Consider the following 105,036-nt stretch of genomic DNA (forward strand, 5'->3'; position numbering starts at 1 on the left):
CCCCCCCACCCCCAACGATTTATATGTGTGTGTAACATCAATTAGGCTGGTGGTTGACTAGACTTAGAAAGACAAGTCCACCAATTTTTAGGGATGAAGCAACTTTCTTGGTCCTCTTTTGCTTTTTCTAGTCTTTTTCCTAGCATTTTGGTATGGAAATTTTGCATCCATGTGTCACCACTTGGTCAAAAGTATTAAATTATTTATTTTCCTTTTTTTTTTGTTCTTTACCTTTGAGTTTTAATGTTATCATTAATTTTCAACCCATATATATATATGTAAAAATAAATAAATTATATATCTAATGAATCCCCAAAAATGATTTAGGTTTCTATGTTTATCATTCATTTGCTTCCTTCTTTTTTTATTTGCCCATGTTTACATGAACTTTTAGAAAAAGTATAAGTATTTATTTTTAAATTATTTTATTAAATTAATTTTATTAACTATGCTATAGAAATTTAAGTGTTGAATGATTTGAAGGAAAATGGTATATCTCTTTTGATTTGCTAAAATGAATAAAGGAAAAAGGGAAATATATTTTTTTATTATAAAAGTTAATAAGTATTCTTTAGATTCACTTTTACTTGTTTAGATTGAATTTTACATACTCTTTAAGAAATGTCCCTTTACCTCAATTTATATAACATTCTTTTTTCTTTTTAATCACTTATTTTTTTATTTGATAAATGTTTCATGACACTATCAATATTTCTACCTATTTTGGATCTCACTTTTTTGAGAAAAAAAAGCGCAAAGGTCTACTCATTATTTAAAAGTTCATTTATTTTAGGATATTTCTAAAACATTAATGCAAAATCTTTTCATATTTTAAAATTTTATCTACCGTTAAATTACATTACATAAATTCAAACAGAATATAATTGATATGAAAATTTTACCGATATACCCATATTTAATTGATATTTAATAGTCTAAGGTCATGAAAATAATTTGAGAAATGAATAATTAACTTTAAGAGTAAAATATGATAAAAAAAAATTTAACTGAAAATATATATTTAGTATGATGGAGTAAAGGAAAACGGAGGTAATAAAATGAAACCGGTGGATGGAAATACGTGATAAGACAACTATTTCTATTATAAGTGATTTATGCAAAAAGAATTGAGAAAACGAGATTCTTACCCTTTTATAATTTGAATTAAAGAAAATGATTTCTTTTTAAATTTTTACCTATAAAAATAAAAATCTTCTATATGTAAAGATAAAAATATCTTATACATAAAAGTCAAGACCTTTTTCAAAAGACAAAAAAAAAAAAAATACTTCAAAAAAATTAAAATTATAAAAGGGAAATATCTCTCAAAATTTTCAATGATACATATAAATATAAACATATAGACATAAGATATGTGTAACGATAAAAAGATAAGTATGAATCTACATGCAATTTTATAGAGATTTGAGAAATCTGAATTTTCACTTTATTATTAGGATTTAAGAATTCGATTTTTCATTTTATAATTTCTTCAGCCTCTTACTAGAAAAAAAAAACGTAGATAATTTAATAGATAAGAAAATGGTGCCGACAAATTTGAAAGTAGTTATGCCCCAATTTCCTCTTCTCAACATTTAAATCGCTTGACAATTACTACTACTTGATTTGCTTTCTCAACTAAACTCAAACCACTTATTGGATTTATATTAACTTGTAGATAAAGAGAATAATATTTTGGGTCCCCCATTTATGTAAAAAAATATGATTTATAAAATAATAAGTATTTTGAGATAAATATTTTTAGTTATAATATTGTTTGACGGGGAGTATATTTATACCATTTTAGATCATAGAGTATAAAAGATTGTGAATATTCTTAAACAAAAAGATCAGAAATGCACATTCCAAATATCACAATGTTAAATATATTTAATCAAATATTATAAAAAATAAATTAAAATTTATTGATTATTGGTGAATAGTAAAAATGATAACTTTTATTGTATTGATAAATTTATCAATAATTAAGTTGAACAGATCAAAATAGATTAACTAAATAAATAAATAGGATAATAAATTAAAATTGAATAAATCATATTATCATGAATTAATTTAATCGGTATTAGAATGATGGAGGGCTTTTTTATTATTATTAAAATCCCTTTTGCTAGTTTGAGGTATAAAAAAGGAAAAACAATGACAGTTTGGATCCTTTTTATCTTCTTATAGAATCTTTTTAATGCATGCTTACTTCCAATAGTGCTTCAAAAAGTAAGATCAACATCTCAAAAATCTAGTACTAAAATATCTTCACAAAATATTAGTACTTAGTACTTTTTGTTCTTGTTTTAATAGACTCAAAAAGATATCAAATAAATGGATTGTAGTAAATAAATCGATGAAATCATATTTTTATAAGCTAATTTTATTATCTTTAAACTAAAATATTTGAAACCTTTCAAAGGACCGCACTTTGTACGTACAATAACAATAATAGACAAATTGTATACCAAAGAAAAGAAAAAAATTCTCTATTTTTCCTTCTTGATAATTGAAATTAGATTGAGGAGTATATTATTGGAGTAATTTCATAAATAATAATTCAATCTTTAATTTAATTTATTAAAGCTGTAAAACTAATTTATCCTTAAAGAAATAAGTCAAATAAACATATATGTATCATAAATAATATATATGTTATATTTAATTTCAAAAAATACAAGTTGTTCCATGTACAAATTATCATGTACGTATATGTATAATCATATCAGCCATTCACATTACATAATATTCATGCAACATAACTTAAAAGCATATTTTCCATTTTTCAATCGAACTTGGAGAAAAAATTAAGATTTTTTGAAAATAAATTGAAAATTGAGTAATTATCTGGGAAAACTAGGCTAGTTCAAATTGGTGATGATAAAAAAATTCAAATCTACTGGCAAGGTTAAGGTATATAAAACGTACAAATACATAACATAGTTTCCGATTCAATTATCTTATTTTTTATTTTTATTACGTTATATATCTTAGAGCACGTCTTGTTAATATTGGATTATGATTTGAAATCAGATTGTTTAATTTGAAGTTAAAGTTTTATTTGGACATAAAATCTATTTTTTAACTTGGTAGTTTTACTGACAAACATGAAAAGGCTAAGTAGTGAAAACTATCAAAAATTTCTCAAATCTTATATATACAATCTTACCCAACAAACAAACCATAGTTTATAACAAGATATCGGAATATCCTGATTAAGGTGATGCATACATATAATTACAAACTCTCAAATACATATAATTTTTATAATGATCAATTAGTCAAAAATAGTTATAACTAGTTATTCTTTAATAAAATTCTATCACGAACAATTACTTCACGTTGAGCATAAACTTTTTTCTTTTTTTTTTTTTTGGAAAAATTAAAATGCAGATTTTTAATTTACAAAATATAAATTTATGGATCAAGCTTTACATTTTATAAAACTTGGAATTTCTATCGTGCTTTTGGAGATTTTGAAATAAGAATCTCAAATCACATATTTAAATACTAATTTAAAATCATGATCTCATTTCGCATATCCAAATTCAATACCAAGTGTCGTTCTCTCTTCTTTTTCTTTTTTATTTATTTTATTTGCTTTCAAAAGAGATGTGGTTGCAACGTAGATCCATTATGTTTGGAATAAGTCATCTAATGTTGTTGTTAGTGGATGAAGACATTATAGAAACTTTAATTAATTACAACAATATTCCTTAATTTTGACTTAATTATTTTTATGTAAACTTCATAACATCCTTATTCCAAGGAGTTGTTGGAACATCTATCCAGCATGTCAAGGAACTAATTTTGATACTTTATTTTATTTTATTCCACTAGTTGCTTTTTAGTAATAATTGACTAATTTCACTACTAAGCAAGACTTTTACTACTGTATTAATTGCTCTCACGAAGTCTTACTAGTTGATCTTCTTCCCCTCCATTTCCAAAATTAAGAGACTAGTCGAAAAATCGACTTAATTACTTACAACATATATATAATAATATAATATCTAATATGTTTTTGTAAATAGTGTCTAATTAGATGTAGGGTAGTTAGGAGCGGATTCAAATAGAATCAAGAGGTTTATTTAAATAATTCATTGTGGAAAACTATATTATTTTTTATATATAGCTAAAATTATTTTTTATATATTAGATGTTAGACTTTTTTAGAACTTTTTATGTGTCTATTTTTTTTTAACTGTAATCTTTATTTATCAGATAATTAATACGTATAAAATGTTTTGGACTTCTTGATATGGACATAGTCCCAAATCTCAGAATCAACTACTATCCTTACCACTTGACAACTAATCTATGGATAATTTTTTTATGTGTTTATTTTTTCATATTAGTAAAAATTCAGGTTCCGTTATTAATAAAAATGGGGGGGGGTGGGGGGTCGATATCCTTAAAAAATTTTAGGCCCCAAAATTTGAGGGCCTCATTTTTTTTTAGTAATAACAGGATTATTATAAGTATTTTTTAACGAAAAAACAAATTATATTTTGTCTTTCTTTTAGTTTGTTTTGAAACATTAAAGAATGTTTTTTTCCTTTTGGTCCGTTTTTAAATTTAACTTACATATGACATGTTTAATAACACAACATTACAAAATATATTAGTATATATATATATAGTTTAAGACCATATAAATAATAAAGCATTTTCATTAGAAAAAGAAATAAATTTGGATTTCAAAAATAATAATAAAAAAAAATTAGTGCTCATATTTATATTTAACTTTGGCATAATGCATAAATGTGCCTCTTAATTTGACCTTATTTCACATTTATATCCTACAATTTTGATATACACAAGCAGACACTTAAATTTATATAACTTGAACAAGTAAACACATGAGTCTTACGTGATACAACACACGTAGAGCACCATAGAGGATAAAAATGATATGTAGGATATCATGTAGGACATGTGTGTCTATTTATTCAACTTTATACAAGTTTAAGTGTCTATTTGTACACACCCAAAGTTAAAGGACATAAATATAATTTAAAATCAAATTAAAAGACATATTTATATATTATACCTTTAACTTTAGACCACTAATTAGATTGAGCCGCTACCACACAAAGGGGTTCTTTTACCATTATTATTATCGCTAGTCACTAGCCTTATTTTATGGCAATATTCCTAGAAGGTCATTGAACTCAAAAGTACAATGGCAGAAAAATCAACAAACAATTTTTTATATGAACATTGGCCAAGAAGTTCCTATTATAATAATTGACTACCCCTACTTTTCTATTATATTTAAATATATCTTAGGTTCAGTTATTACTTCATATATACATATTCTTTTATTTCGAACATAAATTATTTATTTCTCAATCTTTTTTTTTTACAGACTAACATCAATTAGTATAAATATTATAATCAAATATTCATATTAATTATTATTATTTCATAAAGAGAGCGCAAAATTCAAAATGAAGAAGTAAAATTGAATTTTAGAAGTAAATTTCTATGCCTCGATTTTTGGTTTAATAAAGATTATATCGTGTATTTTTAGTTTTTGTATGAGTAAACGATTTTTAAATTAACATAAAATAGTTCATTTATAAAATTAGATACTACTAAAACAAAAGGAAAAATTATTGAAATACACGTATTAACTCTTATGTATTTTTACCTCCAATATTCTCTTTTATTTCTAACATCCTTTAAGATCCCTTATTTTTTAATATATTCAAGTAACATATTAATGTATTCGAGCTAGTATTTAATATATCTGAGCTACACATTATGTATTCGATTTTAAGTACATAAAGGAAGCGAGAAAAATATTAACTATGATAAAACCTTTAGTTAACCAAAATTGGAGAGTTTATGTAGTGGAGAGGAGCTTCATCCGTTCCTATTTACTTGTCAATTTCGCAAATTAAGAAAGGATAAAAAGAAAATTCCTATTATACTCTCATTTAAACTTTTCAAAAAAATTTAAGTTTTAATTCATCATTTTTGAAATCATAATTACTAAGGGTAAAATGACAACTTCACTTAATTATATTGTCTTAATATATAGATGTGTCATTTCTAAAGTGAACAAATAAATACGGATAAAGTAAATATAAATATTAAATAATACTACTAAATATTCTAACTATTCAAATATCTTAGATAAGATAATAATCCATTATTGAAAAGTTTTCAGTGTAAGTTTAATGACCTTTTGTGAAATTCAGTAACTTATTCTGAACAAAGTAAGAGTAACAACCCAGAAATAAATACTCCACCACTTACAAAAAGTATGTAAAAAGGTCACACCTTTGGGGGAAAAAAATGTAGGTGATCCTCATGAACTTGAAGGTTAGGCACTTGTAATTATCAACTTTAATTATAGAGTAAATTTCCTTTGACCTTTTGTGTTTGAGAACTAACTCCCTTAACTAATGGATTTTTCAGAAGTCATAAATAACGTTCAATACTATGAAAAATGAAATGACTTGTTTTTTTTTTCAATAACAAAAGAATACTCCCTCTTGTCTTTTTTAACATGTTAAATTTTGAAGGTATATTATTAAACAATAAAAAAAATATAGTATTATGATAAAAATAACTTTAGCGGCATTAAATATTAATATTAATAAAAGTGTTAAAGTTTTTATTGGCATTAGTTGAATGCTATTAGAACCAATGTCACTAAAGACTTTAGATACATATACAAAGAGTGTTAATTGCCGCTAAAAATATATATTTAGCAGCAATTAAAAATTAATTGCCGCTAATAATTATTTTTTATGTAGTATTAATATGATAGTTTATCATTTTTATCCTTGTTAATGGATAGGGTTAAAAATACCACATATTTCAAAGACAATTCACTCCATGTTAATAAATTAGGAAAATAATAAGAAAAAAATTGTTCTTCCTTAATTTGCCAAATATGACTAGTAAAAAAGAAAATCAACAAGTAAATAGGAACGGTCAGAACATTATGCAATTGCCAATGCTCTCCTTCCTATTTATATACGTAACCATTTTAGATTTCACAGTTCTTAAGAAATTAAATAAGTTTATCATTATAGCCTTATTTAGTGTTAGGAAAGTGCCAGATGGTCAAAAAATTAGAAAAATTATAACATTTTTTAAAATTTTTAATATAAACGGATCTTTTTCCATTTTTTAGTTAAACGTGTTAAAATTGAAAGGGTAAAAATATTTTTTTAAAAAAATTAAAATAACATAGAAAAAATATCATTCTGCCCAAATTTTCTGGCCAAAAAGATTTTTCCTTAGTGTTATTAATATTGAAGTCATGTTTTCAATAAATGAACATGAATAATTTTATTTTTATTAATTATATTGACCAATTAACATGAGTTAATGATTTAATTTTTCTATGTTGATCAAGTTCATATTTTTAAAGGTAACAACTCTTAAGTGTAAAATAGAAAAGAAATATATTATTTATATATTAATTTTATAAAATGACAAATATTAAGAAATATGTAAGATGATATATTTATATATTAATAAGGATAATATATAAATAGAAACCGAAGGATTTGGAGGGGGGGGAGGATATAAGAAAAAAGTAGTATTAGAAAAAAAAAATTAAAATTTAAAATTTTGTTTGACCATGTTTTTATCTGAACAGTGCATATGTTTTGTGAGTGAAAAAAAATCACTTGAAAAGTTGGTAAGAATTAAAACGTGAAACCCATCTTCAAAATCAGTTTATTGTAGAACCAAACGTTATTTTAATTTTGTTTTTGAAAAAAAAAATCATGTCTAAATAGATTCTTAGTATTACTCTTATAATTCCTAAGAAAAAAATTCCACCCTCTTTTTTCAATTGAGATAACATGACATTATTCCCTTTTTTTTAAGTTATTTGACTCATGCTAATTTAATATATTTCTTAAGAGAACTTTAATAAAATGTGTATTTTACTAAATTAATTATGTTTTGAAACTTTAAATTCGATTATAGTACGTACCACTGTTATTTTATATAATTATTCAATATTACATATACAATAACAAATATTTAAATCTTTTAAAATTTATCAAATGAACTAATAAAAAAAGTCAAGTAAAATATAAGGGAGAGATATCATAAATTTGTTCCTATTCGAAAAATCAGTCGAGCAAAAAGTACGAGCAGAGGGCCACTACACTTGAAAATATCTTTATAGAAGAAGACATAAAATTAAAAATGAATTTGTTAAGTATTGTAAAACCAATGAGATAAGTGTGTAATTAGGCTTGACAAATAAGATACTATAAAACTACATATTCGATTTTATCTTTTTATTTTTTATTTTAAAGAAGAGGGCATTTTACATATTATTACAAAAGATGAGATAACCGCTAAAAGATATGGTGGATAGATGAGATTTCTGCATCATTAATGAATTTAGCTTGTTTGGTGAAAACTACGTATGGAAGTATTGTTTGAACATACAATTCGAATTTCTTAAATTGTATTTTTGCTCATAAACATAAAAATTTTCATAAGTTGTGAAAACTATCAAAATTTCTTCAATCTTTACAGTCTTAACTAACAAACGAGGAAACCATAAATTCATAAAAGAAAATAGCGGAATATCTAAAAGTGTTGCATTGATAAAATCACTTATCTCCATGCTCCTTTATGATAATAAAAAATGTGCGATTACAAACTTTCAAGTACACATAATTTTATAAAATTTCACTAGTCAACGTTAATAAATTCTATCATCTAATTCTTTCACATGATACAAACAATCTCTATGCTAAGCCTGATTCTTTTTCCATTTTTGTTTGTAGAAAACCAAAAGTACGATTATTCCTTTTTACAAAATACAAACTTTTGATTTAACGTTTACATTTAAAATTAAATTAAGATCACATTTTAGATTCTTATATTATGATTTTGAAAAAAATTGAGATATTAAATCATAATTCCAAACTACATTTCTAGACATTAATTTAAATCATGAATTCAAACACATACTAAATGCTTAAAAGAAAGAATAAAAATGAGAGATTGGATAAGTGACTCAATTGTAATATTTGAAGCTACTAGAGATACTGAGTTTATGTGGTGATAACTTTACCCCCTAACAAAATGTTTTTCTGCTAAATATTGCCTATTTTAAAAATAATCTCAAATATTTTTTGCTAATTATTTTTAAAAAAGAATCTCTTTCGATGAGTACCGAACAACTAACAATAACAACTTTTATAGGTGGAATTAAAAAAAAATAAAATATACCGAGTTATTATCCCTATTTTTGTGAAGTACAAATTTATTTCTGATAAACTTTTGATGTACAACTCACGGTATAAGTATCAAACGAGGATAAAGAAAAAAGCGAATTATCAAATTAAGAAAACATAATTACATATACTATAACTAATTGAAAATTAACCATGTTGAAATGGGGATCTAACAAGAAAAAAAAATAAATAAATATACAATACTAGGTCCATTATTTTTATCCCTAATAAAACGGCACTTATAAACTCCATTTCTTAATGGAAAAAGGGGACAAGAAGTTAGTTCCTCACCATTCATTTCCCTATTAGACAATTCAACTCAAGATCCTTAATTAAAGGGCTTTGATTTATTTTTCCTTAAATAGCAACTCTTAATTAATCACAACATTAATTATTCCCCTTCCAACTAATAAAAATAAAAGAATCAATATTTACAACTTGAATTTTAAATAAGCTGCCACACTTTTAGTATGTCCAGCCAGTACCATGCCAAAATCTTCCCTTTCTCCTAGCCCTTATTTTAGAATTTTATTTTTAATTTTTTTCCAATAATCTTATCACTCCAAATTATTATTTTAAAAATATTCTAATTAATACGTAGATTTAAGAAAATGGAGGGTAAGAAATATATCTTCAGAATCATTATAAAACAGAATAATTTCGGTTGTATCAAATAGAAATATTTTTTGCTTAGCTTGTTAATTAATCCGTAAAGTTCACTTTTTATTAAACAAAAAATATAGAAAGGGCCTTTTGGTCCACATTAGTATTTTATCATCGATTCGTCGTTACAACAACTCAACAAATTTTATTGACTGATTTAAGTAAAGGTTAAACCTAATTTATTCTAGTAACCTCCTATAATTATTGTTCCCATTTTGCCCTACCTTGTCCACTAATATGAAAAGCACATAAATTTAAATTTTATAAACTGAAATAGTAAGAGGAAATTTATACTTTTGGTGCTACTTTTAACTGGTAATAAACCCCCTCCTCTTGCGATGAGTTTAAGTTTTGTATATCGATAATTATATATTTCTTACACTATAAAATTAAGTTAGTGTATAAAATATGAAACCCTCCATATAAGCTTGGTGTAGATACCTTAAAATAAGATAAATATTTAGAACTTAACTTATACTAATGAAAGTTTATCAATATATGCAATTTACTCTCTTACCTGTTTGACTTTATTTGATCATATTACTTCTCGAAGAAGTCAAATAAGTTTTAGTTTGACCTTTTTTTAAAAAAAAATATTTTTAATTATTAAAAATATTATGACTTAAAAGATACTTTTACATAATTCCTAAATATATTTAATATTTTATTTTTAGAAAAATTTTTAAAATGTCATGAATCAAAATTTATTTACACCAAAAATTAGTCAGTTTGACTGTATTTACATAAAATGAAACATTTTTGAACTATAATAAACTTATTGGTTTGTTCTCTGTTAATGAAATTTATTTGGAGAGTGTAAATTTATGAATTTATACTTTTAATCAAACAATTCATAGACATTTAGAGCCTGTTTGGCTCAGCTTGAAAGCTGGTCAAACTGACTTAAAAGCTGATTTTTGACTTATTTAGCTGTTTGACAATACTCAAAATAGCTTATTTTAAGTTAAAAAAAACTTATTTTAAGTCAAAAGTTAAAAGCTGAGGTAGGGGTGCTTTTTTTTTTAGCTTATAAGCTGTTTTAAGTTGACCACATTTTTATCTTTTTGCCCTTAATATTTTTATACAATCTCCAAATTACCCACATAACCCTAACATCTCTTTCTTCCATTTTTCCCTTTTCACGTTTGGCATAGCAACTTCAGCACTTTTATCCAAACACATAACTGCTTATTTTAAAAATAAGTTTCAGCACTTTCAAAAGTACTTTTTTAAAGCTGCTTTTATTAAGCCCATCCAAACGGGGCCTTAATGGTAAATATCCACTTTATTTCATGAACCAATGACCCTTATTTTTTTATTAAAAAAATAAAAATAGTAAATAAGGAAAAATAAATTAAATTTAAGGGGTAATTTAGGAAATGTATAGATGGGATGGAAATAAATGCAAAAGTCGCATGTTACATGTCCTTGCCATTCACTCTCTTTTGCCTTCATGCATACGCTTTAATTGAACTTTTTCTCTTTTTTTTCCTCTAATATTAATTACCTTTTGCCGTTTTAAGTTTAAATTAATTTACTATTAATTAATCCCCACAAAAGAAAATCAAAATTCAGATTTGTTTTAGAGTATCTTTAAAACTATTTCCATTTGTATATATCTGTTGGTGGAGGAATGCTTGTTACCTACTCCTTTTTTATAGCTTCCTTCCACTCTCTCCCAAAAACACACACACACAGCAGTGGTGGGGGTGGTGATGGAGAAACACAAGATATGTAAGCTTTGTTCAAGAAAATTTCCTAATGGAAGAGCTTTAGGTGGGCACATGAGATCTCACATGATGAATTTACAGTTACATCAACATGAAACAGAGTCGATTCCATCATCATCTTCATGGTCTGATGAAGAAGAAAAAGGTAAAATCTTGAATTCATCTGATGTTGATGCTGATGACTCGGTTGTTGTTCTTCCAGATAAAGAGAGTGAGACTGAGTCATCGAAAAACCCAATTCGTTTCAAAAGATCTAAAAGAGTAAGGAAATCAAGAAAACCCAATTTTATGAAGATAACAGAGTATTACTCATCAGTGGTTGAAACAGAGCCGGTGAGTTCGATTTCAGAGAATTCACCTGAAGAAGACGTTGCACATTGCTTGATGATGTTATCTAGAGATAAATGGAATAAAAATGAACAAGTTGATTTCTACTCTGATGAAGAATTCAAAGAAGAGAATTCAGCGGAGGATTCCGGAGGAGAAGTTAAAGTAACTACAAAGAGTAGTAGAGGAAGAGGTAAGTATAGATGTGAAACATGTAATAAATTTTTTCGGTCTTATCAAGCTTTAGGAGGACACAGAGCAAGTCACAAGAAGATTAAACTATCAAACGAAGTGATAGAAAGCGCGGCGAATAATAATAATAATGCAGTAATGGAAGAGAAAATACATCAATGCCCTGTTTGTTACAGAGTTTTTCCATCAGGTCAAGCTTTAGGTGGACACAAGCGATCACATACTATTGGTGCTGTTGTTGCAACAAGTGTAACTGTTCTTCCTCCTCCACCTCCTGCTCCAGCTAAATTAGAATTATCAAGAACTGGTGGAACAAGTTTAATAGATCTTAATTTTCCTCCACCAATGGAAGATGATGATGAAATTATCAGTCAAGTTGAAGTTTCTGCAGTTTCTGATGCTGAATTTGTCAACACCATCAACAATCAGAGGTAAAGTTTTGGTCTTTCTTAATTTTTAGTGGTATTAGGAAAAGGGATTAATAGTGGGATTATGGATCTAAGTTAAAAATTTTCTTGGGAAAGTTGGATTAGCTTTTACTCATTCAATAGTTTTGACTGTAATTCATATTTACTGTTGAAAATTGTTCTCTAATGTTGAATGTAACAGCTGATTTTACTGATAGAGGAGACAATTAAAAATCACTTTCTTTAGTTTAATTAAATGACTTCAATTCTTTTTTAGCTTACCAACAATGTGAACTTTAAAAAATTAATAAAACCAACAGCTACTGTAGTTAATGGTGTCTGTTTAAATTGCTGCTAATGGCCTAAATAGTGTTCCACCTGTTACTTTCGAGGAAGATCAATAATATTTTCACTTACTCAATAAACTCGAATCTTACGTTGATGATAACACGCTCAACTACTCGAGCAAATTTTACTTATTATGTACTAGGAGAAGCAGCAACTAATTCTTTTTTCACTATTTTTTTTTCCTTTTTCTTCTGTGTCTCACTCTTATAAATACATTTGTTGTTCTTCTGTGTCACTGTCTGACTTTCCAACACTTGTCTGATGCTCAATAGTTAGAACCTTACAGATCTGAAATACTTTTTCTGAATACCCAAATGGTTCACATTTGACCCAATGGAGCTCAAATTTGTTTCTTTTGACTATATTACCCTTGAAGAGAATTTTTAAAATTATTTACGAAAAATTTAATCTGTTACAACTGATAACTTGTCTTATATCAATTTCATTTAAATGGAGAGTTACTTAATTGTTTTTAACTCTTTAAGACGTCAAACATATAGTCTAACAGGAGTGGATATACTCTATACTCTATAGTTTTAGTTCAAACTATATGTTAGAACTTTACGAGTCCTAAACTCTAGTTTCATTTTTTGCAGGTAGAAGTTAAAAGTCAATTTTAGCGTCTTATTATTAAGCAATTTGATTGAACTACCCTTTTTTCCCTTAAGGGGAATAATATGTGAGAGAGAAAGTTGGCAAAAACACCATTGTTTTACTGAAAGAATATTGCTTGTTTGGTTTGGCATGACCCAGAGTATCTGGTTCATGCAGGTTCTAGTGAGAGAAAAGTACAAAGGATATTTTAATTTTATGTGTAGACAGTTTTGTTGTGTCACATTCATGAGAACATAATTTTAAAAATGGACCAGGGTTCCTTTTCTTTGTTGGACAAAAACCTTTTAAATTATGTGCTTTCGATATTTCTTTTTTTCATAAATAATTATTTCTAGGTTTTATAAAACATCTTTTGATCATCATCCTACACTAAATTAAAGATCAAAAGATGAGAAAAAATTGTATGTAGAGGTAAGGCTTTCTATTTTGAGTAGAGCAGTTACCAAAAGAGTTTTATTAATGAATGTAATTGTGATTATTTGTACCTTATTTAAGTACTAGTATCAAAATTGTTCCTTCGTTATTAAAATCTTTTACAATATTTAAGAGGTGAAAAGAGGATCAAATTTGATTAACAGGTGGAAGAAACACATATTTTGAACTTTTTCGATTTTATATATTTTTCGTTCAACAAATTAGAAGTTAATATGCCTAGTCAGATATTATAAGGAATAAAATCAAATCATTTTCATTTGAGGAACTAGTAAAACTAGTAACATTTTTATTTATCATTTGTAGAAAAAAAAAGCATGGCTATTAGTCTGTTCCTAAAGGTTATAAAATCAGGTTTGCCTAATTAACAGAATGGGAGAAAAAAAAGGTGCCTTTTGGGGAACGTTTAGGTCACCGTCATTTTTATTAAATTCTGATTAACATTCTTAGAGAAGTTATACAATAATCAACTTTGGGTAATATATAAAGTTTTTTTTTTAAGTAAAGGTTTTGATTTCAAAATTTTGAGTATAAGAATTTCTGTAGTGAAAATCTTCCCTCGAATGGTCATTATATTACACTAGATGAGAAACTAAATATTCATAGATAAGCTAATATAAAATATTTATTTTTATACGATATTTATATTAAATTTAATTATAAGCGCATCACAAATTCATATAAAAGAACACGATTTGTCATACTTAATCATTCTTATATTCATTTGCTTAATATAGGTATGAGTAAGTTCTTTGCGTATTAATTATAAAAAATAATATTTTCTTATATTGCAACCCCCTAACAAAAAAAAAAGTAATGTTATTCTACTATTTTAATTTGAAGTTGTGGTCTAGATCACATCGGACAATCATAGTGCCATGTCGGATTATGTGTTGTGTCTCAAAATTGTATTCAATGAGGAAGCTCTTCCAAGTAAAATGTTTGAAAAATAATAATAATAATAATTATTATTATTATTATAATAATAAAATTTAAATAAATATTTTGAAACTTTTTTTCCTCTTATTTTTGAGATTTCATTAGGTAAAACTTTCCCGCACCAGGTGTGTTTACACCAAGTCAATACATGCATGTCGCCGTGTTTAAATTTATTATTCGTTTTACTTCATTAAATTACATAATAATGAAAACTACATTGACTTAATGTAAACACCTGGGATAAGTTTGTTCTATTTTATTGACCAATTCAACATTTATCTGTCAGGGCCTTTTAACAAGGTTGAAAACGTATCTTTGGCCTTATAAAAATTCAAATTGCATTAATTATTCTTCTTTCACAAATAATAATTAAAAAATCTCGTTATAATTGAATTTGACCTTTTTTGGTGAATTGAACAATACAAATTAAGTCATAGCCAAGTTGATTGAAATTTGAAACTTAATGATTTGAGTACTGCCACGAGTCACTAGACAAAAAAAATTAAAAATTAGTACTGATTATTAGAAGGTGATTTATTTTCTGGAGATTTTAATTAAATTATTACCATATACTTTTCGAGAGAAAAAAAAATAAACATCCAACTTGCATATAATGTCCTTTGTGTTTCATTCTTTTTTCCTTTAGTCCATTCTTTAATGTTTCTGGTTGTAAACAAAAGTCAACTTCCACCACTATAACCTCCATCAGAATCCCACTGTCAAAATTGTTTCTAATCATGTTATAGCACGTAATAACTTAGTATGTAGTTAAATCGAATATATGATATCTCAAATAACCACCTAACTAATACTTACTGGTTAATATTTCAAAAGATCATATTTATTGATCGAGTAATCATCTGAGATATTAACTCATAGAAAATTGTTTCAACACACATGAATGTTTTGAGGATTGCTAAAAATATTAATATGATTATGTTTCCATCTTCTCGTACTTTTAGATAGATTATGAATCATGAATCCACGGCTTAAATAAATTTCAATTTTTAATAGTAGAAACTTGTGAAAGAAAAAAAATGTTTAGCAAAATATAGTATAATGTAATACTAAGTACCTTAATTAACAACAACGTTTCCACAAAGCAAAAGAGAAAAAGTTGCACTATGAAAATAACCAAAAAAATGATAATTGGTGAACCAAAATGAATTGCTTATTTAATTTAATTTCTTGGAAGTGAAATTTCCACTAAGAATCAATAGATTCTTGGGTTCACATTCAAAAGTGGATAAGTCATCGTCAAGGACAACTCTTTTTCTCTTTTTATGGGTCTTAAAGAAATCTTAACCTTTGCTTATCTACAAATGACCATCTAATCAATAACCATACAAACACGCATTCACAATGTGGACAACTCTTTCATTTTATTTAATAATCGTGATGTTCGAGTCAGTTTATACATGGTACTTGCCACACACACTTATTGCATATAGAGAACAAATTATTTGGGATTTGTGTTTGTTTTCACCAATTTTGAAGATCTTAATTATTTCACATCATAAATTACTAGGTCAAACCATTATGTATGTAGAATGTTTCAACAATCATCATATACATTGATTGTGTATGTTATTCCTATTTCGATGTAAATTTTTTTTTTTGTATTATTTTGAAAAGTTTGATAGTATATAAAAATATTTATCGTCAATACATAAAAGTTAAAATCGACTGAGCAATAATTTTGATTAGCTTGACTTGTCTTCCTAATTACTCATTGGTTTGGCCTTCATAGTTATGGCTTGTCATAAGTCGGTGGTTCGATTGGTTTTATTGTATGAGAGTGCGTGCCCTTTTTCATATTCTTAAATTTTTTGGTATATATATTGGTGGCTCCTTTTTTTTTTTTTTTGGGTCAAGCTTTTGGATTAAAAAATTGACCTTATATTTGCTAGCATGCAACTTCAAAATATGTGAGTCAATTGTCAATGTTGTGATGTATATTTGGTACACCTTTCTTGTCTCTTCAAAAGTTGATACAAAGACTAGAAAACTTCACGAGAGTCATCATTATTTTCTCATTGCTTTGAAGAGAGTATTTAATATATATCGCCTAATTAATTTAGTGCGGTGGATGGAGTTGCTTTTTTCTTAATCAGATGTTTTAGATTTAAAATCTTTTTAATATAAAATATTATCCCTAAATGAGCTTTTATATAGCTCGAATTCGAAATAATCAAGCTATATTATGTACTAAACACCAAATAAAAAAAATAATTAATAATTTAAATTCGTGATGACAACGCTTAAATTATTACCATTCAAATAAAATGGCACAAGAGATGAAATACCCGTCATGTATGAATCCATACAATTTTGACAAGAATTAAAATGTTGAATCACTTCTGGACTTTTTATATTTGTAGTAACTTCCAAACTAAGTATCACGTATGCAGCCTTTTTCAATCTCTTATGTTTCGATTTGTCAAATATTTTAAAAAATATTTTCTTTTAACTTATAATTAAATTGAAACAAAAAAGAATGACTTTTCTAACGAAAGTAGGGGAAAAAAAAGTGGAATCAGGATTATCACTAAGAGGTCGGGGTTCAAAAAATAAACATATGAAGAAGCCAAAGAAGTTCAATAGCTATATACAAAAAAATAATTATATATAAACAGTGTAATTTTTTAACTCCGCTCCTGACTGTACTAGACTACTAGTAACATTTCATATTGATTGTATCTTCTTCACCTTCCACCTTACATAATATTTATCTAAATTATATACATATGCTTTTAGAAATATATTTTGTGCTTACCTACTGAATACCTAAAAGTAAATTGAAAAAATAACTTATTTTCCTTAAATATATATTTCAAGAAACATTTTCATACCGAATGCACCCTCAATTTCTCCTTGTTGACCAAGTCGTTTGATATAGAAAATAATTTAATTTTAATCCATGGTCTTCTGATCGATTCTCTATTTTTCATGGTAATTATGGTGCAGTTTCTACTAAGTTGCCTTGAAGTTTTGGTTAGTGTTGTGTTGCACAACAAATGTTAACAACACAGTAAATTTCCAAACTTTCTCTGTCTCTCTTTATCAGCTATATATACTACTAGAAGAATGGAAGATTGGAGAGAGTATATATTAATCATTCATCTACAATTATCCGTGATTTTAATAATAATAACATAATTTTTTTATTTTACAAATTCAAACAAAATATTATTTTTTTCTCATTTTATTTTTAATAGTGTAGTAATTATTTTTTAAGACTACAAATACTCCAAGAGTAAATATTTAATAAAAGAAGATTATACCTTAAAATATTTGTAGATACCGGTAAAATAATTAAAAAGTTATTTCAACAGACATGTAAAATAAAAACATCACAGATAATTTAAGACGGAGAAAAAAACTCTGTTCGTTTCTAAGAGAAGATGCTCTTGAGAGCCACAAACTTTTATGTAATGGAACAATGACCTCAACAATTTTGGTAAATGACTAGCTAAAACATTTACCTACTGGGCTCATCACCCAATTTTTTTATATTCTGAGGATAATCCACTTGTTTGGTAACATACGAAAAAATTTATGTGACACAACTATAAGTTTTATATTCTCTAATTTTTCCTTCTTTTTTTAAATATTACATAATTCCCTTTTTTTTTAATTTTAGTAGAAGTGTATAGATACATAACATTCTCTCTCCTATAATACACAATTACCCAATATAATGCCTATTTTTTCTCCATTAAAACACTCAATCTTCTAAATCAGTTTTTGGATTTTCAATTATTAATTTTAATTAAAACACCCAATTTTGAAATTTTGAATTTCAAAATTCAAAAAATTTGAAATTTCAAAAATTTGGACAATTTCTCTTTCTTGCTTCATCACGTTTCCAGTTCTTCTTTCTCCATCATCGTCTTTCTTCTTCTTAAACCAGCATCTTTTATTAGTTTCTTCTTATTCTTCTTAATCCATCATCGTCTTTATTTTTCTTAACCCAGCATCTTTTATTGGTTTCTTCTTTTTCTTCTTAATCCATCATCAGTTCTTCTTTTCTTCCCCTTTTTGTTTTGGTTAATTGTTCTATTACATCATAGTAATGGATCCGTTAATTAATAGAAGGATATATGATTCCGACGATGAAAATTGGAAAGAAAATAGAAAAAAGTCTTTGCATGATCCTATGAATCTTCAGAAGGATTCAAACAAAGACTCTGGCGAAACATCAAAATCAAAGGTTGTCAAAATACAACAAAAAAAGAAAAAAGAAGCAGCAAACATTGTTGTTAGGCCTACACTGTTTCGGGTTTGTATTTTTGTACTTAAAACTGTTGTTGAAATTATTAAAAATTTTAAGGAATCTAATATGTATCAAAAAATCATGAAAATTATTATCATGTATCAGACAATAGGTTTAATACATGAGTACTAAGTGGATTATAATGTTTAGTCTATGCTTTGACACATGAACTAGATGTGTATCATATGATTTCCTATGTATCAAGGGTTTTTAAATTTTTTATCATGTATCAGTGATTAATTTCAATAAATGCGCCATCAAGTGTGCTTGCTGATACTTTTTGAATCAGTGTGTATAGTGTTTTAGATGATGCATTGATACATGAATTTGTTGTGTATCATAATATTTTCTATGTATCATGAGGTTTTGAAAATTGTTATAATGTATCATTCACTAAGTTTAATAACTGCGTCATCAACTGTGCTTGATGATACATATAGAATCAGTGTGTATAGTGTTTAGTCGATGATATAATATTTGATTTTCAAAAATTTGAAATTAATATCCAATTACGTGCTGATTTAATGCTGAATGATTTGTTACCGTAAATTGAGCTGTTTTAGTTAACAAGATTAAATGTACCGTTTTTCCCCCTTTTTTTCTTAACAGTTTAAAATTACCATGTATCATTTACCATGTATCACTAGAGTCTAAAGTATCACGGCACAACAATTTTAAGGGATTTTTAGTAAATACTAAATTTGTCGGGACAGAGTGTAATTATTAAATTACACTATGGGATTCCTTAAATTTTTACATTTCGTTTTTTATTTAAATTTTGATTTTTTTAAAAATTAAGAATAAAACAATATCATTGACTTTTTTGTTTACTTTGTTATCCTTTGTACTTGGAATATATAGTCATCATCATAACTAGTTAATGAACACTCACACATGTACGTACACAATACTTTTGAGATATTTACGATCATATTTGATAAACTAGATGGATGAATATACATATAGACATTAGAACATGTACATGCCATGGATAACCATGTGTATATGTAGTATATATTTTTGTATTTCGATAAATTAGGTAGTTAAATGACATATATTAATAACTATGTACTTAGTATATTATAGAGGATGATCCTCCAATTGTACAATCTTCAATTACTTGCAAACTCTTTTCATATGAAAATTAAGGATCTTTCGAAGGACTACAAAATCAAATTATAGTTTTTTTGGTGTATTCGTAAGAAAGAAAAAAAAGACTAAAAGATGAGCATAAATGATCAAGTTGGAATATTTAAAGATAGAGTACGATACTTACCTTAGCAACAAAAATAGTAAATAGTTAGACAGTAATACGTATTTCCGCACTAATTATTATATTTCCTCCTTTTGGGCTACGTTTGGAATTTTTGTAAATGGGGCTTCAAGTTACTTTTTTTTTCAATTTTTCATGTGCATTTACTCATCTTCACGCTACAAAAGATTACAATTTTATAATTTTTCGTTCAATTGTTAAATTTTTAACGAAGAAGGTCCAAATATGTCTTTTTGAAGTATTCAAAATTGAACAAATAATGCTCTTTGTCAATAGTTCAACTCATATAGTTAATAACATTCAGTAATTGATCCAAATATATCTTTAATTTAAATAAAGTCCTTGACTGACCTAATTAATTGACTAATATATATATATATGAGACAAGGAATTAAATTTTCAAAATACTTTTAAACTATGTAAAACTAAGCAGATATGTAACAATATTTTTAAAGAAATGGGCAAGACAAAATGTAATAAATTAGGAAGTAGCTAGGCAAGTGCCATTTTGTTTGACATGGAAAGTTTATAATATGGAAATATGATTATTATCGATAACTTTCCCCCCCTCAAATATCATATTATATATATTATATAAAATGGTGTTTGAAAATTGTTAGTAATTAGTTCAGGACCACAACTATATGTATTGATACCAACCTATAAAGTTCCATCACATTACTTCCTATTAATTAGCCCAAATTTAATCAGCAACTTAAAATAAAGGTGTGCCGCACTCCTACGTATGGTTTGGTTCATCTTCCATGTATTTTCAATCTTTCATATCACTTCCCATTAAGTAAATTTGACTTTTAAATGTCAATTAAAGTCGATAGTGAAATTTTTGAAGACTTTACAAACACTAAGGTGTGTCCGGATGAAAATATATTTTATCTTTTTCATGTTTGCTTAATCAAAAATAATTTTAAAATATTTTCTTTAAAAAAAAATAAGTTACACGAATAACATAAAAAAAAATATTATTTCCTTCTCACTCTCCAATTAAGGACCGACCTATTTGGCTATAGATATTGCAAGTAGTTTTTTCGAAAAAAAATTGTGACAAAAGTTGTCTCACAAATCATTTTTTCAGACAAAAATCTAATTTTTGGTTTTTCTTTTATTTGTAATTTTAATTCAAAGGAAAAATTAGACAAATGTCAATTGAGCTAAAATATCTTACAAAAAAAACAACCAAATATTGTTGTTAAAACAGTTGGCCATTCTGACGTATTTCTTGTCGATGAAGTGTAACGAATGAAGCTTTAGCAACGCATAACATAGTTCTTCTGTGTACTGAGTCGTTTTGTTAGGGAACATTTTATCTTTTAAATATAATTTTTTAATGTAAATTTAAATTTAATCGATCTTCAATACGGATAAAAATCAGCAAGAAAAAAAAAATTCCACACACCTTTACTATTCCATATTGGGAAAAGGGTCTGATATACCCCTCAACTTTGTCATTTGGAGCTGATATACCCCTCGTTATAAAAGTGGCTCATATATGCCCTTACCGTTATACAAACGGCTCACATATACCCCTGCCATTACAAAATGGCTCACATATACCCTTCATTTAACGGAAGTTAAAAAATTAGTTTTAAATTTATATTTATTACTTCTAATTTTTTTAAAAAAATTATTTAAGGGTATATATGATTCTTCTATCAAAATTCAAGTATATTTTAATTTTTTTCATACATAAATTATTTTTTGACTTCTTTTATTATAATTATTTGAATTTCTTATTCTTATTTTGTTTTTTTTTTCTTTCATTCCTTAGTTTAAAGAATAAAAAATTAAACTATTTTTTTTTGTGTATTGTAATTTAATTTCGTATTCGAAGAAAAAAATTGGTCATCTACAATAAGTTTTACAAGAATATTAGTGAAACATAAATAAATTTGATTATCAAAATAATAATTATAAATTAGTCATTGAAACAAAAAAAAGTAAAAAAAAATTGTTTGACGAGGATTAAATTTACTCATATGGGATTATATTTTTTAGAAAAAAAAATTTAGATTAAAATTATTATTTTTTTCATTTCCGTTAGAGGAAAAGGGTATATGTGAGCCATTTGTTTACAAGTAGGGGTATATATGAGCCACTTTCATAACAAGGGGTATATCAGCTCTAAATGACAAAGTTGAGGGGTATATCAGACCCTTTTCCCTTCCATATTTTCTCTCGTGCTAGCACTTATTGAGTATGATATTGAAATTTATTCGGTTTCAAATCTGACAAGTTGTAAACGTGAATCTTTTTAAATGAATTATAAATTAAAAGACTTAAATTATCAAGAGAAGCTCATATCTAAAATTTGAGACTGTTAAGAGGAGATTTGAGTTGGTCGAAATTGAAAGAAAAAATTAACTTGTTGAGGAAGATAAACTATTTTAATATATAAATGTTGTATAAACAATATATATAGATGTATATACATTCATAACACATAGTTATACAACATTTATACGTGATTATACACTATTTATACAATACATTATACATATATATTGATACATTACATATACATGTGGTCATTTTCTTGAAAATAATTTTTGTTGCGTATACATTTACGTAAAAATTTCATTTTAAAATTCATCCCAAAATTTATATTTTATATATAAGATAATCAATCAATTATAACCCCAACTATAATTCTATCTGCCCAACACATCATTAAACACATTCTTATCGAAGAGATTGTTCGTAAAATATGAGAAGATTATATTAAAGAATATTATTTTCGTCCATTATTAATTGTTATTATTTGTATTTTTTTAGAGTTAATATAAAAATTTTGATTAATATTTTGCTATATATTTTTTCATCATATTGATATGTAAAAAAAATAATAATATATAGTACTTTTCTTATAATTTTTGGATATCGAAATTTATGTTTAAAGCACCGAATTAATGTAATCTAATTTAATTTTAAAATTTCGTCAAATTGCCTTTCGAAAAATGCAATATAACAAATAAAAATAGACAAAGAGAATAACAAATTACTAAAGCTGTTATTATTTATTTTTCTGTATCTATGAATTTATATAGCTAATTTCTATAGATTGTAATAGCTGGTGATTGTATAGGTATATTATTTAAATATTGTGTTATAACTTTTTGATAATGTATTATCCAGTTCGTTATAAAAATGATAAAGATATTAAACTTATGAATATAAATTATATTTCTTGTTTTTTTTTTAAAAAAAGAATAAAATATATTTCTAAAAGATATTATAATCAAATACATGTTAAAACTTCACCAAACAAATTATTCTCTATTAAGTATTTGAAATCTATGGCTAAATGTTACTTTGGTCTTTACCCCACCACCTCGTAATCTCTAATCCTCACCAGACCATACCCTATATCATTCCCACTTTTCATAGTAATTGTCTAAATAATTTATATATAATATTTCTAGTTTATTTTTATCAACGTATTTTCAGACTTTTTTTTTTTGTTAAGACCTCGGTCAATAATAATGTAAAATTATCATAAAATTTGGCAAAATTAACATTGATGTAGTTACATGAACATTTGAAAACATTAAATTCTAAGTCATCCATTTAAACAATCTTAATTTGATTAGGACAAGTTTTGCATGAAAAAAAATTCACGCCAATTAATTATATATATACTATGAAATTATTATTTGTCGGTTATTTTATATGAGCTGATCCAATTCGATTAAAAAAAAAAATTAGAGCGGTTAAGAGAAGTTGTCATTGCCCTAACTTTTGCAAATGTATAAATTATGAAAAGTGACGTGTAAAAATGTTTTGAATCAGTATTTTGTCATTTTAACGATTTTATTTGAAAATAAGTTATTAATTATTATTCTACTCAGAAGCAGAAATAGTTTATACTAGTACTGATGAATAAGTTATTCAAATTGCCATAGCTGTTGTAAATCCATTGTATATGTGGATGATCCATTAGAGTTATCCAACAATTAATTGGATTCATGTATTAGTGTTTCCAATGTGATAAGATATAAAGGTGATATGAACCTTGATGATAACTATGTAAATTTCAAGGTGACCTTTGCCTATGATATCTCAACACTATAAATAGAGATATCATTCACCATTGTATGACATACTTGAATAAGAAAATTATCTCCTCAATCTTATACTTCTTGTCTTTTTCATCTTATATTCTGAGCTTTCTTTACAACACGTTATCAGCACGAAATTGCTACTTGCAAAGAAATCCCCAGTTGTCAGTTGGATTCAAGATGATTGATGGAGATGTATGCCTTCTTGATAGTGCCACAACGCATACAATATTAAAAGAAAAGAGATACTTTTCTAATTTGGTTATGAAAATGGCATATGTCAACACAATATCAGGTAGTACAAAATTAATTGAGGGCTCTGGAAGAGCGACCTTATTACTACCTGGGGGGACAATATTAAGCATTGATAATGCATTATATTGTAGTAAGTCTCAAAGAAACTTATTAAGTTTCAAAGTTATTCGCCAAAATGGCTATCATGTTGAGACGGCTAATGAAGGAAATGTTGAATACCTTTACATTACTACAATTAATGTAGAGAAGAAAATTGTGCATGAAAAATTACCTGCACTTTCTTCTGGGTTGTACTATACAAGTATAAGTACAGTTGAATCACATGCCGTAGTAAACAAAAGGTTTACTAATTTTAATGATTTTATCATTTGACATGACCGGTTGGGCCACCCCGGATTTAATATGATGCGCAAAATCATTGAGAATTCACATGGGCATACCTTAAAGAGCCCAAATATCCTTCAATCAAAGGAATTCTCTTGTGCTGCTTATTCTCAAGGAAAATTGATCAATAAACTATCAACAATTAAGGTTGGAATTGAATCCCCTGCGTTTCTGGAACGTATACAGGGTGATATATGTGGACCAATTCAACCTACATGTGGACCCTTTAAATATTATATGGTCTTGATAGATTCTTCTACAAGATGGTCACATGTGTGTTTATTATCAACTCGCAACATGGCTTTTATGAGATTGCTGGCTCAAATAATAAGATTGAAAGCACAATTTCCAGACTATACAATAAAGACAATCCGTCTAGATAATGCTGGTGAGTTTACATCTCAAGCATTTAATGATTATTGTATGTCTACTGGTATAACAGTTGAACATCCAGTTGCTCATGTTCACACTCAAAATGGTCTAGCAGAATCATTGATTAAACGTCTGCAATTGATAGCTAGACCATTACTAATGAAAACAAAGTTATCTGTGTCTATGTGGGGGCATGCTATTTTGCATGCAGCAGCACTTGTGCGCATAAGGCCGACCAATTATCATGAATTCTCCCCATTACAATTGACTTTTGGTCAAGAACCAAACATTTCTCATCTTAAAGTTTTTGGATGTGGGGTGTATGTCTCAATTGCTCCACCACAACGCACAAAGATGGGGCCCCAAAGAAGGTTGGGGATATATGTTGGGTATGAATCTCCTTCAATCATAAAATATTTGGAGCCTATGACTGGAGATTTATTTAAGGCAAGATTTGCTGATTGTCATTTTGATGAATCAGTATACCCAACATTAGGGGGAGAACATAAGTCGTTGGGAAAAGAGATAGATTGGAATTCATCAACTCTATCTCATCTGGATCCTCGAACAAACCAATGTGAGCAAGAAGTTCAAAGAATAATTTATTTGCAGAACATTGCAAATCAGCTACCAGATGCATTTACTAATCTTCCAAGGATTACTAAATCGCATATTCCAGCTGTTAATGCTCCAGTTCGAGTTGATATCCCGACGGAACAAATTGTTAAGGCAAATGAGTCTAGACCACATTTAAAGCGTGGTAGACCAATTGGTTCCAAAGATAAAAATCCTCGAAAGAGAAAAGGAATAAATGATCAAGATAATCATGGGTTGAAAGAAATTTCTCAAGATGAGACCCAAGTGATAACACATGATGATGAGGAGGTTCGAACTTCTGAAAATAATGAAATTTCAATGAATTATGTCTCGACGAGAAAGTTGTGGAACCGAAATAATGTTGTGATTGACAACATATTTGCCTATAATGTTGCTATTGAAATAATGCAACAAGATGAAGATTTTGAGCCAAAATCTGTTCACGAATGTAGACAGAGAAATGATTGGCCAAAATGGAAGGATGCAATTCAAGCTGAATTGGCTTCACTAGAAAAACGTGAAGTTTTTGGACCGATAATCCGAACACCTGAAGGTATCAAGCCAGTGGGGTACAAATGGGTTTTTGTACGAAAAAGAAATGAGAAAGGTGAAGTCATGAGATATAAGGCCCGACTCGTTGCTCAAGGTTTTTCTCAAAGACCTGGCATTGATTATATGGAGACATATTCTCCAGTGGTAGATGCAATCACCTTCAGATATCTCATAAATCTGGCAGTTCATGAAAAACTTGAAATGCGTCTAATGGACGTTGTCACAGCCTATCTATATGGCTCATTGGACCACAACATTTTCATGAAAATTCCTGAAGCATTCAAAGTGCCTGAAGCATACAAAGATTCAAGAGAAACTTGTTCAATAAAGCTTCAGAAATCTCTGTATGGATTGAAACAATCAGGAAGGATGTGGTACAATCGTCTGAGTGAATATTTGTTAAAGAAAGGGTACAAAAATGACCCGATTTGTCCCTGCATTTTCATTAAACGGTCGGGATCTGAATTTGTAATAATAGCTGTGTATGTTGATGATTTGAACATCATTGGAACTCGTAAAGAGCTTTTAGAAGCTGTTGAGTGTCTGAAAAAAGAATTTGAAATGAAAGATCTCGGCAAGACAAAATTTTGTCTTGGTCTACAGATTGAGAATTTGTCAAATGGAATACTTGTTCATCAATCAACGTACACAGAAAAGATACTAAAGCGTTTTTACATGGATAACTCACATCCATTGAGTACTCCAATGGTGGTAAGATCGCTTGACATCAATACAGATCCATTTCGACCTCAAGAGAATGATGAAGAGCTTCTTGGTGATGAAACTCCTTATCTTAGTGCGATCGGGGCACTAATGTACCTTGCTAACAATACTCGACCAGATATCTGTTTTGCAGTAAGTCTACTGGCAAGATTCAGTTCCTCCCCAACAAAAAGACATTGGAATGGTGTTAAACACATACTTCGATATCTTCGAGGGACCATGGACATGGGTTTATTCTATTCCAATGAATCCAAATCAGAACTGATTGGTTACGCAGATGCAGGGTATTTATCAGATCCGCATAAAGCTCGATCACAAACAGGCTATTTGTTTACATGTGGAGACACGGCAATATCTTGGCGATCAATGAAGCAAACATTGGTAGCCACTTCTTCAAATCATGCAGAAATAATAGCCATCCATGAAGCAAGTCGAGAGTGCGTCTGGTTGAGATCAATGACCCATCATATTCAGGAAATGTGTGGTTTTTCTTTGAAAAAGAATATACCAACCACAATGTACGAAGATAATGCTGCATGTATAGCTCAATTGAAAGGAGGATACATCAAAGGAGACCGGACAAAGCATATCTCACCAAAGTTCTTTTTCACGCATGATCTTCAACAAAATGGTGAGATAGAAGTTCAACAAATTCGTTCAAGTGATAATCTTGCTGATTTATTCACTAAGGCATTGCCAACATCAACGTTTGAGAAGTTGAGATACAAGATTGGAATGCGCCGTCTCCGAGATATCAAGTAAAGTTTTCATCAGGGGGAGCGAAATACGCGTTGTACTCTTTTCCTTAACTATGGTTTTGTCCCAAGTTGGGTTTTCCTGGTAAGGTTTTTAACGAGGCAACATTCAAAGCGTATTATGAGATATGTGTACTCTTTTTCCTTCACTAGGCTTTTTCCCACTGGGTTTTTCCTAGTAAGGTTTTAACGAGGCACATAATCTATGGATATCCAAGGGGGAGTGTTGTAAATCCATTGTATATGTGGATGATCCATTAGAGTTATCCAACAATTAATTGGATTCATGTATTAGTGTTTCCAATGTGATAAGATATCAAGGTGATATGAACCTTGATGATAACTATGTAAGATTTCAAGGTGACCTTTGACTATGATATCTCAACACTATAAATAGAGATATCATTCACCATTGTATGACATACTTGAATAAGAAAATTATCTCCTCAATCTTATACTTCTTGTCTTTTTCATCTTATATTCTGAGCTTTCTTTACAACAATAGCTTCCTTTTTGGAAGTCAAGAAATATAACTAACACACTAAGATGTATGTTTTAAATTATATTGATATAATTTTTTTTAATAATCTATAGTATTTTTTTAAATATTTAAATTTTTATTTTAAATATCAAATTAATCTAATCTAATTTTAAATAATAAATAAATTGACTCTGAAAAAGCACAACACACAATGTTTGGATAATTGTTATCCATTGTATTGTATTGTATCGTTATTATATCTAAAATGTTTATTTTGATTGTTACTTAAAATGTATTATATTGTATTGTTAAATTTCATTGTTACATAACAATGAAAATTCCTATTTTATGGAACCAATTTTGTGTGTTCCCATCGTTACATAATTTCTTTTTCCAATTATGTATATTACATAATATTTTAAAATAATATTTTACTCTTTATCTTAATTATTTAAATCTATTCAAACCTCCTATCCTAGAATAATGGGTAACAATGATCCAAATAAAATGTATGGGATATATAAAAGTATCCCAAAATTATGTTCCTTCAACCATCACACCAAACATGTCCTAAATCCTAATATTATATTACAAGATAATAATATGTCAATTTGTACACAAATTTTTGAATTAGATAAATTGACAATTCTTTTTTTTTTCTTTCATAAAAAATAAAATAAAATAAAATAAAAAATGCACAATAGAGAGAAGAAACGACATCCCCAAATCCCAATTGACTGAAAACCCTATATAATATAATAATGTACAATGAAGAAGTGTGTAACGTAAATTGAAGGAAGAAATCCATGGATTTTTCCGGTCAGTACCAGCAGCAACAGCAGGGTGCCGGTGATCCTTCTCAAATCCAAGCTTATGATCCATCAATGTATGCTCAATACCCACAACAATCGACTGACCCTTCTCAAATCCAATCATATGATCAATCTCACTACCAGCAACAACAGCCGGCCGACCCTTCTCAAATCCAACCCTATGATCAATCAACACAAGCTTACTATGCATATCCATACAATCAAGGTTACAATCAGCAATACTACTATCCTCAAGACTATTATTCAAATGCCTATCAACAACAGCAATACCAGCATGAACCTACTTCAATTCACCCACCTGGGGTTCCGATTCCGCCGTCTACCGATCTTTATGCCTCAAAGCAGCAACCCCAGTATTCGTATTATCCTCAACAACAAGGAACTAACTATGGAGAGGTTACTACTGTGACAATGCCCAATGTCTCCCACACACCTACGGTATGTAATTCCTTTGCTTTTTCATTTTTTTTTTCAAAAAAAAATAAATATCTTTGAGCTCTGGTTGTGTGGGTGTTCATAGAATGCAATCTGGGTATATTTGATTGGGATGATTTTAGAATTTTTGAGTTTATTGAACCGTTGGTTGTTTGGATTTCTGTAATATCCTCTAAAATAGTGTTAAAAATTGAAACTTTTAATGGAGCACTATTCCTAAATTGAACATTATAGATAGATGACATATACGAAGATTGAATGGTTTGGTGCGAAGCTTGGGGTGGTAGTTTTAGGTCTTTCTTCTTCTTTAGAAGGTAAACAGGCAATTTTTTTAAGAACAGAAAAATTAGCACAAAGATCGTGCTTGATATATCGACAAGATTTGATTGTGATTATGAGGCCTGTAGGTAGTGAGTGGTACTTAAAAGATCAGGCATTCTATAAACTTATTTACAAGAATCAAATGATACCAATTAATGAATGTTTGATACTTTTAGATTTAAAAAAAAACAATGAATTAAGCTAGCCTACGATAATAGGCTGTTAACTGGAAAAGTTGTTCCTTTTGTTTTGTTTATGCAAAGAGCATTGGTTAATTGTATTTATTATCATTTTGAGAACATGAATTCACGTTTCCAAAAGCTATATTGTTTGTATCTCAAGGGAATATTTTTGGTTCCGAGTGTTCATGGTGCAGATTAGGGGGGGGGGGTCATATCTTAGGTACTCCATCTGTTTCAATCTATCTCTTTAAAATAGAATGTCACTTTCTCTATTTAGTAACTCTTGAATTGCAACATTCTACATGACATGTTTAAGAGCAGAATATTTTACTTAATGAAAGAATTTCAAAAGGACAAGAAACTGAAGAACATAATTCTATATGTGTATTCTCTGTATCCTTGTGAACTTTGTTATGTTATTACTTTTTTTTTTTGTAAAACATAGGCTTCTAACATAAGCTATACTATGATTCTTTGAGAATTTTTGCCTGCTGTTTACTTAGACCTTCATAGCACTAGCTATATGTTAACAAAATTAAAAACACTCTGATTATTTAACTAAACTGCTTGAGCTTGGTACATTTGAAATTGATAACAAGGCTAAGCTTCCTGCCAGAAGAAGCAGAGTGTGAGCAAGTCTATTGTGCCTGTTTTGCTCAGCTAATTATACAAGATCTCTACTGTATTTTGCATGCTTTATACGAGCTTTGTTTAGGAAACAGGTAAGACTGTCTCTTGATTGAGAAGCAACAGTTTCCTCTCAAAGACTCTATAAACCAGATCAGCGTCTTTAAAAGATATAATTAGCTGAGCAAACAGTCTGTCACACTAGGCAAGCTGATAAGGTGAGCTTGAGCTTCAACTACATATCATGGAATTGGCTCAAGTTTGCACTCGAGCTAATACCAGCTTGTGGATTGTTACAGTGTCAATCAGACCAAGCTCAAACAGCCTGTTGTCATGGCTCAGTTAGCATGGATAACTCTCTTTCCACTTAAAGTTGCTTTTCTCCTTTGCAGAAATGCTTAGTCACAAGAGTTGGGATTCCCTGAAGATTTTACTGGTGTTTGATATGGTACAAGATCTCTCTAAGTCGAGAGAAGTACACTCTTTTTCTTTTTTCTTTTTTCTTTATTCCTTTGGTATTTCCTCCTCCCCAACTCACCATTCTGGTGGGTGCTTCATGTATTGCTCTGTGATTTTTATCACAAGTTAGATCACTTCTGAAAGAGTAGGAGGAGATTTCCATTGGTTAGCCCCTGGTTCTTAAAACTTCAAACCATAAGTAAATACCTAATAGAGTTTTCAGTGACGGGATTCCTTCTTTTTTTATTTTTGTATAGGAGATCAAACTGTAATTGACAAACATCACCTTACTGTTTGGCTGTTTATTTTAATGAACTCCTTACATACCAGTTTTCAAAAAAAATTGTTTATCAAACTAATGTATGCTTTTACCTCTTGTAAGATTCAGATTCTAACATATATATACAAAGTTACCAGTTTCAAAAAAAAAAAAAAAAACTAATGTATGCGTACTGTATCTATGTTATTGAAAAGTTGATGCAGCATTTCCTGAATGATTTAAAGCCTGCTTGGATTGGGATGTTTTAGGTTCTTTTAAGCCAAAATAACAAAAATAAGCCAAAAGCCATAATTTAGAATTCCTAACTTATGACTCATGCTTATAAGCCATAAGCTAGCCTATAAGCCCATCCAATCATGCCCTAACCTGTTTTCATCTATTTAGCAGTTAATAGGCTGCAAATCTCTCCAGTATAATAGTTTTCGACCAGTCAAATTTGACCATCTAGTTTTGATTGATTTTTTTTTTCTTCCTAAATAGATGGGAAGGCTACTCAGAATTTTCTTTCAAGTGGTCCTAAAGTGAAGGTAGGCTTTGTAGAACACTTATAAGATACATCAATTATATATGAGAGTGAATGTTGGGCTGCTTAAGTTCAATACATCCACAAGATGTGTGTCACAAAGATGTAGATGCTAAGATGGATGTGTGGTCACACACAAGATTATACAAGATTAAACAACATAACACTACAAGTTTCAATTTTTTTTTTAAATGTTGACATTTGGCAAAAGGTACAAATATCACACATTAAAGGTAAAATAAGATGTCACTTGAGATGGTTTGATCATGTCCTATGTCGACCTCCAGAACTTGGTGTGAAATTATGGTAAAAGAAGTTTGTAAAAGGGTCGAGTTAGACTTAAATCACATAAAAAAAAGTACTTCTAGTTGGGTTAAAGTATGTTTACTTTCGGTCATATACTTTCTAGAAGTCTTTATCCTACAAGAGATTTATATGCTTTCTTTTTTATTATCATTTTATTTTGTTTAATTTTGGGTGATATGAGCTTAAATGGAGCGACATTTTCGGTGAGGATTCATATAGTCGACCATAAATTGTCTAGAAAGAGGCGTAGTTGTTGGTGTCATTGTTTTTCCTATAAAAAATAGAAACAGTTACCTGTATGTTATTTACATAAGAAGCTGCATTTGACGGCTTTTCAATTTATTAACACTTCTCTCTTTCTGTTCCTAGGAAATTTGTAATATATGGCCTCCATATATTTTTCATTACATAGTCAACATTGGTATTCAAAATCTTTCAAAGATAAGCATGATTTTCTTTGGTCCACCACTTTAAATGGTTAAATAATCTGTTCTTCATGTTTGAGATAGACCTGGTCAATATCTTCCGAATTCTAGGATTTACTTGAAAAAGTTTTTTTTTTTAAAAATTGTGAACATATTTGATACTGTAATATTTTTGCCTTAATGTTTGTCTACGCAAGACTAAATATTTTAGAGGGTTGAGGGCATTTTTGCTGGTAAAAGTAACTCTTTTCCTTTTCCCGTTATCTATATTTTATATTAGACTCAATATTCACTTCCTCTCACTTTCCAGTATTACCTGACACCTTGTTTAGTGTTGATACTGTATAATACCTATTAGAACTTAAAGAGATTAGCTTCTTACATGTTGAACAGAGTTGACTACACGAAGTCCCTAAAAGTTTGGTTCACTACCCCAGACCTAAGTTGCCCACACTCTTTACTTTTGATGCCGCACCCGTGTCGGATTCTCCAAAAATACAACTTTTGGAGAATCTCACATGCGCCCTTTGCCATTTTTGAAGAGTCCTAGCAACGTGGCCCCAGACAAATTGGTGGACTTGTTGGGATAGAAAGTAACAACAGATATTTCAAATCAAACCGAGAAATATTCTTAGCCTAAAGTTTGGAGCTATTTTGTTGCTGTGCTTTTGGTGCAAACTAGTTGTTGTACAGTATTTAGATATCTTGTTAGATTAGATTGGAGAAATGCACAACTTGTAACTATGTTTTGATGCGCTGGCTTAGTGCTTTTTCCCTTTTAATGCAATACCTTATTTCTATCCAAAAAAATAATAACTTTAAGAGCTCAGTATGATATTCGTACCTATTTAAAATTAAGGAAAATTAGTGGTAGATTATATAAAGGTTTGTAATATACTGAACTCTTTAAGGTTGTGCCATGCTTAGGAATCTTGGTATTTTGGTATTTTCCCATTTAATAACTACTTTTCCTGCTTAATTTACTCTAAAATTGTCTTTCCATGTTGTCTGAACTCCTCACTTCTAGTGGTCTAAACATCTACATGAGGATGCTCTTGTATATTCTAGTCAATTCTGTTCGATCTCTTTTCTCTTTTCTTATTTTCATGAGTATTAGAGAAAGCAAAAGTATTTGGTCAGAGTCTTACTATCACCTTTCGTAAAAAAATTCCCGTGCTTAGCGATGAAACAAACTTACCCAAATGTAAAGGACGTGTTAGAGACATGATTTAAGTAAATGACTGTGTTCCTTCACTACTCAAGCTTTTAAAAGAGACGTCCGACACAATTCAATATGGCATTAAAGTTTCTGCAATCTTGGGAAATTGAAGTAGCTTCTACCTTAAGGTTTCCCACATTGCAAATGAATTTCCTTCTTACATAATTTTGTTAGTCTTGTTTCTTCTGGTGACTGTTCTAGAGTCATCATTCTACTATGCATTGATGATTTTGGCATCATTGCCTTTTCCAGTCTCCTTTTGCCATTATTTTGGTCATTTGTTTCTGCAGTGTGTGACACATTTGCCGTTCATCATTCAATTGACCTGTCAAGTCTGTTCTCTAACTTGTCAAATTAGCACTTTATTTCTGCTGACTTGTCAAGTCTGTAGTCCATATTTGTCTGCTCAGCACCTTATTCATGCTACTTCACTGCCTAGTCAGTGCCACATCACCATCCAGGGACAGGACCCTCTTCAGTCAGAGCGTGCTTGAGCTCCAGGTCGCCTTCCACTGGCAAGTGAGTTTCTGGTGAGCAACTCACTCTCCAGAATTGCTCAGTTATCACTACATTGTCATTCAGTGAAACACCGCTCTTCAACCAGTGCCTTGTCAGTACCAAGTCGACATCCAAGCGATGTCACTATCTGGGCATCAAAAGTAATATCAGGTCATCAAACATAATCTTTACTGAAAGTCTGAAACGATCTACATGTAACTAACTGTCATATTTATTACACTTGCACATTTATGAGTCATATCCTAGCACTCGTCCTTGTACTTCTTTTCATATTCATGAATCCTTCAATTTACTTAATGATGAGATTTGTACCTATATCGGGTGCATGCATTTAGAGCTGTAACATAACCTTTATTTTTGATTTGGTTGGCTCTTGCCATAAGCCTCCACGTGCCTTGTCACCAATGTGTTGCTGCCTTGCTGGGTTGCTAGCATTCCTTGTGTATCTCTTTGCATGTGTTTCCCCGTCAAATGAGTCATTGGAGTGAGATATTTAGTCTCACACTTTCTGTAACATTAAGATGGCTGATTTTCTTTTCTTAGTTGATTGCATTTTTTGTCCCTTCCACTGCATTACATTCATTGGACCGTCGATAACACCTAATGGAGTTACATTTTTTGATCAATAATTAGAACACTGATGGAGTTGTATTAACTTTATTCGGATGTGAGAACTAAAGTAAAATTTGTTTAATCTTCATGAGTGGTCCTTATGGAGGTTCCCCAACTACTTTACATTGAGAAAGCTTCCCGAATAAGGTTGTTGGTGGTCATGGATGTTTTTCATTTTCATTTTCCCAGTAGGTTTGATATTCTGAGCATTTTTTCTTATTTTGATAAATTGATCTTCATATTCTGGTCATACCTGTTCAAGTGGCGAATGCACCTACATTTAGGAACAAATAGGCTTGGTTTAGATTGATGAAGGATTGTGTTAGGAACAAGTACAGTTAGGACTTAGGAACAAGTAGGGTCAGTTTAGATTGATGGAACATTGTGTTACAAAAAGATGAATGAATGATGTCCATGTTAATATAGTTTCAGCAGCTAAAATCGGTTGACTTTTATTTGCTTTAGATTGATGACTTTGTTTTAGGGCCTACACATGAATTAGCAGAGGTGTTAACTAGTATGGTAGGGGAAGTATGATAACTATGTTTAGGCATTTAAGCGATTGTCATTTGATATGTCAAGAACTTATCCTTTTGGGTCTCATACATTATGCAAGATGGAATCTGGATATAGTATTTCCACATACTGTTCACCGAGCTGACTGTTTTTAGGGTGAAATTTGAAGTATTATTCTGATAGGGAGTTGCTTCTCGATGTAGCCTTGTGTTTTAAATTGATGCTAGATATGGCATACAATATATCAGTGGTAAATGAAAGAGAATGCCGTTCACCATCCTTTAACATGGTGAAATTATCTGGTAAAAGAGGTGGCTAGCAATTGGGTTCTGTTTTCTGTTTGCTGCTTCTTTTGTCCTGTTAACTTCCTCATTAGTGATTAGAAACACTTATGGGTATATTAAATTCCTTAACTGCAAGTTAACCCAACATTATCTCTGAATTGGTAATTAACTTTTGTTCATTTTCCTTCTGGGGGGTTGGGGGAGGGTGGGAACAAGGAGATGCATGCATGAGCTCTCTTTGCTTATCCCATTACTATGTCAAGTGTTTAACACCTAGACATAAAGTCCCTGCAGTCAGTCAAGTCTTTTCTTATGGTGCCAATGAATTTATACTTGCTACTATTATAGACTTCTTTTCTCTTTCAATACTCGACCTGTATTAATTGGTTTTACATCATGGAGGAGCCTGCCTTCTGTAATACTGATTCTGTTTGTTCGTTTTGCCAACTTCTCTACCATTCCTTCAGCTATGCTAAGTTACTTCATGTCTTCTGCTGCTCATACAATTGTGTGCTGATTTGCTTTTTGTCTAATTTTGTTGTGTTGACCTATTTAAGATGACGAGATTGGTTCTTTTGGTGTATATATTACTGTTTTGACTTGGTATCAGCATTAAGCTCTCCAGCTGATCCATTGATGTATAGAATATTCCAAATCTTTGAACATATTTGCATTCTGCAGCTCGCACCATCTCCATATAAAGGTAAAGGTAAAAGGGGTGGCAGGCCCTATAGAGGAGGTGCTCATGGCCATCTTGGTGGTGGGCAACTACAACCTAGCTACACATTACCAACATATGCTGAGAACCAACCAAAAGTTTTTCAAGGAGCATCACAGATCCAAGGTGGCCTATCCCAAGTTAAACCTTCATCATCTGCCTCAGGTAATTCAGCTCCTGTCCGTCCACCTCGTATGGCTTGGTGCGAACTCTGTAGGATTGAATGCAACACACCTGAAGTTCTTGAACAGCATAAGAATGGAAAGAAACATAAAAAGAACCTGAAAGCCTATGAAGAGCGACAGAAACTGAACAAACAGATGGATGGAGCACATGGTAACCAGACAACAAATTCTGAAGTTAAGCCAAGGATTTCTTACCAGCCTGTAGTTGAGGGATCTGGGCAGCTGCCGCTGGGGCATTTGCCTTCTGAAACTGTAACTGGAGACAGACAGCCGCTGCCCCAAGAGAAGCTTCCTCCTCAAGCTGTTATAGAGGAAGATGTCGGTATTACCGGAAAACAAAAGGTTGAAGAGACAGATCCTGTGGATCATATTCAAGGTCAAGGGCGTGGAGTCAAGCGCAATCTAAGAGGTGGACGAGGCAGTAAATTGATGAAGACACAGAATGGCTCAAGAAAACCTGCTGTGCCTCCTAAGCCCCAAAAAATGGTTCCTTTAATATGTGAACTCTGTAATGTAAAGTGTGAATCAGTAGTTGTTTTCCAAAGCCATCTGGCAGGAAGGAAACACCTTTCAAATGTTAAGGACTTCCAAGGCCAACAAGCAATGGTTGGACAAGCTGCTCTCCAAGCATTATACCCTGCTTTGCAGGCTCTTTACCCAGCACTTCAGGCACTATGCCAACCTAATTCTGGTGCATCAACTTCTGTCACTCCTCAAGGTCATCAGCACAATCTTCATGAAATACTGGGTATTTTGACTCAACAAGCCCTTTCTGCTATCCCTCAAGATCAATTGTTAGGTATTGGAGCAGCAGCCACTTTGGCTATCCCTCAAGATCAATTATTAGGTATTGGAGCAGCAGTCGCTTCAGCATTTCCTCCACCTTCAGATTTATTAGCTCAGGACAGCCAAGGTTCCAAATTACAAGGTTCAGTATCAGAAGAAACAAGAGAGAATGCGGCTGCGGAGGATGGCAGAAATTGTGACCTTTCGGTTTTACCGAGCACGGAGTCTAAACCAGAAGAGAACATTGATAATAAACATGAAAATGTGAACTTAGAAGTTGAGAAAAAAGCTATGTCTGTTGAAGAGCCATTGAGGTTTGGCACTAGCGGGGATGTGTCTTCTACATCAGCAGCACTGGATGCAGCTGTTTCAGTTTCAAATAGTGAAGTAGTGTCATCAGATTGCGTTGCCCATTCTGGATTAGATGGGAAATTGGCTGATTAAAGTCATTAATTATTCAATAAATTAATGAGTGGTGGGCAAGACCACAAGAAGGTTTTATAAATGTAGTTAAACTCTCTTTTGGAAAAAGTGAATAACATTTTGAATATGTAGGTGAAGTGGTGTTGTTCAGGCCTTTTCCTGACATATATGCAGATCTAAAACATTCTTAATCTTTTTAGCCAACTGTTATATTTTATTTGATGGTTTTGGATTCGCCTAGAGGGTGAGAAGGCCTGCATTTCTTGTTTTGCTATTGCTATTGATTTGTGGTCTCATGTCATCAGCATCTGCATTCATTAGAAGTCACTTGCACTTCCTTCCAGTTCATCTCTTTTCAAACAACACAACTTTCAAATGAAGAAGGCAACACTTGTCTCCCAGGCATGAATATTTTACCAGTTGCCAGTAACTCATTTTCCTCTGCTATTTTTCCTTTTTGATAATGATGGTGTCTGGATCAAATTGTGTGCAACTCAATTATTCCAGTAATTGCATATTACCTTATACCAGTATGTATACCAGGTAATTATATCCACCAAACTTTCATTGCAGCTGCTTTAGTGAAACAACAAGTATCTCATATAGATGTGTCTCATGTAGTTCTGTTTTTGCTTATACACAAGAGATTTGACATCGACTTCTAGTATTTTGCTTGTGTTATCTTGTGCACAATGTTACATACTTGAAACCTCCTAGTGTTTTCGAAAATTTTCACCTGGTTCAAGTAATATTTGAAAAAGGAAGAAGCTAATTTTCTTTTCCAATTTGGCTTCTCCTATCTTATAAACCAATTCAGAAGGGGGTAGATTTAGAAAATTATGATAACTCATTGCTTCGTTTTACGGATTTTAGGTTGAAAATTTTTAACATTTAAAAATGTAAATATCCAATGTTATATTCAGTAAAGATATGATATATGTACATGATGTACTCGGATCCGGCTCCTCTCCATTTCTTTTTTCTCCATTTTCTCCAAGTTCCTATTTGGATTAGTGATACATGACATAGGTTAAAAATAAATGGCTAAGATTTAATTTCCAAAATAAATCTCTAATAATGATTAATTAATAAATACATTATATATTAAGTATTAAAAATTATTATAATATAACTATCTTAGCAACATATTATCTTGTCCATAAATATAGAAAAAGAATATTATATAAATGAAAAAAAAAAGATCCAACGAAAAAAAAGGAAGAAAATTTTTCTTTTCTATATTTCTGGACAAGATAATATGTTGCTAAGATTGTGAGATTATAATAATTTTAATACTTGATATATAATGTATTTATTAACTAAATCATGGTTAGAGGTTAACTTTGAAAAATTAAATGTTAACTATTTATTTTAACTATGACACGTGTCGTTAATCCAAATAGGAACTTGAGAAAAATGGAGAGAAGAGAAATGGAGAGGAGCCGGATCCGATTTACTCAACATGTCCGAGCCTGCCTCATCGATATATTAGAAATAATACTTGCGATGGTTGTCACGCTAAACAAATTGCTTCTGCTTCGTGAATAAAGGACTGAATTGGTTGTAAGAGATTTTCATCTATCCAACAATTTTCTTAAGTGTCTTGATATCGCACTCGCAAATTATAACAGTCTACCCATAAATCATTATCGTGAAGGAAAGATCTGATCATAAAAACAACAATCGAAATTTTAAATATGAATGTTAATACCAATATAAAGGAGCATAATTTGTCTCCGTCTTTATCACTATATTATTTGATATCGCGCTTGCAAATTATAACAATATATCCATAAATCATTATCCCAAAGGAAAAATTCAGTCATAAAAACAACAACGTGAAGATTTCAAATCTGAATATCAATTCCAATATAATGTGAGATTAATTTGTTCCCGTCCTTATTAATAAATTACTTAATATCACGCTTGCAAATTATAACCGTCTATCCATAAATTAGTTGAGAGAGTACATGTTAATCTAGTCACCAACGCCATAATTTTTTTTCATTAGTTTTCAACTATCATTAATTTTCATTTAAATTGAAGATTTTCTCTAGAACATAACTAAAAAAAAATTAAAAATTTAAACTAAAACCTCTTCTGTTAGCTTCTTCTTACCAAACTTTCTGTATTTGAATTGTTTGGATAATATTTAATAAAAATTTAATTTCAGAAGAATTCCAAGTGAAAGCATAAGAAATTTACTTCCTTTTGGCCCTTGTAGTTTTTTTCAGTATAAATACGAAACAAAAGTCAGCAAATACGGAATAATCTCTTCACATGAACCGCGATTGTTGCTTTGATTATCGTCTTCTACATGATCATCGCTGCAACTGCTACTGCTACTGCAACCACCTGAGAATCTTCACAAAATTCACCTGAAAAAAAAAATGAAAAAATCGAACTTTAGTTCGCCTTTGCCCCAAAAATCTATGAACGATTCAAGACAGCAGCTTTTTGATTCCCTCACATCTCACATTTCTCTCTACAATTCACAAAACCCTCCATTTCCTAATCATAACCCTAACCCTAGATCATCGCTTATCAAATGGTTCTCTTCCCTTTCGATTCCTCAACGCCAAGCTCATCTCACAATTGTTCACTCGAATTTCGTTCAAATCCTGTTGCAAATGCTTGGTAAACTTCAATCCAATGGTCATGGGTTTTTCTTCATCCTACCTGACATGCCTTCAGATGGTTCTGATCTTCCAAGCGTTTGTTTCAGGAAGTCTCATGGGTTATTAGCTCGAGTTGCGGAGTCCAATGAGTCAGAAAGGCGACTTCGTCAGTCTGTACGGATTTTCAGCTCGAAAGAAGGGGAAGGGGAAAATGGGGTTTCGGGTTTGTTGGATTTTGTTGATTCTTTGACTGTAAGTGAGGAATTTGTTGGAAATGTGGATACTTTTGTGAATGTAATGGATGGTGTTACGAATAGGAAGTTTTTGAGGGGGGAAGAAAGTGGGTTGAGCTCAGAATGGGTGGAATTGGGGTGGTTGAAAGAGAAGGGTTATTATAGTATCGAGGCTTTTGTGGCGAATAGGTTGGAGGTGGCGTTACGATTGGCATGGTTGAATCATAATAATGGGAAAAAGAGAGGTGTAAAGCTGAAAGATAAGGTGAATTCTGTAGGTGTAGGGGCAAATGCATTTTGGAGGAAGAAAGGGTGTGTAGACTGGTGGGGTAAGTTAGATGAGGCAACAAGGGTCAAGATTCTTCGTAATGGCTTAGGGAAGGCGGCAAAATCACTGGTACTTCTTTATATTTGAGCGTTTTTCTTGACTAGCAGATTGTTCTATGTTTGTTCTTTGGTGCTACATGGCTGTTTAATGTGCTACGAGTTCATTCAATGAGATTACAATATGTTTCAATTTGTATATGTGGTGGCATTTTCATTCATGGATGTTAAAAAGCTGAACTTTCCCTCTAATAGATAATGAGACATTTTGGAATAGTAAATAGCTTGTTAAATGGGAAGTACACATTTTAGAATCCTCAGGAATCTATCTAAACAGCAAGTGGCTAAGATTTGCAAGTAGGCTAAAATCTGTATCAAAAAATTAGCTCAGATGTAATAAAGGAAATTTAAAGGAATGTTGAGGAGGCCTATTTGATTTGGAAAAGCAAAAGAGAGTATGAACTGCAGGCATTCATGATAATTAACTAAATTATCAAATCATGCAACTTCTTAACTAAGATGTGTCTCTACATTTTCATAGAATTGAATAGTAAGTTCACACTGTTGTTTCTTGTTCTCATGCTTTACCAATTGGTTGAGTCAATTCAAACTTTAACTGATTTAGATTTTTAGGTACCCTATACCTATGTATGTACATCCCTTTTAAATAATGTCTCTCTTCTTTCTGAAGTAGTCCCGTGGTCATCTAAGTAGCTCGGACTCTTCATTTTTGGTGCCGCCCCTCGTGTCGTGTGGGTGTGGGATCCATACTTGATTCAGTCAATTGATTTTGGGTACTTTGACCAAATTCGATGGGGAAATTCTGGACAAATTCAATGATTTATTTAATCAAAATAAAAACTAAGGTGTTAGAAAGTGGAATAACTTGTGTATATACATTTCTATCTTCACTCCCTTTCCTTTTATCTCCTTACAAGATTGTTTTCTTGATCAATATTTTCTCCTTAAGTTTTCCATATAATATCTCATAATTTAGGTTTCATCCCTCTATTTTTAGATATTTGAATTATTTTAGCCTTATCCCCACACCTGTATCCAGTGGCGAAGCTAGGAATTTCACGAAGAGGGTCCAAATTTTTGAGATATTTGAATTATTTTGGCCTTATCCCCGCATCTGTATCTAGTGACGGAGCTAGGAATTTCACGAAGAGGGTCGAAAAGTTAAACAATAAAATCTCTTTTAAAAAGGAAAAAAATTGTTGGTGGTGAGATTTGAACATGCGAGCACTAGCTCATTAAAGGTGTCTAAACAAACATTCAAGACATCTTAAACCACTAGGCTATAACAACCTATAATGTCAAGGGTGTCCAAAATATGCTATTTAATCACCTCATGTATCATTTTACTTGTATATGCTGTATTTTTTTCCGACAAAGGTTGTCCAATTTGACACCCTGACATACATGTGCCTATGCCCCTGCCTGTGTCCATACATGGATCCGTATTTCCAGATCTTAAAATTTAGATCTTAGAGGACCCTACCTCTAGATTCTTCCAGTACCGGACATACGAACCCGAGTCCGAAACTTAGGTGGTCAGAGCCATGTCGATGAATATGTGTTTGGTTACTGGTAGATTTATATTTTTTAGGTACCATATCCCTATCTATGTACATCCATCTTAAATAATATCTCTCTTCTTTTTAAAGTAGTCCTGTGGTCATTAAGTTGCTCGGACTCTTCACTTTTGGTGCTGGGTGTGGGTTGGATGTGGGATCCGTACTCGATTCTGTCAACTGGTTTTGGGTACTTTGAACAAATTCGATGGAGAAATTCTGGACAAATTCAATGATTTATGTAATCAAAACAAAAACGAAGGTAAATTGAAGAAAATGGAATACCTTTGTATATATAAATTTCGATTTTCACTCCCTTCCCTTTTATCTCCTTACAGGATTCTCCTCTTGATCAATATTTTTTTTTGGGAATGGCAACTTTTTCTTCTATTTATCCACTGGTATACTACATCAAAGTAGCCCCTTTCCAAAAGTATTCAAACTACACAGATGGATGACTCCATCTGTGTTGTTTGTCACAAATAGTCTAAAACATCAAAAAGTTCTTCTGCCTGTAAAACTTTCTGTTTACACCAAAAATAATAAAGAGCATTCATCTTGATATTCTGCAAATTGTTCTTCTTACTCAAAACATCTTTGATTCCTTTCTTTCCACACTGTCCACCATATACCAGCTGGGACAATCTTCCATCTCTTCTCCTGAATTGTAGTATTGCCCACATGATCCAACAATTTAGAAGTTGTACTATGTTTCATGGTTTCACCCAAGTGATCTTCCTAAGGCTGCTGAATATTCTCCATATTTGATCAATATTTTCTCCTTAAGTTTTCCACATAATATCTCATAATTTTGGTTTCATCCCTGTATTTTTAGATATTTGAATTATTTTAGCCTTATCCCCGCACCTGTATCCATACATGGATCCGTGTCCCTAAATCTTAAAATTTAGATCTTAGAGGACCCTACCTCTAAATTCACACCTATATGGGACATTCACACCCGAGTCCAAAACTTTGGTGGTCATAGCATGTTAGTGAATATGTGTTTGGTTTCTGGTGATTTTAGATTTTTTAGGTACCCTATCCCTATGTATGTACATCCCTTTCAAATAAATCTCTCTTCTTTCTAAAGTAGTCCTGTGGTCATCTAAGTTGCTCAAACTCTTCACTTTTGGTGCCGCTCCTGTGTTGTGTGGGTGTGGGATCCGTACCTGATTCAGTCAACTGGTTTTGGTACTTTGACCAAATTCGAGGGAGAAATTCTGGACAAATTCAATGATTTATGTAATCAAAATAAAAACTAAGGTAAAGTGAAGAAAATGGAATACCTTGTATATATATAAATTTCTATTTTCACTCCCTTCCCTTTTCTCTATCTTAAGTTTTCCACATAATATATCATAATTTAGCTTTCATCACTCTATTTTAGATATTTGAATTTTAGCCTTATCCCCGCGCCTGTATCCACACATGGATCCGTATTCCCAAATCTTAAAAGTTAAATCTTAGAGGACCGTACCTCTAGATTCACACTTGGACTGGACATCCGCACACGAGTCTGAGAACTTAGGTGGTCATAGCATGTCAGTGAATACGTGTTTGGTTACTGGTGGCTATTTGAATCTTTGATAACATCTTTTTCACTGTTAAACTATATTTTTCCCCAGGGAAGCCTTATAAATTACTTGAAATATAAAATATGCTACTCTTTTCCTCTAGTTACCTCTACACAGCATGTTCACATTATTTCTCAAAAAAAAAAAAAAAAAACAAGAAGAAGAAAAAGAAAGAAGCAGCGCAAAACAGTAAACTCAGCATATTATCTCCTGTTCGTGTATGTCAAAGCAGCAATTGATTTTAGATAACATACCACCTATAATTGTTTGATTTTGATTTGATATACTTCCCATAAGTCATATTTTTTCACAAATAGCAACTATTACATTAATGATATCTCCTAGTATGTGTCTTATAGTACTCCTGTCCTGCCTGACAATGTCAATCAAATGATTGAGATGTAAGGAGTTAAGCTGTTTAATCTTCTTATTGCTGGTAGAGTCATCTATTCTTCCTGCATATTTAATAGGTGCTCATTAGAATTTGACACAGGCTTATGCTGTCCAATCTCCAATTATATCTTTCAGATTACTGACACTTTGAAAGGGGCAAGAAGTGTTTCAGCGGATAAAGCTTGGCTATGCAGTTCAACACTAGAACAACCTCTGAGGGGTAATCCTACTTTGTCTGATCGAAGAAACTTTGTGAATCTCAGAGTGTCAGATGCAAGAGTTGCAAAAAAGAGCACGCGTCATGCATCAGTGTTTGGAGTCTCATGTTCATTCAACAAGTTACTTGATTGTTTGTTTATGCTTGAGGATATCTCCACTGTGCTGTTGGCATGTCCACATTCTGTTTGCGAGTCTCCTGATAGTGAAAAATTATTCTTTAGTTCATTTGAATCTGTTAATACTCTTTCTGATTGTATATTAAGAAAATTACGGGGGTTACTCATGATTATATCTCTTGACTGTACAAAGTATGAGCTACTAGAGGATGAAAACTTGAATTCCTTACCAAAGCAAAACAAAGAGATACTTGGTGCTTCGAACCGTAAGAAAAAAGGGAAAAACCGTAAGGTGAAGAAATCAAATTCTTTGCCAAAACCTAAAACAGATGGTTTGAGGCCTGTTAAAAGCACTGAGGTACAACTCTGATCTTGAAGACTTCCCATAGAAATTCCCTTTAGAAAGAAAAAAAAAATCTATACCATGTGTTCCCTTACTTTCTTTTAAAATAATATGCAGGACAAGGGAGACACATCCATGTGTGGTGATAATGTACATAATAGTTCGTCTACTGGTTTGGTCGATAAATTTTGTGGTGATAATGTACATAGTAGTTTGCCTAGTGGATCGGTCAACAGAGAACAGCAGAAGGATCGTGTTAAAGAGAGTCTTCCATCTTTGATCGATATGGTTGTAATTATCTTCTCTTTCTACTATGTATCAGATATCCAAGTTATGTTGTAAATAGTTTGTAACTGACTGACTGTCTGCAGGGACAGGGTGAAGGACCAGATAATCAAACTGTTAGAAGTGCTTCAAGGAAGAAAAGGAAAGAAAGAAACAAGATTAAGAACCCTAGCTTGATAACTTCTGGGGAAGATGGTAAATGTCCGAAAAGAAATTCTCAGAAGTCCTTTATTTCTGTCAACTCCCGAGGTAGGGAACCAAGTTCTGATTGTGTCACTTTAATAGATTCGGTTGTTCAAAGCGGATCAAAAGATTCTTGTATTGACAATGAGAAACGTGAACCAGAAATGAGCATTCTGAGTCAAAGCAGTAGGGATTCTGGTTCTGCTGGTTCTTTTGAAGGTTACAGGAATCCTTGTTTGACAGACCATTTGCCCAAAGAGGGAGTGATGGAAAATGGAACGGTAGCTGTTGCAGTGGAAACTACCAATAGGGAAGGCGATTCTGCTATATCTTCTGTAATGCCTGCGATTGGATCTGGACGCACTCTTTCAAACGGCAAGGAGTTCAAAAAATTGAACAGATCAGGTTTTCTTGAGCAGAAAATTAAAGTTGGTGATGCCAACACAAATTTGACCTCGTTACAGGAGAAAGGAAGTGTTGATGTTTATGATACAGGGCCGATGAATTCTCCATCTTATGTTTCGTATGAGTGGCCCAGTGTAGCTCCTGTTCATCTTCCATGCGGTGATTCACATCTCCCACGGGCTACTGATAGATTGCACCTTGATGTCAGTCACAACTGGAAAAGTCATTTTTGTCATTCTTTTCTACGCAACGTACGCCATGTAAGAAATTCTTCAATTGAAACAGGATGCCCTGGAATCATATCTGGACCTTTGCCAATGAGTTTAGATTGGCCCCCAATGGTGCGCAGTATCAATAGACTAGCTGCTCCATCAGTTACATGCAATTATGATGCTGGGTTTATATCTAGGAGAACGTCTTTCCAGCAAGATATAGCAGCTCAAAGCATGCACTGCAATGTGGTGAGTACTGAGGATGAAAGGGTGTATTCTGGTGACTTAATGGACTTCTCCGATCTTGCAAATTCACATGAAGTGGGTGAAGACCATGATTATCACTGGATGTCTGAAGAAGAGTTAGAGGTACATGCTGTTTCCGGGGTGGACTATAATCAGTACTTTGGAGGTGGTGTTATGTATTGGAATCCTTCTGATCATCTTGGTACTAATTTTTCACGTCCTCCCTCTCTTAGCTCGGATGATAGCTCATGGGCATGGAGGGACGCAGACATGAATAGGGCAGTTGATGATATGGTTGCCTTCTCTTCTTCCTACAGTACAAATGGTTTGACTTCTCCTTCTGGTGCTTCCTTTTGCTCTCCATTCGATGCTTTAGGTTCAGGGCATCAGGCTGTTGGTTATGTTATACCAGGAAGTGAGATTACCAGCAAGGTTCTGCAGTCATCATCATCAGCAGATCTAGTGACAGTAGAGAATGCTTCAGGATCCTTGTCCAGTTTGCCCGCTGAAGTTGAAGCAAAGTCTGTGGATTCACTCGCATACCCCATTTTACGACCCATTGTCATTCCCAGTATGTCTAGGGAGAGATCAAGATCAGATTTTAAGCGCAGTCATGATCATAAAAGTCCTTGTGTTCCTCCCAGTAGGCGGGAGCAACCTAGGATCAAGAGGCCTCCATCACCTGTTGTCCTCTGTGTTCCACGTGCCCCTCATCCGCCTCCTCCTTCTCCAGTTGGTGATTCTAGAAGGCACAGAGGTTTTCCAACAGTTCGGTCTGGTAGCTCCAGCCCTAGGCAGTGGGGTGTCAAAGGTTGGTTCCATGATGGAATTAATTTTGAAGAAGCCTGTATACGCATGGATGGTAGTGAAGTAGTTTGGCCTGCTTGGAGGAGTAAAAGTCTCTCAGCCCATCAGTTAACGCAACCTCTACCTGGAGCTTTGCTGCAGGACCGCCTAATCGCAATTTCACAGTTAACTCGCGATCAAGAACATGTAAATTTCAAATCTGAGAATCCGGTTTGCAGTTTCATAACTCCTTTATTCACATGTTTCTGTCTGCTTGAGTGGAAAGCTATACTTTTGTTCATTCTTTTTCTTTTCCAGCCAGATGTTGCGTTCCCACTTCAACCTCCCGAAACGCTGAACTCTACTGCAAAGAAGGCATGTCTCTCAATGATCCATAGTCGCCTTCACAATGAAATTGAGAACTTCTGCAAACAGGTAGACTCCCAAGAGAGTAGTAGCTTCTGCAGTATCATTTCAGTAATTTTACCAGATTTTGAGGATAAAAAATCCGGCAATGTGATGCTTATTGTTGGTTATCTGTAATGACATTCAAGGTTGCCTCTGAGAATCTGATCAGGAAGCCTTACATTAATTGGGCTGTAAAGCGCGTTGCACGTTCTCTACAAGTATTATGGCCTAGATCGCGTACAAACATTTTTGGTTCAAACGCTACTGGGTTGTCACTCCCATCGAGTGATGTGGACCTTGTGGTCTCTCTTCCTCCTGTGAGGAATCTGGTAAGCATGTCTTGCATAATATGTGCTTATGTTATATCTTTTAGGTATGGAGAAAAAGAGTCTTGGAGAAAGGAAATCATGTTGTATTCTTTTCTTTTCTTTCCTCCATAGGAACCAATTAAAGAAGCTGGGATCTTAGAGGGGCGAAATGGGATCAAAGAAACATGCCTTCAGGTATTCAGGATCACATGAATATTCTTCTCTAATAATTGAAGGAGGAAATGCTATGCTTGCTTTGAAAGACATGATCTTTTTGTACTCCCTCCATCCTATAATACTTGTCATGTTTCATTTTTGAGACTGCTACATTTCTTTGACCAACATTTATGATATATTTTTTCACCATATTGATATGAGAAAAAAAGTTGCAACTTATAATGCTTTTTGTATTGTTTGGAATATGTATATTGTGATTTTAAAATATTTAATTAATCTAGTCTAATTTAGCTCTGAAAGATGGTCAAATTGACTCTGGAAAAGTGAAACAAGAGCGAGTAAACTTAAAGCACGGGACCTAAAAAAAAAGAAGAAGAGGAGAGAACCTTCTTGCTGTTCCTTAATCATTAACCAATATTTTCCTCATGACCCTCAACCGCCCCCACCTCCACCCACCCCACACAAAAAAAAGAAGAAGAGACACATGGGCTTAACTTAACCCCAACAGCTACCTGATGAGAGGAGGATTTCTCGAGTCTTTATTAGCAGACCATCAATCCATTGCCCAACCAATGGGGTACTCTAACTCACTCTACCACCTCCCCTTTCACTCCTAGGCCCAATTAGAGCATGGATTGGGAGCCCAAACAGGGATATGAGCATCCCTGACTATCATACTATATATATATATATATATATATATATATATATAAAGATATGGCACTTGAGTCTAACCAAACTGCAAATCCATAGAAGAAGAAATCACCTAGTGTTTTGTCTTTGCTGGGATTCAAACTTAAAACTTCATGGTTTTCAACCCACTTCATTGCTCTCTAGGCCACACTCTTGGGTGCAACTCCCACGGCCCATTTTATGCATATCTAACTGCCTATATAGTCACAGTCTTAGATGAGTAGTGGTGAGAGTTCCACATGTATTTTCACTTTCTATCTTATAAAAGAGTGAACTTTAAACCATGTGGGTCTCAACAAGTCACTAAGGTATAATGGGGATGTGAAGATGAAATAGTTCAGAAAAGAGAAATATGTCATTATTTTTGGAACAAACTAAAAAGGGAAGCATGTCCCTGTAAAATGGACGGAAAAAAGGGTACCAGACAAGAATATTGGGTTTGTTTTACCTTGGTTGTCCAATTTGATACAAATATAGCTTATTCTAAATGGAGCTCCTTCTTGCTGACATAGAACACTTTGCAGCATGCAGCTAGATATCTGGCTAACCAGGAGTGGGTAAAAAATGATTCTCTGAAGATCGTGGAAAATACTGCTGTAATATCTCTGAAATCCAAAATCCTTTTCCTTCTTGGTTCTCATCAGCTTTGTGTTTTTCTTTATGTTAATCGCAATACCTTTTTCCTTCTCTCTTTTATCACAAAAAAAGTTACCTTTGACCTCCTTAGTCATTGTTCCATACTATGTTGCTTCCATTTTTCTACAGATACCAATTATAATGCTTGTGGTGGAAGTTCCACATGACCTCATTTCGTCGTCTCTATCAAATTTACAAACACCAAAAGCTGAACCAACTGAGTTGACTGTTGAAGAAGGCAATACTTTTCAGGCTGATTCGACTTGTTCGGATTCCTCATCTTCACCACAGTGGTCTAAGATGAATGAATGTGTGAAGGATGTAAAAGCAGTTCGACTTGATATTAGTTTCAAATCGCCTTCTCATACAGGATTACAGACCACAGAGCTGGTATGTGTTGAAGAGATTGCATCTGAATATTTGTGGGATCAAATTCAGAACTATATTCTCTTAATCTTTATCACTTTAGATATTTGTTATGTCAAGCCTGTCATTGGTTATGCATGTAGATTTATCGTATTTTTCCATTGTCGATGATAGGTAAAAGAGCTCACAGAACAGTTTCCTGCTACCACACCTCTTGCTTTGGTGCTAAAACAGTTCCTAGCAGATCGCAGTCTTGACCAGTCATATTCAGGCGGTTTAAGTTCATATTGTCTAGTAAGCTTTCTCAGCATCAATATCTGGTAGAGTTACCTAAAAGTGTTTCAGTTGTCTATATACTATTTTCTTACTTGATATTCAAGTTTGTTCTTTTGGTTATGCTTAAATACATCACTCTTCCATACTCTTCTCCGTCATCCTGGGAAAAACTGTAGAGTTGTTTTGGGCACACCAAAAATGCCAAATATGTTGAGAATAACGTTTCAGATTTCAGTAAATTTACAATAATGAAAGCGATGGATTTGTCCTCTTCAGATTCACATAGCTAAATTACCTCTTCTTTGAAGGTTGCTTTGTGTGACGCATGTCACTTTGGGCACTAACCAAGAGAAACATTTGAGATTTGATCTTAAGTGGAGCCATGCCTTTCCATATGGATTTCCATGGCCAGAGAGTGTTCTGAGATGAAACTTGAGTAGAAATCTGAGTAGCATAATTTTAAAGAGAAGGTGGCCTCTGATTTACCTTTTCAAATCATACATCAGATGAAGAAGAGGCTGAGGTAGTGCTGCTAAGTAAGTTCAAAAGGCTTAGGTGTCCATCCGCTTCCTAATCATTTAAGTTCCTCTAAAGTGATAAGCCAACAGTGCTCTTGTCTAAAATCTGAGGTAAGAGTGTCTTGGAAGAGGTGATGCTGAAGAGAGCCGTACATATCTTTAACAGGAGAGTTGCCAAGTCATCTATCATTCAAAAAATAACCTACGCTGGTATATTTATGAGTGCCTTCAATCTTATGATTTATGAATGGTGAATATACAGTGCACCTACTTCTTTTGCTGCCATCTACTCATTTCCTACACTGACTGCTTTGCTAAGCTGCTTCATTCCCTTCTTGACACTCTATTATGTGTGGATTAGTGAGGGCAGTTGAGGCAAAAGAAGGATATTTTCTGACTACTCCTTTGCTTAGAAAGCAGAGAAAATGAATGATTAAAGAGTTCTTTTTCTTGCTTGGGTGCTGTAGAAATTAGAGAATCATTTTCATCTTGACCCAAAATTTTAATCAGTTACAAATAAGTCAAACAATTTTTCACTCATACCATGTTTCAACTAAAACCAAGCAAAAGAGATGGAGGTTGGTCGGCTACTCTTATGCTTTGCTTGGAAAGAAGAGAGAAAAAAAGAAAGAAAGGAACAACTTGGAGATTTTTCTTCTCTTGCTTTGGTACTGTAAGAATTAGGGGATGAAAAATAAGAGAGTACCATTTTCTTCTTTGACTGAAATTTAAATCAGTGACAACAAAAAAGTCGAACAATTTTCTTTTTCATTTTTGTTTTCTATCCAAACCATGCATTCGTAAATAGAAATCTCCTTAGCTTTCTCCTCCTCTATTTTTACTACCAGTTTCCCTCCTTTCTCTTCCTTTTCCTAATTTCCCAGCATAAGTTATATTTATGCTCACAAGTGATTCATTCTAGTAGTGAAGACTGAAGATTAAGCGTCCTTACCTTGATTTACGTGTAATTAGAATTTCAGGAGTGGGTTGATGTATTCATTTGTCCATTAAGAGATGACTGACTTATTCTAACTAGCATTCTGATGAAGTTCTAGAATCTAAGATTATATTGCAAGAAATACTGACTGGAGTGACTATAGAGTTCCCTATCTTGATTCATTATTTTTCAGTTCTTGAATGAGGCAAACATCTGGAAATTAGATTGTGGTCTCTGAGTCTAACTCAAGGTCAAACAGAAATTTTGTTCGTTGGGAAGTGGAAATATCTGCATTGTGGTCATTATCTATTCAATCTAGTCATCTGTCAAACTTTTCACCCATTTGTTTCAAGCAAAAGTGAAATAGTGTAACTTATTCAATTGTCTTCCAATTCTTGGCATTCTTACCTCAGAATTCAGATGTTTTGCTTCCCTTGGTTTCATTCTAGATCTTGATGTTAATGTGTTTGAATGTCTCTTAAATGTCTTCACCATTTAATAGGTACTATTGATCACACGGTTTTTGCAGCATGAACATCATCACAGTCGACCAATTGATCAAGTATGATTGAATCCTTCTTTTTCTTTTTTTGTTTTCTTTATTGTACATTTAATTTTTGGCGATTGACCCCTGTTTTATTGTTAATGGTATCATCAGTAAGCCTGACATGTTCAACATAGATTGTGATGGATGTCTCCATTGTTTTTGTTGTTGAGTTGTTCATATTGTGATGAAAACATTCATAAGACCTTTCACAATATAAAGAAGAACCTGTGATACGACATAAGATGATTTTCTGGGTAAATACTGTGAAATTTTCATCGGTTATTTGGGACATCTGTTTAGAAAGTGACCCACTTTTAATTCCTCTTTCAACTGTGGGCCTTTTAGACTACAATCGAAAGATCTCTTTTGAGCTAACTGAAATCTGATGAGAAAACGTTCATGGTCTAAAATATTGTATGTTATTGCAAATATTAGATGAGTGTGGTGTTTTATTGTAACATATGAACAAATTAGACCCGAGTCTGATGTTGTCCGGAAGGGTAATTTCCCAAGGGTGATATTTGCACAAAATTTTAATATTAGGGACAAAATCTAAATGATCGCTTAAACAAGGGACATTAGTGTATATCATCCATAAACATTAACAGCAAAGAACAAAGCGGAGGGAGACATTTCGTGGCAGCAGAACAACCTAGCCAGTTGAGTTTCTCTCATATTTGGGTTTAAGCTTGATAGTTTAATTTTAGGCTATAGTGAGCAGGTGAAATCCATCTTTTTGGTTTTCTCTCCTCCTTTAAAAATTAAGATAATGTAGCAAGGTAAAAAGGAGGGCTTATGTGAGGAGGTTGGCCTTTTTAACTTCAATACTCAATGGAATTACTGAAACTGAAGGGTTGGAGATCACACTTAAAGATGTTATCTACCAGCACACATGAGATAATGATGAGGCTTGTAAAAGTAAAAAGTAAGCTGTCGTAGCGAGATCAAGCGCAGAGGCGGAATATCGAGCTATGGCACTAGCAACGTGTGAGCTTATGTGGTTGAGACAACTTCTCCAAGAATTTAAGATAGGAGGAGTTGAACCGATGACATTGATTTGTGATAACCAAGCTGCATTACGTATCCCTTCTAATGCAGTGTTCCATGAAAGAATGAAGCAAATTGAGATAGATTGTCACTTCATTCGAGAGAAGATTGAGTCTGGATTTATCACAAGTTTTGTTAACCCAAAAGATCAACTGGTGGATATTTTTACAAAATCACTCCAAGAATCTAGAATTAACTATATTTGTGGCAAGCTAGGAACATATGACTCTTACACTCCAGCTTGAGGGGAATGTTATTTATGGTCTATTTGGTAGATATGCAATTATTTAAAATATGGTATGATTAAATAATCTACATAAAAGAATACTCTCTTAATCCCTTTAATTAAGCAGTTGGGAGATTGTGTAATATTTTCTATATTCTTTCCTTATTTACATTATCTGTAACAACTATGTAATCCATCAACTTGAGGGAGATCAATCAATTCAATTCCCAATCTCTTCTTCTTCTAAGTTCTCATGGTATCACAGCAGACAGAGGTCATGTGATCGAATCTCACTGCTACCCAAATTAAAAAGAATTTCTACGTACTTGACCCATGAAAAAGAATCAGGCCCGCATGTGAGGGGGCATGTTGAGAATATATTATCTATTAAAAGTATGCTTTCCTCTAACAATTTAAGCTTTTAAATGAGATAGTTACACACTTCAACAAGTTCAAATAGCAGAAACTTTAGGTGCATGTCTGATGCACTATGAGAGCCTTGTGGAATGGACCACCTTTCTGAGTTATTACATGGAAGTTACTTCACCTTTCAGCTGCAAGTCTAATTTTCAAATTCTTTTCTGACATTGAATATTAGTTTTTTTGCTTTATTATTTTTCGTTCAAATCCTAATTTCATTTTGCTTCTCCTGATCATCGCGTCCTTCCTTGCGTGTCAGAGATATAAAGCGAGTTCATGAAAGACTTCCCATACCATCTCTGAAAGTTTTGCAATATAAGTGGCCCTGCTTCAAAGCCCCTGAACTTTGATGTATTTGTTATGATGCCTTCATATGAACGAGGATTGGGGGTACGGCATTTAGAAATTAGATGTTAGGGAAAGATAAATGTATAAAAGAGCCCATCTGCTGTCTTACCTACATGACTATAAATAATGGATTACATTGTACCTGAATAAACAAAACTGATCTTTCTCTTGAAAGATGTAGAACTTAAATGCTAGCATATTCAATGTAAAATTAAAAAATCCACCTCCTCCTGCTCTTTGCTTGTACAGAACTGCTATGTGGACAGGTTAGTTGGATAGCCTTGTACAGAGGCCATATGATAGGGTTGCTCCTACAAATACTGATCTTTCTCTTGAAAGATGTAGAACTTAAATGCTAGCATATTCAATGTAAAATTAAAAAATCCACCTCCTCCTGCTCTTTGCTTGTACAGAACTGCTATGTGGACAGGTTAGTTGGATAGCCTTGTACAGAGGCCATATGATAGGGTTGCTCCTACAATTTTATACTTGGCGAGCTTGTTAAATGCTGCAGTGCCTCTATGGAAGAAGTTGACTTTGTTTCAATTAATTAGAACTAAGCTTCTTTTATTTTTTTCTTCTGATGCACAACACTTATTGAGTGTAACTTTGATCTTATCTTGTAGAACTTGGGGAGCCTCCTGATGGACTTTTTCTACTTCTTTGGGTGAGTTTGAACTGCTTGTATTTCCTTAAACATTTTATCTCTTATTTGGTTCTTACAAGCAGCAGCCACACATTTTAGTTAACTCATATTTCTGAAGTCCAAACCACTATGATACCCCTGCTCCCTTAAAAAAAATAGATGCAAAAAAGGGTACTGCAGATGTAAAGCCTTCTTTTTGTTGTCAGGAATGTGTTTGATCCTCGTCAAATACGTGTCTCAATACAGGGAAGCGGCTTATACATAAATAGAGAACGAGGGTGCAGGTGTGACAAATTGCTGAACCTCCTGATTTTGTTTCTTGTAAATCTCTAGCTCCATTTTTGTGATGATTATCCTTCCTCCTTATTACCTGGTTTTACTTTGTAGCATTGATCCAATTTGCATTGATGATCCTCTATACCCAACCAATAATGTGGGGCGGAACTGCTTTCGCATACACCAATGCATCAAGGTTAGTTAGAATTGCTTGTAATAAATTTTCTAGAAAATATTTGTTATGAACTATGGATAGTAAGCATGAAATATAAGTTCATGTCATCATCACGATGTTAGTAGAACTAGAAAAACTTGTCGGTCGGGTGAAATGAAGAACTTGTGATATTTTGGGTTTCTTAGCTTTTAAAAATCAATAGGATAAAATGTATTTGAATCTCCTAAGAGGTTGGCAACAAGGAGTTCCTTCTAGGCTGGCTAGTAGCGGGGATGTGTTGGTTAATGAATTAACCAGACATATCTCTCAATCACCGGTAGATTAAAGGAGCTTTTGATTTGTCGTTGGTTAATTTTTATTATATTAATACAGTTGATGCAAGTGAATTAAGCGTTGGGCTCCACTCTTGGTGGTGCCCGACTGCCCTCTATCAGTTTGTTTACTTCACTATTCTACTAATTTGTTAAGTTCCAATCCCAACACTGTGCTTCCTCTACTTCGGGAGTAATTTGCATATGTAAAAGCTTGAATCATAAATCTCGTATTATATCTCTCGAATGACATGTGATGTATTTTTATTGAAAAGGCAGCATACGTCAGTTAAAAGTGAAAAGCATAAATTCCTCTGTTAGTACCTTGTTAGTCTACCAACAGTTTTATGCATGGAAATTAAATCAGTAGCTGTATTTTCTGTTCTCTGTAATATGTTCTGTAACAGTGATTCCCCTTTCCATGTAACAGTTGTTTCCTGTGTAGTATTTATTAGCACTAAGGAGGTTATTCCTCCACTTTCTCATTTCAGTAATAGTGGGAAGTTATTTCCTTGTTATTAGGTGGGTGTTAATCACCAATGTTGTATTTAAGTTATTTGAATTCAATGAAATGTTAAGCAGAAAACTACTAAGTTTTTGAGTACTTCAAACTCAAGAGATCGCAGGTTCTCTCTTAAAGAACCAGCACCATAGGTCGTAGGAAGAAAACATTTGATTTCACACTACAACGCCCCATAACAAGATCCATATCAGGGGACCATAACATCCTCTTATGCCTCGCATTATCTTAGGCCTAACTCACACCCCAAAGGCTAGCTAAAAAGGAGGAGGATTGTCAAGCCTTATAAGGAGTCCACCCATCTCATTAACCACCAATATAGTTCTTTAACACCTCAAATATGTAGAAGTCAGCTAAAAATACTTTGTTCTTTTAAAGTGATGGAAGATGAACAATCGCTAAGGAATAGCTTGAACTACTGTACTTTGATGACTCGAAGCGACTCTACTTTTTCATTTAATTAATATAACCTGAAGTAACAAACTCTAGGTATTCTCTTTGGGTGCTTCTGTTTGACATATTGTTTAAGTTGGTTCCTAAGTTATGATTATTTTGGGACTGAAGTTGCTACTGAATGGATTAGAACACGCGCTAAAAATTATAATCATTGAATATTGGCTGCATATAACTATTCTAATAAAAGTTACTTTCTGTAGGCATTTGCGGATGCTTATTCCATTTTGGAAAATGAGATACCTTCTCTTCCATGCAACGATGAATCTAATTCAGTGCCTCAAGTTAAGCTACTCCCAAGAATTGTTCCAAGCATTGAGGTTTCTGAGGTATCTTAATATCAGAAATTTTGCATCTTGAAGGTATGTTAAGCTCATACATTATCTTCAGATCAACCATAATACTTGTATAGTTTTCAAGATGCCATTAGTATTTTCTTTTATCTTTTTCCATCCTCTTAGATTGAAATGATTGGTTGCATAAGAATAAAGTTTTACACTTATAATGACTTGATCGAATAAAAAGAGCTTCTAGAATGTTCATAAAGATATTGTGTAAGAGCCCGTTTTAGAGTTACTTTGAACTTTGCCAAACATTCCCAAAAGCTAAAAATGACTCAAAAGTAGGTTAAACCAACTTTTAAGCCAATCCAAACAGGCTCTAAGTATCTCCACGAAGTTATCAAAGAGTTGTGTTTCTTCCTCTATACGGGTGAATTTTACCTTTTCTTAAAAGCATCTCCATGAAACCAGTGAGAAGGAAAGACACTATGCTAAACATTGAAGTTTGGGTCTCATAAGTTGAGTAATCTGAATATTACATGGTATTTTTTGTTTGATGTTGTACTCTTCAAACTCTAAAGTATCTGCAGAAAATCTTTTCTTTCCTTCTATTTGCCATTAGTTTCTTGTTATCTTCTATAACTATCAAAGACTCAAAGATTTGTCTCAATCATTTGTGTCCTTCTATTTGGTATCAGCTTATTGTTATTACTATCAAAGATTCAATGATCAATCTCAACTTGCAACTGCCTCTACTAGAGTTGGACTAAATTCTACAGCCGCTCATTCTGCCGTGATTGGGTAAGATCTTCTTTTGCCCTACAGTTGCTTGATATTAAATTTTTGCTTTTGTAGATTTGGTTTCAAATTTATGTTCCGAACTTCTAGCAAATTGCAATTAAATTGTTTGATGTTATGAATACAGGTTGGAATTTTGCCTTTAAAAATTGGGACCAACTTCTACTGGATGTCAAAACTAAGGAATAGTTAAAGAGCTCCTCCATTCAATTGAATCAAACATTGTCTGAACTTGACCATGTCAATATATGATGACCACATTGACATGTTGGAGACTGTCTATTGCTAGCTGGTCCATCTTGAAAGTTATCCCAAAGTTAGAGAACTCTCAACTCGTTACAATTTTAATTTTCACCAAACTAGAATTTTGTACTTGAAGAACTTTTGATGCCATTGTTGAAATGGATTTGTACATATCATCATTGTGGTATTGAATTGGGCACTACTAGAGCTAATGAGGCAATTTGCAACTTACAAAGAGATTGAGAAGTCTAGTAAGTGTTATTTCTATGTTCTTTTCTAACATTTTTTTTTTGTTTTTTCTTTAGTTGATGAATCATGGCTCATAAGATTTGAAGTGAAATAGCACTCTACTTGTTCATCGAGAGTCCTTGGGTTCTGAGAAGTTTCTATTCTCATGCATTATTCAGGTACTGGCTAGAATTGAATGGACATTCTGAGGCACCATTCCATATCTCCAACCTCAAAGTTAAGATTTGAACCTTGGGCTTATCTCAACTCCAAAAGCTAGCTCATGCGGTCAGGATTGTTAATGAGGCACACAAACCCAACCCACACCGATGTGAGACTCTAACACCCCCTATACGCCCAGGATTGGACAATTAGAGCGTCGTCACATGGGAGCCAAGTTCAGGTAAATGAAGTCTCTGATACCATGTGAAAAGAAATGTTGGTGTCCGTGCTCTCTTGATAACAGTGTTGACCAGGCCATCTTGCTCGTGCCTCAAATACTTCACCAAGTATCTGCTACCTCCACCAGCGCAGGTACTGGATAACTCTACCCACCTAGGCTTAAGCAAATGATAATCCTGACCCTGCATAATCATTATTAGAAGTCATGTATTATAGCTATGTTATCTTTCTGCTAGCAATGCATCTTTGGACTTGTAATTTACGGGTGGGAAGTGGGCATTTTCTGCTGGCTCCAAGGGTAGAGGATCCTCTCTTTTACTGGTTTATTCTTTTCCACTTGTCTTTGTTTACGTTCCCCTTCCTCTCTCCTCCAGAGGCCCCTACCCTAAGAGTCTATTTCCTAAAATTTGCCTTCTTGATTTGTTTTCATATTATTTCAGTTGGGAGGATCACAAATAATAATGATCTGAAGTGATTTTTCACTCTGGCGATGCAGTTGCAATAACAATTAAGCTGCGCCGGTGCTTAAAGGTGAACTCTTGGTTTTGTATTTGGACTGAAATGCGTCCAACTAGAATGGAGTCAAAGTAGAAGATTTGTGTAATCGATCTCAATTAGTTTGACATAGAGGCGTAGTTGTTGTATTTTGTTGTGTTGTATGAAATAACAATTGGATTATCTTTAACTCTTTTTGGGTACGCAATGTTCATCTTATATTGTGCACACATGATGTACATTTCTTTTCTCACTCACCTTGAGCTTAATTTCCTAATATTTTTCTTATCGTTTATTTACTTATTCCTTTTGAATGATTCAACAGCACGGATCAAGAATAATAATAAAAAATAAACTGGTCATTCCAAGAATCGAATAGGCACATTGTGTTGATTTATTAATACCTACAGGAATTTTATCAACTCCAAAGTTTTGAAGACATTTCTTTCATGCATACCACTTTTCGTTTAATATGAAACGTGTCGTCCACAACTCATCATTTTCCCAACCTTAGAAAAAGGGGCAACCCTTCCACCAACCTTTCAACAAACTAACATTTTGTCTCAGAAAATCAACAACTCTCCTGTCATTTCCAAACTAAAAGAAAGATAAACCTGAAAACAATCATTTCCCAAGTTTGTTGCTTTATCACTACTCTTTTCCTCAACAAATAAAGGTTCCAACAATGAAAGTAAAAGTGTTTGGTCGCTTCAAATGCAAGCTTTTCAATCCATGCAAGAAAATAGCAAGGTTGTTCAAGTTCAGACTCAGAAAGCCCCTCTTTATAAGAAGACTTAAGTTTCGCCATTCAGTACATAAGACTGAACGGCTAAGAAGAGTAGAGAGAGAGGACGACCAAGTCATGGAGCTCAAGAGCTTCTCAGAAGTGGAACTTCACAACAAAGCACCATTTCCATCACCTCTCACCCCTGCTTACGTGAGATTGAGTGCAGCAACTAGAAAAGATGTGCCAGTTCTGGACAACGCGGAAGATGCATGCAGGAGCTTTGAGAATTATCTGGTGGAGACGATTGTGGAAGAGGGGAAAATGAGGGATTTGGCAGATGTAGAAGAGTTGTTATACTGTTGGAAGAATCTCAAAAGCCCCGTCTTTATTGAACTGGTGAGCAGGTTCTATGGAGAGCTATGCAGGGATTTGTTTTCCAATAGCTACGAGGACAATGTTAACACCCCTAAGAGACTCTTATAATGAAACTGTTTTATCTTATTGTTTGAGCACAACTCATGTCTTTACACTCACAGCTTATGTTGCTCGGTATCCTCCAAACATGCATAGCTTTTGAAGGATCTGACACATACCTAGTTGTATTCTTGAAGACTCCAAACAACATAGCTTACACCCCTTTCTATGCATGTATTTTGCAAAAATGTAACAGCAGTAGCAAATTTGAGGAATCAGCAAGCCCAACAAACAGGTTATTTCATAAGTTCACCGTGTACAGTGTCTCTATCACATTCATTACCATCCCTACGGCTTTTCCTCGAACAAGATACATGAGTGCTTTTCCTATCGAACTTGATATAGAGGAGCATGATACATTAAAAATATGTAATAGGGTAAACCATCCATGTCTTCTAAAGGCATAAGTACTTTTCAAGTGGCTAGAGCTGTCGCAATAACTGTGTTGATCTACTCAACCATCTTTCCTACAACTAGGAAATTTTGGGAGGGGTTCCTGTAAGCATTGCAAATTATTCAACTAATCAGATTCATCTGTAGAATAATCAGCATCCTTAGAACACCCCTTCTTTAGCCTCTCTTGGAGATCCAACTGCTTGGGTAACACTAGCTCGATTCTCCGACCTGACTCTAAGAAGTATCTCTCAAGCACCATCTGCAATTATACAATAAAGCTCGGTTCTTAATCATAAGTTACTATTTTCAGTCTCTCTGGAAAAAATGTACTGGAGAAGTAGAAAAAAGACAATGAATTGAACTGAATGCATACAGCAGCAGCGTAGGCGTCCTGTTTCCCTTCACGAGCAGATTTTCCGAGGCCCCTAAAAATAGTTGTGCGGTTCATTTAGAATTTTATTTTTATAATATTCCGATATCGAAAGAAATTTATCTTTGTCAAGTATGCCCCATCATGAACCTTAAACAACGTATTTATGCCAATTTTCATCAAGACATTTTAATTACAATATTAGAACAAATATAAGACACATGCTAATTGCTAATGTTTCTGAATTTGCTCACATTGGCAATATATTATCTGAGGTAAGTTAATTAATATATTAACTGATCAACCCCATGGGACTAGCATGCTATCATGGTTCCATCGATCACTTGCATCCTCTCACCAGCACAATATGAGAAAAAATCTCATAGTTTTTTCCATCTACTAGGATTAGGACTGTGGTCTAATGATCTTCATTCTAGCACTTAACTAGTTAATCTTTATTTTGCTTATAATGGAAGAAAAAGTGATAAGATCTACTACTAATAGATGTTTCTGCCACTTACGGATAATTTCTTGCAAGTTGTAACAGACTGTTCAAAGGATACCCTCCCTTCTCATATACACTTGACAATCAACTTATTAGCAAGAGAGGTAGACAAACTTCATCAATATCCAAATGAGATTATGGTTCCTCCTTGCAGATCCTAGATATTTCCTCATGTAAGAGAGAATTGGCCGTTGATGGAATGAAAGAGCTTCCCCACAACTGATTCAATAAAAAAAGGAATAAGTCGGAAGAACTTATTACCTATCAACCATGTAGCTCATTGCGTCAATTGTTGTCCCGTACTCTTCCTGCAGATATACTCTCCATCCCCTAAAAGGACAGAATCGACGTTTAAGATGACGTCCCTCGCCACTTAGAAAATGAATATAAACATGTCACGAGAAAATGACCAGTGAACTACAAGATGAACTTAGTGTCAATAATTTGTAAAACCAACCTATGAAAAGAATGTAAAACCAAAGCATACTAGCTCAAAGCTTTCTAAAAATAGGAAGTCAACTAGTAGCCCTAGTGTGTAATAATCAGATCAGTTTTGGTTAGTAAAGCATAGCAAGTAAACATGTTCTAGATAGTTCAACCAATAGAATTCCAACTATTGATCTGTCCGTTTTTCATTAGACTTAGAGACATGTACTAAACTTCAAGAAAGGACAAGATTTCTAGTTCAAGTGAGTGCTTCATGTTGCACGATACCTTCTTGCAGTTTTAATGACTTAACCATCTCATCTAACAATCTCTTCATAGATGAGTCGAACATTTATCCTCTATTATTTACGAGAGGACGGTTGTCAAATTTGACAAATATGCAATGTCGCTAGCATTTGAAGCTACTCAGGTATAGAATGCAACATCACAGCATACTTCACACAACCAAGTTGATCACTCTAAAACCAGCATGTTGAAATTGGCTCACATTGCCAATTCAGATCAACCAACAGAAAAGAGATAGTCTCATCCGTTTAGCCTGCAATTTCAACTCGTTTTTTTGTTTTCATTATTTAGCCCGATTATACAAAGAAAACGATTACAGACTAAAAGTGCTGAATAATTAGTACCTCTCAGCAGCTCGAACAGCAAGCCTACCAGCAACACTCCGAACTTTGTTCGATTGTGGAGTTTCCTTTCCATCACTCGACAAAGGGAGTCCAATTATAAACTCATCCACTTCCTAACCTCCCAACAAAACCATACTCATGAAACTCCAGATACTGGACTATCAATTTAATTCTTAACAAAAATAAAATGAAAAGAGTAACTAAATCATATTCAAGAAGAATCACATCAATAACCAGCTTATAAATAACTATAAAAATTAAATCTTATACATCAAACACAAAGAAGCTGTATACCTGTTTTTGGGCAATATCAATAATTCGAAGTTCAAGCTTCTGTCCTCTCAACTCCAAAACCTAAAATCCACCAAATCAAAGTTCCAGTATATGAATGTGGGTGTATGAGAGCTTTGCGGATGAAATTGGGTTACCGTTAAGGGTCGAAAGTTGAAGCCTTTACTAAGGGCAAGTCCAGTACGGGCAAGACCCAAATCCACCCCAAGACTAAAACCTCCTCTCCATGTTGAATCGAGCTTCCGTCGAACCGCATTTGGGGGAATTTCCTCAACCGATACTGCTCCTATTGCCAGAGCTATTGTAGTTAATCGCGGAGAGTTCCTGCCGGCCGGCCGAAATGTCACCGGCGGCAAGCTTACCGCTGCTAATAGATGTGCCATTCGAAAATGTTCTGGGACAATATTTTTTCAATAAAAGCATATTGGATATGGCTAATTTTTGGGACAATATGTTCAAACATAATTTTGAGTGTTAAATCATGAAAAAGAGTGCGTAAAGATTTCCATTATTGTTTTAGTATTAATTAAATAGATAAATTATTTGAAATGGCTATTAGGATTTATAATGATAATTTTGTCTTGAACAATTAAAAACATAGCTTATGTTAAAGAGTAATCACTTTTTCACTTTTGTTTGTTGTTTAATATCACTACTTTCTCTATAAATTTCATCAAACATCTTGACTTTCTAAATTAAAAAAATTACTTTAAGAAAAAAAAAAGAAGAAGAAGTCACTAATCTAACCTAATTATCTGATTTTGATTTTCAATATTTTCCTTTGTGGGTGGACAAATTAGTCCCTAAGTACACTTGTCCCATTTTTTTTTTGTTTATTTAATTTTGACTAATTAACAAACTACAATTTATTTATTTTTATGTATTATATACTCAATTAATTATTTTAAAATCTTAAATTTTGAATTCCTCCACTTCATAATTAATAAGCGTAAAATGGTAAACTCACTATGACAATTATTATTTTTTTAATACGTGTATCATTTCAAAAGTGAACAATTACTTAGAAATATAGAAAGTATAACTATTAGTCTAACTTCTTATTTTATTTTATAACCATTTCATATTTGAAATTCATTAGTTCAATTAATTAAGAATCACATGTTATAAAATTTATTTAAGAAAGAAGACACTCTATGCAAGACATGCCCATTCTCAGTAATAGTACAAATTGATATAACTACATGTCTACTACTACTGGGGTATGAGACAAGTCTTTGTTTAAGCTGTTCAATTCTTGAACTTGAAGGCCAGAAAAAGTCACTCCAATCAAATTATAGCCCCAAAAGGTTTGAACAAAAATATACAAAGTAGACTTCGCGGGAATTTCCTTCGTCTAATAATAATTGTCTATTATTAATTTGATATAATGATTATGAAACAATAAATAATATAGTAATATGACAATATTACCCTTTGATTATGTTGAATTCAATGATTTGAAAAATGTAGATGTTGGATACGTATTTAACATCCAGGGTAAAATAGACATTAAATAAATTATATCTTGGTTTTTCAAACTGGACAAATATTATTCTTCCTGTCCTTTTTTACTTGTTCACTTTTGAATTGACATATTTATTAACGAAATAATTAATGACACAATAAATTTACCATTTTATTCCTATTAATTATAAAGTGGACGAAAAGTTCTACATTTTCAAATAATAGATTAAAAATTTGTTCATTCTTGCTTTGTATTAGGAATAACTATAAGAGAAAAAAAATGAAAAAATAATTATGGACAAATGAAATATTAAATAACTATTTTTAGTGAACAAGTAAAATTAGACGGAGAAAGTATATTAGACTATATTAGAGAGAGCATTAAACCCAAAGAAAAGACATATTCCCAAAATCCCCAATTTTGGTTTTCTCTCTCTATGGTAGATTCCAAAGGATCATCCATTTCTCCAATTCTTAATTACATAATCCTACTGCTAACCTAACACTCACAGACTCACAGCCATGATTCGATCTTTGCCACGTTAGTCCACTTAACTATTCAACGGCTATGATTTGTTCTTATAATATCACTACCATGTGAGAAATGACACTCGCATTAATTAGTGTTGAAAATAAAATAAAGTCATTTACGAATATGCTTAGAATTCTCTTACTTCAGCTACCCCTTTTAATTTCACTCTCATTTAATTAATTTTTTTTTTTTTGTTTAAAAAAAATTGTCATTCAACACGCCAAGCATATGCTTCTAAATATTCTTTTTACTTGTTAAAAATCAACCCCATTGTCTACCTTTTTTTTTCACTTATCACACACTCTATATAATATATACTCCTCTTCTCCCTCAACATATTTATTTTTTCATTTTGTAGCAATTTGAACTTTTTTTTTTTTTTAAATATAAGAGAATGAAGTTTGGGAAAAGATTGAAGCAACAAATTCAAGAAACATTACCAGGATGGGGTGACAAGTTTTTGTCATATAAAGAGTTGAAGAAATTGGTGAAATTGATTTCTTCATATGCACCACAAATGATGAGTGGATCATTGGAGTATGGTAAGGCAGAGGCTGAATTTGTGTATTTGTTGAATAATGAGATTGATAAGTTCAATGCATTTTTCATGGAACAAGAAGAAGATTTCATTATAAGACATAAGGTATGGATCACCAATTATAACTCCAAACACTCTTTGATTTGTGATTTAATGGTAAGGAGGTGAATTAACTAGTTTGAATTAAAAGAGATTGTTTTTCAAATTAGATTTGTGCAATTTGAAATTAAAAATCCACTACTACAATAGTTTAAATAAAAGTGAAAAATAAGTTTTATAATATACATAAATAAATAGTAATAATAATAATATCGAACTTCTCTAAAAATCTATTTTCAACTAATGCTCATTACATGGGCTTTTTTTTTTTAACTTAATATCTTTAGCTAAAGTTGTATAGATTTCAAATTAACGAGAATTAACTTAGTTGAGCTATGACTTAATATATAGCCTTTTTTTTAACCAAACTCATCTCAAACCAATTATTTTTTTGAATGTGTTAATGACTCATTTAATTATTAATTTAATTTATTATAATTCGTTAAAAAAATTAGCTCAATCAATTGTTCAATCGACTCACAAAAGTAAATTGATGAAGCAACCTAGTACATAATCCAAAAGTAGTGACATGCCACCTAGTACATTTATTTCTCAAAGGCTTGTCATATACACGAGAGGACAAAGTATCTTTACGGAATAAGCTCAAAGATGCCACAACATTATATATACTTGAATTGTTTTCAAACTTTTAAACTTTATACATTTTAATACTATTTTGTCTAAAAATTATATTATAATATATAGCTCTTGAACGACATATTTACTTGAATGAACAGTTAGTATCATATTTCATTTTAATTTGTTCGTCTTATTCATTTTTATTGTAGTATTTTATATATTTGAAAATTATATTTAAAAAGTATTATGAATCATAATAATTATAATTTAAAATATTTAGATATATATTTAAAAATTACTATAAATCGTGATAATCAATAATTTAAAATATTTAATTATATATTTTTAAAAATTAAATACTATAAATCACAACAATAAACAACTTCAAAATAGATGTGAACGATTTGATTAACTCTCTGAATTTTATTTGTATCATATAAATTAAGATAAAATAAGTACCAGTAACACATATTAAGTTGTGCTAGGGGTGGGCATAAATACTGAAAAAATGAGTCAAACCAAACTAAATTGGTTTTTCGGTACGGTGTCAGAATTATTCTTTTGAAAGTTTAGTTCTTCGGTACGGTATTCAATGTATGTAAGGGTCTCAAAACTTTGTTACACCAAAAAATCAAACTTTTATTTTAAAAAAAATAAAAATTAAAAAAAAAATCAATCAACAATTAAATCATTCATCAGCATCGCCCCCACCCCTAGCTGGCAGAGACTTTTATATAGAGAGTATATTTTTGGGTTAAAAATTTAGGAACAGAGAGATTGATAAAATAATTCGTGTTTATTGATACGCAGGAGTTGCAACAGAGGATAGGGAGAGTGATTAATAGATGGGGGCCAAATGGAAGCCAACCCTCTGAAACAGATTGCAAAGAAGAATTAGCAAAAATTAGAAAAGACATTGTTGATTTCCATGGTGAAATGGTTCTCTTAGTCAATTATAGTAACATTAACTACACAGGTATAATTAAATTCTAGAGTATATCAATTCTAACAGTTACACGTAGTTATCTTTTATTTATTTTTTTATAGGATTGGCTAAGATCCTGAAGAAATACGATAAGCGAACAGGTGGATTACTGCGTTCGCCGTATATACAAAAGGTGCTTCAGCAGCCATTTTTCACAACAGATTTGATATCAAAGCTTGTAAAAGAGTGTGAAAGTACGATAGATTCAGTGTTTCCGCCTCCGTGTGGTGTAGAAAAAGGATTAGTATTAGGATCAGGAGTTGCAGGGGAAGGAATATTTAGAAACACAGTAGCAGCTCTGCTTACGATGCAAGAAATAAGAAAAGGAAGCTCTACTTATGGACGCTTCTCTTTGCCACCACTCAATTTGACTGAACAATCGGATCTGATTCAGTCACAATCCTTGCAGCTCAATTCTCCAATTGCAATTCCCTAGCAAGTTTTCATGTATTATTATTTATATATATATGAGTATTTATAATTAGTAGTAACACGTATGATATGATTGTGTAGTCTTTTGATTTGGTAAGTAGTATATGTAGGCAAGTTGTTTTAAATGAATGAATTGCTTGAGCATGAATTGGTATTTTGAGTTGGTTCAGATTTCTTAGCTTAAACAATTTAGAAGTTACGAGGTCTTAGCTTCAAATCTCAATATATCGAGAGTGAAGAGTTAGAGTGTTGAAAGTGAATTTGGTGAAACGTAGTAATTTTAATTCAAACCGTCTGTATCTCTCATAATAAGTTCATTTAATATGAACAAATTATTAAATCAGAACTTAGTAACTTATAAACACTAAAATCCCAAACCCTTACCTGTCAAGTTCTGGCTACATTTCAAAACTGCTATTCGCAATGAAGGCAAAAATACTAGTTGATGTTTTTCTACTTATATATCCCAACTCTCGGTGGTCAAAGTAACTCTGTATGAAAGATGAGTATATGTAGATTTAATAAGTCGAATCACGCACAAGCTGTCCTGGTTATATTGGTGTATATCTATAACTGATGAGTGAATAGACTATGAGATTGTCAACGCAAATATGAGTGAATACATTTCATGCTATAACTCATGATCAGCCTAAGGTTGTTTTGCTTACTTCCAATTATGCCCTTACTCACACATAACAATTTACATCATTAATTATAAGTTATAACTCAAAAGAATTGTTGTTGTAAGGTAAATAAAATGATTATGTGATGGGACTGAGGGGCTAGAAGAATATTCATGTGTCAATATCATCTTTTACTTTGTCCATTAGAAGCACTAATTTTACTATATACAGATTAGAATCAGTACCATTACCTTAAGTAGCTATCTTTTCACATTTTTCAAGACTTGCAAGTTACAAAAATAAAATAAAATAGAGTATGTGAGGAGTGAGCTGAAAGAATATGAATAAAAAGGGAATCAAACTAAAATATTCGCACTAACTGATTTTCTTATAGTAGATATTTTAGTAATCATTAGTGCTAAGGAAGGACAAAAACAATTTTGTAATGTTTCTCTTTTTTTACCTTACTTTTCACCCTCTGTTTGAGCAATTCTGTCACACTTTTATAAGAATAAAAATACTATTGATTATTTATAATAGTGAGTATATTCTTGTTATTGAAAAATGTCTAATAGAAATAAGTTTTGAATTGATAAAAGTGTTCAATAGGTACTCGTCTTAGTCGAAGTGTCTAAATGAATTATAAAGATAACTTTAAGGGGTCGCATATGAGTTAAGCCTAATTAAAGAGATATTTCTTCGTGAAGTAATTGATTGTCCTGTGTGGTGCAAGGATATTTAGATGTCTGCTTCAGACAAAAAAAAAACAACTACTAGTGGCTGCATGCATGGACCAGAATCCATATATTATATATTTATATATATGGGTGAGGCTAGGTTCTTTTATAGCATATCTTATGAATAATTCCTGCACATCGATCGGAATTTATTTCACTTATATCACTCTTCATTGGTATGTTTTGCTCTGTGTTAATACTCTTTACTGTCTTCTTTATTATTATATGCTTGGTGATTAGCACCCATTAGAAGCATATATAAGAGTGTCATATTGTTGTTGGTATATGTAAGCAATAGAGGAACCATTTGTTCAATTGAAAATTTGTGCTGATTAAAGGAATATAATTAGGAATGTAGTGATAGCAAAGCAAGTCATACAAAATATTACTACTAGTAGTGTTTATTTTTTTTAAAAATAAAACATATTGAAATAGATTGTCATTTTATATATAAGGGGAAAGAAATTACAAACAAGGCTTTAACCAAAGTTCAACATGGAAGTAGTTTGAAGAGCAAACTAGGTACGCCGCCTAGTTTGAAAGGGAGTGTTACTAGCTCATTAAGAAGGGTACATGTAATGAGACGTTATGAATCATTCTTTTTATTTTACTTGATTCTTATATTAAAACAGATAACGAGGTCGAGTATTTACTAATCAGTAATTGGGAGGAAGAGAGAAAGTAGAGAGAGGAATGAAAGAGCTCCAAAAGCCAAAGCCAAACGGCTTATTAGTATTGGAGAGTAGTTATTCTTCATGAGGAATCCCAATATTGTTAGGTAGTAAAGGAAAATAGAAACAAGGAAGCACCAAGTGACAATAGGTTTTGCTTCAAAAGGGTCTTTGGGTTTGCCTTGATACTTAAGTGCTGCCACTGCCAAAAATGATGATATCAATGTTTTGAATACTGACTGCCCTTTAACTCCAAATGATGATTTCATCACCTTTTCCTCCCTGCAATCCAACATTAATCATATATATAGTCATAATTAAGAATATAATATTACACTCTTTTAATTAGCTAGTGTAAGGATTTTATGACCACGTATTGTTATGTGGTCCTAACACCTAGATATGAAATATATACTCCCTTTTTCCAATTGAATTTGTTTGATTTAAACTTAATACATAATTAAAGAAAAATAATGAAGGCTTTTAAATTTTCTAATTTTAAATTAAAGATATTAAAATATTTTTTTAATCTTGTGGTCTTAAATATGTCATGATGAGAAAAGTTACAATTAAAGAATTGACCAAAAAAAAAGTGATTTTAAGTAGATTTTACACAAATCTTAGAGCTAATTACATCATATCCCTACTCTTTTACAAATTACAAAAATCACGTAAATTTGGTGGAATCTGGATACATCCCAAAACGTCTCGTTACATCGCATCCTGATTTTTGATACATCCCGTAGCCTCCTGATACATCGCGTTTCAGTTTTTGACACATCATTCAACTTTTCGATACATCGCATATGTGTCTTGATATATCGCGTAAAGTGATATATCTGGCGATACATCACGTAAAAGGGATGTATACGACAGATACATCACATAAAGTGATATATCCAACTGATATATCGAGTAAAATGATGTATCCAATCGATATATTGCGTAAAGTAACATCTCAATATATCGCGTACGTCTCAATACAACGTAATGTGATGAATCCAATCATATATCACGTAAAATGATGTATCCGACTTATACATCACGTAAAGTAGGGTTTGTAACTCTTTTCAAATGATAGGAAATTTTAGAGAATATAATAAAATAAGTTGTGTATTTAGGTAAAATTTCCTTTTTTAAAAATTATTTTAAAAAAAAAGATAAATAAACTGAAACAAGTGGTGTGTATATATACTAGACATGGGTGTTCGTGCTAGCACGGGCTTAATATCGTTTTTTTTTTTAATTTAAATTTATGTGATATAGGTAGATTTAGAAAGTTAATTAAATTTTAATATAATTTTTAGATATTTAAATTGTTAATTACTTTTTGGTTGCGTAATTTATTGTGAAGAGATCCATTAAGATGTCCATAGTTTAAAATATTTTGGTCATCGATCATTGATTTTTATTCAAAATAATTACAAGATAAAAAAAAAATTACCGACATTCAAAATAATAAAGCTATAACTAAAAAATATGAATTTAAAACTAAAAATCATAGCTAAAATATATTTCTTAATTTCGAAAAAGTTATACGTTAATTAAATCAAAGTAGAGCAAAAGAAGTACTCAATTTTTTAAAATTCTTTTTCTGAAGCAGGCACGCCGATGGAGACGTATTTGCTTTAGCGTGAAGTTTTGAACTTAAAACTAAAAATCATAAATAAAACGAATTTCATAATTTCAAATTTTTTTAAAAAAAAAAAAATTCAAAACACGTTGAATCAGACACGTCAACGAATATATATATAGAGAGTTATCGGTTAGTAGTACTTTTAAAATCCGAGTACATCCCATGCATGCATGGACAACACATTAATTAATGGAACTAAATTTGCTACGACTTCAGTCACCTTTATACGCTGATATTTACTTTCTTTCAATTTATGTCTTGTCAATTTTTACAATTTTTTTAAAAAAATATTGAATCTAGTATTTAATAACTCTTCTATTTGAACATCTCCTATATAATACATTTTAGATCATAAAAGTCAAATACTATATATTTTCGTACATTATATTATAAGACTACAAACTCAAAAAATCATCTTTTACTTTTTTTGAAGTCACCTAAAATGAAGCAAAAGAAATATTGTATATGATATGTGAGATAAACCCTAGCTTAATTAGCTTGGTGCTGAGGTATCCATTTGTTAATCATAAATAGTAATATCTTCTTCTCCTTCTTTTTTTTTTTAAGAAACCATTTTTTAAAAAAAATCGAAGATGATATTTGATGAAATATATTATATATATCCCTCGTACATATGAACCCCTAAGTCTATATTAAACGAAAAACTTGAAGAAGAATAACCTGGAATTGTGATAATAAGGAAGAAGATTGCCTCTAATTGAAGTACATCTTCTTTTTTTCATTCTCCAGTACCTTGCACTCTTTATTCTTCCCTCTCTAACACCTTCCATGTCTAAATATTGGCTTAATTAATTACCTAGCTAGTATGGTCATTATATATATTAGGTGCAACATTGACATTTTTGTTGTGGTGTACCTGTGTAACACTTTTTTCAGGGCCCAGTATAAAATATATAAAGATAAAAGCCAGTTATCTTTGTGAAATCAAACTTTTACTTTTGGTGTTTTAGGTGGCTTTAGGCACAGGTGATTAGGAGCTGGATATAATATAATTTCAGAGGATATGATCGTGTTGTGAATTAACAATCTATATATCAAGTATAAAATAATAGTGAAGCATAGATTTTCTCACAACTCATATACACAAGCATTAGTTATGATGATTTCTAAATTGTCAATCGGCGATTTCATATTAATTTGATACGTGAATAACTTATTTCTTATTGACATATTAAATATCGTATAAATTAAGCTAAAACTACTGAGGCTCGAAGCAATATTTCAATCCGAGGCTTAAAATATAAACAAACTTCATATATATATAAATTAAGCTAAAACTACTGAGGCTCGAAGCAATATTTCAATCCAAGGCCTAAAGTATAAACAAACTTCATATATATATATATATTTCTTACACTATTTAGATGAAAAATTGTTAGTATTTAATATTATTTTTTCAGTTACTAGTTTTAGGTAAGATTTTATCAACTCAACATTGAAAACCATTTTTTCAGTGAGGCAATTATTATATGAATTACATAATAAGTTGACAGATATTAAATAAATATAAGAGTTAATACCTTAGCATTTGACTCATAAAGTTGTTGACTTGATATACCCCATTTTAATATGTTTATAATAATGTTTGAAACTAAAATTTAAAAAAAAAATTAATTCACTTCGTTCAACACTTTTTACTATTAATCGTTATTTTTAACAAAGTACAAAAAATATTAAAATGGGTAAAATAATATATGTGTTAAAATATACTTTTTATAATAAATAATTAATTTTTTCTATAAAAAATTAATTTATTCTTTGATAAAAATTTAGGCCCCAAAATTTGAGCTCCTAAGGCAATTCTTCGAAGCATAGAGCCGGCCTTCAAGCTATGAAAAGACATTCTTGACTCTTGAGGATGATAAGTCAAAAGATGAGTTTATATATATATATTGAGAAAATAATGAGATTTAAAAAATCAGAGATAAAAAGCAAACAAAAAGAGTGAATAAAGAGACCTATAACGATAATAAACCCAACTTTTTATATGTCAACTCATATCATCATTATTATTATTATTATTAAACATAAAGCAAAGGACGAGAGGAACATGCAAACCTTGTCTTAATCTCCAAAAACATAAATTAACAAAACAATCTATAGGAATTAGGAAGGAATTAACCTATACAAAGGGTGTGTTTATTATGGAGGAAAATATTTTTTCGATTTTTTTTTTATTGAGTTAATTTTTTTAAAATTAATTTATTTTCCTCCAGTTTTAGAAAAATCACTTCCCTTCAAAACTCTCTCCCAAGTTTTAACTTTAAATTACAATTTTTTGTTAAAAAAATAAATTTATTTTTGTCCCTATCCTCAAATCAGCCCCACCCCCCTCCCCCACCCTCACCCGAAACAAATAAATAAATTAAAGCTTGTTTTTAAAAAATATTCTTTAAAAATAACTTTTTTTTGGAGGTGGAGAATTTCGAGAGCGGGGATGAAAAAAATAAAATTTTGAAGTTGAAAATATTTTTTAAAAATAAAGAATTTTTCTTTTGGGAGGGGGAAGGGGGCAGGTTAATCGAGGATAGGGGTGAAAAAAATAAAAAATTAAAATAAAAGATATTTTTTAAAAACAATTTTTTTGTGGGGTGGGGCGTAGGGGCTGGCGGCTATGGGGTGGGGGTGAGTAAAAAAAAATACTAAAATTAAAATCTTTTAACTCATCAATCAAACATGAAAAAATAAATCAAAAATCTATTATTTTTTTTTATTAAATTATTTTCCTTCTTACCAAACAAACCCAAAGTTTCTTCCTAATTAAGCTGTTGTCATTTCTCATTGTTTTCTAACGTACTTTTACATCTTTTTCGATGACGCAACAAACTTATTTATGCATCTATTATCTTTGTTTTTAATTGAGTCTTCTACTACTTTTAATGTTCTTTTATAATAGTATATAACCATTACTTTTATCCACTTTTAATTATCATAATTTTTTTTTAGAGTTAAATAATAATAATTTTGATTAATAGTTTATGATATATTTTTTTCATTATATTAATATGCAAAAATTAAAAATTTATAGTACTTTCGTATAATTTTTTTAATATCTAATTTTTTTGTGTAAAATATTAAATTACTATAATCTAAATTAGTTAAATTAACTTTTGAATAATATAACAATTAAAAGTGGACCGATGAAGTATTAGATTAGAGTGCGTAACTTTCGCATATATGTAATTAAGTGTAAGTTTCCTCTCTATACCAAACTTTTTATCTTTTTATTTTTATTATATTAATCCATAATGAATTTTTTCAATTGAAGGGTGTTTGAGAATTAGTACATGTATATGCACATGATCTATCTAGAAATTGGCTATTTTAGTTAAATATGTAACTGAAGTCAACTTGTGAAAAAACNATATCTAGGCCTTGTAATAAAAAAATACATCAGCATTTTATTATCATGTTATAAAAACAAATAAATAAATTTGAAGTTGATCTAAGTTAGGAAAGTTGGATTTGATCTATTATTTAGCTCATCGTGATAAGGTTAATGTTTTGTCCATTATTAATTTGTTATATTTTGATTTGTTCATATCCACATCAATCCACCTATTTAATATTGACATACATACTTTAATATTTTTTATGTTTCAATTTGTTTGTCTAGTATTGATTTGATATAATATTTAATTACTTAAGAGAAAAGACATAAATTTATCATAACCAGTAAAATTGTCCCTTATTTACATAAATACACCTTAACTTTGGAATTATCCTATCATCCCATGAAACTATTTAATATCTTTGTAAATGGGTCATTTTGATCCATTTTCTCGTCTGGATTGTTACCACGCAAATGAGACGCGTGACCCAGTCTTTTCACTGCCATAACCAACTATAAAGTGTCACATGTCATTTTATTTCTATGTTATTAATTATTTAATTAATTTATATCATCCTCCCATTATCTTTTACCCAAATTCAAAAATCCAATTCATTTTTCTTCTTCATCAATTTTTATCACTTTTTTTCTTGTCTCTTGCTTTTCTTTGTTTCTTTTTCTTCTTTTATCTTTTTTTTTTAAAACAAGAAATGTGAACTTCATTGCTTAGAGAGTACTATGAAATTCCATTTTTTGTCCATTATCTTGCTTTAGTAACTTGAGAGTTGAATTGATTTTATTTAGTGATGTTTTAGTAACAGAAATAGTGTTGTAACAAGGAAGCATCATGGAAGCTACGTTGAAGGCGACAATGACTGCTACTTTTGGAGGATTTACAACAAAGTATAAAGGATTTGAGTAATGAAGATTTAAGAAGAAAGAGAGAAAAAAATGAAAATAGAGTTAATAAAAATAGAAAAAATAAAAATAAAAATGAAAATGAAACTAAAAATTAAAAGAATTTAATATGTGTCAAACAATCATTGGTGCGTGACTGCACATCTTTTCTTGCAATTGAGGTTGAGTAAAAAGTGGGATATTTATAACACTCTTAAATTGTTCAATGGGAAAATAGGACACCCACAAAGTTAAGGTGTCTTTTTGAAAATCCGAAACAACTTTAATGATGACTTTATGTCTTTTCTCATTGCTTAATAGAGTAAAGAAGACTTTTGAAAGTTATAATCTTAAATTTAAAATTTACACATAGAATATATCAAAATATCTCTTAGTCTTAAACATGAACTGTGTGGAAAGTTGGAGTACTAAAGAGTTACCAGATAAAGGAAGAAATACTATTTTTGAAATTGATTAAAAAAGAAAATAAAATAAATAAATTAGACCGGATAAAATATTCCATTTGTTTATTGTTTCTAAAAACAAAAATAGAATAGAATGGATTCAAGCTATTCAATTGTTGACGTAACTAATCGGAATTGAGTTATATTTTATTTATTATAATTGATAAAGACGTACAGAAATTAATATCTTGTTTTAATTAAAATATTAGAAATGATAGACTCTTTTTTTTTTAATCAATTTATTAGGACTAAAACATTCACATTTGAAATTTCTCACCTTTTTAGTATTGAAAACATAGTATATAATCCTTAAACATTATCTTCATAAAACGAGTGTTCGACGCCACTAGAGTAAAAAAAGAACGATCTAAATACACACACATGAACGAGGAGGTTACACTTTTTTAATTATAAAATGAGAGCAAATAAATGATAATAATGTAAAGAAAGTAGACAGGATAAAATTTTTTATCTTATTTAATCTTTCTAAAGTATTTCCAATTAATAATATTACCATTTTCTTCCTCACTGCATGCATTTGTTGGGCCATATGCATGGTTTTGTCAAGTCTTTCTTAATCATCCATTTTAGCATGGATCATACCTTTTTCCCTAAACTGTTTAGTCCACAATTGAAACATTTGAAATTTTAGCTTGAACATATTAACTTTTGCAATTAATTAAGATCAAGTTATGATACATTTTATCGATCGTTAAAAATATATTTATTAACATTCACTAGTGTACATAATTTGTTGCGGTTACAAGCAAACTTTGGCCGAGAAAATAATAATAATTTTATTCTCTTACCTAAATATAGATGTAAATATTTTTGTTCTACAATTTTGAATAGATTAAATTGAACTGTTGCATCGCACTGCAAATAGGCCTTTGAATATTTAAGTTTCCTATATATTAGGAAAACCAGAAGTACTATTTATTTTTTATATATATAGTGTGGGAAACGGATCAATATAATCTTTGATTAGACTAGACCTAGTACATTTAATTAGTAGTACCACATGTGACTTTTTTTTAAAAAAATTTATATATATATGACTTGGTCCAAGTAGTCATGGTTCATGCTTTAACAAGATGGTAATTTCTTCCTTTGAAAATGTCATTTTCAAAATATGACACCTTATCCATAAAAAATGCAATAAGAGAAATGAAATGAACCATTAAAACATAATATGCCTTTAATTCCATAGGAAAAATAGAGACGTTGAATTAGAGTTTAAAGTTTATCAATTATAGAGTGATACAATAGTCAATCGAGATTAGACATAGGAACGAGACATTGATGTAATAGAGTGGAATGATTAATTACTTTTTGTTAGAAAATTACGTGTAAATATTTTTTTTATTAATTGTTGAATATTATTAACGTAAATAAAGAAGGGCCAAATGAAAGAAATGACATACTTTTAAGGTAAAATTACCATTTGTCCCTTATAAGCTTATAATTACAAAAGTTCCTCAAGCTGATACAATAATATAAGCGCTCATACACTAATCTGATGCGCAAGATATATTAATCGTTGAGTAAGATATATTAAATTTTATACATAATACACTAATATAAAGTACACTTTATACATGATACACTAATCTGATGCACGAGACACACTAATCAGATGCGCGAGATACACTAATTTGATGCGCTGATACATTAATATGATGCATGAAAATGAGGAATTGTAAAACTATTAGGAGATAATGATGATAAGAGAACTTGAATGTGAGATTTCAGTCATTTTTCCATAAAGAAATGTTTACAGTATAATGACAAAGATTTAAAAAAATGTCTAATAATATAAGGACTTTGAATTGTCAAAAGTAAAAATTAGGCAAATCACATAGTCTAAGGGACAAATTACTTTCTATCCCTACTATTTCACTATTTACCAAAAATTTCTTTTTTTATAGTATTTCGGATACATAATATTACAGAACGATACTTAAAGTAAAGCAGACAGATACTTTAATTTCAATTGTTGCTATCAATTAATGCGTAAAAAAGGGATAAAACTAACCCCACGAATCACGCGGACGTTTTACAAATTTAACATCCAGTCTGCATAAACCTCTAACTGTTTTGGGCATTTTTGAATTTCAAATTGTGAAACCTTCTCATTGTTCTTTGAAAAAACAGTAAAAGTTTGTTTTAAAAAATTCTGGAACGCAAATTTGTGAAGATTCAAAAATGAATATTTCGATCTTGTTAAGGCATTATGGATCATGGGAAAGTGATGCTATATACGAGTGATACAAAAATGATGGGATAGTGGTTGAAGAAAATATTTCGTTCCTGAATCTTATTTCAACAATTGGCGGCTTCGTTGGGTATTGATAAATCGAAAAAAAATATCGAGATTAGATAAGCTGTTGAAGGTAATTCGTCTCCATTATTTTATTGTTTGATCAAAAGAAAAAAACGTGTTAAATATCTCTAATTTGTACACAATTCCAGGTTGTTGCATCTTCTGAGTTTATTTTTTAGAGTATGAAGGTGGGATAAGATACATCGTTTGTCTTGAGGGGAAAACTTGTTCATGTGATAGATTTCAACATGACGAGATACGTTGTCCGCATGCAATAACCGTTTTGAAGAAGAAAAATATAACAAATGTGCACCCCTATTGCTCTGATTACTATAAATATGACGCATTATCAGAATGTATAATGATACTAAATATATCGAATTTGATTGTATTGTATCAAGTGTAATTTTACTAAGATATATTGATAAGTTATTTAGTCTCATTTACATTAAACGTCAAATATATTATGTATTTGATAACAAAATTTCGTTGGTTATTATGATTTTAATCAAAGTTATATGATTCAACCTGGTAAACGATACTAAATATATTAAGTAAATTATTTTGTATCAATTGTTGCATATACACAAATTTGTATGTTTACAATAAAATGTGTATCAAATACTCAATAATTTTATGGATATTGTGTATCTGATGATAATATAGTATCAGACGTTGTGATTTACTTCAAGGCTACCAAATGTTAATATATACTACTTAAATTGAAAATCAATTTGTTTAACAGGTGTATAGGATATAGTATCAGATATTCTGTATACAATGGTAATATTGTATCAGCAGTATTTGTGTAAACCATACTTATAAAAAATAATTTATAACAAGTTACTGTAAATTAAATTATATAGTTGGAGACAAAAATTAAAATTGAAATACATTTCTTGACAAAAACTTTCTTCAAATTAATAATTACTTAGTAAGATTGTGTTGGAAGGATAAGTGATAATACAAAATACTAATTAACGTAACTTCAACACAATAAAAACCTAACTATTCTACATTAATCAGTCCATCTTCTGCTGGCGTAGTGTAGTCACTCTTTGGCCTTGTAGGATCTTCAGTATCGCTAACATATCCAGCCTTGACTTTGTCCATACCATACTTTGATCCTTTATTAAATAATTTCATACCTTGATCTTATATTGATGGTACTAAATGTTCAATAAAGTTGGAGTTGTAGGTAGGATCAAACTTTAGAAAGTTCCTTGAAATATGTTTAATTACATAAATCATATTCTGCAAATTAAATAAATAATTTTTATCAATCTCCAATAGATATAAACATACAGAAAATTTCATTAGTCGTCATATAAAGTGACAAAAATAGAAATAGCCCAAAATGATCCTTAAACAGATATATTAAATACATTAATGTTCATGTGCAACACATAAAAGGTACAAAATTGCATTAGTCGTTATATAAAATGACAAAAATATAAACACGTCAAACTGATACTTAAAAAAGTATCAAAGATACATTAATGTTCATGTGCAAAACATAAAAGTATCACAAAAATCAATATTCCTTGTGTGCATTTAAATAGTTGATACTTTATGAGTTCCGTGCACTTTTAGATACACCAATGTTCATGTATATTGATACTAAATAACACCTACAGGGCAATATGATACTTAAACAATAATATTAGATACATTAATGTTCATGTTATTTGATACTAAATAACACCTACAGGGCAATATGATATTTAAACAATAATATTAGATACATTAATATTCATGTTATTTGATACTAAATAACACCTACAGGGCAATATGATACTTGTTATTTGATACTAAATAACAACAAAACATTAAAGTTAAACATATATATTACATACATTAATGTTCATGTGCAACACAGAAAAGGTACACAAATACACAAATTTCATCAGTCGTTATATTAAGTTGTAAAAAAAATAAACAGGTCAAATTGATACTCAAAAAAGTATCTAGGGTACATTAATATTCATGTGAAAACATAAAAGTATCACAAAATTCTTGTGTTCAATGTGTGCAGTGAAAAGTTGAAATAGACGATACTTAAATGAAAAAATAAGAATCATCAAACTAAAGAAAAAGATACGAATGAGTGAAAATGTACATACCATGGATAGTGTTGGTCGAATAATTGGAGGTGTCACCTTTCTATCCCTTTTCTTTGGGATTTTCGAATCTTTCAAAGTTAATGCATGTTTGTTCTTTACATATTTTCTCTTACTAGAATTTGGATTTGTCATGACTATCGGGTCATGTGACTTTTTAGAACTCAATTGTTTGATGTTTTTTATTCTGAAATAAAAACTAGATATTTGTTAGAAGTTAGATTAATATTGTAAACAAAAACAGTAGATACACAAAAAAAGAAAAAAATAAAGAAATCAGAATGTGGATGATGCTGACCTATTTTCGACTCTAATCCGGATGTATAGGGATAATGTTTCTTTTGAATTTCAAATTTACTTGAAATTGATAACCGAAAATTTTTAGAAATGAAAAAAATCTAATTTTTAGTTCCAAGGTAAAAAGTACTGATTAAGTATCATTGGGTGTCAAAAATAAATTTTTAAATTTTAATAAAAAAGTAGGAAAATATTGAAAATAGAAAAAATAAAATTGTATAGTTAAGTAATTATTCCTCGTCGAAAACATATTTGGGCTGAAACTCCGCTCTTCAAAGTTGAACCATTCTACTAATATTTAAAATATAGTCACCTTTGTAAACAAGATTTAAACAATAGCATCACTTTTAACCTTTGGCAACACAATCAACCGTGTTCCTGATTCCTTTCTTCTTCTTCTTCTTCTTCCTCTTTGGCATTTTCCTTTCTTATTTATCTACTCTTTCTCCAGAGCAGTGAAAAATAATGGAGAAATTTGAAAGTGAATGAATACGCTATTGATTGATTGCAATATCGAATTTCAGTAGAGGTATGACGAATTACTCCTATTTTGTTTTCTCCATCAGAACTGCACAAGATTGTAACTTTAATTAGATTGTTCCCTCTACTTTTTATTTCTCTAAATATTTATATAAAGGGATTGACTTTTTCTTCGATTTTTTTGTGTGTTGCTGTTAGTATAGTTTGATTGATCTTCGTTGGGTCTGGAAATTGGAATTCAACTTTCATATCCCTACTCTCTACTGTTATTGTCAATATTTATCTTAATAAAATGATTCTTGTGTTTGGTCAACTTTTTCTTCCCCTGTGGATTCGACCTGACTCATACGTCCCTACACCATTGACGTAGTGGGGTTTCACAATTCACACTGCATATGCCGAAGAGTTTATGATGATTGATGTGACGTGATGCATATGACACGATATTTGATAACCCCAATGAGATTTTTTGGCTTAAATTGTATTGGAAATGTTGAGGAAAAAGAAATCTTTGTTATGGAGATATGGATTTCCTTGCAAAGACTTCGAGGGTAAGCGATTATTTACTCATCATCAAGCAAAAGATCAAGTACAATTCGAAGCCTATGGAGAAGCAACATTACGTTGTATTCTTTGTGGAGCTTGATGGTTGTTAGAGAAAATGAAGCGTAATAGAGGGAGCTATGATTTGAAGTTTATGAATTCTAAACTTTCTACTAAGAGCCTATTTGGTTCAGCTTAAAAGCTGGTCAAATGGTTTTTGACTTATTTAGCTGTTTGGCAATACTCAAAATAACTTATTTTAAGCCAAAAGTGAAAAACTGAGGTAGGGGTGTTTTTTTTTTTTAGCTTATAAGCTGTTTTAAGTTGACCACATTTTTATCTTTTTGCCCTTAATATTTTTATACAATCTCCAAATTACCCACATAACCCTAACATCTCTTTCTTCCATTTTTTCCTTTTCACGTTCGGCATAGCAACTTCAGCACTTTTATCCAAACGCATAACTGTTTATTTTAAAAATAAGTTTCAGCACTTTCAAAAGTACTTTTTTGAAGCTGCTTTTATTAAGCCCATCCAAACGGACCCTAAACCCATAGTTCGTTTTCATTACTTGGTTCGCTGTTAAGTAAATGTTTATACATATTTAATGGATCTCCTAATACAAATATAAGGACTAAGCAAAAGCGCTAGGTTCTTCCGAACTTGTACCTAATGTTGTAGCTCCGCTCTTCTATGCCATGATAAGCTTCTTTTGGTGCTAAAAAGAAATTAATGGTCTTATTATCTAAAATAGATAGATCCTAGATTAGAAGAGCTGATAAAATATAGGCATATAGCAGCTGTTGCAAAGACAGATTTGAGGATTGTTGCTAAGCTGTACTTGTCTTGAAAGAAAGGAAATGCTGAACGAGAGCAAGATTCGCAACATTTTCATTAGATCTTCTCAAATTCTCCAGAAACTAACACGCCTCACAAGTAACGAATTCCTCATCATCTAGATTCCTCCTCCTTCTTCCATAGTCTAACAAGGTTTTGTTCAACTGGATTAGCATTACCCTTTATACTTGATAAATTGGGTACGCCTAATCCTAATAACCACCTTATCCGTGCAACTTTTGAGCCTTGAGCAAGTAAATTCTTTACGACAGTAATGCTGCAGAAATTACTCTGGCCAAGTTTTGGACACATGACCGTTGGTTAGTTGGTGTGATCTCTCTCTAAATCTTTAGTGAGGATGCGCGAGCATGTTCTTTTAATAAAAGATATCCTTTGTCAAGGATTAATAACTGAAATACAGAAAAAATATTAGCAGTGTTTGAGGTAAAAACAAATTGTGAGGCAGGTGTCTTACTGCCTTTCCATCCATTGTGAAGAACTTTCCCTATGTTGTCATGTGCTTGTGTTCTCCTACTGACTTAAATATAACTTTTATTGATTGGTAATTTGATTTTCAATATTGCTAATCTCTATATGTCTACATTGAGAACTTCAGGAAAGAGTGCAGGCTCCTGTTACATTTAACTTAAAGATGGAAATCCATTTTTGTGTGCAGTTCATCTCCAAGTTTCTTTAAGTAAAATGACATATTTGCATATATATCTCTATTGCATCTCAGTCCCTCGTCTGACCTCTCTATCTGTACTCCTTGGTATCTTTGTATCAACCTTTTGTTGTCCAACCCAATCTAGTCTATTTCTCCCTGGAAATAATGATCTCACTGACCCTTCGGGGTAGCTCAGTGGTTTGAGCTTGGGACTTCCATGTTGGAGGTCTCAAGTTCGGAACCCCTTGCCAGCGAAAGCAAGGGGTTTGACTTCTGGGTCGAGCTCGTCGCATCAGGCTTGCCTAGTGCGAGTTACCTCTCTTATGTGGTTTGCGAGCTATTGCATAGGAGCGGGGTTTTACCCTGTGTACACCCAAAAGGGTAGCGGCTGCGGGTTTCCCATGTCGTCAAAAAAAAATAATGATCTCACTGTTGTTGGTCTGCAAATTCTGAGTATAGTAGTTACTTAACAAATCGATTCAGTGTCACCAGAAATCGTTCAATACAGTATACAGATAGATGTGGTGACAACCTGATGTAGTACAAGTCTCATTATACTAGTTTGCTATTTGAGTATAGGGCTAAGCTGATTTTAGATAAAACCAAGTTCATTTGCTTCTATTCTCTGCAATTATGTAGACTGCAGAATGAAGATGTTGGGTGCAATAGAGAAACATGGAGTGAAATGTTACAAATTTGTAATTTATTCTGTCCAAAACAAATCTTTACATGTTAAATCCTTCCTAGATTCAACTTTGAGCCTTTCAACCAGCTAATTAAGCGTGATAATGTGTTTAATGACTTCAGTTTCAAAGTTTTCAACAAAATGAGACTTTTCTCAGGGCCCAAGTAGGAAAAGGGTTTAACCTTGTTCTTTCTAATTTTGTTTCTATGGAACTGCTATTCTTGCTGATTAATACCCACTCTGTTTCTGCTTGGTTCCTTCAGCTTCATTTACATTATTTCTCGATATTTGAAGTGCTCGTATTAAAATTCAAATATTGGGGTGAGCATATGAATTGATCAGACATGTACATGTTCAGACAAGTAGCTTCATCTTGTGAAGTGGTCCTTTGTTTGCCCAATGATTGATGAGGGACATTCGTTATCTGCAAACTACTCATCTCTTGCTTGGCCTTATGTCAGAACTTGAATCTCTTATCAGATAACCACCTAAACGTTTAGATCAATATTAGATTTTTTGATTTACGAAGTAATATGATGATTGTCTTCTGATTGTTGATGATCTAACTTTACTTGACATGGTGCCATTTATTCGATCCAGGCAATTACAGTCACAATTACTCTGTTGGTCACCTAGCTTTCAGTTTATGAACAGAGGGTAATGGGATCTTTAACCCACCTGCTATCTGCCACATCGGCGGTTACTCTGCGACGTGCATGTCATAAACAGCTACAATTGGTGAAAACCCAAAAAGTGCCAAACCGAATGACCTTTCCATGTATGAGCCGTAAGCCATTCTCTGTCTGCTGCTCAAAGCAGTCTCCATGGGAACCTTCACCTGTCACTTATGTCCCTAGTGACAATATTGAAGATAAATTTCTGGAAGGGTCAAGCAATATATTTGAAACCATGTCTTCCAGTAAACCATCTGAATCTACATTAACTGACGCTGAAGGGCTCGCTGATGCAAAAAACCAGCCACTAATGCAGCTTCAATACCTTCAATGGCCTGTGTGGCTTCTTGGCCCTGCCATTCTCTTAGCCACTGGGATGGTGCCCACTTTGTGGTTACCTATTTCATCAGTTTTTATTGGTCCCAACATAGCCAGCCTTCTTTCCTTGACTGGACTTGATTGTATTTACAATCTCGGAGCAAACCTCTTTCTTCTGTTAGCTGATTCTTGTGCTCGCTCACCAGACACCAGTGAAGATTCCACCAGCAAGCCGCCTTTCGGTTATCAGTTATGGAACATGGTCGCGAACATTATGGGTCTAGTCATTCCCTTGGTAGTATATTTTGCTTCTCAGAACAGTTTCCTTCAGCCTCAACTTCCTTTCATTTCTTATGCTGTGCTCTTGGGTCCCTATCTTCTGCTTCTATCTATACAGATACTCACAGAGATGCTGACATGGCATTGGAAGTCACCAGTATGGTTGGTGACACCAGTAGTCTATGAAGCGTATCGTGTTTTACAACTAATGAGGGGGTTAAAGCTCAGTGCAGAACTCAATGCACCATCATGGATGCTGCATACCATTAGGGGGCTAGTCTGTTGGTGGGTTCTCATTCTTGGCATGCAGCTCATGAGAGTCGCTTGGTATGCTGGTTTCACTGCTCGGGCTCATCAGAAACAGCTGCATGCCTTGCCCAACGCCGATTAGGTCCAAATGATACAACTTCATTTTCGGGTTTAAAGAAAATGGTTGTATATGTAATTCAGTTATTGCACACTTCCCTCTTTTCTTCCCATTCCTTGTTATTGTTATGTTATACATAAGAAGTTGTCCTTCAGAGATTACAACTATGATGTATGATACCAGAGAAGAAACAGTAAAAAAGCTTATACATCTAGAGATAATTGTTTATTGAAAGATGCTTGCAGATTCTGTCTACATATGGACATTGTGCTGTTTGCCTGCTGCATGAACTGTGAAGGGTATAATTCTCATAGAGGTGTTCTTGCTCCCCTCAACACCCACCGCAGCCTTTATTACGCGAACTCTCCACTTTCGATGGATCTTCAAAAATATACTAATTTTGGCTGTGTCGCTAAAATCCTAACAATAACAAATAAATATTAAACAATTTATTTTTATTGTTAAAAAGTTCGAGGTACTTATAGGATAGGTCCAAACATTACGGCTTAAAAAAATACTCAATAGTCTTGGAAGATAAAGAGTCAAAGAAAAAACACAATTTGTTTAAAAGATGGTGGGCTGATTGTTGTTGGTACTGATCAGTCAAGAATTCAATGGTTGTAAGAAATCATTTGTGGTGGAAATATGACCAAACTATATCTTCCTTAGACTTAAAATAAGTGTGTAATGATATGATTGGCAAATGTTTTATTGCTTTTGCTAGCTTTCAAAGTTATCACATGTTTTTATTAATTATTAATAAAATAAATCTCACCAGTACATATTAGAAAACTCTAGTTTCTCATTATTGGTTATAGCCTTTATTAGGTGAGAGAAACATTTTCGATAACCAAAAAAACAATTTTCTTAGTTATAATAAAAGTTATGTTTGTTCGTAAGAGTACTAAAAAGTTATTTTTAGTTCGATTTAATAAAGATTTTGCTATATATAATATCTGGAAAGGAAGAATTAAAAAAGCTACATGATAGTTAATCGTATTATTAGCTCTAACTAATTTTTATATTTTATTATTAATAATAATATTTAATACTCGGAATATTTCATTCAGTCACCATCCAACTTGGTGATGTCAATATCAACCTTTGACAACTAGCAGTATTTTTTAAGGATACTCTTTTTAGCTACAAATCCAATACCATAAATAAACAAGTAAATCACTTATTCTTCCTGAATTCTTAATTAACAAACACATAATTTGAGAATTGTCCATATAATTAACAACTTTTTTTTTTTAAAAAAAAATTTCAACTATAACAGCTTGTAAAGATGATGGCTTGCTTTCATTAAAAAAGGCAGCTAAAAAGGAACCATTAGTGAAATTTTAATACATTAGTTTGTTAATTGTGCTTTTGCAATCACCTTTTGTCTTCGCTTTTTAATGCTAATCTACTGGACCTTTGGCGTCGGTAACATTGCTTTTTTACCTAAAATAATGAGGGGAAGCTCACATTTGCGATAAAGACTTATACTACAGTTTGGAAACTCATGTCTTCTCGATTTAAACTAATACCTAAGTTATCTCAGAAATAAACTATTAATTTTATTTTATTATTTTTACAAGCAAATTAATATTTATCTTACATTTAGATATGTGATATAAAATCTATCCGACATGTGAATAAAACATGTTATTTAAGAATATTTCTAACCGGCCAAACTCAATTTTTATTTTTATTTTTTAAAATAATCATGTAGTACTAATAAGTAGAGTAGTGAAAAATAGCAAATTTAAAAAAAAAGAAGAGAAGAGATATAAATATTTTAATATATGCCACCTAACAAGGAAAAAAGCCGCTTACCGAATTTAAACATAACCAGCACGGAAGTCAGTCAAACGACACTATCCCACGTTTCTTACTTGGCATCACTTTAACCATCTCCTCGAGATCCTCGCCCTCCAAATCCCACTTCCGTCGCCGGAGAACCGCTGCTGCTCCGCCCGAAACCGTCATAGAAGTATAATTCCCGGCTGATTTATAAAATTATAGGAAAGATCCCTGTCGAAATGAGTAACGAGGAGCTACTTCAAATCGAACCAGTAGAAATTACATTTACATGTAACGTTCTCTCTGTTAGAAAGTTCTACAACATTTTCTACCTTATTTGAACTTTTCAGATCCGTGTGTTGTTCCCTTTGTTTTGATTTGGTGTTTTTTTGTTGAAAATAGTCGAATTGAAGAAGCAGATCTCATGCTCCTTGCAATTGAGCAACAAATCAGATGACTATGTAGCCTTCAAGGTATCATGGGAATGAACTGCAATTACTTGTTCTTTTTCTTTTTTAATTTTTTGAGATTACAATTTTGCTTTATGTTTTTGAAACTTTTTGGATTTCAGGTGAAGACGACGAATCCAAAGAAGTACTGTGTAAGGCCCAATACTGGAATTGTGATGCCTCGCTCTACCTGTGAAGTCATAGGTCTTTATCTCTCACACTCTTTTCGTTTAAATAAGTATACTCTGTTTGATTTATTCAGTTCCCTATTATCTTTTTAGTTTTTTTAATAGTTAATACTCCCTCGGTTTAGTCGTTTGGTTGGGATCAAGTTATCCCAAAATTTAGTTATGCTGGATAACTTAGCCCATTACTATGGTATAAATAGTGCGATAAGTTATCTCAAACATGACAATCAAATAAGACACAAAAATTTTATCCCATTAATATGGTTAGTATAAATGGTGCGATAAGTTATCTCAAACATGACAATAACCAAGCAAGATACAAAAATTTTATCTCATCACTATTTATTTTTATTCCTCTACTAAGCACCCAATTGACCATGAGAATTATTCACTGAGTCACTTTATTTAGTGTTTGTTCGTCATTGTGTATGCAATTTGAAATACATCCAAAATCCTGTTTTTACTTTTTTTTTTCATTTTCAGTTTTTTACTTCTTTTTTTTTTCAAATTTACTACTTAAATTTGTTATTTTTATAGATTACACTTCATGTTTAAATATTGTTTTTAGTAAAATTATATTCAAGCAACCAAATATTATTTGTAAAACTATAACCAACCGCTACTCCAACTTCAAAATTCCTGTTAAAGTGAAAAAGTACTTGTTATGGTATGTAGTAGCTCGTATATTATACGACATTATGTGACTGTCTATTTTGAGATATTAAACTTTTAGAGCAGATTTGATGGTATGTTTCAGGTGAATTAGTCAATTTGGATAATTTTGCTAGTCCTGACCATATTTAAAATAAAGTACATTCATGTTCTAAATATTCTTTGCAAGAAGTATGGCCAAACACAATTCCATCTATGACTTCAAAAGTTCCAAATAGTGTGAATAATATTATATTTTTATGGCCAAACGCTACTAAAAATAATTCTACTTTTACTTAGTGTATTAGTTGATGTTGTAATTGTTCTTACAATTTATGGATTCAGTTACAATGCAAGCACAAAAAGAGGCACCACCGGACATGCAATGCAAGGATAAGTTCCTGCTTCAAAGTGTCATAGTAAGCCCCAGAACTACGGCTAAGGATATAACTCCAGAAATGGTAAGATTGTTAAAGTAGTGTTCTTGTTGTTTCAAGTGTTAACTGATAGCAAAATCTGTTCTTATTGTTGTTTCTGCACTACGAATTGTTAATCGATGAGAATTAACATGGTTTTATACATGTTTCTTTTGTTCTTTTAGTTCAACAAAGAGTCTGGGAATCATGTTGAAGAGGTCAAGTTGAGAGTGGCTTATGTTCTACCTAAACCACCATCACCTGTGCGAGAGGGGTCCGAGGAAGGTTCCTCACCTAGGGCTTCAATATCTGAAAATGGTGCTGAGTTCCACAATGTGAGTTTTAGGCATCTTTTTTTCTCATGTTATTGACGATTAAAGATTTATTTTGGGGGTAAAAAGCTAGCAGAATTCATTTGGAATATGAGATATGCTGTTGTTGTGCAGGCTTCAAGGACATATGCTGAGCCACAAGACAATTCATCAGAGGTAGATTTCCTTTTCCAGAATTCACGATGTTTCTTATGGTGACTGATAAGTTCCATGTTTTCTATTATTGTCTATGTTGTCAAGTACATACACACGCCAACAAGAACGACTAAGTTTCTAATGTCTTTTTGTGAATTAAAATAAGTTTCTAATGTCTAGGAATCAATGAATTGCTTAGCGTTCATTTTGCTTATTGTTACTGTAGCACATTGTTGGATATTCAGTATATATCACTTGAGTTCCATGACTTTGCAGTTTTCAAGAACTTCCTACACATTGTAATCTACCATATTGCTGTCTGTGCATTTATGGAGAAATTCTATTGATGTTTATTCATCATAAACCTTGTTGTTCATTTGAGTCCGGTTTGAGTTTTTTTTTATCCTCAGTGATTTGCATTTTGGCTGCCTGGGATTTTTCTGATTAACAAATTCTTGTGTTCCTTGGTTAGCTTGAGAAAGTATTTTCATCCTGTCTTGTTTGTTTTAACTGTGAGCACACCCTATACCCTCTCAAAAACAAAAAGGAAAAATAACTGCTATGTTTTATAGATGTTATATAGGAAACATTCGTATGTAATAATTAGTTCTCTGAGGGGATTACAGATAGATTTTGGTCTGTATTGGTCATCCAGTGTAGGCTGTTTGAAGATAAAGAGATTAAGATGACACTTATTTTTTATTGGTTGTCCTTGATGGGAATTAAGGTTCAATATGGCCAGCAGTGGACAAAATCTTCCTGAATACTACTTGTTTCTTTTGTATGATTATTCGTATAAATCTACCATCATCCAATAATGCATGACGAATAGGTAGAGAAGCTTTCGTGTTCTCACCTGCTAAATGGAGAACATGAATAGCAAAATGCTTCATTTGTCAAATTAAAGCAAATGCTGTAATTATGAGCCAAATAACTAAAACTTTACCTTATACAAAACGGAACCAAGTTTCTTGAATTTTAGGGGGGATGGGAGACAAGAATGGATAAAGTGCTATGATTACATCAAATCCAAACTTTCAAAATTGATGACCAAATGAAACAACAGAAGGTAGTTATCCAGTTTTTGGATGCATCTTAATAAGGATTCTGAGGGGTGTTATAGCAAAAAACATATTAAACATAGCAATCTGCAAGACTTTGTTACCATTCTTAAAAAAGGGGATCTGAAGACTACAATCTTTTAGGGCCTCTGTGATTTGAACATTTAGAATATGTCTGGTTTGTGTCCATTTTTTACACCTTTCCTATGTTGTGTTCTTATACAGTTGCCAAAATTTATCTTGGAATACTTGATGTTTAAATTTGAATCTATAATTGAGTTTGTGATTGGAAGGTGTAAGCCTGGAATTGGTTGAGGGGTGGTCCATCTTGTCTTTATGTGGTCTAGTATGATCCTCATCTTACGAGCTAAATTTGGGGTTGGCTCAGTCCAAGATCTATTAGTTAAACACATCATGTTATTGACGATTTAAGATTTTTACACTGGTTAAGGGCATGGACAGTAGTCTCCTTTTCTTTTTTCTTCTGATGAAATTGATTGTGGTCTCTTTTCATGATTTTGTACCTCACCTCTCGATAAGTAGGATTAAACCTGTCAGCATAAGTGGAATCATTTGGTTCAATTATGGTATAAGACACTGTCATTTTCTTGCATATATGGTTAGCTATATATAACTTTTGAAGCTCTAGTCACTTCTTAGGTTTTTGTAGATTACAAGTAGCTAATGACTGCTTGTCCCCTACATTATTTTGGCTTCAGCAAATGTAATACTTGTTTAATACAAGGTGGAGTTATGTAAAGTTTGTTGTTATAACCAAACCGATATTGTACACTGTTATTCCCTTTTGAATGAAAAAGAAGATTGATGTTTCCTTTTGTTTTATTTGCAGACAAAAGCACTAATTTTGAAGCTGTCAGAGGAGAAAAAATCTGCGATACAGCAAAATAACAAGCTTCAGCAAGAATTGGTAAGGGCCTTAAGATATAAATTTATCTTACTGGTTTTCTTTGTCAGTGTTTTATCAGAACTTTTGTGACGTTTCACTCATCAGCAATCTCAGAGTTGAAATGTTTCTGTTTTCTTTTTCTTTTTTCTTTTTGTTCCCTTTCTCCTGTAATGAGTTTCAAGGTTTTTACCTTTCTCTCAAAAAGAGGGTGGTTGGGAGAAATTAGATCTTTCTATTCATATGGTCAGATATGTTTACTATCTAAATGAGTCTTGAGGTTTGTACACATGCATAGAGTAGCCATTAATTCTGTATGATTAATTAATTGCTATTTTTGTTGCTGCGCTTTTAAGATAAGTGTCAGGCTTCTGCATTTTGAAATCACTAGTTCTTGAACTGAAATTTTATTGGAAAATGTTTGACATGGAATTGATAAGTAGCTTTGCGTTTGTTAGAGCTGCAAGTAATTTATTGTAGCCTTTTGACGTTATCCTTATACTTCACGAACCTTGTTGAGTACAGGAATTATTGAGGCGAGAAAGCAGCAGACATCGTGGCGGAATCCCATTTATGTATGTTATTATTGTTGGACTGGTAGGCCTCCTTCTTGGTTATCTACTCAAGAAGACATGATGGCTAAGAGGTTACTGCTACATCGTCAGTGCAGCCAAACTGTTTAAAAAATTCTAGAACCTTGAAGAAAAAGGTGACTAATCCAGTAAAGCTTTGTATCATTAGTTGTCTGATTGACTTAAAAATGTACAAGACAGGTTTTGATCTGTTTTTGTAATGCCTGAGCTCGAGAGTGTCATCGTGTGACTAACTGCATTTGACATCCTTTGCCAACATGTGAAGGAGACATTTTAGTTTGCAAATTCAGTATACTTCCTGTTTATGGACCTTGTAACTGCAGCTAGTGTTTGTAACGGCTTGGATTTACTTAGACTAGTTTTACAATTACAACCTTATTTTCTTGAGATTTCATCCTGGCAAGTCATGCAATTTTCTGGTTTCTTGACTTACAGTTTGGCTTAGGGTGGGGTATATACCATGGCGTAGTGGCTCATCTTCTCGAAGAAAACATGCTAGCTTGACGAACTGAAAAAACTAACTACTGTACTAATATATAAAGTAAACAAATGGACTACCCTTCTTTGTTTCCATACAAATGTTTCTTCTGAATCCAAGCTTGAAAGCCATTATTCGCAACTGTCTTGTGCAAGATTCTGAGTACCTTCTATTTCACGCTGTCAACTTCTTGGCTAGTCATGTACATTATGGCATAGTCCTCTGTTTCTTAAGAAGATTTAACTACTCTTTGGATGCATCATCAACCAGCATCTTCAGAACCTTGTATCATATTACATCTGACCACAATCTTGCGAAAATCATCCAGGCTCAACTGCAATATGCCATATCAAAAGGTAATAAGGACTAAGAGAAAACATGAACTCAACTTAAAAAAACATACAGCTTTTAAAACAGACATTTGAGGGCAGATAGTCGTGGATCTTACCAAGTAAAAATGATATCGTCATCATTTTTGTGATCTTGGTAGACAGCACTTACGAAATAACACTATAGCTACACCAAAAGAACCCAAACGAAAATAGCCACAAACAACTGTTCATGTTTCTATAGTCAGTTTTTGGCTTTTTGTCACTGAAGTTCATGGATTTTTTTTAATCAGAGCACCAAACAGGAAAAGCCACCTTTTACCCTTTTCAGTTGCAGATGATCGATAGCCTACCTCCACAAAACTAAATGCTACCAACTAATCTATAAGTCCCCAAACACTTCACAGTAACCTCCATGGTTTGGTGTCCAATGAACAAAACCATCACAACAACAACAAACCCAGTGTAATCCCACAAGTGGGTTGTGGGGAAGGTAGGAAGTACAAAGACTTTAGCTCTACCTTTATGCTGTAGAGGCTATTTCAGTAGACCCTCTCATAAGAAAAGTAACTGATGCAGGAAAATAAGAAAGAAAAAGAGACACCGAAATAGCAGTGTGTAAAATAAGTGTGGCAACAAGGAACAATGACCATGAGAGTTACATATTGTACTTCCCTGGAATAAAAGAAGGTATACCGTGGCCTAGTAGTAAATGAAGTGTGTTGAGAACCATAAGGTCTCAAATTCAAATCCAGTGAAAAAAACTAAGTGATTTCTTCTATTTGTCCAAGCCTTGGTGTACACAATTTCTCAGAATCTGTGTTGGTGGAGGGTAGCAGGTAACCCAAGGAATTAGTTGCAAGTTGAGTCGGACATCACAATTATAAAAAAAGAAGGTTTTAACTTTCTAACTTATGGTAGTGACATTATCATTTTTAGATTCATTATTGTGTTATATATTTCATAAAATATAATATATGCAATTAATATCTACTATATTTAAGCATTAAACACTTGTCGAGTGTGCCCCAGTGGCTAGTTTATGACTAATTGCTTTGACTTGTGTACATTCAACTCAAGCGAGAGAGACATAAAAATTTGGTACTAGTAGCACCAGTCCCCCATGATCTGTTCTATATTGAATCTTATCGAACACTTGGGGTCTTATCAAATACTTTTTAAAACCAAAAAAAACAAAAGATTTGAAGGAGAGAAGTACCTTTCCGTCTCCATTAGAATTAAAACAACGAATCATATTTGCCATGTCTTCATCTGACCATGTAAAATCATGGGAAACTACCATTTTCTGTAGATCTCTGAAACTTATACTCCCTTTTCCAGCTTCTGTGAGAGAGTACCAACTAATTAATGGGCGTATACAATCAATCTAGAACAGCTAGCAAAAAATTGATGGTAAAAGTGCGTGACACATCAGATAATGATTTCAATTGTGGACAAAAGAACTGTATAGCTTATCACTTTCATATGTACAAGATAAAACCTAATAAGCAGACTCAGCATTACCATCAAACTGAAAGAAATGCATAATCAAGTCATCCTCAGTCATCTGCACTCGATTTCTTGTCTGCTGAAAACATTTGTAAAGTACCCAAGTATGAGGAAGGATTATGAGAATGTTCAGAATTTTCACTGCTTTTAGTAAAGCAAATGATAAAATATACCTGTTGTTTTCTCTTCCTTTTCCCAGTAACATCTTCCTGATTGCAGGTACCTACCTCTTTTTCATTACTGGCCTCTTTTGAAGAAGCTTTTTCATTGCTGACCTTTTTCAAGGCAGCTTTTCCGTTGCTGTCCTTATTATTGGAATCTGCATCAGTGCCTTGCATAGGCACTTTATTTGCAAGATTCAGAAAACCTGCTGAATCTTGTAGTGACAAAGCAATAGCCTGCATATAGATAAGTAAATACTTTACTGTTGGATGGCTGAAGGAAAGCAGCAGGCTTATTGACAAGGAAATGTTTTATTCAGCCTCCCACATAAGGGTGATGCAGATGCATCTCTCTGTTTTTATATATGTAGTAATATGCACGTTAATGAGACTGAATAATAATATATGTCACCTGCATTAAGGCGACATCATCGTCGACAAAATCCATTGTGTTAGACACTCTCTTCTTAGTTGTTTGAATTTTTTTCTTTGACTGCAACAAGAGATCCAACAGACAGCTCAGAAATCAGATTTACTTGGACTCAATTTTCAATAGTAACAAGTTTCATTAAAAGAAGGGCAAAAACAAGCCTGCATACAAGAAGTATACCAAAAAGTATAAAACCTTACAAAATGACATGGTTTTCTACGAAAGACACCAACTATGCTATACAAATAAGAACCTCGTGGGTGAAGCAATATGATCAGATGTACATTCATGTATTGTTTGCCCCAGCTAACAACATTAAGGAACATCAGTTTTCTAAATGTGAACACTCAACACACGATAACATTAGGAATGTAGCCTGTTTTCATGAAATGTTTCAGAGCCCAAGATGCATATAATAGGCTCTATTGATAGTAGTTGTTCACATCATTGGCATAGAATTCACTCATTAAACAATAATCACAAACATAACTGTTCTAAGATGTTAGATTGTTAGTTAAGATTTTCTAATAGACAGTATAAAAGGAAATGTATGACATTCTTGTGTTCCCTTACTTTTCTTATATACTAATCATAAGCACAAAAACAAAATCACAATACATTCTCCTCCCTGTATCATTCAGCAGTTTCTTTCTCTGGATGAAGGTTCAACATAAAGTGTTAAATTGAACTTCAATTGTGAGTGCTCTATATGTCAAATCTTCAATATCAAAAGTATTTCATCACACACTTGCTACCGATGAAGAAGAAAACTTTATGATCCTTTTTAACTCAGCATATCACCTAGCAGAATAAACGGTGTCCTCTCATAAAGAATGATTCATTCCAAAGCAAAAACAACAAACTATAGAGTTTCCTGTGCTACTACAGACACCTAACAACATGTAAATCTATATCAAGCCAAAGCATTCAATATTCTTACCCATAATGACACAAAGAAGTAAAAGCTAAGTAAACATAAAGCATTACAATTCCTTGATTATAATGTGCTTTTTCCATCCGAAAAATTGTACCTTTTGAAAATATTAAAATGTTCAGATGCAAATAAAAAAAAAATTATGTTAGTGCAGGTTTTCGTCAATCAATAAATTTTTTGCTTTAAAAGAAAAAAATGTTGTACCTTTTTCAATTGGGACTTTGAAACTTCAAAATCCCCATCATCCTCTTCACCTGTATCACAAGAAAGGTCCTCACTTTGAACTGGATCGTAATCTTCATCTTCATCAGCCACTTTCTTTTTTCCCTTTCTGTCCTTGCCTTTTTTCTGGGGTTTTGGGGAAGAACCCATCAAAGAAGTTGCCATTTTGTGCAGACCCATAGCCTCCATTCTTGCTCTGTTTTCTTCGATTCTCTTCATTCTCTGTTTCTCATAATCAGTGAGTTGTCCTGTTCTTTGGGGCTCCGCCGGAGACTCCTCTGAGTCTGAGCTTGAATCTGAGTTTCTCTCTTCAGTTTCTGAGTCTGAGACATTCGATTTTTCCATTTTCAAGAGTATAGTTTGGGATTTTCAATTGGATTCGAAGGATTGCTGCCTCGTAAACGCGGGAACTGCACAAGGGTTGTAACAGTGGCTAATCCGCGAATAGAAGAAAAAATAAAATCAAATAAATAGCTAAAAAGGTCCCTTACGTTTAGGTTTATGTTCGAAATTTTAGAGACACGCTTATATTATATTAAGTTCTATTATACTTATTTTATAAGTAATTTTCTATCCCTTTCTCATCTACGTGGCATTATTTTGTGGAGTCAACGATGATTGATTTTTTTTCTAATCTAATAATAAAACTTTAATATAATATAAGTGTATCTGTGAAATTTCAAATGTAGATCGAGGGATAGTTGTGTATTTTCCTTTTAAGTATGCTCTTGACATTTTAGGCTGCTTTTAAGTTGTTTTTTTAATGTTTAGTTGACCAATTTTTTTAAAAAAAAAAATCTTTGATCTCAGTACTTTAAAAGGTTTAAAGTATTTAAGAGTGTCACTAAATATTATTAAGAAGTTTGCTAACTAAAAAGTAATATTTTAATGTGTTTCATTATCGAAGTTATCAAAAAAATAATAATTTAACTTTATAAAAGATCTCAAAAATGTTGGTTTTCAAAATAATTTTGGCTACATGGGGATCCCAAATTCAATTTACCATATCATTCTTGATGGATATGGTATGATTTTTATTTTTTAGTTTTTTAGGTTTTCATTCAATGTTCAGTATTTAAAATGTGTTTTTTAATTTAATTTTAATTTATATTTTTATAATTTTTGATTTGAAATGTGCATAGATAGTTAATATATATATATATATAAAACACATTCAAAATTGTAAGTCGTAAAGCTTGTTGAATATAAATTAGAGATACAATTACATATGCATTTTATTTGAAAAAAAAATCTCAAAAAAAAGGAAAGCCTAATCATTGTATTGTTGTTTTTTTTTGTTTGTTTGTTTTTAAAGCTAGACAGTTGAATTAAAACTCAAATTATAAAAAATAATACTAATAATTTTTTGAGTAACTTTCTCATATATCAAACACAAAATTTATATTTGTATCTTATAGTTATAATTTGCATAATTGTGTTCCATAGTAAATATGATATGTCTATTTCGCTATACATATATACAAGGTCAAATCCATCGATGGTCCGCTAAACTTGGTATCAATTTTCATTTAGACACCTCAATTAGACGATGGTCATTTTAGACACCTTATGTAGGGTTGAGCTGTGTCATTTTGACACTTTCTGACAATAAACAAAAAACTAAAGGAGAGTGTAATAAACTCGTTGATGACATGACAAACAATCAATTAAATAATTATGTGTTATTTTCAATTCAAAATAATTATAAAATCTATTTATTAAATAAATTAAAAATATTATTTTAAGAAAATCTCTTATTTCGTTACACTCAAAATCTCTTTTGTGTTTTTTCAAAAAAAAATAATTTTTTTTTTACTATTTTTCATATTTATTCGTCTTCTTTCTTTTTAGTATCGTTTTTTGGAAAGAAAAGAGGGAGAGGAAGAAAGAAGAAGAGAATAAATATGAAATATCGTGTTGGTATCCATTTTTTCGGCAAAAAATGGAGCGAGGTGATGATAGTCTTAGATAAGTAATACAATGAAGAAGAAGAAAATGACTTAAAAATGAATTTGAATAAAAAATTTGACCTCCGTTGAAATAATTTAAGCTTGAAAAAAATAATAATAAGGGTGGTGGCTTGAAAAATGGATAAGAAGAAGAGAAAATAAAATTAAAAATGGCTAAATTAAGTCTTTCACGCGCTATTGTTGAGTGTGTCACACTCACTTTGACATGTCAGCAAAAAGTGTCAAAACGACACAACAGAACCCTAGATGAGGTGTCCAAAATGAACATCGTCTAATTGATGTGTCTAAGTGAAAATTGATGTCAAGTTTAGTGGGTCAACTATGGATTTGACCTATATACAAAAGAAGCAATTGTATAATTCTCTGGCTCCTCTTTAGATTTTTATAATTTCAGTGGCAGCCATTTGTATAAATTGTTGACAGCCTCTCAATTCAATTTTATGTGTTTGTATATTTGTATAAAATTTGAATTATTCAATTAAATCGAAAAAAAATGTTTGTATATCAAATATTGCTCTTTCTCGCTTTATATAAACATAAATTACACATTATATTTTGTATAATTTGCATTTGTATAAAGTGAGAATGAGAAAAGGGCAAAAGAGAATTGACAGAGAAATTTTTGTATTGTATAATTATAAGCACATATGATGAAAAAAAATATATATTTGCATATGTATATACAATTTTCTCTCGCTTTACACAATTTATACATTTTTGATTGTATAAAGCGAGAGATATAAGGAGCGAGCGAGAGAAGGAGAGTGGCGAGCAAAAGTTTGAGGGAGAGAAATGACCAACAAATAATTTACTATAAAGCGCAATTTAATCAAAATATGATTATAACATTTAATTTTAAATTAATAATTTATCCTTTTATATAATTATCACAAATTTTATTGGGAGCATTATCTACCTTGAGCCTATAATGAACAAATCGAATGAAAATTAATAAGGCTCGGTAAAAAAAAGAAGCTAAGGCAAGACCCAAGGCCGTTAAAAACAACAAAAAGGATGGGCTTATTCTTTATGTGTAGCACACGGTTCAAGAATATCAACCCTTCCCGTCTTTATCACTTACCTCTGTTACTGTACATATCCTCTTCCCATCGACAATGTCGAATCTTGATTTCTTCCTTCAATTACACTGCTAATAATCCCTTATGAATACCCATTATCCCATTTCATCTATGGCTTCTTCACTAGATTTTGATAGATTTAAGGTCTCCCTTACTTCCATCTGCAGTTGCCACTCTCATCATCTTCCTTCTACATCATCTCAATTTCATCATTCTTCCACAAGAACCTTAACTTTAAGCCGACCCAGATGTTCAATTTCAAGAATTGGCTTATTTCTTGATGGGTCTAGAGTTACAGAGGTTTCGGGTATACCAAGAAGCATCTTCTTGAAACACCCTCGAATTATCACAGCTGTTGCTCGTGCTGAACCAGGCCACCTTTTTGATGATGAATCCAAAGAGGTAAAATTTATTTATTTAATTTTTTTAGTTTGTGTAGGGATAAGTATGATTGATATCTCTAGTTTTAAAGAATTCTTGATATGTGACAAATTGCATGTAAGTGAGATAGTAATAGAATGATTTGACTCTAGCTTTGTTGTCTTCTACTTTTGATTGTCCTTTAGATTAGGCCAAGTGAACTTTTGCAAATATCAATTGTTTTAGTTGTTTGTCAGGACAAACAAAATTGCCACTTCTCATCTGATGATACTGAGTGGTTCAGATTTTAACATTAGCTATAGTTCTAAGTTGACTGTTGCATTAGCCAATGGGCATGGGTGGCTGTCTGATCAAATTAATCATATTAGGGAGCTACATAAGATTTTCTTTTTCTTATCTTGGTTTGATCTATACATGTCATGGTCAAAGCAAAACTGTCTGGAAAATCTGTCAATGTTAGAGGGGTGCAACTTGAGTGCAGTTGCTTTGGAGAAATATGGTTTAAGAGGACTGGTTTGTAGTTGGATAAACTATGATATGCTTTTTGTTTTCCCAAAGATCCTTCATTTTAAAAAGAGGAAAATTGTATATAATAGCAAACTAATAACCTAAATTAAATGGAATAGCTAGGGTTTGATTTAATTGTGCTCCATAGCAAACGTTGGCAAAAATTTGCCAGGCGTCTCTCTCCCAGAAGTCTCGCTCGCCACTCTCCCATTCTCGCCTCTCTCGCTTTATACACAGAAGTGTATAATTTCTGTTTCTGTTTTGTATAAAGCGAGAGAAAATTGTATATACACATGCAAAAATGTATATCTTCGTGTTATACACTTAATTATATAATTTACAAACATTTTACTTCAAATATTGCAGAAAAAAAGGCCCAAGAATTATACAATTGTGAATTATACAATTGCAGTGAAATACAATTTTTTCTAGCTTTATACAACAGAAGTGTATATATTGTGTTTCTGTTTTTGTATAAAGCGAGAAAAACATATATCTTCTTGCTATACACTTATAATTATGCAATATACATACATTTTAATTCGATTCAACTGTATGCAAAACTAATTATACAATTGCAGCGAAATAGGCCAGCGAATTATACAATTTAGGCCAGCGAATTATACAATTTAGGCCAACGAATTATACACTTGTATATGTATAGCGAATTATACAGTTTTTATGTTTGCTATGGAGCGCAATTATGCAAAGTTTGCTATAGCATACAAATATGAATTTTTTGTTTGCTATATGTGAAAGTTGCCCTTTTAAAAAGAGAGTTAGTTAATATTTTCTAATTTAGTTAATATTTTCTAATTTATCCACTAGTGTTGTTAATATTTCTTTCATCAAAGTGTTTTTTCCATTTCTTTATGATATTATGATGCAGAGGAATAGAGCGGTTATTTTTAGTGGACTTAGAAGTCCAAAGTTTGTTGTTTTATTAGGAGAAGGTCGATAGTCGAAGATGTATCTAATCGGAGAAAGAAAAAAAATTGTATAGCTACCTTTAAGAGAAGAGATCAGGGGGAACACTTTTGAGGATAAGATTATTCATTGGAGAGACAGACGTTTGAGGTGAGAGTTTAAAACAACTACGCCTTACTCCTAAATTAGTTTGAGTCAGCCATATGAATCAATTTAATCTTAACTTATGTCATCTTATACCAAATAAAAATAAGTTTTTTTATATATATATATATATATATATATATATATATATATATACATATGAATAGCAGTAATAATAATAACACCTGGTAAAAAAATACTAAAATTTCTCGATATCTTTACTGGCCAAATTCTCTTATCAGTCAAGAAGGGAAAGGGTATTTTTCGGGATCTATTATTACAATTAATGGGCTAAAGGCTTCTGAGTGATTGAGGGATGCAGCAGAGTGAAATTAACATATGTAAAGGTGAACAAAAGTGAATCAACAGGTGTTTATTTTAAAAACTGGTATAATGTTAAATATAGGTGTGTAAGCCTATGTGTAAGAGTAGGGGGAGGGTCCATTATCCACCGAGTTTCGAATGGTCATCGGGTATTTATCAGTTTTTAAAAAAAGGTGTATAGCCTAAGTGCAATTGCTGACTAGATACTCCTAAAATTCACGTGTAATACTGGGTGATTTGCAATGTGATAAACATTCACGTTTTCCTGAAACTGTAATTAGAATGTGTATGAGTATCTAGTGTGGAATTCTGACTAGAAAACTATAAATATCTATAAAGCCTGTAACCATTTCTATTACCAATTAAGAGAAACTATAACCATTTCTTATTCTGGAGTATCTTTGGTTGTGTCAATTGTTAGTTTGTTGTCCCTTTTGTAATGCTCAAGGGGAAGGCATTAAATATGGGGATCTTCCTTTGCTTTTTGATCCTGTATTCATTGTTTGCTTTTGGGTAAGTGTTCAAGTCATTGTTTAACTTCTGGGGTCGCTACTTCCAAGATTAGCATCAGAGTCAATGTCGCAAGACAACATGTATTATGTTCAGACTTTTCAGATAGTTGAATTGGAACCACTGAGATAATTTTGTTGTAGGAAGTTAACAAATGCAACAGTACACCGGCGGGGGAAATTCCCACTTCTGAACTTAAGGAGAAAAATAGTCAATTGAAGAAAAGGGTAGTCTTTGGACTTGGCATAGGTATTTTAGTCGGAGGTGTGGTATTGACTGGAGGATGGGTTTTCACTGTTGCCCTTGCTGCTGCTGTTTTTGTGGGTGCACGAGAGTACTTTGAACTGGTAAGGAGTCGTGGAATTGCTGATGGAATGACTCCTCCTCCTCGATACGTATCAAGAGTTTGTTCTGTCATCTGTGCTCTCATGCCTGTAGTCACTCTGTAAGTCATTAACATCTTTCTCAATTTTCTCTCTCTAATAAGTAAACATACTTCTTATTTTCTTGTAAACCATTTTAAACCTCAGAAGACACTGTGCCATTAATTTTTTGCCACAGATATTTAGGAACTAGAACCATAACAACAAGATTTCATGCCAGCATCATCTTTTGTATGTCGATGGATCATTGTTGTTATCTAGAGTGTTTGGACAATTTATTTTTAGCATTTACTTTCATGTTACCAATTCAATATTCGTTCTTTTTGGGAATGGTAACATATTATATTCATCAACTATAAACTCTTCTTTACACCAAAAATGAAAAAGAGAGATGCAGGTACTCTTGATTTTCTGGGTTGAGCGGCTCATGCCTTCAAAACATCTTGCATTCCTCTCCTTCCAGATTTTCCACCATATGCAAGCTAGAACAATCTTTCACCATTCCTTGTGACCTATTTTTCCCCTTATTCCGTTGCAGGTGCATATTAGGCCAAATTTAGAAACGAATGGCCATTGGCTTCAGCTTCCTGTTGGAATAGAAAGCATGTGAGACTGTACTGAAAGCCTCTTCTCTGAAGGATTTCCTGTGTGAGCAAGCTTTTCTTATTACTAGCCATGAAAAATAAACAACTTTAGAAGGTGCTTTGATCTTCCAAATCTATCTCCAGCGCCAGAAGGTGCAATGACTGCCCTATAGATGATAGATAGTTGTATGCTTCTCTGACTGTGAATTTTGAGCTGCTGTGTCCTTTTCATGTAAGAGAGTTGTCCTCGTTTAATCCTGTAAAGTCCTATAACAGTCTGAGGAATCCGGTGACGCTAGTGATTTCACAGTCATTGATAATTCTTCTGAAAGATATGTTCCAACCCTTCAGCCCCAAGCTTCTTCCATTGTGGCATTAGGTGAAGATGAAACTTGAAAGGATAAATAGATCAGGGAAGAGGTCTCTCTCTATGTTCCATGACCAAGCCAGTCATCATTCTAGAAGGAAATTCTCCTCCCATTTTCCATCTTGAAACTCTGTTTGCTACAAACTCCGTTCAAAGATTCCTGGTGAATTTCCAGTTGCCAACTCCATATGATTGTTCTTACTGGTTTGGTTACCCCAGTATCCCAGTTGCTCGTACCTGCAACTTATGACCTGTCTCCATAAAGCTTCCTTCTCAATGTTGCATCTCCAAAGCCATTTCATTAAGAGACTCCTGTTATCTAGTGTTAGATTTCTATGCATATCCTTTGCTAATTAAGATTAACGCAAAATCAATTTGCTGTCTCATTGATCCTTGCCAGTATATTCAAGGAATAGAACCCCATGAACTTTTCTTGTATATCATATCCCTCATTTTGTGTTCTCTCATTGAACCTAAAGAGATATACTCAACATCTTGAAAGAAGTCTAAACAGCTTATATTCTGACATAACATATGGACGACACAAAGTCTCTTATCATTAGGTCAATGATTGCGCAGCGGAAAGACTTTGCATTTTACAAAATGTCCACCTCCACCATGCATTCCATTTGCTCTTTTCCTTCTTATGGTCGTAAAGGCCTGCATAACTTTGACTGTATATGCCAGTCTTCAGAAAATTAGGCCAATAATGCTAGAAAATGATGACTTGATCCGTCATTCATATATGCATTGGACAATAGATTGCTCTGGGCAGTATTGGGTGGAATGTCTTCTTTTCTATTCTTTTTGGGATCCAATGTTTTATGAATTGAGACTCATTTTATCCTCCTCAATGTAAACCTGGAGGCTTGAACCTGCCCACTTGATTAAACCCTTTCTGTTGTGGTTGAACTTGCTTGCTTAGACAATCCATGTCTTTTGCTTCATCCCTTAGGTTAGAAACTGCACGATTTATCACTTCAAGAAGAATTAAGAGATATAAATTTACAGAGCTATGAATGTCATCTTAAAGGTCTTCTCCGTGCACCACTTAGTGAAATTCTCTTGATCACGCTATCACTATTTTTGGATATGCCTCATATGCAAAATTTAAACTCAGTTTCTACTTCTTGCAACTGTCCTGAGTATGTAGCATGACATTTTCTGTTGTGGGAATAGATGAGAGACATATTTGTTATATTTTGGAAAGAAAGAACTATATATATTAAATGCGAGATGGATTTGAAATTCTTTCATTTCAAATTTTCTATGCTATGCATTTGAAGGGAAGAACCCCCCCCCCCCCCCAA

General features: G+C 32.0%; 10 protein-coding genes across 16 annotated transcripts in view; 8 read left to right on the forward strand and 2 right to left on the reverse strand.

Annotated features, from left to right (window-relative positions):
* The first annotated feature begins 11,439 nt into the window (after window positions 1–11,439).
* LOC107015797 (zinc finger protein ZAT9-like) lies at window positions 11,440–13,993 on the forward strand. The gene is made up of 2 exons (XM_015216213.2): window positions 11,440–12,576; window positions 13,497–13,993. Exons 1-2 carry the CDS (start codon window positions 11,612–11,614, stop codon window positions 13,498–13,500), a joined length of 969 nt encoding a protein of 322 aa, XP_015071699.1. The 5' UTR covers window positions 11,440–11,611; the 3' UTR covers window positions 13,501–13,993.
* A 15,333-nt stretch (window positions 13,994–29,326) lies between these two features.
* On the forward strand, window positions 29,327–38,484 carry LOC107008094. The gene is made up of 2 exons (XM_015207002.2): window positions 29,327–29,898; window positions 36,850–38,484. The coding sequence occupies exons 1-2, from the start codon at window positions 29,434–29,436 to the stop codon at window positions 38,299–38,301; spliced, it is 1,917 nt and encodes a 638-aa protein (XP_015062488.1). The 5' UTR covers window positions 29,327–29,433; the 3' UTR covers window positions 38,302–38,484.
* Window positions 38,485–40,502: 2,018 nt separating this feature from the next.
* On the forward strand, window positions 40,503–59,787 carry LOC107005675. Of its 6 annotated transcripts, none has more exons than XM_015204336.2 (20): window positions 40,503–41,528; window positions 45,138–45,695; window positions 45,798–45,968; window positions 46,052–46,214; window positions 46,311–48,004; window positions 48,116–48,232; window positions 48,352–48,534; window positions 48,646–48,708; window positions 49,908–49,979; window positions 50,149–50,409; window positions 50,560–50,679; window positions 52,619–52,678; window positions 55,331–55,371; window positions 55,557–55,634; window positions 55,738–55,822; window positions 57,289–57,447; window positions 58,065–58,167; window positions 58,292–58,658; window positions 58,815–59,169; window positions 59,478–59,787. In XM_015204336.2, the coding sequence occupies exons 1-16, from the start codon at window positions 40,671–40,673 to the stop codon at window positions 57,421–57,423; spliced, it is 4,659 nt and encodes a 1,552-aa protein (XP_015059822.1). In that variant the 5' UTR covers window positions 40,503–40,670; the 3' UTR covers window positions 57,424–57,447; window positions 58,065–58,167; window positions 58,292–58,658; window positions 58,815–59,169; window positions 59,478–59,787. The 6 variants fall into 6 exon arrangements, with proteins under 6 accessions (XP_015059822.1, XP_015059815.1, XP_027771483.1 ...); XM_015204329.2 differs by having other exon boundaries at window positions 46,052–46,160; window positions 46,251–48,004; XM_015204321.2 differs by having other exon boundaries at window positions 40,504–41,528; window positions 46,052–48,004.
* A 66-nt stretch (window positions 59,788–59,853) lies between these two features.
* LOC107002887 (transcription repressor OFP17-like) lies at window positions 59,854–60,961 on the forward strand. Its single transcript, XM_015201125.2, has one exon. It carries the CDS (start codon window positions 60,218–60,220, stop codon window positions 60,740–60,742), a length of 525 nt encoding a protein of 174 aa, XP_015056611.1. The 5' UTR covers window positions 59,854–60,217; the 3' UTR covers window positions 60,743–60,961.
* Window positions 60,940–63,819, reverse strand: LOC107002827 (putative pre-16S rRNA nuclease). The gene is made up of 6 exons (XM_015201012.2): window positions 63,509–63,819; window positions 63,375–63,434; window positions 63,081–63,193; window positions 62,266–62,334; window positions 61,503–61,554; window positions 60,940–61,388 (listed from the first exon to the last, which is right to left on the reverse strand). Exons 1-6 carry the CDS (start codon window positions 63,752–63,754, stop codon window positions 61,254–61,256), a joined length of 675 nt encoding a protein of 224 aa, XP_015056498.1. The 5' UTR covers window positions 63,755–63,819; the 3' UTR covers window positions 60,940–61,253.
* A 1,868-nt stretch (window positions 63,820–65,687) lies between these two features.
* On the forward strand, window positions 65,688–68,148 carry LOC107030280 (SPX domain-containing protein 3). The gene is made up of 3 exons (XM_015231620.2): window positions 65,688–66,010; window positions 67,394–67,559; window positions 67,631–68,148. The coding sequence occupies exons 1-3, from the start codon at window positions 65,762–65,764 to the stop codon at window positions 68,002–68,004; spliced, it is 789 nt and encodes a 262-aa protein (XP_015087106.1). The 5' UTR covers window positions 65,688–65,761; the 3' UTR covers window positions 68,005–68,148.
* Window positions 68,149–81,461: 13,313 nt separating this feature from the next.
* LOC107010221 lies at window positions 81,462–86,204 on the forward strand. Its single transcript, XM_015209481.2, has 2 exons — window positions 81,462–81,649; window positions 84,933–86,204. The coding sequence occupies exon 2, from the start codon at window positions 84,993–84,995 to the stop codon at window positions 85,992–85,994; it is 1,002 nt and encodes a 333-aa protein (XP_015064967.1). The 5' UTR covers window positions 81,462–81,649; window positions 84,933–84,992; the 3' UTR covers window positions 85,995–86,204.
* Window positions 86,205–87,778: 1,574 nt separating this feature from the next.
* On the forward strand, window positions 87,779–92,840 carry LOC107008424 (vesicle-associated protein 1-1-like). The gene is made up of 8 exons (XM_015207455.2): window positions 87,779–88,049; window positions 88,161–88,231; window positions 88,330–88,411; window positions 89,392–89,507; window positions 89,648–89,797; window positions 89,909–89,950; window positions 91,841–91,918; window positions 92,420–92,840. Exons 1-8 carry the CDS (start codon window positions 87,998–88,000, stop codon window positions 92,528–92,530), a joined length of 702 nt encoding a protein of 233 aa, XP_015062941.1. The 5' UTR covers window positions 87,779–87,997; the 3' UTR covers window positions 92,531–92,840.
* Window positions 92,841–92,987: 147 nt separating this feature from the next.
* On the reverse strand, window positions 92,988–97,007 carry LOC107008422 (centrin-1). Of its 2 annotated transcripts, none has more exons than XM_015207454.2 (6): window positions 96,533–97,007; window positions 95,377–95,457; window positions 94,977–95,201; window positions 94,819–94,879; window positions 94,514–94,638; window positions 92,988–93,299 (listed from the first exon to the last, which is right to left on the reverse strand). In XM_015207454.2, exons 1-6 carry the CDS (start codon window positions 96,893–96,895, stop codon window positions 93,228–93,230), a joined length of 927 nt encoding a protein of 308 aa, XP_015062940.1. In that variant the 5' UTR covers window positions 96,896–97,007; the 3' UTR covers window positions 92,988–93,227. The 2 variants fall into 2 exon arrangements, with proteins under 2 accessions (XP_015062940.1, XP_015062939.1); XM_015207453.2 differs by having other exon boundaries at window positions 94,819–94,882.
* A 2,536-nt stretch (window positions 97,008–99,543) lies between these two features.
* LOC107008108 (phosphatidate cytidylyltransferase 4, chloroplastic) overlaps window positions 99,544–105,036 on the forward strand; it is an 11,635-nt gene continuing 6,142 nt past the window's right edge. Inside the window, exons 1-2 of the mRNA XM_015207022.2 lie at window positions 99,544–100,001; window positions 102,536–102,837. Coding sequence (XP_015062508.1) covers window positions 99,684–100,001; window positions 102,536–102,837 — 620 coding nt within the window. The 5' untranslated portion in view covers window positions 99,544–99,683. The remainder of the gene's footprint in view (window positions 100,002–102,535; window positions 102,838–105,036) is intronic.

Source organism: Solanum pennellii, chromosome 1, assembly GCF_001406875.1.
Source record: "Solanum pennellii chromosome 1, SPENNV200".
Classification (NCBI taxonomy): Eukaryota; Viridiplantae; Streptophyta; class Magnoliopsida; order Solanales; family Solanaceae; genus Solanum; species Solanum pennellii.

Excerpts from the sequence above, each read along its gene's own strand:
- LOC107015797 (XM_015216213.2), top strand. The coding sequence starts at position 11,612 with ATGGAGAAACACAAGATATGTAAGCTTTGTTCAAGAAAATTTCCTAAT.
- LOC107002827 (XM_015201012.2), bottom strand. The coding sequence starts at position 63,754 with ATGGCACATCTATTAGCAGCGGTAAGCTTGCCGCCGGTGACATTTCGG. Across the intron at positions 63,435-63,508 it reads TCAACTTTCGACCCTTAACG|GTTTTGGAGTTGAGAGGACA; the intron begins GTAACCCAATTT and ends GGTGGATTTTAG. Across the intron at positions 61,389-61,502 it reads AGGACGCCTACGCTGCTGCT|ATGGTGCTTGAGAGATACTT; the intron begins GTATGCATTCAG and ends GTATAATTGCAG.
- LOC107008424 (XM_015207455.2), top strand. The coding sequence starts at position 87,998 with ATGAGTAACGAGGAGCTACTTCAAATCGAACCAGTAGAAATTACATTT. Across the intron at positions 88,232-88,329 it reads ATGACTATGTAGCCTTCAAG|GTGAAGACGACGAATCCAAA; the intron begins GTATCATGGGAA and ends TTTGGATTTCAG. Across the intron at positions 89,798-89,908 it reads ATGGTGCTGAGTTCCACAAT|GCTTCAAGGACATATGCTGA; the intron begins GTGAGTTTTAGG and ends GTTGTTGTGCAG.
- LOC107008094 (XM_015207002.2), top strand. The coding sequence starts at position 29,434 with ATGGATTTTTCCGGTCAGTACCAGCAGCAACAGCAGGGTGCCGGTGAT. Across the intron at positions 29,899-36,849 it reads ATGTCTCCCACACACCTACG|CTCGCACCATCTCCATATAA; the intron begins GTATGTAATTCC and ends TGCATTCTGCAG.
- LOC107030280 (XM_015231620.2), top strand. The coding sequence starts at position 65,762 with ATGAAGTTTGGGAAAAGATTGAAGCAACAAATTCAAGAAACATTACCA. Across the intron at positions 66,011-67,393 it reads ATTTCATTATAAGACATAAG|GAGTTGCAACAGAGGATAGG; the intron begins GTATGGATCACC and ends ATTGATACGCAG. Across the intron at positions 67,560-67,630 it reads TAGTAACATTAACTACACAG|GATTGGCTAAGATCCTGAAG; the intron begins GTATAATTAAAT and ends ATTTTTTTATAG.
- LOC107010221 (XM_015209481.2), top strand. The coding sequence starts at position 84,993 with ATGGGATCTTTAACCCACCTGCTATCTGCCACATCGGCGGTTACTCTG.
- LOC107002887 (XM_015201125.2), top strand. The coding sequence starts at position 60,218 with ATGAAAGTAAAAGTGTTTGGTCGCTTCAAATGCAAGCTTTTCAATCCA.
- LOC107008422 (XM_015207453.2), bottom strand. The coding sequence starts at position 96,895 with ATGGAAAAATCGAATGTCTCAGACTCAGAAACTGAAGAGAGAAACTCA. Across the intron at positions 94,883-94,976 it reads AAAGGAAGAGAAAACAACAG|CAGACAAGAAATCGAGTGCA; the intron begins GTATATTTTATC and ends AAATGTTTTCAG. Across the intron at positions 94,639-94,818 it reads GCATTTCTTTCAGTTTGATG|AAGCTGGAAAAGGGAGTATA; the intron begins GTAATGCTGAGT and ends ACTCTCTCACAG.
- LOC107005675 (XM_015204321.2), top strand. The coding sequence starts at position 40,671 with ATGAAAAAATCGAACTTTAGTTCGCCTTTGCCCCAAAAATCTATGAAC. Across the intron at positions 48,005-48,115 it reads TAACTCGCGATCAAGAACAT|CCAGATGTTGCGTTCCCACT; the intron begins GTAAATTTCAAA and ends TTTCTTTTCCAG. Across the intron at positions 55,823-57,288 it reads GCATACACCAATGCATCAAG|GCATTTGCGGATGCTTATTC; the intron begins GTTAGTTAGAAT and ends TACTTTCTGTAG.